We start from the raw sequence: 144,179 nt of genomic DNA on the forward strand, positions 1-144,179 counted from the left end.
TTACCTCCCATATTTTTCAAGTTAGCTTGCACCTTCTGCCATACTGATGAAAGAGATGACGAAAACCGTTCCTCTTCGGGAACCCCAGAAGACCCCCCCTCTTTGAAAGTACAGAATTGGGGATGAAAACCATATGCACCAAGAAAAGGTGACTTGCCAGTGGATTCCTGACGGCGATTATTTATGGCAAACTCAGCTAACGGTAAATATGACGACCACAACTCTTGGTTTTCAGACGCAAAACATCTTAAATATGTCTCCAGGTTTTGGTTGGTACGCTCAGTCTGTCCATTCGACTGAGGATGGAAAGCTGAGGAAAAGGACAAGTGAACCCCCAAACGGGAACAAAAAGCTTTCCAAAATTTAGAAATAAACTGGGTTCCCCGATCCGAAACAACATCGGAGGGGACCCCGTGAAGCTTCACGATCTCACTGACGAATACCTGAGCAAGAGTTTTAGCATTAGGTAGTGCGGGTAACGCAATAAAGTGTGCCATTTTGCTAAACCTGTCCACTACTACCAAAATCACTGTTTTACCCGCAGACAAAGGTAAGTCAGTGATAAAATCCATAGACAGATGTGTCCATGGTCTATTGGGAATGACGAGTGGTAATAGAGACCCTGCAGGACGTGTATGTGAAACTTTTGCGCGCGCACAGGTAGAACAAGAAGACACAAAATCCAATACATCCTGACGCAACCTTGGCCACCAAAAACGACGAGACAATAGCTCTAAGGTTGCTTTACTACCCGGGTGCCCAGCAAGTGCCGAATTATGATGTTCCTTTAATAATTCGAGACGTAGGTTCAACGGTACAAACAATTTCTCTGAGGGGCAAGAGACCGGGGCGTCCCCCTGGGCCTCTAACACCTTCCCCTCCAAAGCAGAGTGTACCGCAGAGACAACCACTCCTCTTTGTAGAATGGGCACCGGATCACTCACATTACCCCCTCCAGGGAAACTACGAGATAATGCATCAGCCTTGGTATTCTTTACCCCAGGACGATAGGTAATCACAAAATTAAACCTGGTAAAAAATAGCGACCACCTAGCCTGTCTAGGGGTGAGACGCTTAGCTGATTCGAGGTACAGCAGATTTTTGTGGTCCGTAAACACAGTGACGGGGTGGACTGCCCCCTCTAAAAAGTGACGCCACACCTCAAACGCAAGTTTAATAGCTAACAGTTCCCTATTGCCAATATCGTAGTTCTGTTCTGCTGCAGATAGTTTTTTAGAAAAGAAAGCACAAGGACGCCATTTGCCAGGAGACGGACCCTGAGACAGCACAGCCCCCACTCCCACCTCTGATGCATCGACTTCAACAATAAAAGGCTGAGAGACATCAGGTTGGACTAGTACAGGTGCTGAGGTAAACCTCTCTTTTAGAGAGGAAAAAGCAGCTTTAGCGGCGTCAGACCATTTAGAAAAATCAGTCCCCTTCCTAGTCATGTCAGTAAGGGGTTTTACGATCACCGAATAATTTTTAATGAATTTCCTATAGAAATTCGCGAAGCCCAAGAACCGTTGTAGTGCTTTGAGGTTCTCAGGAAGATCCCAATCCAAAATTGCCTGGACCTTCCTAGGATCCATACGGAAACCTGACGCAGATAAATAATAACCTAGGAATTGTATCTCCTGAACGGCAAAAAACACATTTTTCAATTTTAGCATATAATTCATTCGTCCGTAGGACCTGTAGTACTCGTCTGACATGCTCCTCATGTGTTCTCAGATCAGACGAATAAATTAAGATATCATCTAGGTATATTACCACAAACCTGCCGATTAGATGACTAAAAATGTCATTAACGAAATGTTGAAAGACGGCAGGAGCATTGGTCAGGCCGAAAGGCATAACTAGATTTTCATAATGCCCCTCAGGGGTGTTAAAAGCTGTTTTCCACTCATCCCCCTCTTTAATACGAATCAGATTGTAGGCCCCCCTAAGATCGAGTTTGGAGAACCACCTAGCACCCGCAATCTGGTTAAACAGGTCAGGAATGAGAGGAAGAGGGTATGGGTCTCGGATGGTTATCCGATTTAATTCACGAAAATCTAGGCAAGGACGCAGGCCCCCATCTTTCTTTTTAACAAAGAAAAACCCTGCAGCCACGGGTGAAGAAGAGGGTCTGATGTGTCCCTTAGCCAAACTCTCGGAGATATAATCCTTCATGGCTTGTCTCTCTGGACCTGAAAGATTATATAACCTGGTCTTGGGTAATTTTGCGCCGGGAATAAGGTTAACCGGGCAATCATAAGGACGATGAGGTGGTAACTTCTGACAACCCTTTTCAGAAAAAACGTCCTCAAAGTCCGAAACAAATGTAGGTAGGGTAGTTATGGAGGCGACTAAGCAATTGCTATTTAAGCAATTTTCTCTGCAATGCTCACTCCACTCCAATATCTCCCTGGCCTGCCAATCCACCACTGGATTGTGCGCTACCAACCAGGGAAGGCCCAGCACCACCGGAGTGGGAAGCCCCTCCAGAACATAACATGAGAGCATCTCGTTATGGTGGTCCCCTACCCGAAGGTGTAAATTATGAACGATGTGGGTGAGGTTTCTCTGAGACAGAGGAGCAGAATCTATAGCAAATATGGCAATAGGTCTCTGTAACGTACAGAGAGACAAACCCATAGTGCGGGCAAAATGGGCATCTATCAAATTTACCCCTGCTCCACTGTCTAGAAAGAAAGAAACAGTCTCTGTCTTATCACCAAAAACAATAACCGCTGGCAACACAAATTGCGATGTACGTATGGAGGAAACGTATACCCCCCGGCTGACATCCTCCACACAGCCTGGGGTTAGTAGTTTTCCGACGGTTTTTTTGTTTCTGAGGAAAGAAGGACAGACGTTAATGAAATGACCCCTCTCCCCACAAAAAAAACAAGCCCCACGCCTACGGCGAACCTCAGGAGGACGGACCTCACGAGTAGTTCCTCCTAGCTGCATAGGCTCGTCTAAGTCCGTACAGACTAACTGCTGCTTGGGAGGGGTTACCAATGGCTCCGGTTTTTTCAACCTGTCCCTAAGGCGTCTATCTATACGGATAGAAAGGGACATAACTGCATCAAGGGAAAAGGGGGTCTCATACAATGCAAGCGCATCCTTAACCCTTTCGGATAACCCAGAGCAGAACTGACTCCTGAGAGCCGGGTCGTTCCATTGGGTATCCGTAGCCCACCTACGGAAGTCAGAGCAATACTCCTCTACCGTCCGCTCTCCTTGTAGGAGTCTCCGTAATTTTGATTCAGCCAGTGCGACTCGGTCAGGGTCGTCATATATGAGACCCAAGGCCCCGAAAAACTCATCCACTGACCGAAGAGCCTGGGAATCAGTAGGTAAAGAGAACGCCCAGGACTGCGGGTCCCCCTGCAGCAGGGAAATAACAACACCCACCCGCTGTTCTTCATTACCAGAGGAGTAAGGACGCAGTTTAAAGTATAGTTTACAGGCCTCACGGAACGTCAAAAACTTGTCCCTTCCCCCAGAAAATCTGTCAGGGAGAGGGACCTTGGGTTCCGCAACAACCTGGTTACCAGTAGCAACCGCTGGGCTTGCGGTCTGTTGTAATTGCTGCTGTTGCTGGAGGACCGACGCCTTCAATCCTGCCACCTCCAAAGACAGGCCATGATATTGTTCGGACAGAGCAGCAATTGGATCCATACTGGATTCTAAGTAGGTAAAATTTTTTTTTTTTTTTTTTTTTTTAACCTACACAAAAATAAGGGCCAGATATAATGTAATGACCGGCAACACGCACAGGGAGGAAAACAGGGAAAGCCCTGCCCAAGGGAGAGGGAAAGGTGGTGACCCCTAACTCACCTTGCAGCTGGCACCTGCCTGCCCTGACGTCCCTAGACGGGTTCCTCACCCGTGCGGCGATCACGTGCCTAAACCCTGGCTTTCCCTGAAATGAGCCCTGGATAGTGAACGGGCCGGTGGGATCGCTAGTCCTCACCACTGCACTAAGAGGGAAACACCAGGGAGAGGACAGACAAACACAGACAAACACAAACACCCAGGTGGACGGCAACAATGTCCACAAAGGTCCAACAGGGATCCGGAGGGTAGCGTTCTAAGGCAACACTCAGAGAACGCAGCAACACAGCTCCAGTGGGTCAGAATAGATGTCCAGGCAGGAAGCTCTATATCTGGCAACCAGAGAAGTGTGAGAGGGGAATATAAGGAGGATTGGGAGTGCTGGACAAGGAATAGCTGAGAGAAGGAGCTACGGATCCCTGAGTGAGCCAAAAGGGTTTGTAAAGCAAACCCAGAAAGCTACAATAAGGAAACTTCCCTATCTGACATAGAGCGTGCAGCCAACCGCTGCGACCTCCTGACCCCGGGTACAACGGAGTCAGGCGTGGCTCTTGACACCCTCGTGACAGCTAGCCCGCCAACTATTGCCATATAATCTGGTTGACTCGGAGGCCTTTAGAAAATTTGTGGCCATTGGCACACCGCAATGCAAGGTCCCCGGAAGGAAATATTTCTCCCAGAGGGCATCCTAGAGCTATATGGCCACGTTCCGCAGCAAGAGACTATATCTCTGGCACACAGTGTGGGTGCCAAGATACATCTGACCACAAACACGCGGTCTTGCAAACACAGGCAGGGAAGGTACATAACTTTTACTGCCGACTGAGTGACCCTTCTGATGGCTGTCAAGCATGTAACCCGTGGCTCCCGTGTGGATTTGGTGTTACCGCCAAGGATTGCATGCAGGCCTGCCTCTTCTTCTCCTCCTCCTACTACATGCTCCATATCCTCCAGGGCAAGGGCTCTTTTGTTTTCAATAACACACTGCCGGGCGGTAACTTCCGCCCAGCGGTGTGTTCGGTGACGTCACCGGCTCTAAGGGGCGGGCTTTAGCTCTGCCCTAGCCGTTTTACTGGCTAGGGCAGAGCCAAATCCCGCCCATCAGTGCCGGTGACGTCACCGGGGTTCCTGTCAGCCCCATAGAGAGCCCCGATACGTCACCGGAACTCAGAAAAATGCCTTTGCCCTGTGCAATTTAGCGCAGGGCAAAGGAGAGCATCGGAGCATGAACTGCTCCGATGCTCATGTCAGGGGGGCTGCCTGGGTAAAAATGGAGGTATGTCCAGGGAACTACGAAAATGTGCCCTGGGCTCGTTATCTGGGAGGTTGGGCAAGACTTACAATATTCTTCTACCTCTGGCCCCCCTACCGCTGGCCCTTTGGACTCAGGTTCCCAGAGTTCTGCCCCCCCCCTGAGCCAGGTCACTCTGATAGGGTTACATCGGTCTCACGGGTATCGGTAACTTTCGTATCCGGCTATAGTTCCGGCAAACCGGGGAAGTCTCTCCCTATTATTAATTCATACTGTAATTTTGTGGCATGAGTCCACCTGCCAGCCACCATTGATAGAGAGACCAGGGTGGTGGGATAGTCCTTTAAGTCTCCATGAATGCACACAACGCCAACCTTTCTGCCTGTATACTCGGCGGGCTGCACCAGGGCAGCTCTTACCAGGGACACCAGGCTCCCTGAATCCAGTAGTGCCACCATCACAGTGTCCCCCACTTCCACCTGGCACAGGCGGCTATTGTCTATAGTCTTGGAGGTTCCTGAGGGGCACATAGCTTCCTGGCATACAATGAGTGGCGGTAATTATAGTTGGCATTCATGGGTTCACCCCGATGGGGACAGTTGGCCCTTATGTGTCCAGGCTCGTGACACCGACACCCCCTGAGACTGACAGGTGGTACATCCTCGTGACACCCCCCTGAGACTGCAGGGGGTACATCCCGGGCGGGTTTGGCTGGCACCAGCCGCCGGGTCTATGGTGGAGATTTCCAGGGTTTGACTGGCTCCCTCCCAAAAGAACCCCCCTGCAGATTTCTGGGGGCCTCGTAGCGCTCCACCAGGTCAACCATCTCTAAACCATTACCAGGAGACACCTGGCCGATCCAGTGCTGGAGAGGGTACGGCAAAGCCCTCCAGAACACATCCGCCAACAGAGGGCCCAGCATAGCAGTGGGAGTCAGTATGTCAGGCTGCAGCCATTTTTGCAACCGTTGTAGCAGGTCTTAAAATTGTGGTCTGGCTGGTTCAGCCGGACCACAATTGCACCTGCTGGGCCTGGACCAATACATTCACCCCCAGTCTCGCCAGGATCTCACCTTTTACGGTCAGGTAGTCAGCCTCTTGATCATCGGGGAGATCGAAAAACACTTGCTGGGGTCCAGACGCCAGGAACGGAGCGACGACCTCAGCCCACTCGTCTCGGGGCATCTTCTCCCTCACAGGAACACCGCCAGATAGGTCTCGACGTTATCCAAGGGGGTCATCTTAGGGATCACCGCACGGACAGCTTTCTGGGCATTGTGGACATCACAAGTTGTAATAACAGCTGGTTAGTTTTCTGCTGCTGCTTGTTAGCCTCCCACTGCTGCAAGTTAGCTTCCACGAGGGCATTCACGACCGCCTCCATTTTGTCAGGGGACACGGGTCGTAACCTTGCCGGATTAATATAGGAGGGCTACGAAACCTTGCAGAACAACCCCACATTGAACTATCAGGGAGAACTATGTGCAATACTCGCCAGCGCGAAAAGCACTGGACTTATCAATGGGGATGAATTTGAGTTCTTGTACCCCCCTCATCCTGTGACAGCTACATTTTACTGCCTCCCAAAAGTCCATAAGGACACAATACCCATGAGGGGACGCCCCATTGTGTCAGGGGTGGGCAGCTTGTCACAGAATGCGGGCATTTACATCGACCGTCTCCTTAGCCCATTTGTGCAAGCACTGCCCTCTTATATAAGAGACACTGGGGACTTACTAACTAAACTCGAACACATCTGCATCGAACCGGAGTGGTTCCTGGCGTCAATTGACGTTGAGGCACTGTATTCCTCAATCCCCCATGATAAGGGATTGGGGGCAGTCGCTCATTTCTTAAGAGCAAGAGGTTGCCAATATACGGCACACAGTGACTTTGTCCTGGAACTTCTGCAATTCATCCTCACTAGGAACTTCTTTCTATTTGATGGCCGGATGTACCACCAGCTCAGGGGCACGGCGATGGGCAGTTCTTGTGCGCCATCGTACGCTAATTTGCTCCTGGGCTGGTGGGAGGAGACACTGGTCCTTGGGGACACACCGAGTGAATTCACAGAACATGTTGCCCTTTGGTCCCGCTACATAGATGACATATTCATCTTGTGGAGTGGGACCAAGGGGCAGTTCAGTGAGTTTGTCCAAGAGCTCAATACCAACCCTATCGGGCTCAAATTCACTTCATCCATCACGAGGGACGATCTCCCCTTCCTAGATATAACTATCTCAAGGAACGATGTGGGCGGGTTGAGGACTACCATTTACCGTAAACCCACAGCCACCAACTCACTCTTGAGATGGGATAGTTGTCACCCTGTCCCACTCAAACGGGGAATTCCCTTCGGACAATATATTCGCCTCAGACGCAATTGTTCTGAACTAAGCGAGTTCAAACAACAGGCATCCATCATGAGAACCAGGTTCCGTGAACGTGGTTACCCAGATAGGATTTTGAGACAGGCATATCAGAAGGCACTGGGACACAGTAGGACCACCCTGTTATGTCCCACCAAACAGTCTAACTGTGACAATAAGAAAACCATTAGGATAATAGGTACTTTCGACTCTGCCACAACCCAAGTAAAAAGGATTCTTGGCCGCAACTGGGAGACCCTTTTGATGGATCCCGACCTAGCTGAAGTCCTGAGCCCTGATCCCTCGGTTACCTTCAGAAGAGGCACCAACCTGAGGGACAGATTAGTACACAGCCATTTTAGTCCCACGGTTAACCAAAGGACGTGGCTGGACAGTGACACTGCAGGTTGTTACAAGTGTGGCCATTGTAGCTTTTGCAACTGGTTGATTAAAGGCAAGTCCTTCACGGGGTACCCACCGGACATAACCCACACGATTAAACAATTCATCAACTGCCGCAGCGTAGGGGTGGTATACCTTCTTAGCTGCGAATGCGGTTTACGCTATGTGGGTAAAACCCGGAGGGAACTCCGCAAACGGATGAGCGAACATCTGGGGGACATCCGCAATGGAAGGGAAACGCCGATAGCCAGGCATGTACTCTCGTCACATGGCGGCCGTACATCAGCTATTAAATTCATGGGAATTGAAAGAATCAACAAACCAGTCAGAGGAGGTGATTGGGATAGGCGGATCCTCCAGCGAGAATGCTGGTGGATCTTTAAATTGAACACGCCCCACCCTCACGGCCTAAATGAACAACTACATTTTGGCTGCTATATTTGAATTCTCTCCCCCCATCGGTAGCATTGCTTGTGCAGCCTATTCAACTACTGGCACAATATCCTCCCCGTGACCTATTAAGTCCTCCCCCAATCATATCTGCCTTATATCACTCTCTCTATTATCCTATTTACAGTAAGTCTGCCTCTCCCTATCTCCCTCTTCTAGGTTGGTTAGTTCCTTGACCCACCAAAATGTCCCACTCAGTCCATCCAATAAGGGGTTAATCTTTCCCCACCTTAGGGATACAAGTGTTGTAGCTACGAGGGCTGGGACATATACTCCCCTAATGCAGCTCCACCCCCTTTCATTGGCAGTTTACACTGCTGGGATACAAGTGTTGTAGCTACAAGGGCTGGCACATATACTCCCCTTATGTAGCTCCACCCCCCTTCATCGGCAGTTTACACTGCTGGGACGCACCTCATTGGGGCGGTCTGGTAACTCATCCCCCCTCCACTGAGTGGCGCCCATCGGACGGACCGGCAGGCACCTACAGCAAAGCCTCCTCCCCTGCACCGAGTCCTCTCCGATAGCGCGCTGTCCGATAGCGCATGCGCCGTGTAGTGACACCGCACACCCCCGTTTGACCCCGTCACGTGATCGGGCTAGGTCACGGGGATTTGACGTCATGCGGCGCATGCGCACGGACCAGCGCCCTCCCCCTTCCGCTCTCAAATACAGCGCGCCAAGGCGCACTAGCCAGGCATACACCTCATGTGACGGCACACTGAACCTGTGGGCCACTTACCCTGGAGACTTGTGAGACCGCTCCAGCAGTAATGTAAGTACATGCGATAAGCTGACAAGAGGTGGGCAGCAGGGACACTTGGATGGGGGTCTGTATTTACTCTACCTCTCTCTATGTGTCCCTATAGGTTTTCCATATGCCTCACTTGGTCCTCAGTCTCTACCTTGGAGGGTATCTTTTAATCCATTACCCCCCACATTGTTGATACACTGGGATATCTATTACAGTGGCAACTATTTGACTGACAGGAGCCACATTACTAAGCCCCGTGTCCCCTGATGATTTTTTGGGGTCTTAGTTCACTATAACAGTGGATACATTTAGATATGTTATATTAAGGAAACGCGTCGGGACACGTAGACATATCATTGGATACGTGCAGTTATATGTGCGTCCCAGTCCTCAGTATCCTTATATTTGACAATTATAATTTATGTTCACCTGCCTTGAGTCAAACAACCTTTCCCCTAGTCACCCTTCGCTAGGGTCATCTAGGGCTTGTTTACTAGGGTAAGGTTCCGGACGGGGCCACCCCTTGCGGGGCACGGACCCCGTGTTAGGTCACTAGGGCCAGGTCAGGCCAAGCAGGGAGGTACTAGGGTGAGTCTCTTTCTTGATACCACTCTGATACCGGACCAATTGGATATCCCTGACGCCCTTCTCCGTTTACCTTGAATACCGGATGAAGGACCTACCTGCCACAAGTGACCTCCTCCTGCCTTAACCCACGTATATGTGGGCGCTAAGCGAGACCCAAAATAAATTGGTAAGAACTTTCCATTTTATTGTGTCTGTTTCCATTTTGGAGGCAGACAATTGGGATTACTCAGTCCCTCCACCGCAGGTCTGTGTGACAATCTCTACAGGCTTCTTTGGGAGGGGACGAGACCTATCTAGGTGTGCAGCATCACCTATGTTGCACGATACCGCCATATAAACCCCCTCTACAGGGGTCTTGTCTGTCTTTTTGTTATTTGTGTTTGTAAGGGGTCTCTTACTCCCCAATTGGGGGAATGTACCTAGTAAAAGTTAAGTTTCAATATTGTTACTGCTCCCCTTCGTTTTCACATCGGATTAATATAGGACATGCGCTTGTGCCCGGGAAAACAAAAAACTTTTCGGCCTTCATCACTGTGTTTGCTCGCATCCTCCACCAATTGTGGGGATTTGCTCTGGTAGACAGACTAGCGGACGCAGCACAGAGGCAACCACAAAGTCTTTATCTTAACAGTTCAGTGTTTTATTCACACATAAGGAAAAACTAAAAAGTAACGGTTTGCAATCTTGGTGTTTGTTCACACCAAGAAAAGTCCACAAAACAAAAGCCTTCACCTGGTCAGCAGTTTTTCCACCCGCAGTCCACAGCAGGCTTTAGGGCCTGTTTCCCAGCAGGCGTCTCTCAGTCCCAAACACACAGAGACTGACAGCGCTCCGCTGTCAGAGAGGAGTAATCCAAACCCAGCTGAGAATGCTGGCCGGGTTTGATATAGGCCAGTAAGGACCCAGCCTGGAACGTGGGTAGCAGCCACCCACCCAGCACTTTGGCTACTCCCAGTAAGAGCCGGTCCGGATCGGCTTTACAGCCATACTAATAGCAAACAATGTCAATCACTAGCTGTCGCTGACCCTTGAAATTACTGCCTATTACCTCACCGAGGCCAGGAACCGCAGTGACACATACCTTCAGTCAATGACAGCCCCTTGCACCTTCCTACAACATTTATATATATATATATATATATATATATACATATTTTGTAGTGATGTGCATAGTATAAGTGCTTGGAGGCGTATACATCCCACCCAGATACCTCAGCTGGGTGAGATAACTGAAATCCAGAAAGCTGCAGTGGTTCCAGCAAAGTGTAGTTTGCTGGGACAGCTTTGTCTAGATGTTGTTCTGGGCTGGATTTCATGTGGACTGGAGGATAGGTTTGGTAGTGGGATCTGCCAGTCCACATCCTTCCACTACATGTATTATCTTTTGCCGGAGGTGATTGCAGTTGAGGCCTGCTGCTGTAATCAAGGAGGGATAAAACAAACCTCTGTGTATGACTTGAGGGGAGAAAGCCTGTGAGAGAGAGGGGAGCCTGAGAGGCTCTGTGTGGTCTCAGCCAAGAGGGCTGAGGGACTACGAGGCTTTGTAAAGCCTGAAGTTTGGGGGGGGGGGGGGGGGCCCAGCGACGCCTACGGAAAAAGGATTGCATGGTCAGAGTCGGGATGACTTCTGAACCATCTCCCCCTAAGGGTGCTGGAGGCTGCTGAACTGTATGTGGTTAAGGGGCCACGAGGCTATGTGAAGCCTGATCTCTTCCTATGTGGACTTGTGTCTGATGAGCAGACCTGCTAAGTCTTGGCACCCTGTGCTTAGAGGTGAGTCAGGGAAACTATTGTGTATTAGAGCCCATACGGGCAGGTGTTTGTTTCATTTTGATGCTTATGTTTGTGTGGGTGCTGAAGTGCCACAATAAAGCACCAGTTTGGACATTAAATCCTGTTGTCTGAGAAAAAGTCTGAGACTGCTACCCCCTGAGAGAGAGCGATCCCTTACAATATATATATATATATATCAGATTATAGATAGCACTATAACATATTCTAATGTTAACCCTTACAGGACCCAGTTCATTTAAAAAAAAATAATAATCATTTTTTTCCTACATATTCCGAGAGCCATTCCTTTAGAACTGCTCACATAGCCAAATGAGGGATTGTTTTTTAGGGAAAAAGCTGTATTTGTTAATGGTACCATTTAACTTGCCATATCATGTATTGACAAATGGGAGGGGGGTGTCATGGTCTTACCTCCTTGCTGTTCCCTTCGTTTGACATTTGCTGGCGGCCATCTTGGTTTCTGGGTTTTCTTGTAGCCTCCCACCCTGCGGCTCCTCCTTCCCACTGGGAGGAGCTGGATGCCTAGCTCATATATATAGGAGGTCTGTGGCTTCAGTTCCTTGCTTGGTCCTCCTGTGTTCACATGCTTCCAAGACTGCTGCTGCTTCTGGTTCCTGATCCTGGCCTCGTCTGACTACCCCGTTGGTTCCTGATTCCGGCTTCGTCTGACTACCCCGTTGGTTCCTGATTCCGGCTTCGTCTGACTACCCCGTTGGTTCCTGTTCCTGGCTTCGTCTGACTACCCTTCTGGTTCCTGACCTCTGTCTCCGCAAGACCCTGCTTCGGTTTAGCCATCCGTTCGGACTTTGCTACGGCTTGCTCTTCAATAAAACCTTCTTATTTTCCACTTATCTCTTGTTGTACGTCTGGTTCATGGTTCCATGACATTAGGACCAAGCCATGAATTCTGACGGTACAGGGCCACCCTCGCTACCTACGCTGGTTGCCAGACTTGATCAGCAGGATCACCTGTTGGGTCGGTTCGCTGTGGCGTTGCAAACCCTGCTTGAACGCACGGCTCATTTAGCTTCCGTTGCCGATGGGTCGGTTGTCGCTCCTGGGCCCGCTCCTACTGCCGCTCCGGTTGTTGCGCCAGAGTCTACCCTGACACCTGTTGCTGCGCCTGTGGTGTTTCAGGGTATGACCGGTTCTGCCCCCCTTCCACAGCGCTTTGGGGGAGAGCCAACTCAGTGCCGAGGTTTCCTTAACCAGGTGGGCATTTACTTCGAGTTGCTGCCACATGCCTTTCCTACTGAGAGATCAAGGGTGGGCTTCTTGATCTCGCTGCTCTCGGACAAGGCCTTGGCCTGGGCCAGCCCTTTATGGGAGAACAACAATCCGGTGGTTGCCGAGTTTTCCGGTTTTGTTGCTTCTCTTCGGAAGGTATTCGATGTGCCGGCTCGTGCTGCCTCTGCTGCGAAGCTCCTTATGTCCATCAGACAGGGTTCACGATCCGTAGCTGAATACGCCATTGAGTTTCGTACCCTGGCAGCAGAGGTGGGCTGGAATAATGAGGCTCTGGTCGCTGCTTTCTCTCATGGTCTCTCGGATGCCTTGAAGGATGAGGTTGCAGCTAAGGACCTACCAGTGGAGCTCGAGTCTCTTATTTCTTTCCTGATTTTGATTGACACCAGACTCAGGGAGAGACCTTCCTTTAAGGAGAGCCTGCGGAGGTCTCCTAACAGATTGGCGCCTACGTTTGCTGTCCCACCCGTGCCTCCCTCTCCTCCCACGCCTCCTGGGGATGACTTGTCTGGGGGTGAACCCATGCAGCGGGGGTTTGCTCGCCTGTCTGAGGGGGAGAGGGTACTCCGGAGACGCGAGGGCCGATGCATGTACTGTGGTCTCGGTGGGCATTTTCGGTTGGCATGTCCGAACCGTCCGGGAGAACGCTCGCACCTGAGGTCCTGTCGGGGGCAGATCTTGGGTGGAGTCTCCTCGTCCCCGGTTTCCCGTGTTGACAAACCACTGATCACGGTTGTCCTCTCCTGGGTCGGGGGCTCGGTGACGACCCAGGCGTTGGTGGACTCTGGTGCTGGTGGTTTGTTCATTGATAGAGTGTTCGTTGCCGCCAATTCCATTCCTCTGCAGCCTCGAGGTTCCCCACTGGCTCTTGAGGCGATAGACGGCAGACCCCTTCTGCCGCCACACGTGACTCATGAGACCCTTCCAGTGGGGATGGCCATTGGTGCCGTTCACAGAGAGTCGGTCTGTCTCCAGGTTATTTTGTCTCCACACTACTCGGTGGTCTTGGGGTACCCCTGGCTCCAGAAGCATAATCCGACTTTCGATTGGAGATCGGCCGAGATCCTCTCGTGGTCACCGCAGTGTGGGGCTAGTTGCATCCATGGGCCTGTCAAGTTGCTGTGTACTTCCTCGGACTCTCTGTTGCCTCCTGAATACGAAGAGTACCGGGATGTATTCGATAAGGTGCGCGCGGTTGCCCTACCTCCGCACCGCCCATACGATTGTGCCATAGAGTTACAATCCGGTGCCGTTCCTCCTCGTGGCAAAGTCTATCCACTGTCGGTAGCGGAGAATGAGGCCATGGAGGAGTACGTGAGGGAGGCGCTTTCACGCGGACACATTCGCAAATCCTCGTCCCCGGCAGGGGCTGGATTTTTCTTTGTGAAAAAGAAGGGCGGCGAGTTGAGGCCTTGCATCGATTACAGGGGTCTCAATCGCATCACGATCAAGAACGCTTACCCGATACCCTTGATTTCCGAGCTGTTCGATCGCCTCAAAGGGGCCACGGTCTTTACCAAACTCGACCTGAGGGCGGCATATAACCTGGTAAGGATCAAGGCGGGCGATGAGTGGAAGACCGCATTTAACACCAGGACCGGTCATTATGAATCCTTGGTTATGCCCTTTGGGTTGTGCAATGCGCCCGCAGTCTTCCAGGAATTCATCAACGATGTTTTCCGTGACCTGTTGCAGCAGTGTGTGGTGGTCTATTTGGATGACATCTTGGTATATTCTGCATCCATGGAGGCCCACATTCTGGATGTCAGACGAGTGTTGCAACGCTTACGAGAGAACAAGCTGTTCGGTAAGCTTGAGAAATGCGAATTTCACCGATCCCAGGTAACCTTCTTAGGTTACATCATTTCCGCTGAGGGGTTCTCCATGGATCCTGAGAAGGTTTCGGCTGTCTTACAGTGGCCCCAGCCCAGTGGGCTTCGTGCCCTGCAGCGCTTTTTGGGCTTCGCCAATTATTATCGGAAGTTCATCAGGGACTTTTCCATGCTAGCCAAGCCTCTCACGGATCTGACCAGGAAGGGCAGTAATCCTCAGGTCTGGCCGCTCGAGGCCATCCGAGCTTTTGAGGCTCTAAAGTCCGCCTTTGTGTCGGCTCCGATTCTGTCGCATCCCAACCCTGGGTTGCCTTTTGTCCTCGAGGTGGACGCGTCTGAGACGGGAGTAGGCGCCCTCCTGCCTCAGCGTAGAACACCAGAGGGTCCTCTGCTTCCTTGTGGGTTTTACTCCCGGAAACTGTCTTCCGCGGAGTGCAACTATCAGATTGGTGACAGGGAGTTATTGGCCATCGTGCAGGCCCTTAAAGAATGGAGGCACTTGCTCGAGGGCTCGGTGGTTCCGGTTCTCATCCTGACGGACCTCAAGAATCCGACCTACCTCTCTGAGGCCAAGAGATTGACACCACGTCAGGCCAGATGGGCTCTGTTCTTGTCACGTTTTAATTACGTGGTCTCCTACCTACCCGGCTCCAAGAACATCAGAGCGGATGCCTTATCACGGCAGTACTCCGAGCTGTCCGGGGAGGAGTCGATTCCGACTACGGTCATACCCCCGAATCAGATCCTGGCCGCTATTCGCACCAGCCTGACTTCTCCTCTGGGTGAGCAGATTTTGGCGGCTCAATCTGGTGCTCCCTCTGGGAGACCCAACGGCAGATGTTTTGTGCCTGAGGAGTTGCGCACTCGGTTGTTGCGAACCTACCATAACTCCAAGGCCGCGGGGCACCCTGGAAAGAATCAGCTGTCCTGGGCGGTTTCACGTCTGTTCTGGTGGCCTTCTCTACGTTCCGACATCGCCGCATATGTAGCGGCATGCTCCGTTTGTGCCCAGAGTAAGTCCCCTCGGCACCTTCCGTTGGGCCTGTTGCAACCCATAGCCACCGGGGAGCGTCCATGGTCACACCTGGGGATGGATTTCATTGTGGACCTCCCTGCATCCCGAGGCCATACGGTCATTCTCATGATTGTGGATCGGTTTTCCAAAATGTGCCACTGTGTTCCTCTCAAGAAGTTACCCTCTGCACAAGAGTTGGCCTCGATTTTTGCCAGGGAGGTCTTCCGGTTGCACGGTTTGCCCAAGGAGATTGTGTCGGATCGGGGGAGTCAGTTTGTGTCCAGGTTCTGGCGCGCCTTTTGCTCCCAGTTGGGGATTCATCTCTCTTTCTCCTCGGCCTACCACCCTCAGTCCAATGGGGCCGCAGAACGATCCAATCAGGCCTTGGAGCAATTCCTTCGTTGCTATGTCTCCGATCACCAAGACGATTGGGTTGACCTCCTGCCTTGGGCTGAGTTTGCCAGGAACACGGCGGTGAACTCTTCCTCTGGGACGTCTCCCTTCATGGCCAATTATGGGTTCCAACCTGCCGTGTTACCGGAGGTATTCTCTCCCCAGGATATTCCGGCTGTGGAGGATCACCTTTCCGTCCTACGTGCTTCTTGGGTACAGATCCAGAGGTCCCTTGAGGTCTCTGCGCAGCGCCAGAAACTCCAGGCTGATCGCAGATGAGCGCCCGCTCCTTCCTACCAGGTCGGAGACCGCGTATGGTTGTCCACCCGCAACCTCAACCTTCGAGTGTCCACTCCCAAGCTGGCGCCTCGCTTTGTTGGTCCCTTCCGAGTGCTTCGCAGGGTAAACCCGGTAGCCTATGCCCTTGCGCTTCCTCCTGGCATGCGGATCTCCAACGTGTTTCATGTCTCCCTGTTGAAGCCACTGGTGTGTAATCGTTTCACTTCCTCGATTCCTCGGCCTCGTCCGGTCCAAGTGGGCAATCGTGAGGAGTATGAGGTGAGCAATATCCTGGACTCACGCCTGGTCCGCGGCCGGGTGCAGTTTTTGGTCCATTGGCGTGGTTATGGTCCAGAGGAGCGTTCCTGGGTTCCCTCCGCAGATGTCCATGCTCCTGTCTTGCTCCGAGCCTTCCACGCACGCTTCCCTCAGAAACCGTTCCTTACTCCGCGGAGGAGGGGCCCTTGAGGGGGAGGTACTGTCATGGTCTTACCTCCTTGCTGTTCCCTTCGTTTGACATGTGCTGGCGGCCATCTTGGTTTCTGGGTTTTCTTGTAGCCTCCTACCCTGCGGCTCCTCCTTCCCACTGGGAGGAGCTGGATGCCTAGCTCATATATATAGGAGGTCTGTGGCTTCAGTTCCTTGCTTGGTCCTCCTGTGTTCACATGCTTCCAAGACTGCTGCTGCTTCTGGTTCCTGATCCTGGCCTCGTCTGACTACCCCGTTGGTTCCTGATTCCGGCTTCGTCTGACTACCCCGTTGGTTCCTGATTCCGGCTTCGTCTGACTACCCCGTTGGTTCCTGTTCCTGGCTTCGTCTGACTACCCTTCTGGTTCCTGACCTCTGTCTCCGCAAGACCCTGCTTCGGTTTAGCCATCCGTTCGGACTTTGCTACGGCTTGCTCTTCAATAAAACCTTCTTATTTTCCACTTATCTCTTGTTGTACGTCTGGTTCATGGTTCCATGACAGGGGGGGGGAGTTTTCTAGTGTGAAACTGGGGAAAAAAAGCAATTCCACCATTACTTTTGGGGTTTTGTTATTACAGCGTTCACTCTAAGATTGACACGACAACCTTATTCTGCAGGTCAGTACAAGTACAGTAATAAAATGTATGTAGGTTTTATTAGGTTTTACTAATTTTAAATAAGCGGACCTCTGACCTGTAGTATTTATAGATACCACTCTATGGTACATACGACTATTTGATCATTTTTTATTCCATTTTTTTGAGGGGGCGAGATGATAAAAAAAAGGCAGATACATTTTTTTTTTCCTTTTATGACATTCACTGCGCACAATGAAAATGTTTACATTTTAATAGCTCAGACGTATATGCATGTGGTAAAATATGTTAAATATATACCGCAAGAGGTTGATCAACTGTATAGCCAATGCGGTCAGCAGCCGCAATCAGGTGGGCATGTTTTACGTGCAGTCATCACAACTTGGAAAGTGCCAGGTCTAACTCAGAAACCGATTTCCCCATTAAATTCTGTTGGAAAATGAGATGCTGCATCATGACTGGTCCGCGTGGTCATACCCTGAGAGTGTTTCCCCTGTTATACTTATGGGAGAGCAACAGCAGGTTGAAAGGATTGGAATGTTACCTGGTGTAGGTCTGACAAGGAAGCAAGGTGCTCTACCCTTCATGTCACTAAAGGAGGGGTCTGTGTCTGGACTTGATTTCATACCTGTTTTCATTTCTTCACATACTTGAGGTCACCCATAATGGCATTCTAGGAGTTACACTCTGCAAGCAGAGAACTGATTGGACAAGAAAGTGGAAACAAAGCATTCTCAGAAAGCTACCAGCCCGGGGCCAATAATTACAAGTCCTTGCACCGCTTGAAGTTACTCAGCTGACATGTCTGAACTGTGCAGAGACCTTCAAGTAAACTATTACACAAAGCTAAATGGATCACATGGCTTAAAGCAGCTGCTAAATATCAGGCTCTAAATGATATGTCACCCACCACCCTTCGTAGAGAAAAGTGTGAAAAAAAGACTAACAGACCGAGACAGGTAGGAGAGGAAGAGATCAAGGCACTGAGGAGGCTTTGTAATCATCAGCCATAAATATTGTCACAGCCCCGTGACAGTAGAATCGTTCATACCGGCACCATCGGTGACAGATATGCTGGTAATATAGAAATGTAATGACTGACAATTTACACCAAAACAGGATTAAAGGGAAACTGAGCACAAGATAAAAAGCTGATACAATCGGATTCTATGTAATATGCAAACATCTGTCTGATAAAGCTGACCAGGTTCCTACATGGCATTGCTGCAGTAATAATAATAAAAAATATGTAAATGACTAAAAACTAAATGACACAGAGCAATGCCATAGAGGAATGATATGCCTTGCAGTGTAAAAATATTTGCTGCCTTAAAAACACACTTGGCAGGAACGAGATCAAGAAATACATCAGCAACTGGAATTTGTCAATGCAAACTTTTTTACAGCTGCTTAACAAGTTAGAAGCAAATAAGTCATTCCGTACATTGAAAACAAAGTCTTTTGGGCCTCATATAGAGTACAAAAGTGTTAAGCAGGTATGGAAACAATGCTGCAAAATAAGAAGGCTTTTAAAATAGAAGAGTTAATAGTTTATTTTTATCAATTAACAAAATGTAAAGTGAATGAAGAAAAGAGAAATCTAAATCCAATCAGTATTTGGTGTGACCACCCTTTGCCTTCAAAACAACCTCAGGTACACTTGCACAGAATTTTTGAAGGAATTAGAGCATCTCAGTCCTGTACAGAAAAAAGAGCTCCATATTTGTAATAAACACCAATTAAAAATTTTTTTTTTAGCTCACAAGGAGTACAATGCAATTATAAAAAAAAAAATCCCCTAAAGGTATACATAGTCTTTAAACAATATTCTTATCAGCAAGATAAGAACTGAGCTATGAGTGTTTATGAGGTCAGGAGATCATAGATAAGGAGCTGTCAGCTGAGCTGCCTTACAGGAAACACAGCCTGGTACTAGAGAATCTCAAAGCTGTACAGAGAAATGGGCTGAAAATTTTAAAGGGCATCTGTCAGCAGATTGGTGCCTATGAAACTGGCTGACCTGTTACATGTGTGCTTGGCAGATGACGGTACATGTGTTGCTCCTATGTTCATATGTGCCTCCATGGCATTTTTTTTATTTATTTTTTTAAATCTAGAGGGAAAACAAACCAGGCTGTTGTAGTGAGCTTAATTTATATTATTATAAGCAGATATATAACGCGAGTTTGACCACGATGTGTGGTTGATTAAGTGTGTGGTTGTCTAAGTGTGTGACTTAAGATTAAGTGACTTTAGATTCAGGGACTTCAGTGGGGGACTGCAATTAGCCAGTTTCTTATTACTACATTATATTGTATTTTTCGCTTTTGTGGTGTAATCCCCATTTAGTATGTGTTGGACAATTCACATTGCAGTCTAGTGCACATCTTGCATGATGTATGCAGTCCTAAAACAGACGTTCGAGGTTGTTTATTTTTGTTCAAGATGTGAGCAAATTACCCGTTTGGAATCGCAAATCGAGTCTCCAAACGGGCAAGTTGCAACACTGAGAGGCATTGACAATTTGCAAAAGAGTTTGCTTCTCACCGAGCAAGCACTCTTTGGGGTAGATGAGGGGGAGAGTGACAGAGTGGAGGCTAAGGCAAGTGAGGTAGCTAGCTGGGTAACAGTTAGAAAGCGGGGTAGAGGGAAGAGTGCCAGGGAGGCTAGCCCTGATCTGACACACCCCAACAAGTTTGCATTTTTGGCAGATGAGGGGGATGTCCAGGGACAGCACTGCTGCAACCGGAGACTTCCTCTGCCAGTCAGGGGAATGTCAGCTCCAGTAAGCAGGGAACCAGGAGAGCAGGGCAGGCCAGACAGGTGCTGGTAGTGGGAGATTCCATTATTAGGGGAACAGATAGGGCAATCTGTCACAAAGACCGTGATCGCCGAACAGACTGCTGTCTTCCTGGCGCTAGAGTTCGACACATCGCTGATCGGGTTGACAGATTACTGGGAGGGGCTGGAGAAGATCCAGCGGTCATGGTCCATATCGGAACCAAAGAAAAAGTTAGAGGTAGGTTGAGAGTCCTTAAATTTTTTTTAAGGGATTTAGGTCAAAAGCTTAGGGCAAGGACCTCAAAGGTAGTATTTTCCGAAATACTGCCTGTACCACGGGCCACACAAGAAAGGCAGCGGGAGATTAACAAGTGGCTCAAGAACTGGTGTAGGAAGGAGGGGTTTGGGTTCCTGGAGAACTGGGCTGACTTCTCTATCGGCTACAGGCTCTATCGTAGGGGTGGGCTGCACCTGAATGGGGAAGGGGCAGCTGTGTTGGGGAGAAAGATGGCTAGAAGGTTGGAGGAGTGTTTAAACTAGGGACTGGGGGAGGGAAATTACATCATAGGAGGGGAAGATAGTGCAGATAGAGACCGGGGGCAAAGTAGTGGGACTGGGGGAGGAATGGAAGGAGGGACTAGAACAGTTCAGAAGGAAAGGTGTAGGGTAAAAAATATACATAAACCTCTCAAATGTATGTATACTAATGCCAAAAGCCTGACTAATAAAACTGGGGAGCTGGAATTAGTGATTTGTGAGGAGAACTATGACATGGCTGGATGATAGCTATGACTGGACAGTTAATGTACATGGTTACAGTCTGTTTAGAAAGGATCGTCAAAGCCGGAGAGGGGGAGGGGTTTGCCTTTATGTAAAGTCTTGTCTAAAGCCCACACTCCGTGAAGATATAAGTGAGGGACATAAACATGTGGAGTTACTGTGGGTAGAGATACATGGAGCTAAAAACAATTATAAATTACTAACAGGAGTTTACTATAAACCACCTCATATACCAGAGTCCACAGAAAATCTACTACTAAACAAGATAGACAAGGCGGCAAATCATAATGAGGTGGTTATTATGGGGGACTTCAACTACCCAGATATAGACTGGGAAACTGAAACTTGTATATCTCATAAAGGAAACAGGTTATTGGCAATAACCAAAGACAATTACCTCTCCCAACTGGTTCAGGACCTGACTAGAGGGACAGCAATACTGGACTTAGTATTAACCAATAGGCCGGACAGAACAACAGACGTGCAGGTTGGGGGACACCTGGGAAATAGTGACCATAAAGTAATAACCTTCCAATTATCATTCAAAAGAGCGTTTCTACAGGGAGGAACAAAAATACCAAACTTCAAAAAAGCAATATTTAGCCAACTAAGAGATGCCATAGGCCTAACTAACTGGGACAAAGTCCTCAAAAATTAAAATACAGCCACAAAATGGGATATCTTTAAAAGCATCCTAAAATCTCATTGTGAGAGGTACATACCATATGGGAATAAAAGGCTAAGGAACAAAAAGAAACCAATGTGGATAAATAGAACTGTAAAGAAAGCAATAAATTACAAAAAGAAAGCATATAAATCACTAAAACAGGAGGGTGGCACGGAAGCACTGAAAAAAATAGAACATGTAAAAAACAAATAGAAGCGGCCAAACTAGAGACCGAGAGATTAATTGACAAAGAGAGTAAAACTAACCCTAAAATGTTCTTCAATTATATAAATGTTAAAAAGTATAAATCTGAAGGTGTCGTCCCTTTAAAGAGTAATGAGGGGGGAGTCGCAGAGAGCGACGAGGAGAAAGCAAAGCTGTTAAATATTTTTTTCTCCAATGTATTCACTGAGGGAAAAAAACTGTCAGATGACATGCAGAATGTAAAAATAAATTCCCCATTAAAGGTGTCCTGTCTGACCCAGGATGAAGTATAACAGTGACTTAAAAAGACTAAAATAGACAAATCGCCAGGACCGGATGGCATACACCCCCGTATCCTAAGAGAATTAAGTAATGTCATAGCCAGACCCTTATTTCTAATATTTGCGGACTCTATACTAAAAGGGAATGTCCCACAGGATTGGTGCATAGCAAATGTGGTGCCAATATTCAAAAAGGGTCCAAAAACAGAGCCTGGAAACTATAGGCCGGTAAGTTTAACATCTGTTGTGGGTAAACTGTTTGAAGGTTTTCTAAGAGATGCTATCTTAGAGCATCTCAATGGAAATAAGCAAATAACGCCCTATCAGCATGGCTTCATGAGGGATCGGTCATGCCAAACTTATTTAATCAGTTTCTATGAGGAGGTAAGTTCTAGACTTGACAGGAGAAAATCAATGGATGTTGTATATCTGGACTTCTCCAAAGCATTTGACACTGTACCACAAAAAAGGTTATTATATAAAATGAGAATGCTCGGACTGAGAGAAAATGTCTGTATGTGGGTAAGTAACTGGCTCAATGATAGAAAACAGAGGGTGGTTATTTACGGTACACACTCAGATTGGGTCCCTGTCACTAGTGGAGTACCTCAGGGGTCAGTATTGGGCCCTATTCTCTTCAATATATTTATTAATGGTCTTGTAGAAGGCTTGCATAGTAAAGTATCAATTTTTCGCAGATGACACTAAACTGTGTAAAGTAATTAACACTGAAGAGGACAGTATACTACTACAGAGGGATCTGGATAGATTGGAGGCTTGGGCAGAGAAGTGGAAGATGAGGTTTAACACTGACAAATCTAAGGTTATGCACATGAGAAGGAATATTGCAAGTCACCCGTACATACTAAATGGTAAAACACTGGGTAACACTGACATGGAAAAGGATCTAGGAATTTTAATAAACAGCAAACTAAGCTGCAAAAAACAGTGTCAGGCAGCTGCTGCCAAGGCCAATAAGATAATGGGTTGCATTAAAAGGGGCATAGATGCCCGTGATAAGAACATAGTCCTACCACTTTACAAATCATTAGTCAGACCACACATGGAGTACTGTGTACAGTTCTGGGCTCCTGTAAACAAGGCAGACATAGCAGAGCTGGAGAGGGTCCAGAGGTGGTCAACTAAAGTAATAACTGGAATGGGGCAACTACAGTATCCTGAAAGATTATCAACATTAGGGTTATTCACTTTAGAAAAAAGACGACTGAGGGGAGATCTAATTACTATGTATAAATATATCAGGGGTCAGTACAGAGATCTCTCCCATCATCTATTTATTCCCAGGACTGTGACTGTGACGAGGGGACATCCTCTGCGTCTGGAGGAAAGAAGGTTTGTACACAAACATAGAAGAGGATTCTTTACGGTAAGAGCAGTGAGACTATGGAACTCTCTGCCCGAGGAGGTGGTGATGGCGAGTTTTCTAAAAAAGCTCAAGAGGGGCCTGGATGTAATAATATTTCAGTCTATAGCTACTAGAGAGGGGTCGTTGATTCAGGGAGTTATTCTGATTGCCTGATTGGAGTCAGGAAGGATTTTTTTATTCCCCTAAAGTGGGGAAAATTGGCTTCTACCTCACAGTTTTTTTTTTTTTTTTTGCCTTTCTCTGGATCAACTTGCAGGATGACAGGCCGAACTGGATGGACAAATGTCTTTTTTTGGCCTTATGTACTATGTAACTAATATATGCAAATGAGCCTCTAGGCGTAATAAGGACCTTGGTGTTATAACTAGAAGCTTAGCTCTCTCTGCAACTGCTGCGCACCCTCTCCACTTTGATTTACAGGGCCAAGTGTTATCACATATACACTGCCTGGCCCTATCAATCAAAGTGCAGAGGGCGCAGCAGTTGCAGAGAGAGCAGAGCCTCTAAGTGTAAAGGCAACACCCCTGTTGCTCCTAGCGGATCATTTTCACATATTTAAATTATTTTGCAGAAGTGCAAATAAGCTTATAGAAGCAACATGGGACTTGTGGTTACACCTAGAGGCTCTGATCTCTCTGCAACTGTCAGCTCCTCTGCACATTGATTGACAGGGCCATGTCTGGACACTGCCTGGCCATGTCAATCAATGTGCAGAGTGCATGGCAAATGCAGAGAGAGCAGAGCATCTAGGTGTAACGACAATACCCCTGGTGCTCTTAGAGGCTCATTTGCATATGTTAAAACTTAATTTTTCTTGGCAATGCATCACATCTAAACATGAGACCAACACAAATGTCTTTAGCTGCCAAGTGCACAAGTAACTGGTCAGCCAGTTTCATAGGTACAAATCTGACAGATGCCCTTTAACCCCTTAAAGGGACACTGACAGGCCCAATAACCATAATTAGCTGTACATATGCATGCACAGGTCTTCTAATGTGCATTAAAAACATATAAGTATAACCCCTGTCCACATTATGAATACAGTAAACTCACGTTTTATAACCTGAAAGCAATCGCTGTTCTTTCTGCCCAAGGGGCGGGGTTTCAGCTCCACTTGCGCCCAGCCAGCATCAGCCCAACTGCCATTTTGAAGCGCCGCCCAGCTCATCAATATTCACTTAGCTGAGCGGCTTCTGCTGTCCCCGACCTTCCGAGATCCGGCGCATTCCCAATAGAAAGCTATGGATGCCGGGTGCATGCGCAGAAGCTGAAAGTGAGTCCGATGCCCATAGCTTTCTATTGGGCATGCGCCGGATCTCAGCTGGGCAGCTTCTGCTGTCCCCGACCTTCCGAGACCCCCCACCCCCGGCATTGACCCGGGGTGCCTTCTGATTGATTTCAGCAGGCACCCAGTTCCAATCACCAGGACATCAGGGCGTACCTGTATGCCCTATGTCCATAAGAGTTTAACGTTTTTATGTGCTCCTAACACCCCTCACCATGCATACATATGCCCCCAATACCTGTTTTTCATGTCTGAGCTTTTCTTCCCCCCCTGGAAGACATCAGACTATCCTGGCAGATCTGGTTACTTTCTCCCCTTCTTGTTTTGTTGAATACATAACTTTATTGATACACAAGCCTGGCCGCACTGCACAGTGATGAGTCACAGGCTGGACACGCCCCCACTCTGCTCTGCCTGCAGCAGCCAAAAAATAGTACAGCAAAAAATGTCTTAGGCCTCTTTCAAACTTGCGTTGTCCGGATCCGGCGTGTACTCCACTTGCCGGAATTACACGCCGGATCCGGAAAAACGCAAGTGAACTGAAAGCATTTGAAGACGGATCCGTCTTCAAAATGCGTTCAGTGTTACTATGGCAGCCAGGACGCTATTAAAGTCCTGGTTGCCATAGTAGTAGTGGGGAGCGGTATACTTACCGTCTGTGCGGCTCCCGGGGCGCTCCAGAATGACGTCAGAGCGCCCCATGCGCATGGATAACGTGCCATGCGATCACATAATCCATGCGCGTGGGGCGCCCTGACGTCACTCTGGAGCACCCCGGGAGCCGCACGGACGGTAAGTATACTGCTCCCCCGCTCCCCACTACACTTTACCATGGCTGCCAGGACTTTAGCGTCCCGGCAGCCATGGTAACCATTCAGAAAAAGCTAAACGTCGCATCCGGCAATGCGCCGAAACGACATTTAGCTTAAGGCTGGATCCGGATCAATGCCTTTCAATGGGCATTAATTCCGGATCCGGCCTTGCGGCAAGTGTTCAGGATTTTTGGCCGGACCAAAATGCGCAGCATGCTGCGGTATTTTCTCCGGCCAAAAAACGTTCCGGTCCTGAACTGAAGACATCCTGATGCATCCTGAACGGATTTCTCTCCATTCAGAATGCATTAGGATAAAAGTGATCAGGATTCTTCCGGCATAGAGCCCTGACGACTGAACTCTATGCCGGAAGAAAAGAACGCAAGTGTGAAAGAGCCCTTATTCTGGTCCTCATAATGCAGATCTAAAACCCATAGAACTCAACGGCTCTGGAAACCAAATGCACTCTCACACAGGCAGTATCCTTATTTAGCAGATCTTCTACTTAGAGAAAGCAGAACGGATACCGTCCTGTGCATGAGGCCTAATCCTATCTTTTTTGGTCCTGATTGCTGGGATTATCTTGGGCCATCATGTGTAATACACGTGAGATAATACCATGATCAGCCTGGGAAACACAGTCCGTGTGTCGCCACATCTCCCAGGCCTACCGCACTCTCCTGACCGAACTGACGATATGACAGTAATGCATGATAAAGACCTCTTATCTGGTCAGGGGGGCCGAGGTTGGCCTGGAAATTGTGGCTGATACATGGACTGAGCCATGGATTCCTGGGCCAATCACAGTAGTTTGCATGATCCCTATCACTCATACTGAGCTGCCATAACAGTGTCATCCACAGTGTCCCCATAACAGTGACATCCACAGTGTCCCCATAACAGTGACATCCACAGTGTCCCCATAACAGTGACATCCACAGTGTCCCTATAACAATTACATCCACAGTGCTCCCGTAACAGTTACATCCACAGCGCCCCATAACAGTGACATCCACAGCGCCCCTATAACAGTGACATCCACAGATCCCACATAACAGTGTCATCCACAGCTCCCCCATAACAGTGACATCCAGAGCACCCCCATAACAGTGACATCCACAGTGCCCCATAACAGTTACATCCACAGTGTCCCCATAACAGTGACATCCACAGTGCCCCCATAACAGTGTCGTCCACAGTGCCCCCATAACAGTGACGTCCACAGATCCCCCATAACAGTGTCATCCACAGATCCCCCATAACAGTGTCGTCCACAGTGCTCCCATAACAGTGACATCCACAGTGCCCCCATAAGAGTGACATCCACAGTGCCCCATAACAGTTACATCCACAGTGTCCCCATAACAGTGACATCCACAGTGCCCCCATAACAGTGTCGTCCACAGTGCCCCCATAACAGTGACGTCCACAGATCCCCCATAACAGTGTCATCCACAGATCCCCCATAACAGTGTCGTCCACAGTGCTCCCATAACAGTGACATCCACAGCGCCCCTATAACAGTGACATCCACAGATCCCACATAACAGTGTCATCCACAGCTCCCCCATAACAGTGACATCCAGAGCACCCCCATAACAGTGACATCCACAGTGCCCCATAACAGTTACATCCACAGTGTCCCCATAACAGTGACATCCACAGTGCCCCCATAACAGTGTCGTCCACAGTGCCCCCATAACAGTGACGTCCACAGATCCCCCATAACAGTGTCATCCACAGATCCCCCATAACAGTGTCGTCCACAGTGCTCCCATAACAGTGACATCCACAGTGCCCCCATAAGAGTGACATCCACAGTGCCCCATAACAGTTACATCCACAGTGTCCCCATAACAGTGACATCCACAGTGCCCCCATAACAGTGTCGTCCACAGTGCCCCCATAACAGTGACGTCCACAGATCCCCCATAACAGTGTCATCCACAGATCCCCCATAACAGTGTCGTCCACAGTGCTCCCATAACAGTGACATCCACAGTGCCCCCATAAGAGTGACATCCACAGTGCCCCCATAACAGAGACATTCACAGTGCCCCATAACAGAGACATCCACTGTGCCCCCATAACAGAGACATCCACTGTGCCCCCATAACAGAGACATCCACTGTGCCCCCATAACAGAGACATCCACTGTGCCCCCATAACAGAGACATCCACTGTGCCCCCATAACAGAGACATCCACTTTGCCCCCATAACAGAGACATCCACAGTTCCCCATAAAGGTAACATCCACTGTGCCCCCATAACAGAGACATCCACAGTTCCCCATAAAGGTAACATCCACAGTGCCCCATAACAGTGACATTTAGAGCACCCGCATAACAGTGACATCCACAGGGCCCCCGTAACAATGACATCCACAGCGCACCCATAACAGTGTCACTGTTATGGGAGCAATATGGATATCACTGTCATGGGGTCACTCTAGATGTTATCTACAGTGGATATCACTGTCATGGGGTCACTCTAGATGTTATCTACAGTGCCCCCATGTGCTATCCACAGTGCCAGTCACAGTGCCCCCATGTGCCAGCCACAGTGCCCCCATGTGCCATCCACAGTGCCCACTAGGGCACCCATGCGCCATCCAAAGTGTATTCCATGTGCCAAGCACAGCTCCCCTAATGACGTCCATAGCATAGCATTCAGCCTCTGTGGCTGATCGCTATGCTGTCACTCATGTACAGCGCTTACATCGCACTGTACATGAGTCAGTACAGGCTTCACATAGAAGCCTGTACACTCAGAAGACGGCTGGCGATCCCGGCGCATGCGCAGTAGTGTGCAAGCGACGGGCCCGAAGAAGGCTGGCCGGAGGCAGTGACGTCAGTGATGAAAGTCCGTCTCCTGCCTCCGGCAGGAAAAGAAAAGGACCGAGCTGGACCAGAAGACTACAAAACGCTTCAGGAGCGGTCACGTGACCGTGAAGCGTATCATAGGAAGGGCTGCGCTGTGGAGGGTAAGTATTGGTGTAGTAACCTTCCCTTCACAGGTTATGAAGATGGACAATTTTCAAGTAGAGGCCGGAGAACCCCTTTAATAAGGACCAATTGAAAAGCTCAAAATGAGTACAATGCAATAATAAAAATGCCCCCAAAGATGTCCATAGCCTTTAAATATCTGCACTTTCTTTGATTATGAGTCCAGAAGGTGGTCCTAGTAATTGACTGTGAATATAGAGATATAAACAGGACCACCTACTGGACTCCTAAGCACATAAAGAGCAGGGATCTAAACTAAGGAAATACAAGTTTTCCCCACAAAACTACAATATATATCAATCTACTCAGCTCCTCTTCCTACATAAGCTGCTGATCACACCATGTATGATATGATGACATCTCTTTGAGGCCACATTCACATCACCGTTTTAGTTTTCCATTCTTTTAATCCATCAGAAGTACAGAAAAATTTAAAAAATTTAAAAAACAGATCCTTAATTTTGAGCATCCATTGCGCTCATTTTGCACCCATTTTATCAGTTCCATTAGAGATCCGTTATTTTAGACAAAGTCCTCTACAAAAAAAAGTCCTAAATCCTCTACAAATGATGGATGCAGTTTGGAGCTGCCTGACTCTCACCTAAAAATCATGTCAAAAGTCTGAGTCTGTAAATGGAAAATAGAAAAGCACATGTTAGGATAGTTTCACCATGCTTTGGCTTTTCTGATACTATGACTTCATTAAGATCTGTAAAAACACATCCTTAGGTCAAATATTATTTTTTTGAATAGGTGCCAGATGTCATACAAAGATAGAAAATGATAATTACGATAGATTGCAATAATGGGAGGGAGTGACACGATTTCCCTACAGAACCTGTTGGTACCCTATAAATCATACGCAATAATCCATTGAGCAATAGCTATCCTTCCTAGGCAGATACGAGAACACCACTTGCCAGAGGTTGAGGGTTACTTCATATCACCTGCATTTCATTTATTTTTCACTTGTAATTATTTATGCAAATATCAATGAGTTTCTTTGGCGCTCTCTGGTAATTATGTCATTAAATGTTATATCAGGATAGTGATGCTGTAACAGGTAACATCATCCTAAAACTAGAGTGTACACGCGTACTAGATAAATCTTGTCTTCACTGGTTAAGGCCTCATGCACACGGCCATGTGCACCCATTTACTGGAAAGGGTCCGCAATTCTGGAGATGCGGAACGGAGGCATGGAACGGAACACCGGAAGCACTAGGCAGCGCTTCTTTGGTGTTTCTTTCCGTTGTTCCGCACCGCAAATAAATATGACATGTCATAATGGGTTCGTGCGGACAGACCACGGACCCATTCAAGTTGAATGGGTCTGGCCCGCTGCAGGGATGTTGCCCGTGCATTGGGGACCGCAATTGCGGTCCCCAATGCACGGAGCGGCCGCACAACGGCCGTGTGAATGAGGCCTAAGGCCTCTTTCACACAACCGTATGGCTTTTTCAGTGTTTTGCAGTCCATTTTTCACGGATCCGTTGTTCCGTTTTTTGTTTCTGTTTCTGTTCCTTTTTTCCGTATGGCATATACAGTAATTACATAGAAAAAACTTGGGCTGGGAATAAAATTTTCAATAGATGGTTCCGCAAAAACAGAACGGATACGGAAGACATACGGATGCATTTACGTATATGTTTTTTGGGTGGACGTATATGTTTTTTGGGTGGACCCATTGACTTTAATGGAGCCACGGAACGTGGCTCCATTGAAGTCAATGGAGCCACGGAACGTGATTTGTGGGCAACAATAGGACTTGTTCTATCTTTCAACGGAACGAAAATACAGAAAAAGAATGCAAACGGAGTACATTCCGTTTTTTTGCAGAACCATTGAAATGAATGGTTCCGTATACGGAACGCAAAAAAACGGCCCGTAAATGGAAAAAAAACGGTTGTGTGAAAGAGGCCTAAATCAGACACGTGGCTCAGATCATAAAGAGACTACTTGACTGCTGCTGTGGCAACTTAAACCTGCAATGTCTGAGAATGGCCAATAAAGAGAGGACAGACCTTGCACTTTTATTACTGAGTAGCTTCCATGGACTAAATTAATTGAGCAGAGTAGTCCATGAACTGTAAAACGTCTTGTCTAAATGTGCATTTTATATGCATAAAATAAGATAATCCTTTAACCCCTTAAGAACCTTGAGATTTTCAATTTTTGCGTTTTCGTTTTTCACTCCCCGCCTTCCTATAGTCATAACTTTACACAAGTTGTCCTTATTAATGGCACCATTGACGGTTGCATACCATGTAGTAGAAAAAAAAAATAATAAAGGTTTTTTTTTTGTTTGTTTTTTTACACTGTACACTATGCGGTAAAATTTACCTGTTATCTTCATTCTACAGGTCAGTACGGTTGCAACGATACCACACTTCCGGAAAAATGGAAATATGAAAACGGAATGCATACAGAGTACATTCCGTTTTTTTGCTGAACCATTGAAATTAATCGTTCCGTATACGGAACGCAAAAAACGGCCCGTGAACAGGAAAAAAACTGTCGTGTGAAAGAGGCCTAATATTGTTCTATTTAAATTGTATGGGCATTTTCGTATGAAACGATGCCCATGATGTTTATTTTTTTTATTGCTTAAGTATTTCTGGGATTCTGGGATTCGCTTCCCCATCTATCCCTTGGTTGAACTTGATGGACTTATGTCTTTTTTCAACTGTATTAACTATGTAACCATGTACCGTATTTTTCGCCCCATAAGACGCACATTTTTCCCCCAAAGTGTCCTATGGGGCGAATACCAATGAAGCACTTCCATTATGGATGCGCTCATTAATACCGGAGGACCGGTAGGCGGTGAAGGATCTGTACTCACTGCTTCCTGGTCCTCGGCTGTCAGCTGTGCAGGGCTGCGCACAGTGTGAGGGGCGCTCTGTGACCTCACGCTGTGCGCGCAGGTTCACAGAGCACAGCCAACAGCAGGATGAAGAGGATTGCAATGGTGAGGACCGGTGGCGTCCAGGAGCAGGAGAGGTATTTATATTTTTTTTTTATTTGCGCTGATGGCTGGGGGCTGACATATGGCTGGGGGCTGACATAAGTGCTGATGGCTGATATGAGGGCTGATAGATGGCTGACATGAGGGCTGATAGATGGCTGAAGGTTGGGGGGTTAATCTGAGGCATTAGGGGTCTAATCTAGGGTGTGATTGACATAGGGTTCTGATTGGGACAGTAAGCTGAGGTCTGATTAACATTGGGGGTCTGATTGATGGTCTGACCTAAGGTGTAGGCTCCATTCACACGTCCGTATAATGGGTCTGCATCCGTTCCGTAAATTGCGGAACAGGTGCGGACCTATTCATTCTCTATGGGGACGGAATAGAACTATGTGCTCTCCGCATTCGCATTTCCGCAGCGTGCCCACGATTTTCCGGTCCGCGGTTCCAAAAAATAGAACATGTCCTATTCTTGTCCGCAATTGCTAGAATAGGCAGTTCTATGGGGGTGCCGGCTGGGTATATTGCGGATCCGCAATTTCCGGATCCGCAATGCACTACGGACGTCTGAATGGACCCTAATGGAAAAAAGCGGAAAACAACTGATCAGTTTTATCCCCATGCATTCTGAATGGAAAGAAATCCGTTCAGGATGCATCAGGATGTCTTCAGTTCAGTCACTGAACGGCATTTTGGACGGAGGAAATACCGCAGCATGCGGTGAAAGAGGCCTTAGAGCCGGATCCGGCATTAAAAATACTGCAATGCCGGATCCGTCATTCTGGTCTGCGCATGCAACGGAACTGCTTGCCGGGTCACTCTGCCGCAAGTGTGAAAGTAGCCTTATAGAGCGAAAAATATGGTAACTATTTTTATTTTTTAAGGAAAGGGGGTGATTTGAACTTTTAAGTTTTTGATTTTTTTTATATTTGTATAAACTTTTTTTACTTTTTTTAAGTCACCTTTGGTGACTATAACTGCCAATCATTACATTGCCCATTGTGTTCATTGATGGCTAAATAGCCATCATTGAAGACTTCATTTGCACTATACCAATACAATGCTGCCACTTAGTGGCCTGTATTGGTATAGTCCTAAAATAAGCTCCAAAGCCTGCTTGAGGCTTTGGGCTATTTCAGTCATATAACAGGTTCCCCGATCTGTAGGAGGTTAGGTGTGTACTGGCTCCACCCCTAGCTGTAGTCAGTGATAGGGAGAGTTTGGAAGAGAGAGTAAGCTATGACTTGTGTTGCCTCTTCTTAGGCCCAAAAAGCTACAGAGACTCACTTATCTCTGCATGATCTGCATTGCATCTGGATTGCACCCATATAAAAAGTCTACATCACAGGGACCTTCACTACCATCAGGCAGGAACCTTAATATCAGAGTGTGACCTGGGGAAGAAAGGGTGTTCCCTCCTTTCACTGCAAAGCACTATGAAGCAACATTGTGAGGAAAGCCACTGTAATTGACTGTTACAGCCAAGGCCATTACTACTCCCATCGTCTGCTCCTGCTCCTCCCGGGGCACTACATATTCTAAGAATGTCCTAACACACATGTACAGTACACATTCAGGGTCAGATTGGTCCACCAGAGTACCAGAGGATCCCCTGGAGGGCCGGGGCTCTGATTAAATGTGGGTTCACATTACGTTTTTGCCATCCATTTAACATATACGTTGGGGGGGGATACAAATGCGTGACACTCCACGCTTTTCTATCCTGCAGAGTCCAGTAAAGAAAAATGTATACGATAACAAGTATTTTTTTTTAACAATGGAAGATTATGGTGAACGTATGCCACTGTATGGCATCAGTTAAAGGGTTTCTGTCCTCAGAAAAATCGTTAAGTATCTGGCTGACATTAGCGATGTGCTAATGTCAGCAGAACATAACTGTATGATTTTTAAGTCCCTGTCTGCCGCCGTTCCCTCAAAATAAAGACGTTTATAATATGCTAATGAGCCTCTAGGTGCTAGTGGGGCGTTGGTGCAGCACCTAGAGGCTCATTAGCATATTATAAACGTGCTAAAGAGCTATTTTTCATTGCGTATTTCAGAAAAAAATACTGGGCTTGTCCTAACCTCTCAATCAGCTTGTCTACCCGGGGCATAGGATACGCGTCGAACGTCCCGTCCGGTTTGGTGTTAGTACTATAGGGCTGGCCCACTCACTTCTAGACTCCTCTATGACATCTAGTTGCAGCATTAGTTGTACTTCCTCAGAGATGGCCTGTCGCTGAGCCTCGGGTACCCGGTATGGTTTCAACCAGATTTTGGCCTGAGGCTAAGTGACAATGTCATGCTGGATTATGGAAGTGTGTCCAATGTGGTCTGAGAACACATCCGTTCCTGCTGACGAACTCCCTGGCCTCCTGAGTCTGTTTATAGGAGAGGCTGCCAGCAATCTTCACTGTGGCAACCGCTTCCCTTACATCAGACTTAGGAGCCGGAACCTCTTTCCCTAGAAAACTCGGCCGCGGGCTATCGTCAGTACTGGTCTCCCTATCCTTCCACGGTTTGAGTAAATTCACATGGTACACCTGCTCCGCCTTCCGCCGCCCTGGCTGGTGTACCTTGTAGTTTATTTCTCCAACCTTTTCCAACTAAGAGACTGCGGAACAGGTGCTGAGGGCTAGTGGTTTGGCAGGTCGGGCAAGACTTACAAAAGTCATCCACCTATCTAAAGACACTGGGCCAGTAAAACCATTGTAGTATCTGGTCCTGTGTCTTCTGCAGTCCCAGATGACCCCCGAGAACATGTTGGTGGGCTAACTCTAACACGAGTTTTTGATAGGCCCCAGGCACCACCAACTGTTCAACAGGTTCACCCCGCAGCTGGTTTACCCAATATAGCATATTCTGGTGGACCACAAAATAAGGAAACATCAACTCGGGCCCAGGTTGTTGGGGTACACCATTAAGTATTACCACATTCTCCCAGGCCCGGGATAGAGTTAGGTCTCAGCGTTGGGCTGTACCGAAATTCTCCACGGAGATGTTGAGGTCTGCCAACCCATGACCCGATGGCAACCCCTCTTCCACCGAAGTGGCGGTCACCCCTACTGCCCAAGGGCCTCAGATTCTCAGGGTTCTCGCCGTCCCCCTGAACAAGGCCAATCTCTTGGGCTTATTCCTGTCCCAGGGGTATCCTTAACCTCACAACCGGCCATAGGGCAGGGAAACCTGGAAAGTCTCTCCCTCTTATGAGTTCATAGTGGAGATTTGTGGTGATTGCTACTTCGTGGATCCACCTGCTGGCCACCGTGGTTAGAGACACCAGCGCAGTGGGGTAGTCTTTCAAGTCTCCATGAATGCACATTACTCCAACTTTCCGGCCAGTATACTCAGCGGACAGCACCAGGGTAGCCCTTACCAGGGTCCCCAAGCTCCATGAGTCCAGCAGCTCCTCCACTTGAGTGACTCCCACTTCCACCCGGCACAAGTGGTCTAGGGCCACGGGGAACCTGTGGCACACAGTTTCCTAGTATATAGCGATTGTCGGTAACCACAATTAGTGTCCATGGGCTCAACCAGATGAGGACACTCAGCCCTGGTGTGGCCAGGTTCCTGAGGGTCCAGCCCATAGGGGGAACCTCCCGGGGGGGTTACATTGGCCCATACCGGTGGGCCTGGTGTGGGGAGTTCTGGAATTTGCCTGCCCTCCTCCCATAAGAACCCCCCTTGAGATTCTTGGTGGCCTCATAGTCTTCCACCAGGTCCACTATTTCCAGGGCATTTCCAGGAGATACCTGGCCGATCCAGTGCTGGAGAGGGGGTGGCAATGCCCTCCAGAATATGTCATCCATTAGTCTATCCAGCATAGCCATGGGACTCAGCACATCAGGCTGTAGCCACTTTTGAAAAGTAGGAGTAAATCATAATACTGGGGTCTCGCAGGCTCAGTCGGCTTAAACCCCCACTGATACCCGCTGGACCCAGACCAACATATTCACCCCCAGTCTTGCCAAAATCTCACCCTTTATCTTCGGGTAGTCAGCCGCTTGATCGTCCGGCAAGTCAAAATACACCCGCTGGGACTCTGATGCCAGTAAAGGAGCGACGACCTCAGCCCACTGGTCTCGGGGCAGCTTTTCCCTGGTGGCCACTTTCTCATACATCGCCAGGTAGGTTTCGATGTCGTCTGCGGGTGTCATCTTAGGGATTGCTGCACGGACTGCATTCCGGGCATCGTGGATGTTTGGGGTTGCTCCTGCTGTCTGCAAAACCATCATGTGTTGTAGCAGCAACTGGTTGGTCTCTTGCTGCTGCTTATTAGCCTCCCATTGGTGCAGGTTGGTCTCTCGCTGCCCTCAAAACAGCCTCCATTTTGTCATGGGGCACGGGTTGAAAAACAGCTGGTTTGATGTACGACATACAACTATGCCCAAAAATGCAAACTCTAAAATATATTGGCGTTCACGCCAGCCTCACTGCACTTGTCCGCATCCTCCATCAATTGTGGGGATTCGCTCTGGTAGTTAGGACTAGCGGATGCAGTATAGAGGCAAAGTACACAGTTCATGAATTAAACAGCGGTGTTTACTCACACATTGGTGTGTAACAAAATGCAGATAAGGTGTATTACAAAATGCAGGTGGTTTGGTGTTTGTTCACACACAAGGAAAGTCCATAAACAATAAAAGTCACCTTTTCTCCTGGGTGTTAATTCACACCCTGTTAGCAGTTCAACCTCATCATGTCCATAAGCGGCCTGTTCGCCTTTAGAAGGGCCTGAGTCCTCCAGCCCGGCTCACACCTCAAATCCCAGCACAGCCCTCAGTTCACAGCACACAGACTCCTGAGCTCCACCGTCAGAGGGAGGTAAATCCACACACCTGACAGTGCTGGCTGGTTTTTATGCCTGGCAAAACCCGGCCTGGAACATGGGGAGTAGTCACCCACCCAGCACTTTGACTACTCACAGAAAGAGCCGTCCCACATCAGCTATGACAGCCATGCTAAATCTCAAGGTGTCAGGCTACTTTCACACTGGCGTTTTGGCTTTCCGTTTGTGAGATCCATTCAGGGCTCTCACAAGCGGTTCAAAATGGATCAGTTTTGCCCTAATGCATTCTGAATTGAAAAGCATCCGCTCAGAATGCATCAGTTTGCCTCAGTTTGCCTCCGTTCCGTCTCCATTCCGCTTTGGAGGCGGACACCAAAACGCTGCTTGCAGCATTTTCGTGTTCGTCTGACGAAACTGAGCCAAATGGATCCGTTCTGACACACAATGTAAGTCAATGAGGACGGATCCGTTTTCTATGACACAATCTGGCACAATAGAAAACGGTTCCGTGCTCCATTGACTTTCAATGGTGTTCAAGACGGATCCGTCTTGGCTATGTTAAAGATAATACAAACGGATCCGTTCTGAATGGATGGAGACGGTTGTATTATCTGAATGGATCCGTCTGTGCAGATCCATGACGGATCCACACCAAACGTGAGTGTGAAAGCAGCCTTAGCAATAGCTGCTGCTGACACATAAAATACCGGCTCTTACTTTACCGAGGCCAGGAACCTTGGTGACACATACCTTCCATCCACGATGATTCCAGGTACCTTCTTACATATTGTTAAATGGATGGCAGAAACGAGATGTGCACCCACCCTAAACAGTAGGCCTCAAAGGTCCAGGAGAAAGAAAAAAACATTTGATTGCCTTTGGAGCTAGTCACCTGACACAAGGGTATATTTCTTTGATTCACAACGAGGGATGAGCGAACTCGAACTGTATAGTTCATTTTCGTAAAAGTCCGGGTTCGGGTTCGGTGTTCGTCGCTTTCTTGGCGCTTTTGTGACGCTTTCTTGGCGCTTTTTGAAAGGCTGCAAAGCAGCCAATCAACAAGCGTCATACTACTTGCCCCAAGAGGCCGTCACAGCCATGCCTACTATTGGCATGGCTGTGATTGGCCAGAGCACCATGTGACCCAGCCTCTATTTAAGCTGGAGTCACATAGCGCCGCCCGTCACTCTGCTCTGATTAGCGTAGGGAGAGGTTGCGGCTGCGACAGTAGGGCGAGATTAGGCTGATTAACTCCTCCAAAGGACTTGATTAATCGATCGATCTGCAGCTGTGCATCATTGAGCTGCTGAAATTCAATTGCTCACTGTTTTTAGGCTGCCCAGACCGTTTGTCAGTCACTTTTTTCTAAGGTGATCGGCGGCCATTTTGTGTCTTGTGGTACGCCAGCACAAGCTGCGACCAAGTGCATTTAACCCTCAATGGTGTGGTTGTTTTTTGGCTAAAGCCTACATCAGGGTGAAGCTGTCACACCAAGTGCATTTAACCAGCAATAGTCTGTTTATTTTTTGGCCATATACTACATCAGGGGCAAGCTGCGCCTGTCACCAAGTGCATTTAACCCTCAATGGTGTGGTTGTTTTTTGGCTAAAGCCTACATCAGGGTGAAGCTGTCACACCAAGTGCATTTAACCAGCAATAGTCTGTTTATTTTTTGGCCATATACTACATCAGGGGCAAGCTGCGCCCGTCACCAAGTGCATTTAACCCTCAGTAGTGTGGTTGGTCAAGCTGTCACACCAAGTGCATTTAACCAGCAATAGTCTGTTAATTTTTTGGCCATATACTACATCAGGGGCAAGCTGCGCCCGTCACCAAGTGCATTTAACCCTCAGTAGTGTGGTTGGTCAAGCTGTCACACCAAGTGCATTTAACCAGCAATAGTCTGTTCATTTTTTGGCCATATACTACATCAGGGGCAAGCTGCGCCCGTCACCAAGTGCATTTAACCCTCAGTAGTGTGGTTGGTCAAGCTGTCACACCAAGTGCATTTAACCAGCAATAGTCTGTTCATTTTTTGGCCATATACTACATCAAGGGCAAGCTGCGCCCGTCACCAAGTGCATTTAACCCTCAGTAGTGTGGTTGGTCAAGCTGTCACACCAAGTGCATTTAACCAGCAATAGTCTGTTAATTTTTTGGCCATATACTACATCAGGGGCAAGCTGCGCCCGTCACCAAGTGCATTTAACCCTCAGTAGTGTGGTTGGTCAAGCTGTCACACCAAGTGCATTTAACCAGCAATAGTCTGTTCATTTTTTGGCCATATACTACATCAGGGGCAAGCTGCGCCCGTCACCAAGTGCATTTAACCCTCAGTAGTGTGGTTGGTCAAGCTGTCACACCAAGTGCATTTAACCAGCAATAGTCTGTTCATTTTTTGGCCATATACTACATCAGGGGCAAGCTGCGCCCGTCACCAAGTGCATTTAACCCTCAGTAGTGTGGTTGGTCAAGCTGTCACACCAAGTGCATTTAACCAGCAATAGTCTGTTCATTTTTTGGCAATATACTACATCAGGGGCAAGCTGCGCCCGTCACCAAGTGCATTTAACCCTCAGTAGTGTGGTTGGTCAAGCTGTCACACCAAGTGCATTTAACCAGCAATAGTGTGGTTATTTTTTGGCCATATCCCAGTCTAATTCTGTCAGTAAATCCATACCGGTCACCCAGCGCCTAAATACTAGGCCTCAAATTTATATCCCGCTAAATCTGTCGTTACCGCTGTACTGTTGTGGCTGGGCAAGTTATTTAGTGTCCGTCAAAGCACATTTTTTGTTCTGGGTTGAAATACAATTCCCAATTTAGCAATTTCATAATTTAGTGGTTTCTGCTATATCAGAGCTATTTGAAATCTATCCCTAAAAGGGTATATAATATTCAAGGTGCACATAGGGTCATTCAGAATAACTTCACACACACGCTACTGTGCATTTCCAAGTCTAATTCTGTCACTAAATCCATACCGGTCACCCAGCGCCTAAATACTAGGCCTCAAATTTATATTCAGCTGAATTTAAATACAATACATTGGGCCAAATAATATTTTTGTTGTTGTGGTGAACGATAACAATGAGGAAAACATCTAGTAAGGGACGCGGACGTGGACATGGTCGTGGTGGTGTTAGTGGACCCTCTGGTGCTGGGAGAGGACGTGGCCGTTCTGCCACATCCACACGTCCTAGTGTACCAACTACCTCAGGTCCCAGTAGCCGCCAGAATTTACAGCGATATATGGTGGGGCCCAATGCCGTTCTAAGGATGGTAAGGCCTGAGCAGGTACAGGCATTAGTCAATTGGGTGGCCGACAGTGGATCCAGCACGTTCACATTATCTCCCACCCAGTCTTCTGCAGAAAGCGCACAGATGGCGCCTGAAAACCAACCCCATCAGTCTGTCACATCACCCCCATGCATATCAGGGAAACTGTCTGAGCCTCAAGTTATGCAGCAGTCTTCTATGCTGTTTGAAGACTCTGCTGGCAGGGTTTCCCAAGGGCATCCACCTAGCCCTTCCCCAGCGGTGAAAGACATAGACTGCACTGACGCACAACCACTTATGTTTCCTGATGTTGAGGACATGGGAATACCACCTCAGCATGTCTCTGATAATGACGAAACACAGGTGCCAACTGCTGCGTCTTTATGCAGTGTGCAGACTGAACAGGAGGTCAGGGATCAAGACTGGGTGGAAGACGATGCAGGGGACGATGAGGTCCTAGACACCACATGGAATGAAGGTCGTGCCACTGACTTTCACAGTTCGGAGGAAGAGGCAGTGGTGAGACCGAGCCAACAGCGTAGCAAAAGAGGGAGCAGTGGGCAAAAGCAGAACACCCGCCGCCAAGAGACTCCGCCTGCTACTGACCGCCGCCATCTGGGACCGAGCACCCCAAAGGAAGCTTCAAGGAGTTCCCTGGCATGGCACTTCTTCAAACAATGTGCTGACGACAAGACCCGAGTGGTTTGCACGCTGTGCCATCAGAGCCTGAAGCGAGGCATTAACGTTCTGAACCTGAGCACAACCTGCATGACCAGGCACCTGCATGCAAAGCATGAACTGCAGTGGAGTAAACACCTTAAAACCAAGGAAGTCACTCAGGCTCCCCCTGCTACCTCTTCTGCTGCTGCCGCCTCGGCCTCTTCTGCTGCTGCCGCCTCGGCCTCTTCCTCCGCCTCTGGAGGAACGTTGGCACCTGCCGCCCAGCAAACAGGGGATGTACCACCAACACCACCACCACCTCCGTCACCAAGCGTCTCAACCATGTCACACGGCAGCGTTCAGCTCTCCATCTCACAAACATTTGAGAGAAAGCGTAAATTCCCACCTAGCCACCCTCGATCCCTGGCCCTGAATGCCAGCATTTCTAAACTACTGGCCTATGAAATGCTGTCATTTAGGCTGGTGGACACAGACAGCTTCAAACATCTCATGTCGCTTGCTGTCCCACAGTATGTTGTTCCCAGCCGCCACTACTTCTCCAAGAGAGCCGTGCCTTCCCTGCACAACCAAGTATCCGATAAAATCAAGTGTGCACTGCGCAACGCCATCTGTAGCAAGGTCCACCTAACCACAGATACGTGGACCAGTAAGCACGGCCAGGGATGCTATATCTCCCTAACTGCACACTGGGTAAATGTAGTGGCAGCTGGGCCCCAGGCGGAGAGCTGTTTGGCGCACGTCCTTCCGCCACCAAGGATCGCAGGGCAACATTCTTTGCCTCCTGTTGCCACCTCCTCCTTCTCGGCTTCCTCCTCCTCTTCTTCCACCTGCTCATCCAGTCAGCCACACACCTTCACCACCAACTTCAGCACAGCCCGGGGTAAACGTCAGCAGGCCATTCTGAAACTCATATGTTTGGGGGACAGGCCCCACACCACACAGGAGTTGTGGCGGGGTATAGAACAACAGACCGACAAGTGGTTGCTGCCGGTGAGCCTCAAGCCCGGCCTGGTGGTGTGCGATAATGGGCGAAATCTCGTTGCAGCTCTGGGACTAGCTGGTTTGACGCACATCCCTTGCCTGGCGCATGTGCTGAATTTGGTGGTGCAGAAGTTCATTCACAACTACCCCGACATGTCAGAGCTGCTGCATAAAGTGCGGGCCGTCTGTTCGCGCTTCCAGCGTTCACATCCTGCCGCTGCTCGCCTGTCTGCGCTACAGCGTAACTTCGGCCTTCCCGCTCACCGCCTCATATGCGACGTGCCCACCAGGTGGAACTCCACCTTGCACATGCTGGACAGACTGTGCGAGCAGCAGCAGGCCATAGTGGAGTTTTAGCTGCAGCACGCACGGGTCAGTCGCACTGCGGAACAGCACCACTTCACCACCAATGACTGGGCCTCCATGCGAGACCTGTGTGCCCTGTTGCGCTGTTTCGAGTACTCCACCAACATGGCCAGTGGCGATGACGCCGTTATCAGCGTTACAATACCACTTCTATGTCTCCTTGAGAAAACACTTAGGGCGATGATGGAAGAGGAGGTGGCCCAGGAGGAGGAGGAGGAGGAGGAAGAGGGGTCATTTTTAGCACTTTCAGGCCAGTCTCTTCGAAGTGACTCAGAGGGAGGTTTTTTGCAACAGCAGAGGCCAGGTACAAATGTGGCCAGCCAGGGCCCACTACTGGAGGACGAGGAGGACGAGGATGAGGAGGAGGTGGAGGAGGATGAGGATGAAGCATGGTCACAGCGGGGTGGCACCCAACGCAGCTCGGGCCCATCACTGGTGCGTGGCTGGGGGGAAAGGCAGGACGATGACGATACGCCTCCCACAGAGGACAGCTTGTCCTTACCCCTGGGCAGCCTGGCACACATGAGCGACTACATGCTGCAGTGCCTGCGCAACGACAGCAGAGTTGCCCACATTTTAACCTGTGCGGACTACTGGGTTACCACCCTGCTGGATCCACGCTACAAAGACAATGTGCCCACCTTACTTCCTGCACTGGAGCGTGATAGGAAGATGCGCGAGTACAAGCGCACGTTGGTAGACGCGCTACTGAGAGCATTCCCAAATGTCACAGGGGAACAAGTGGAAGCCCAAGGCCAAGGCAGAGGAGGAGCAAGAGGTCGCCAAGGCAGCTGTGTCACGGCCAGCTCCTCTGAGGGCAGGGTTAGCATGGCAGAGATGTGGAAAACTTTTGTCAACACGCCACAGCTAACTGCACCACCACCTGATACGCAACGTGCTAGCAGGAGGCAACATTTCACTAACATGGTGGAACAGTACTTGTGCACACCCCTCCACGTACTGACTGATGGTTCGGCCCCATTCAACTTCTGGGTCTCTAAATTGTCCACGTGGCCAGAGCTAGCCTTTTATGCCTTGGAGGTGCTGGCCTGCCCGGCGGCCAGCGTTTTGTCCGAACGTGTATTCAGCACGGCAGGGGGCGTCATTACAGACAAACGCAGCCGCCTGTCTACAGCCAATGTGGACAAGCTGACGTTCATAAAAATGAACCAGGCATGGATCCCACAGGACCTGTCCGTCCCTTGTCCAGATTAGACATTAACTACCTCCCCTTAACCATATATTATTGGACTCCAGGGCACTTCCTCATTCAATCCTATTTTTATTTTCATTTTACCATTATATTGCGAGGCTACCCAAAGTTGAATGAACCTCTCCTCTGTCTGGGTGCCGGGGCCTAAATATATGCCAATGGACTGTTCCAATGTTGGGTGACGTGAAGCCTGATTCTCTGCTATGACATGCAGACTGATTCTCTGCTGACATGAAGCCAGATTGTCTGTTACGGGACCTCTCTCCTTTGCCTGGGTGCTGGGCTAAATTTATAAAAAAAAATGGACTGTTGCAGTGGTGGGTGACGTGAAGCCTGATTCTCTGCTATGATATGAAGACTGATTCTCTGCTGACATGAAGCCAGATTGTCTGTTACAGTACCTCTCTCCTCTGCCTGGGTGCTGGGCCTAAATTTATGACAATGGACTGTTGCAGTGGTGGCTGACGTGAAGCCTGATTCTCTGCTATGACATGAAGACTGATTCTCTGCTGACATGAAGCCAGATTGTCTGTTACGGGACCTCTCTCCTCTGCCTGGGTGCTGGGCCTAAATTTATGAAAATGGACTCTTACAGTGGTGGGTGACGTGAAGCCTGATTCTCTGCTATGATATGAAGACTGATTCTCTGCTGACATGAAGCCAGATTGTCTGTTACGGGACCTCTCTCCTCTGCCTGGGTGCCAGGGCCTAAATATCTGACAATGGACTGTTGCAGTGGTGGCTGACGTGAAGCCTGATTTTCTGCTATGACATGCAGACTGATTCTCTGCTGACATGAAGCCAGATCCTCTGTTACAGGACCTCTCTCCTCTGCCTGGGTCCTGGGCCTAAATATCTGACAATGGACTGTTGCATTGGTGGCTGACGTGAAGCCTGATTCTCTGCTATGACATGCAGACTGATTCTCTGCTGACATGAAGACAGATTCTCTGTTACGGGACCTCTCTCCTCTGCCTGGGTGCCGGGGCCTAAATATCTGAGAATAGACTGTTCCAGTGGTGGGTGACGTGAAGCCAGATTCTCTGCTATGGGACGTCTCTCCAATTGATTTTGGTTAATTTTTATTTATTTAATTTTTATTTTTATTCATTTCCCTATCCACATTTGTTTGCAGGGGATTTACCTACATGTTGCTGCCTTTTGCAGCCCTCTAGCCCTTTCCTGGGCTGTTTTACAGCCTTTTTAGTACCGAAAAGTTCGGGTCCCCATTGACTTCAATGGGGTTCGGGTTCGGGACGAAGTTCGGATCGGGTTCGGATCCCGAACCCGAACATTTCCGGGAAGTTCGGCCGAACTTCTCGAACCCGAACATCCAGGTGTTCGCTCAACTCTATTCACAACCTATTAGACTTTATTGATTATATAGAGGTTGGGAGTCAAGAATTATTTCGTCTGGTGAACCCAAGTAACCCCAATCCAACACTATACATAGCTTACCAACAGAGGGCATCAAATATTATGGGATCTGCCAACAACCTAATTGGAATTATGAATAATTTAGAAACGCAAAGCAAAATTATACAAAAGGGACAAATGTCTTTGGCACTCCATCAACCAGACCAGGAAGATTCAAAGCTGGATTATGACTTTGAAACCTATAACCAGGCAGGATGACTATGCAGCAATCTGGCCCTGTCAATGAAGAAGGAAAGAGAGGTGTTCATAGATGAAGCAGGAAGTGTGAGGCTGCAAAGAGTGGCTTGGGCCTGCCCTCAGTGCACTTAAAAGGGTTGTCTGGGCTTTTACTATTGATGACCTATCCCAAGGATAGATCATCAATATCAGATCAGCTGTATGACGAGATGGCGTGCGCAGTGCGCGCGTGCCACCTCGCTTCTCTCTTCTTGTCCACTGCTGCGGTCTCTGGTCTTTGCCTTAGACATCAGTGGTGAACAGGAAGAGAGACGGGAGACGGCACGTGCGCACTGTGCACGCCGTCTCCTCATACAGCTGATCGGCGGGGGTTCCGGATGTCGGACCCCAGCCGATCTGATATTGATGACCTATCTTGAGGATAGGTCATCAATAGAAAAAACCTTTTAACGTTTCATTTGCATATGGATTAAAAGTACAGATGGGTAAGTGAAAGGTTTCATTACAGTCAGTTGAGTTAGGTCTATTAGGCATTGTGCCAAGTTTAATAGTCAATTTCCTGGTGACAGGCAACTGGGCACTGACAATATCTGAAAATTGCCTTTGCAATTAGATTCCGACTTCCATAGAGAATTGAGATATGCTAGTATTTCAAATGTAACTCAAGTTGAATATATGCAAATCCCCTGTACGTTTTTCAGATTTATAATCAGTAAATGATCTCCTCTCCTCCCAGATCAGTTCCTGCTGAAGGTATCTTAACATTCTGCTGATTGGGTCAGATTGCATCCACCAGTCAAACTAATTTATTTTGATCACATCTACCAAGATTGATGTGTGCAAATTACAAAAATCATACTGCAATTCATATAATAGATAGAGAGCTGAATTAACATTGGGCAATACATTAATACTTGAAGGCTAAAAACCCGCCCCTAGCATAAGCCCACAATTAGCCCTCCCTGTTAATATGAACACTTTAAAGCAGGTAAAAGTTAAAAAAAAGATCAGGTTGTGAAATTTGGCGGAATACATACCGTATTTATCTTCAAAGTTACATCTATTTTTAATGGAGAGGAAAAAGGAAGACATTCACAGATAGTACATAAGTCAAAAATAGTACAGTGATAACACATTTGTCTGAAGACGTAGTTACAACCTGTGAAATCTGGCACATATCACTTTGATGTTCCCTCGGCAGAACACTCCCATCATTTATTTTCTTATATAGTTCAGCACCAACTGTTATTGAAGAATAACGTAGAAGCTAAGTCCCACACCCTCTTAAATGCTACTTGGCCACCACCTGGCACAGCATCATGTTACCTCCTCATATGACCTTAAAGCGGTGGCTCGATCCCCACAGCAAATTTTGTGATGGGCCCAACAGTGTTGAGGCTGAAAAAAAACAAAGCCACTGACCTGGTCACTGGCACTCTGCTTTAGAGCCAAGGATCCCATCCCTGCTGCTTCTGGCCCCTGTCGACTGAAGGTATGACGTCCCACCCGTTGTCACATGCTCAGTTGCAGCCATTCATTGGCTTCAGTGGTGACATGTCTCCTAATGGCAAGTGACTGTGAGAGCGAATGGGACTACAGCAGTGCACATGATGATGGACAGTGCGTTCCACCGCAGTCCATAGGAGACCGGAAGCACCTGAGATGCTTCTGTGAGGCTCATGCCTGAGCGAGTTACTCCTTCAAATGACAGGTAAAGGGCGACTCTATTTTACTTTTCTGGTACACTGCAGGGAAGATTTATCAAAACTGGTGTAAAGGAAAATTGACAATAGCAACCAATCAGATTTCACCTTTCATTTTCCAAAGGACCTCTGAAAAATGATAAGTGGAATCTGATTGGTTGCTATGAGCCACTAAGCCAGTTTTGCTCAACACCTGTTTTGATAAGTCTCCCCCCCAGTAGTACTGGACCTAAAGAAGCTCCTGTCCTCCACATAGAAAATAATTTACAGCTTTCAGAAGTTATTCTGAGTGTAATATGTAAGGACTTGCTTTATCTGTGCTCCACCTGTTGTAGAATGAAATATCGTTTTTCTGACACAGATCTGACAGCTAGTTTGTCAGAGGTAGAAGGTAGAATCTTCAGGGTATTATGCAGTGAAATCTCTGGACAAATGATATTATTTTTCATACCCTAAACACCTCAAATACAAAATTGCATTTACAGTGAATTCAATAAGTCTTCAGACCCTTTTACTTTTTTCACATTTTGTTATGTTGCTGCCTTGAGATAAAATAAAAAAGCAAGTTCCCCCCCCCCCCATCAATCTGAACTTAGTACCCCCATAATGACAAAGTAAAAACAGAATTTTAGACATTTTTGGAAATTTATTAAAAAGGAAAAACTAAAATTTTGCATGGACATTAGTATTCAGACCCTTTTCTATAACAAATATAAAAGAATGGAAGTGGGGCACTCACTAAAAGTATAGGGATCTTTTATTACACATATCACAGCAACAATCACAGTATAATGTCAGCGATAAAATAGAAGGAGAGCAGATAAAATGTTAGTACTAGCAATAATATAAATGATGAAATAAAACAGATACAAATATATTAAATTCAACAGTATCAATATAAATATAAATAGGATCCCAATAAAAATTTGGTCAGCGAATTGCCGGAGTACACTAACGTCACTACACGTAAGGCAATCTAACCACGTGTAGCAAACATCCCTACTGGCGCCAAATTCGAATCTGAATACCAACCCTTGAGACCGGAGTCAGACACAACACGCCGAGTCGAGGGGCTATCATCCAGCACAAAGGATCCTCGGGTAAGACCTTGCACATCCCACCTAAAGCGATCGCTTCCTATTAATACAGCGGGACGCCGCTGTGCGTATCAGCAGCTGAAATATTGTCTAAGAAAACCCTTACAGCTGCATACGCTTGGGACTCTGACCATTATACATTAGAGACCTGCTATAAGGACTGGTTGCCGGAGTGGATTACTACATATGGAACTATTCCTCAGAATAAAATCAGTGAACATCACTATTATTTAATATCTGAATATAACATCCTATCCTCAATTATTCATATATATATATTGGGATCCTATTTATATTTATATTGATACTGTTGAATTTAATATATTTGTATCTGTTTTATTTCATCATTTATATTATTGCTAGTACTAACATTTTATCTGCTCTCCTTCTATTTTATCGCTGACATTATACTGTGATTGTTGCTGTGATATGTGTAATAAAAGATCCCTATACTTTTAGTGAGTGCCCCACTTCCATTCTTTTATATATTTATTCTTATCAGACTGGGTGCTGTCTGTTAGTGGGTGCACCTCTGTTGGATCCCCATCTCATTTTAGTGCGATATTACCTATATTTATTATATTCCTTTGCTATAACACTTGACGCGCATTTTTATGCGCGTTTTTGTAATAGTAAACGCGCGTTTGACGCGCGTTTGTGTGATTCACTACAGTGTCCTATGGCCACAAACGCCCCAAAAGTCGCTCATGTACTTTTTGGAGCGTCGGGCGTTTTACAGCGCGATCGTACGCGCTGTAAAACGCCCAAGTGTGAACCATTCCCATAGGGAATCATTGGTTTCTCCTTGTTGAGCGTTTTACAGCGCGTAGGAACGCGCTGTAAAACGCTCAGGTGTGAACCCAGCCTTAAAGATTAGCTCTGGGGGCCTCCCTTTTCTCTTGATCACATTTGAGATGTCTCTACACCTTGAACAGAATCTGCCTGGAGTAAATTCAGGTGATTGGACATGATTTGATCAGAGCAAGAACCAAGCCATGAAGAGGAAAGAACTGGCTGTAGAGCTCAAAGACAAGATTGTGTGGAGGCACATATCTGGAGAAGTGTACAGAAAAATTTCACAGTCCAACTCTGAGTATGGTAAATACACTACAGGGGCGGATTAAGTGGCCCAAAGACGGGGCTGTTCCTCAAGCTTGGGCCTCATGAGAAAAAAAACAACAACAGTATACTGCACAGTATAACCCTTTCCCCCGAGTGCTAAAATGAAAAAATCTAACCCGTGGGCTCTGTTCAGCTCAGTTATGTGCCGAATCCGTCCTTTACGCAGGAGAACGGAAAGCCTGAACGCTGATGTGAATGAAGCCTAAATGTGTATGACTGCATGAACGGGTGAGAATAGCACCTGCTGTTTACTCCCCATAATAAAAATTCTGCAGTGTCATAAATGGATACATAGGTAGCTTAATCTTATTTATTCTATTGCAATGTGCTTTATGTATATGAACTACATCTTGTAAAACCTAAAGGGGTATTCCCATTGGGAACAATATGGCATATCAATAGACACCTCTGAGATCTGCCTCTAACAGAGGGCACGCTGCCTATGCATGGCTTTCTCCATTCACTGCTATGGAACTTCTGAGTATAGATAAGTGAGAGCATTTGCATATTTGCATCTAAGTTCTTAGATGTAATCAGCTCTATCTGCTGAAACCAGTTTCAGAGCTAGACCATTCCATACCTTCACTGCTCTTACAGTAAAGAAGACTTTTCACTGCTGGAGACAGAACTAGCTTTTCTCCACCTAGAAATGGTGCACACCTGTTGTTAAAAGCAATCTGACATTGAAAAGCTATTCACAGTTCTTAGGGTCTGTTAAGAAGTTTAGGATTTGGAAGGTTTGGTGTGCATTCTGTGCTGTCCAAGTCCAATCCAATAACAGTCCACATTCAATGCATGTAAATGGGATTTTTGAGACCTCATTTACATGTCCCAGAAACAAATCTGCATGGCGTTTTGTCTATTCGCACTGGAGTGCACCCTGAGACAGGCATTAGTACAGCACAGCTACATACATAGGTTAATGGCCGTGAATGGTACTGCAGCTCTTGACTTTTTTAAGCAAATTGTAGCAGCACTTCATTACCATTTACGGCCACTAACTAGGGTACAAAGCTGTGTTGAACCAGCCCTTGTTCCAGAGTGCAGCAGCCTATGGTCGGGGTGCAAGGTGTCAGGCCAGGATTGACTTAGTGGTCAGGAGCTGTCGATATGACGACACTGCTGTAAACAGAGCCGAGCTGTATCTGCGAGGTAGCTACTGGTCTATTCTTTATTGCAGGCTTTTCCCCAGTGTTGCCCAGTTCCTTACTGAAACTGGACAATCCCTTTAAAGAGGACCTTTCACCGCTCCGTTCTCCCGTTATGTCCTCCGGTATGTTCGGGGACTTGGTTATAGTAGGCGGAGATTTAGGGTACTTGGTTATAGTACGCGGAGTCTGCCCTTGGTCTGCTGTAGAGCTGGCCAATCGCAGCGCAGAGCTCACAGCCTGGGATGTTCTTTTCTCCCAAGCTGTGAGCTCTGCGATGTGATTGGCCAGCTCTACAGCAGACCAAGGGCAGACTCTGCCTACTATAACCAAGTCCCCGAACATACCAGAGGACATAACGGGAGAACGGAGCGGCGCCCAGGGATAATAGTAAGTGCAGTGAGATCCCCGGGCGCCGCTCTCCATGTCTGTATACTTAGTTCACAATGTCAGGATCGGTGAAAGGTCCTCTTTAAATCAATGTAACACAATATATAATGAAGTTATCTATCTATTTTATATCTTTGTTGTTGAAAACCTCCAAGAGTTTTCCTACCACACTTACCTTCTTAATAATCTATGGATCTGATATTCAGATTTTAGTTCATACTATTTGTGTTGCTAATCTAAGTAATGTATCTGTAATACTGGTGTAATGTCTTGTTTATATGTGTTTTATGCAACTATTATATGTTGTCTTGGCAACCTCACAACTGGGACACAGAAACTCATGCAATGATGTACAGTGATGACAATTTGCAAATGAAATCACGTTGCTGTCATCCTTCTACCATGAACATTCATTTAGGTTGTTTACGGCTATGAAAGTATAAAAGGGGATGGTTTCTGTTGCTTTGGGCCAAGATTTTCCAGCATACATATTTCTGCATTGATCCCTAATAAAATGCGTTCTGATTATCTAAGACACAATGATTGACAAACACAATCTAGCTAATCGAATAGCGAACAAACAGTTATACCATTCCTCTCCTGTGTTGAGTACGTTGAGTAAATGTCCATGGTCCACGTTCTCCAAGAGCTGGAAAAAGGTGTTTCAGTTTGATAGATTGAAAGTGTGAGTGCTTCATAGGTCCTTTACTCATTAAATAAAGGCACACAAAGCTTGGTTACTGACAATTCAGTTCCTTTTAATAAACTTTAGGTACAGTAAATCATGCCCCGATCCTGTGCCTTTTCAGCCCCCGATGGGAGAGGGAGTGGGCCCCCCTCCCTCCCCATCACCCACTGCTCTGCTGTGGCAGTGAGTGATGGTTACCATTGCAAACGGACGCCTTCACAGGCATCTGGCTGTCCATGCTACTGATCAGAGGCTATCCATGGTGCTGATCAGTAACAAGATATAAAATAGATAACTTCATTATATATATTGTCTAATCAGACTTTGTAAGGTGAAAATACAGTACAGTACACTATAAAGTTTACTGTACTGTATTATACAGACATCAGTTCCACTGGATCTTCAAGAACCAAGTGGGTCTGGGTCAGAAAAATGCAAAAAATAAGTGAAAAAAAATAAAAAAACACATTTATCACTGATTAAAAATGAAAAAAATAAAATTCCCTACACATGTTTGATATCACCGCGTCCGTAACGACCTGATTTATAAAACGGTGATGTTACTTTACCTGCACGGTGAACGCCATAAAAAATAAAGTAAAAAAACTATGATGAAATATAAATTTTGCCCACCTTACTTCCCAAAAAAGGTAATAAAAGTGATAAAAAAAGTTGTATGTACGCCAAAATAGTACCAATCAAATCGTCACCTCATCCCGCAAAAAATGAGACCCTACCTAACATAATCGCCCCAAAACTGAAAAAAACTATGGCTCTCTATGGAGACACTAAAACATGATTTTTTTTGTTTCAAAAATGAAATAATCGTGTAAAACTTACCTAAATAAAAAAATAGTATACATATTAGGTATTGCCGCGTCCGTGACAACCTGCTCTATAAAAATATTACATGATCTAACCTGTCAGAGGAATGTTGTAAATAACAAAAAATAAAAACTGTGCGAAAACAGCTATTTTTTGTTATCTTGTAATATAGAGCAACCAAAAATCATATGTACCCTAAACTAGTACCAACAATACTGCCACCCTATCCCGTAGTTTCTAAAATGGGGTCACTTTTTTGGAGTTTCTACTGTAGGGGTGCATCAGGGGGGCTTCAAATGTGACATGGTGTCAAAAAAACTGTCCAGCAAAATCTGCCTTCCAAAAACCGTATGGCATTCCATTCCTTCTGCGCCCTGCCGTGTGCCCGTACAGCGGTTTAAGACCACATATGGGGTGTTTCTGTAAACTACAGAATCAGAGCCATAAATATTGAGTTTTGTTGTTAACTCTTGCTTTGTAACTGGAAAAAAAAATATTAAAATGGAAAATCTGCCCAAAAAATTAAATTTTGAACTTGTATCTCCATTTTCCATTAATTCTTGTGGAACACCTAAAGGGTGAACAAAGTTTGTAAAAACAGTTTTGAATACCTTGAGGGGTGTAGTTTGATAGATTATGGAGTTTCTACTCTAGGGGTGCATCAGGGGGGCTTCAAATGGGATATGGTGTAAATAAGCAAAATCTGCCTTCCAAAAACCATACGGCGCACCTTTCCCTCCACGCCCTACTGTGTACCCGTACAGTAGGTTACAGCCACATATGGGGTGTTTCTGCAAACTAGAGAATCGGGGGAATAAATATAGCATTTTGTTTGGCTGTTAACCCTTGATTTCTTACTGGAAAAATGAATTAAATGGAAAATTTGCCATAAATTAGAAATTCTCACATTTCATCTCAATTTGCCAATAACTCTTGTGCAACACCTAAAGGGTTAACAAAGTTTGTAAAATCAGTTTCTAATACCTTGAGGGGTGTCGTTTCTTAGATGGGGTCACTTTTATGGAGTTTCTACTCTAGGGGTGCATCAGGGGGGCTTCAAATGAGACATGGTGTAAATAAACCAGTCCAGCAAAATCCGCCTTCTAAAAACCATACGGCGCACCTTTCCCTCTACACCCTACTGTGTGCCCGTACAGTAGTTTACGGCCACATATGGGGTGTTTCTGCAAACTACAGAATCGGGGCAATAAATATAGCATTTTGTTTGGCTGTTAACCCTTGCTTTGTTACTGGAAAAAATGGATTCAAATGGAAAATTTGCCAAAAAATCTAAATTCTGAAATTGTATTACCGTTTGCCATTAACTCTTGTGAAACACCTAAAGGGTTAACGATGTTTGTAAAATCAGTTTTGAATACCTTGAGGGATGTAGTGGTTTCTACTATGTAAGCCTCAAAAAGTGACTTCAGACCTGAACTGGTCCTTAAAAAGTGGGTTTTTTAAAATTTCTGAAAAATGTCAAGATTTGCTTCTAAACTTCTAAGCCTTGTAACATCCCCTAAAAATAAAATATCATTCCCAAAATGATTCAAACATGAAGTAGACATATGGGGAATGTAAAGTAATAACTATTTTTGTAGGTATTACTATGTATTATAGAAGTAGAGAAATTGAAACTTGGAAATTTGCAATTTTTTGGATTTGGATTTTTTTAAAATAAAAATGATCTTTTTTTTTACTTCATTTTACCAGTGTCATAAAGTACAATATGTGACATAAAAACAGTCTCAGAATGGCCTGGATAAGTCAAAGTGTTTTAAAGTTATCACCACTTAAAGTGACACTGGTCAGATTTGCAAAAAATAGCCTGGTCCTTAAGGTGAAATAAGGCTGTGTCCTTAAGGAGTTAAGGAGGATTGTTTAAGTCAGATTTAGAATACACTGTATGTACCTCAGATGGGTGAGACAGATAAAATCCAGAGTGTGGCAGTAGTCTCTGCAAAGCATAGTTTGCTGAGACATTTTTGTATACATTTTCTGGGCTGGATTTTACTTGGACTGTAGGCTAGGCTTGGTAGAGGGAGTTGCCAGTCCACACCCTTCCAGTACGGGTTTTCCTTTCTACCTGAGGTGATCGCAGGTGAGGCCTGCTGTAATCAGGCTGGCATAAAGCGCCTCAGAGTAGGTCAGTCTGGGGAGAGATACGCTGTAAGATACAAAGACCCAGAGCAGAGGCTCTGTGTGTGGTCTCAGCTTGCCAAGCTGAGAGACCAGAGCATTGTGACAGCCCGAAGTTTTGGGAACGCCGTGACGCCGGGATTCAAGGGTCACAAGGCTGGAGTTGGGAGAACTGTTGGGCCACACTTCCCCATACAGGTACGGGACTGATTACAGCCGGAAAGGCTGGGGAACTACGGGCTGAGAAAAAGCTGCATATGGGTTCCGTGTGTGAACAGAGTTCTGTAGCTGAGTCAGGGCCACGTTAACAGGTGTAGTGAGAGCCCAGCCGGGCAGGTATTTGTTTTGTTTTGATGTATGTGGGAACCTCATCACACCCAGTGATTATTAACTGGACGGTTCAGTGTTTGAAAAATGTCCCAATAAATGCAATGTTTAGCCCCAAAAGCTGCGGTGGATGACGATTCTTGTGAGAATGACCCCCCAAGTACAGCGATCCCTTACACCTCTTATAGCGGTTCCAGGCTCTTGGAAGGATAAATCTGCTTGGTTATGGATTAGACGTTTGTTTATATAATTTTAAATGTATTACTTGACCAACACAGGAGTGCTAGCGACATGCCCCCATTGCCTGTGATTAGACAATACCTTTAAGGAGTACCTGTCACCTCACTTTTCCCAATTCTATATAGATTCGGCGCCAAAGGTCCTGGATCCCCAAACAGTGCCACAATAAATGTGTAAATCCAGCCCTCTACCGCACTTCCAACATTTACCCTCAGTTTTTTTTTCCTATTTTCGCTAGGAGGGCTGGATAATAGTAGAGATGGTGAACAATTTTAAATTGGATAAGTCTCTATTTATATGAACTTGATGCTAATTTAATGTTCTTATATATCGTTCCCCAATTCAAATTGAAATCTTCCCCAAGTTCATCTTTCCATTTTGACCTACTCCTAAACTCTGTGACCCCGACTAAAGCTTGTCGGATCTTATCATATACCTGTGAAAGAGAAGTCCTGGACCCATAAGATTAAAAATAAAAATCTACAAAAGTGTTTTCCCTAATATCAAATACTTTCTTATCTACTGTGTGGATGAATGTGTGATAAATTTGTGCATATCTAAACTTGCTTAAGAAAGATACTTCGGTGCTGTGTGTTAGTTTATCTAATGATAATATTTTCCCGTCTGCTATAATGTGTGAAAGTCTATTAATCCCACTTCAATCCCAATATTCATAATCAGAGAATATAAAAAATTATTTTAAGTTCGTATTATGCCACAAAGGCGTATATTGAGTGGAATAAGTGATCCTTAAAATACTTTTGATTTTATTCTAAACCTTGTGAAGAGCGTTACTTCCCTCTGTTCCATAAAAATCCCATATCCAGAATGGTGAAAATATCCCTATATGGTTCCGGGAAATCCATCACAATAAGCAAAAGATGGTGGTCACTCCCATCGTCCAAACACCAACCTATCTGTGATGCCAAGTAATATCCCTGAAAGAAGGGGAGGGATAGACCTCCATCCTTCTCCGGTAGCCATAGAAAATTTTGCTTGATTCTCACCTTTTTCCTCCCCAAGATCAAATCATTTATCGTTCTTTCCAGGAGGTGGAACAGAGAATCATCTATCCATATCGGACAGGCTGTGATCGTGTACAGAACGATTGGGAGGACCACCATCTTCACTAACGCTATAATTTCTGCTTGTGAAATAGGCAACTTCTGCCAAATACGCGTTTTTTCTCTAATGCCGTTAATTATCCGGATAGTGTTCAAGACGTATTGTGTTAAGTCGGCACTAATTTTAATTCTGAGATACCTTATTGACTCATCAGGAGTAAGGATTTTAACTTTGAAGATGCCGCTGGGTACCGGCCGGGCCAAAGGTAATAACTCTGACTTACACCAATTCACTTTATATCCTGACGCCGAACCATATGTCTCTATGATGCTCATCACTGAGGGGAGCGCTCTCCATCCCTCCCTCAAGAATAAAAGAGCATTGTCAGCATATAAACAAAGTTTGTCTCCCAGTCCCTCCAAACCCCTTAATATTGTTATTCTGTCTAAAATTGCATGCTAAAGGTTCCAATGCTAAAGCGAACAACAATGGGGAGAGGGGGCAGCCTTGTCTAGTTCACCGATAAAGGAAGAACTGCTCCGAGTCTATACCGTTGACTCTAATGCTTGCTCTCAGGCCCTGATATAAGAGGCTGACCCACCGAATGAAATCATGGCCCAAATTCATTCTCTCCATAACTGCCCATAAGAAGGGCCACTCCACCCTGTCGAACGCCTTCTCAGCGTCCAGCGACAAGATCTTATAGTCCGTATTAAGCAACGAAATTGGGTGATAAGATCCGATTTCTGTTTTGTCTTTCCCCTTTTTAAGTATTAAAGTAATGGATGCCTCCATTAATGAGGGAGGAAGGGAACCGTCTTGGAAGGACTGGTTATATACCTCAAAAAAAGAGGCATTAGTATTTTGCTCTGTTGTATAGAGCCATCCCTGCCAGAGGCGGAATTCCCCTTAATACTCCTCAGCGTTTCCTGAATCTCCTTTACTGTAATTGGGGCGCTCAAAGTAAAGACATCCTGTTCAGTTAACTGGGGGAGATCTATATTCTTCAGATAGGAAATAACTATGTCCTTATCCACGCCAAGTTCCGTCTGATATAATTTGGCTAAGTGTTTACGCAAAGAGATTTTAATAGTATCCAAATCGTAAGTCAGATTTTAATTCCCCGGACCCTGGAGCATCTGTTCTTATAACTCTATTATGTGCCTTTCCTTTTTTATTCCTACTAAAAGTTATGAATGAATTACTAGCAGTTTGCGACTGTAGTCCCTGTGGGTGTTTTCCAGTTGGGAGGTGTGTCCCTGTGCAGTCTGTGCTGTCCAGTGTCAGGACTGTGCAGGGAAACACTCCCTAACTGGTAGCACCCATCTGGACCTTCATCGCAAACTGCTAGCAATGCATGGTGCATCATGCAGTCATAAGAGTAGATGATCCAGAATTGTTATTACATGTAGTTACAAAAAAATACAAAAAATAAATGTCAGGCAAGATTACAGGTCCTCATTCAAACTGTGATTGCTAGAAAGCAACTTTAGGAAAGGAAACTCCAGAGCTTTCTTTGATTGGCAATCATGGCATTACACCAAGCAGACAATTTGGTTTCTACAGGCCATCATTTTCCTGGGAGGGGACCATGCGTTTTTTGGTTTATTGGACAGTTCCTCTGAAGGTGAAAAACAAATAGTTGAAGAAAACAAATTCCCAATAGTACAAACAATGAATTAAAGAAATAATCTCATGATGCTTTTCCAGTAAACTCTTATCTTTCAGTTAAGCAGCAAACTATTCTAGGAAATAAACCAGAAGTCACTTTGTTTCCTGTGGAGAAACGCTCTAACAAGGGTCTGGTGGGACATTTGCTGTGATCACACAGTAAAGACATTCCAATGGGGAAGATAAGGTAAAGAGAAATGTGATTTGGATTGTGATATTGGTACCAGACCCTTGCACCCAGGGGCATGAAAGGGACAACGCACATACTGTATCTACAACAAGAACGTGAGCAGAGATGTCCACAGGACCTAACCTCAGTAAAATCACTAAATGTTGTGGACATTTTCTAATGTATACTCCTAATTTACTAATCACATTGCATCTGTTTGGGCCACAACTTTCTTGATTCCTTCAGACTTTGGAGTATTGATGTGCATGGGTGCCGCAGACACATTGGGGACAGTTTTTAAGACAAACGTTTTATATGCCAGTCTTAATGTATCCCCCATTGGCATTAAAATCGCCACAATTATTAAGCATTGCACGTCTCTTAATAATTGTGGTGCATCTCTTCAAATCTGTGCACCAGAAGGGAAATCTGGTGTAGATAGCTGGTGCACAGATTTTCAGAGATGCATCAGATCTCAGGTGTAGATTTCAGGTGTCAATTCTACACCAGTTACTTGGTATAGATTATAATCAATGTACCAAGCTGGCTGTGCCCCATACTGTCTACTTCACCTAATTTTTGGAAAAGGGGCCAGTGGGGCTCAAAAAAGTTGCTAAATTCTTATAGACTATAATGACAACTCATCCAGGGTGCACCACAGTAATTGTTGTTCTAGCTGTGAGTGGGTAACTTCCAAACCCCAACTCTTCTGTCTCTCTATATGTCTCTATATAGATAGAAGTTACCATTTTTGTGCATTATGCGTTCTGCATTTCATCTAAGTAACTACAGCATAAAGTTAGGGACCCTTTTACACGGGCCAATAATTAGCAATCATTGCCAGCTTGTCTGGCCGGATTCACATGCATAAAGCATCTCCTCATCCCTTCGATTGTTCATCCCTGTTCATTGTTTGTCGGCAATATATCCCTACACAGGGTGAGGGCGATATGCTGCCCCCAAACAATTATTTATGGTGCCACATGAAAGATATGATGACCGGACAATCTGCAAACACCACTTTTACATGAGGCAAATATCACGAACATTTGTCCATACAAATATTTGCCATCAATAATTTTCCCATCTTTGGCCAAGATGAAAGGGCCCTAAAACCGAACATGGAAGTGGGGTTATAAAAGATGATTAAGTGGAATCTTTATCTGTCAAATTTTAGTTATTTCAGCTAATAAATGGTAGTGGAATGGAACTATATTCCTTATGTTGGTATTAGTAGAAATGATAAGGTCTGCAGGTCCGCAAGGTGAATATTGCCAAAAATAATAAAATCTTTATCAGTAAGGAGTTGCAGGGTTCTCAAGTCCACAACTCCACATTTTCTGCTTGTGACTGACTAAAACCTCTGCAGGGTCAGAAGTTAAAGGGGTGCTCTAGGCCTGTACCTAAAAATACCTTTTCACAGGTTAGCTGAAGGAGTCTGTTTAGGTCCAGGTCCAGAGAACAACTTTAAAAAGAGGCTGAAGCATTTCCTATGATCTATTCAGCCCATGATTCCTCGGTGCTGTTTCTAGTTCTAACTTCATAATGAACACAGGTCAAACAACGCTGGAAATCTTTCCTACAGATAATTTCCTTAATCTGGAGGGAGATTAGGTCATTTTTCACTTTTAAGAGAAACTTGTATGAACCGAGGCCTCAGTACTGAAATATTTTATTTGATTGTATTATATTTCCTATGTTGTCCACCAATGTAGTCTGTGGTCAGTAATTCAGACATAAATTGCTAAATTCCTCAGAGCCTCATTTGATAAAGAATGTAGAAAGACTCTAAGCATGCAATGATAAGAATTTGAGCAATAAATCACTTTAATTAAAATCCTCAGTCTTCTGAATAATCCGCACCACCAAGGAAATAATTTTTACGGGGAATATTGTTCCCATCATAGCCTGATATTCCCTACTATGGGATTTTCTGATTAGAACCCTTATAAGCTATGATTGTGGATGTAATTGTGCAACGATCAGAATTCATATGAAGGTCATTAAAGATGAGCAACGTTTTGAAAAATTTATACACAACTTCGCCAAATTTAGCCAAGAAATTCGATTTGTTATGAATTAATTCATCACAATTACTATAAATCAGGTATACCAAGGCCTTAGGGTACGGCAAACACGGAGCGCTCATGCAGCGGGTTACAACCAGGCTGCAGTGAAGAACCGCCTGGCCAATTAGCCCACAGTTGCCTTTCATTTAATAATGAAGACTGCACCGTATAGTCCTTCTTCATTGTTAAGTAGAGTCTTTGATCATTGTTCTTTAAACAGGGGCTGTTGCTGGCTGGTTAGATGGCGGCACAATATGCATATTATTGCTGTTCTGGCCTACAATATCCTGCAGGTTATTTGACAGTAAACACAGAATATTAATCAGCTCTGACATACCCACTTCTCCAACCCTACAGGTGGGAGGCCTTTTTCTGCCAACTGCTTTTCCTCCTGTTCCACATCATCATCAAATATCGATAAGAATATGTCATCGGGAACTTCCAGCTCCTCCTCTCTCTGCATCTTGCTGACTTTTTTAGGACATGGAGACTGTGAAGGATGATTTGGAAGAAATAAAGTCAGTAAAAGATGAGTATAGTCATCATTAATAAATGGCCCTCCTAAGGGGTGCAAACTGAATGGTATTAGTTGGCACGTTGGCAGTGGAATAATGAAGGCGTCTATCTTATTGGTATTGAAATACATTTACAGCTGATGTTGGAATAAGTAAAAGTAGGAATAAATAAATAAAAGTGACACAGAATAAGTCTCCCTGCACTCTCCCTGCACTCTTCCTCTCAAATATTTTTCTATTAGTTTTCAGCAACACTGTCTCTAGCGCTTGAGCGCATGTCACGTCTCTTCCTATGCTCAGTTTACAGGACAATGACGGAGACCGCACGGGAGGAGGGTTTTATAGCACTGTGACTGTGGCTGGCTGAACGGCATAATGGATGACCCACGTTCCTGGGCTTCTTACTTTCACTTTGTAACATGTGCAGATGCCATTTTAGGAAAAACTGATTTGTTACCACGAAGCACGAGGAAATTCGCATATATATATTCGGTTATATAATGACAGAGAATGAGAGTGGCAGTGCAGCTCTCTCTATTAGAGTCAATAGGTTAAAAAAAATTACAAAGGGGTATCTCCCAATAAAAGAGAACCATCTCACTAGTGCCACCATCTGGAAGTGGATCAAGCTTTGGCACATGATAATAGCAAAACCAAATAGCCATCTGTATACATCTGTTTTGGGGTGCTTGGCCCTCATCAGTACAGAGTAGGATTCTGGCAATGTCTTGGATGCAGCTGGGGAAGGGAGGGGGGGGGGGGGGGCGCAGTACTGGTTTTTCATATGGAGACCAGCTATGTATGAATATGTAGTGGTAATGCTTCATGAGACAATACAATGCGAAGTGGCTTCTCCAAGGGAAAAAGAACCCTCTCACTAGTGCCACCTTTTTGAAGTAGCTCCCTATGGAGCCCTTAATGAAAAGCAGTACCCCCACCCCCCACAATAAGCTGCATTCAAGGTATCTCACTAGCGAGATGGTTCTCTTTCCCTGGTAGGAACCTCTTTGAAATTATTTTCTTATGGAGCATTGCCACTACATCTTCATACATAGCTGGTCTCCTGAAGGATAAACAGTACTACCTGCCCCCCAAGTTAATAGGAAAAAAACGTATGAAAGCATAAAACTACATTTGATGTTGACATAGCCTCACTTTTTCTGCACCACAATCTAAGTTGTGAACCTGACTCTTAAATAACTCTCTTTCCTTGCATTATACTGGATTTTGGTGTGGCGTTTTGATCCAGAATTGGAACATGGCCTAAATGTGCATACCTTGTAATATACCTAGTATATGTATTATATGCTCTGTATATGTATGTCAGACTTTGCACGTATTAACGTCACTGAACTAAATGTGTGCATGTGCCAAGCAATTGTCTGAACAATCCATTTTCAGCACCTGCTTGCACCAGTTTGTACGGCATTGAATGTATACAGGCTCGTTTTATAGATAGCTCAGGCATGGCATCCTACAACTTCCAGACTCGAAGGGTTAATCTTTGTTCTTTAATGTCCCCTGCTGTTTCTGGGAAGGTAAGAGGGTCATTGATTCTTGTCTCTATCTTTTCCGAGTCTTTTAAGATGAATGGCTTGGTCTCCTCTCCATGCAGCAGGTGCTGTTCCCAGAACTTTGCACCTTTCACTCTAAACACATCTCCTGGGCCATTCATGCTAATCAATCTGGCAAGCTTTATCTGCTTACTTCCAGCTTTGAAGTACGCCTGGTGTTTGTCAACCTGTGAACAGGCCACCGTTAGCAGTATGTTCTGACATTGCTGAGTAGGTGTCAATTAGCAAGAAGAAGGAATGGCACTGATAAGAGGGAAGGTATCTAAATGAGAGCTGCAACTTCAAATGCATCGCACATGCCAGAGAGCAGTCATCAGGTCACTGAGCCTGTCTCATTGTACGGTGCACGGTATTTACTAAGCATATGTTACTTTCTATAGCATGCATTCCTTTTGTACATACATGTATATAGAGGTCATTTACACATATAGCAAAGATTTGCATTGGGGCCAGTTGAAAAATATACAGTATACAAAAATCACAATTATCTACTAATATAAATTTCAAATTCACAGTATTCTCCCAAAGAACTCCAGCCTGCGGCAGCTATAAGGCACCCCACGTCCGCTCATAGTACCTGTAGCCCTGTGTGTTATTAAAAAAAACAGGCACCACGGATAAAGGTAATACTTCTAAAAATGATATGTTTGGGTATTTTATTCTATACAGCTCACTAACCCTCTGAAATTCCTGTACATTTCTAACCGTTAACTTAAAGGAAACTTGTCACATGACTGTCTGATCCGAGTCTGAGCTGCGGGCAGCATGTTATAGAGCAGGAGGAGTTGAGCAGACTGATACATATGGGGGCATTTAGCAAACTGGTGTATGGTAGAACTGGCTCAATTGCCTATAGCAACCAATCAGATTCCTCCTTTTATTTTCCAAAAGAGCTGTGAAAAATGAAAGGTGGAATCTGATTGGTTGCTATGGGTAACTAAGCCAGTTCTACCATACACCAGTTTGATAACTGACCCCAATAGTTTTGATGGAAAATATTCAGTATAACTTGCATCTCATTCATTTCAAATTCTGCTCATTTTGGGCTTTGGAGTCATGGAAGCTGTCCCATTAGTGATTGACAGCAATGTCTGCATGACGGTGTAAATTTGTCACTCGGCAGAGGAATATGACATTCAAATTATTGGACGGCTGATGCCAAAAATACATTTTTAAATTTTGCTACAGACTTCCTACAAACATCTGGCCACAGGAAAAATGCAGAAAACATACAGCAAAAATGCTGTACATGTGTGTGTGTGTGTGTGTGTGAGCGTATGTGTGCGTGTCTGTGTGTGTCTCTCTGTGTGTGTGCGTGTGTATCGGCGTGGGTGTGCATGTGAGCGTGTGTGTGAGCATGTGTGTGCGTGTCTGTTTGTGTCACTCTTTGTGTGTCTCTCTCTGTGTGTGTCTCTCTCTGTGTGAGCATGTGTATGAGCGTGTGTGTGTGTCTGTGTGTGTCTCTCTTTGTGTGTCTGTGTGTCTGTGTGCGTGTGTATCGGCGTGTGCATGTCTGTGTGTGTCTCTCTTTGTGTGTCTGTGTGTGTGTGTGCATGTGTATCGGTGTGTGCATGTCTGTGTGTGTCTCTCTTTGTGTGTCTGTGTGCGTGTGTATCGGCGTGTGCATGTCTGTGTGTGTCTCTCTTTGTGCGTCTGTGTGTGTGTGTGTGTGTGTATCGGCGTGTGCATGTCTGTGTGTGTCTCTCTTTGTGTGTCTGTGTGTGTGTGTGCGTGTGTATCGGCATGTGCATGTCTGTGTGTGTCTCTCTTTGTGTGTCTGTGTGCGTGTGTATCGGCGTGTGCATGTCTGTGTGTGTCTCTCTGTGGGTGTACATGTGGGTGTGTCTCTGTGTGTGTGTGAGCATGTCTCTGTGTGTGTCTCTCTGTGTGTGTGCATTGTGTATGTGTCTGAGCCATTTACTAGTAATCTGGCTCTAGATAATTCCTTACTGCTTGTCATGTGTCATACTTTTCTCTGACTTTTGTGTGATATGAGGGATGAAACATGGAATCACAAGAAAATACCTTTTGTGGCCGTTACATTTACTTATGGCCTGGTTGGGGACTAGGAACTTAAAGTGGCCCCATGTTGTAGGTGGGTCCAAACAGACAGAAGGAGGGGCCAGACAAGTAGGGAGGGGCAAAATAAGTAGGTGGGATCTTCAATACTATAGTGCAGAACAAAATACCACCCCAGTGACACCAAATACCACACTGCAGCACAATATGCTGCACCAGCAGAACCAAATACCACACTGCAGCACAATATGCTGCACCAGCAGAACCAAATACCACACTGCAGCACAGTATACTGCACCAGCAGAACCAAATACTACAAAACAGCACAATAAATTGCACCAGCAGAACCAAATACCATAGCGCAGCACAATATACTAAATAAAAGTAGGAAATAGACTGGACGGCACTGACCACTGTAAATAAAGATGTTCCTTTATTCAGCAGACACATGCTCCGGTACATACAGGGTGGGGTGGCACGCAAATCAAACACACATGGCGGTGGCTGGTTTGCGCAGAACGCGCTTCCTCAGGGCACTGAACGTCAGCACGTGCCTCTTAAACATCTCACGGCACTGGTTGTCATGGAAACACATGACTCTACCGTGCCAAGACGTAAATCAATACAACATACATTGTTAAAAACAAAACTCGTAAACAGTAATAGGCGCATATTTCACAGAAAAACGCTTAGGTCAGTTCTATCATTAAGACCAGGTTGCCCTAAAGCACCTGTACGCAGGATCCATCTCGCTTCTCTCTGTAGAAGGAGTCGATGTCTATCACCGTCCTGCGGCAGACTAGGGACTATCTCAATACCTGCAAATCTTAGGGACTCTACAGTGCCCCATCTGTCTCTCTCATATGTTCAATAAATCTGGGGCAACCTTTCCCTGATTTCACCGAATTCACATGGTCTTTCAAAAATGCACCGTATAGTTTTCCCTATAAGAACGGCCACAAGGGCATATTAGCAGGTAAACTCCAAATGTACTCCTGCAGGTAATGAGGTCATTTACCCTATAGTGGATCCCTCCAAAATTCAGGATCTTCTTTTGTGAATTATAGTTGCAAAAAGAGCAATGACCACACTTGGAATTCCCCTTAGGCCTACTCACTTGCAGCCAGTTACCCCTACATTCCCCCACCTATCGATTCCTCACTATTTATCCTTAATGGTGTGGCTTTACCTAAATCCTCAGTTTCAGTTAACCTATGGAAGGAAGATAGTTTCAGCGATACTTACCTATAATGTACACGCAGCTGAACAGGAATAAAGCGGAGCACATCCAGTCAGAACTCCAGTAGAAAAGCCCACAGTTAGTCGGTCAGTCATGTGATCACAACCAAGATCGCAGAATCGGCAGTGCGATTGAAAGGTAAGTACACCTTAAACTCTCTTCCTTTCACATGTTAGCTAAAACTGAGAATTTAGGTGAACCCCAGAGAACCCCTTTGACATTGTTATATTTTGAATAGGTATTCTTATTCTTATTCTTACAAGGTTTAGACCTCCTAATCAGAGGGCTAATACTTACCGAGGTCATCTTCAACAAGACATTGCTTTTGTTAAAAGATGGTGCCTTGATTAGTGTTGATCGCAAATATTCAAATCGCAAATTTTTATCGCAAATATTGCCACTCTGAGAATTCGCGAAGATGTAGAATATAGTGCTATACATTCGTAATCGTAATTTTTTTTTCATCGGTAACCTCCCTTTCTGCTTGTGGGCCAATGAGAAGGCTGCAATATCTTTGTCAGAGCTTAGCAACTGCCCTAGCAACCAATAGGAACGTTGCCTACCCCTTACTATATAGGAAACTCCCCAGCAGCCATTTTCTGCAGTTTTTTGGCAGTTCTGAGAGAGAGAGCAGCGTCATCCCTGTGCTCTGTGCTTTCATCTGGATCTTATTACTTATCCAATTACATTAGATAGTTAGCTCTTATATATAATACAGAGAGTTAGTGGGAGAAAGTCAGTGTAGGTTAGATAGTGATATAGTGTAGCTGATAGGTTCCAGTGCAGGTGTTAGGTAGTGTGATAGGAATTACTGTTTCTCTGCTGTCCATACATATGTGCTATAGTTCTGTGATGTCACAACAATACTTAGTGCACCAATTAGTAATATCTACTCGGACCTGATAAAATGTGAAGTTGCATGTATTGCACAACAAATATGCGCATCATTAGTGACTGGAGATCACGAATTCTAGAATTCGCTAATTTATTGCGAATATTATGCTAAAAGTTTGCGAAGTATCGCGAAAACGAATATTGCCTATGCCGCTCATCACTAGCCTTGATGATCTGTTCCTTACCATGTATAGTTTTTATTTAAACCCTGCATATCAGTTACCATACATAATTTTCTTAAAGAGGTCATTAAAGGGGTTGTTTCACTTCAGAAAATTTTATTTTTTATGTAGAGAAAGTTAATACAAGCCACTTACTAATGTACTGTGATTGTCCATATTGGTTCCTTTGCTGGTTGGATTCATTTTCCATCACATTATACACTGCTTGTTTCCATGGTTACCACCACCCTGCAATCCATCAGCTTGCAAACTGTAGGAAAAAGCCCTAGCCTCTCTGGTGGTCAGGACCATGAGAGCAACCATAAGCTGGTGTGCAAGTACGGCCACCGCTGATGAATTGCAGGGTGGCCGTAACCATGGAAATGAGCAGTGTATAATGTGATGGCAAAATAAATCCAGCCAGCAAAGGAAGCAATATGGACAATCACAATACATTAGGAAGTGCCCTGTATTAACTTTCTCTACATAATAATGCTATTTGCTGGTGACACAACCCCTTTAAGTGGAAATGTCATGTGACATGGCACCCATTTAAAGGAATAGCAGGCATTTAATAATGGTTGGCCAGCTGCCAGAGCAGCAACAATTTTTTCTTAGTTGGTCTCCCTTCTACGACCCTCATAAACTCCAATAGGGCATATGGAAAGGGATATCTTATCGGGCATACCATCCCCTTTAAATAAACCTTATTTTTTCCTCAGCTCAACCAAAGACCCAAACCAGAAAGCTAAGAAGAAACATGATGTGAGAAATGTGATGCAGGCAGAGTTGGGCACGTTCTCTTCTTCTTTGTACAATGATGAACTGTAGAAGTGAATAAAGGAATGAAGTGACGGAGAATCACTGGGCCTTCACCAAGTAGGTGAGAAATGTTCCAGTCCTCAGTCCCCCACAAGCAGACTGGGCTCCCATCCCTGCTTAATTATTCACTACAAATCCCCCATGTTGGAAACCTCTCGGTGAGATGCTGAGTGATTTAGGGTACAGGGACGATCAGTTTTTTTCCAGATGTGGCCCGATGCTGTGCGCGATCATCACGTCAGTTGTGAATGGGGTTTTATATTGCCGCTTTCATCTTCTATTTTGTAAAATGTATGGTCTTGTCTCTTTCCTTTGTTTGCTTCCACTGAGATTGTAGTTTGGAGCTGCACATTTATTTACCTGCCAGACATGATGCGTCTTAGTACAGCTTCATCTGTGGATGATTGCTGAACTTAAACGGTCAATACAGGTGGCGATTTCTCAAAACTGCTTTAAAGGAAAACTGCTCAGTTGCCCATAGCAACCAATCAGATTCCACCTTTCATTTTCAAGCTCCTTTGGAAAATGAAAGGTAGAACCTGGTTGCTATGGGCAACTGAAAGTTTTCCTTTACACCAGTTTTGATAAATCTCCTCCACTGACTCTAGTGTTATAAAAATGGCTTTTCAGCCACAGTGCAAGTCCTAAACCAAGTCAGGACCCCAGAGCTCTTCTACAAGACATGACTAGTTCTTTTTATCTATAGGAAATATCTGCTTTTCTGCACGTGTCCCACTTGCTATATGTTAGAGTTGTATTGTGGCAGATATAATTAAAGGGGTTTTCCCATTAATGGCAGAGCTAGGATGTGGCATTACCTACTGATTGTTGGTGGTTTGTGGACCCCCACAAACCTCAAAATAAGAGTTTCAAAGCTCTACATTAGGGTGTTGTCCAACGTCATATCATTTTTTTAATATTTCCCCCACATGGGACTTGGCTAGTCTGGTCCACCACTATCTTCTCCGTGCCATGGTCTACATGTGCAAGCTGCCTGCATGAACGGGGCACGTACGCAGCTACAGCCAATGACTGGCCGCAGTGGTGATGTGTCCCCAAACGTCACGTGACCCAGCAGTAATGTGCTGCATGGGGACATGTCACAGCTATGGCCAGTCATTGGTTGCAGTGGTGTCCATGGCAGAAGTTTACATGGAGGTAACAAAGCACAGTTAAGACACTAGTCAATCCATGTTGCCAGTACACCGCTTTGGGTAGTAGGTAAGTATTCTTTTCTCAACAGGTCCCCCTAGTTGGGGGGCATTTAAAAACCTATATGAAGTAGGACAACCCTATCAAGATCTGAAGGTCCTGCACAGCAATGTGGCCAGCCACCCATTGTACAGGGAACTACCACATTTGCTGCAGTTCTCTGTGGATGTTCTGGAGCAGAACCATGCTGAAGAACTAGCAAAAGGATCTTTGTTCTCGGGGTTGGTGGACAATCCAAGGGTTGGAACCCAACCCGAACCAATCATAATGTTTTAGCATATCCTAGCAATATGCTATTATATTAAAAGCTGGGAAAATCCCTTTAAAGGGAACTGGCAAGATATTTCCCTACAAACTGTTACTTTTAATGTTTATTCCACCTTTTTATAAGTGTTTAAATTCTGCCCCCCACCTGTGGAGTCAACCATACAGAAGTTCAGAAAGCTGGCTGTGTCTTCCTCCACATGAAGATTACTGCGCCCCAAATCCACTCCTTGTCCACTGATTGACTTTTCTATCACAGGCAATGCCATCTCTTTTCCTCCCAATGTCTGTGATAGAAAACATGAATCAACAGACAAGGGGTGGGATTTGGGTGCACCAGTCTTGCCTCGGATGAAGAAAGAGCCGTCCTGCTTGATTTCTAAGCTCTAATTCGGTGGGTGCAGGAAATAAAAATGTGTTTTTCTACATTTACTACTCACAAGAACTATAAAAGAAGACCACTGGGAACAACATGAAAGGATTCTTAGGTAATGTAGGCAGTTTGTATGGCAATATCCTGCTGACAGGTTCCCTTTAAGAAGCGACTGAATAAAATATGCTAAAACATTTCATGAGGGGACAACACAAGGACTTTTTATTTTAATCTTATAGTACATGTAGTATATAAATATTGTAAACACAATTTTATCAAAGTCTTGCACGCTTGTGGCTGACCCGCTACAATTTAAGCAATATGTTAGTCTGTCCTCAGCTAAACGTATAGTTCACATACACAAGCCAGTATTCTTACATGCACCGCAGTAAATGTGGCATATTTCCAGAAACAGGATTGCAGTCACAGAGCAGGTCTGATATATAACAACCACAATATCAACCTGACTTTGAGTCAAGGGTGGAATTTGGCTCGAGTCACATATCAGGAGCAGCTATATTCCAAAACTCTGCACTCTACACTTACTCAATTTCTTGTCCCTTTGTGCACATTTCTCCGAAGAGAGCAGCAATACAGCACTGGAAGCAAAGGAGAGAGTGTGAGGTGGTCAATCTCGTCCTTCAGTGTTGAGGGACTGTGGGTTTGGGCCAGGGACAGGAACTCCCTGTACAGACACTGTGTCTGCCGGAGGAGAACCTTTTTCACAGAAGAGCATTTTGTTCTCTGCCACCAAGGAAAACTCACACAACAGACACATACAAGCATGGAAAATAAGTATTTTGTCTTCTTTTTTTTTTCCTTTCAAAATGTACAGATCTCGTTTATCCTTGAGGGTGCAATAAAATCTACGTAAAGATGGATGCAAAAATCTTGTAAGACTAAGTATGTTTAAATAACACTATTACCAAAATAGGTTACCATCCAACTGGAAGCTGATGTTGATCACGTCACTGAAAATATTAGAATATAAGACAAATTATCATCATACATAATACAGGGCTGGTTTTCAATATGATGTAGCTATATATGGCTTTTTCCCACCTGCTCATTTCCTGCAGGGCAAAAGAGGAATACAATTTAGGCTACTTTCACACTAGCGTTCGATCGGATCCGTTCTGAACGGATCCGATCATAATAATGCAGACGGAGGCTCCGTTCAGAACGGATCCGTCTGCATTATTTTGGCATATAAAAGCTAAGTGTGAAAATAGCCTCGTACGGATCCGTCCAGACTTTCAATGTAAAGTCAATGGGGGACGGATCCGCTTGAAGATTGAGCCATATTGTGGCATCTTCAAAAGGATCCGTCCCCATTGACTTACATTGTAAGTCTGGACGGATCCGCACGCCTCCGCACGGCCAGGCGGACACCCGAACGCTGCAAGCAGCGTTCAGCTGTCCGCCTGTCCGTGCGGAGGCGAGCGGAGCGGAGGCTGAACGCCGCCAGACTGATGCAGTCTGAGCGGATCCGCATCCATTCAGACTGCATCAGGGCTGGACGGAAGCGTTCGGGTCCGCTCGTGAGCCCCTTCAAACGGAGCTCACGAGCGGACCGACGAACGCTAGTGTGAAAGTAGCCTAAGCTTCTTACAAATGGCCTCCTGCACATGACCCCTGCCTGTCACCACCAGATCTTTGAGAAGTTCTGTTAGATGTTCTTCAGTACCTTCTGAATGATCTTATTTTGTTTTGCTTTTGTTTTGACATCTCTTCTCCCTCTCCTAGCTGTCATCTATTAGCAGTGATTGCCTCCCTATATATCTCCTCCCCATACTGCCTTACCTTGCGGTTTATACAACTTCCTGGAGTGTGCTGATGCTAGAAGCTGTTACTGCTGCATCCACAAGATAAGTCTGTTTCTTTATTTCTGTTTTCCTGTGGGCTTGATCCTAGGTGACCCTGACTCCCTCCGTATTAAGTGTAGGGAGGCGGTGGTCGTGTCCCCTCACTATTATAGGGTGTTCAGGTGTCATACAGTCGAGGAACGAGGGTATGCAATTTTCTACCATTGAGATTTTTGCATAGGCTGAGCAGTAAGGGAGAGAGCTAGGGCTGTTACAGGGCTTACCCTTTTGTTCCTTAGTTTTGGATCAAGTCAGTCGGATCTTCATTTGTGTCTTCTAGTTTTTTGTAACACCATTAGTGACACTGCCCCATGCTAGAAATGCCTATTCTTCTTTGCACAATGAACAAGAATAGGACATGTACTAAAATTTGCAGCATGGCCGCATGGATGCGGACAGCAAACGGATCGGGTTGGATGTAGACTAAAAATATAGTCATGTGCATGAGGCCTTAGACAAGTAAAAATATACTGAACACCTCATTAAGTTCTGTCATAATGTTCTCTGTGAAAGTGACCTCCTATATGGAAACAGAACTGCCAAATGTGAACATTTCCAGATATTTGTTGTCCACCATCTAAGGTTGTGTAATCAGACTGAAGATATTACATTATCTTAGGCCTATGATGGCTAGCCTCAGGCAAAACTACAACTTCCAAGATGCACACTTGCTTGGCTGTTCTCAGAACGCCATAGAAATGAATGGAGCATGCTGGGAGTCAAAGTTTCACCACAGGTGGAGTGCCGGATGTTAGCCATCACTGTCTTAGTCTCATTATTCATATCCACAAGGGTTGACCTGTACCAGGCATCACATTTGTATGTTAAACATACATTTTTTAGAATTTTTGGTGAGATTTTTTTTTTCCTATGTCCCTATCTATGTATATTTAAAAAAATTATGTATTCCTGCAATTTTCACACTGGACACTAGGTCTAATAATAGGTCCACATTCCCTGTACAGGTAGCTTTTCTGTAGCCATTACAGTGCCTTGAAAAAAAAATATTCATACCCCTTGAACTTTTCCATATTTGTAACACCAACACAATAAATGCATTTTATTTTGATTTTATGTGATAGACAAACACATAGTAGCAAGTATGTGTGAAGTGAAATAAAAATGATACATAGTTTTCAAAATGTCGAATTAATAAAAATCTGAAAAGTGTGGCGTGCATTTTTATTCAGCCTCCTGTACTCTGATAGCTCTAAATGAAATTCAGTGTGACCAACTGCCTTCAGGAGTCACCTAATTAGCAAATAGCATCCTCCTGTGTGTACTTTATTCTCAGTATAACTACAGCTGTTCTGTTAAGGCCTCAGAGGTTTTATAGAGAACATCAGTGATCAAACAGCATCATGTAAACCAAGGAACACACTAGACCGTTCAGGGATAAAGTTTTGAAGAAGTGTAAATCAGGGTTAGGTTATAAAAAAAATATCCCAAGCTCTGAACATCTTATGGAGCACTGTTCAATCTATCATCCAAAAATGGAAGGAGTATGACTAGAGTTGAGCGAACACCTGGATGTTCGGGTTCGAGAAGTTCGGCCGAACATCCCGGAAATGTTCGGGTTCGGGATCCGAACCCGATCCGAACTTCGTCCCGAACCCGAACCCCATTGAAGTCAATGGGGACCCGAACTTTTCGGCACTAAAAAGGCTGTAAAACAGCCCAGGAAAGAGCTAGAGGGCTGCAAAAGGCAGCAACATGTAGGTAAATCCCCTGCAAACAAATGTGGATAGGGAAATGAATTAAAATAAAAATTAAATAAATAAAAATTAACCAAAATCAATTGGAGAGAGGTTCCATAGCAGAGAATCTGGCTTCCCGTCACCCACCACTGGAACAGTCCATTCTCAGATATTTAGGCCCCGGCACCCAGGCAGAGGAGAGAGGTCCCGTAACAGAGAATCTGTCTTCATGTCAGCAGAGAATTAGTCTGCATGTCATAGCAGAGAATGAGGCTTCACGTCAGCCACCACTGCAACAGTCCATTGGCATATATTTAGGCCCAGCACCCAGGCAGAGGAGGGAGGTCCCGTAACAGAGAATCTGTCTTCATGTCAGCAGAGAATTAGTCTGCATGTCATAGCAGAGAATGAGGCTTCACGTCAGCCACCACTGCAACAGTCCATTGGCATATATTTAGGCCCAGCACACACACAGGCAGAGGAGAGAGGTCCCGTAACAGAGAATCTGGCTTCATGTCAGCAGAGAATCAGTCTGCATGTCATAGCAGAGAATGAGGCTTCACGTCAGCCACCACTGCAACAGTCCATTGGCATATATTTAGGCCCAGCACACACACAGGCAGAGGAGAGAGGTCCCGTAACAGAGAATCTGGCTTCATGTCAGCAGAGAATCAGTCTGCATGTCATAGCAGAGAATGAGGCTTCACGTCAGCCACCACTGCAACAGTCCATTGGCATATATTTAGGCCCAGCACCCAGGCAGAGGAGGGAGGTCCCGTAACAGAGAATCTGTCTTCATGTCAGCAGAGAATTAGTCTGCATGTCATAGCAGAGAATGAGGCTTCACGTCAGCCACCACTGCAACAGTCCATTGGCATATATTTAGGCCCAGCACACACACAGGCAGAGGAGAGAGGTCCCGTAACAGAGAATCTGGCTTCATGTCAGCAGAGAATCAGTCTGCATGTCATAGCAGAGAATGAGGCTTCACGTCAGCCACCACTGCAACAGTCCATTGGCATATATTTAGGCCCAGCACACACACAGGCAGAGGAGAGAGGTCCCGTAACAGAGAATCTGGCTTCATGTCAGCAGAGAATCAGTCTGCATGTCATAGCAGAGAATGAGGCTTCACGTCAGCCACCACTGCAACAGTCCATTGGCATATATTTAGGCCCAGCACCCAGGCAGAGGAGGGAGGTCCCGTAACAGAGAATCTGTCTTCATGTCAGCAGAGAATTAGTCTGCATGTCATAGCAGAGAATGAGGCTTCACGTCAGCCACCACTGCAACAGTCCATTGGCATATATTTAGGCCCAGCACCCAGGCAGAGGAGGGAGGTCCCGTAACAGAGAATCTGTCTTCATGTCAGCAGAGAATTAGTCTGCATGTCATAGCAGAGAATGAGGCTTCACGTCAGCCACCACTGGAACAGTCCATTCTCAGATATTTAGGCCCCGGCACCCAGGCAGAGGAGAGAGGTCCCGTAACAGAGAATCTGTCTTCATGTCAGCAGAGAATTAGTCTGCATGTCATAGCAGAGAATGAGGCTTCACGTCAGCCACCACTGCAACAGTCCATTGGCATATATTTAGGCCCAGCACCCAGGCAGAGGAGAGAGGTCCCGTAACAGACAATCTGGCTTCATGTCAGCAGAGAATCAGTCTTCATATCATAGCAGAGAATCAGGCTTCACGTCACCCACCACTGTAAGAGTCAATTTTCATAAATTTAGGCCCAGAACCCAGGCAGAGGAGAAAGGTCCCGTAACAGACAATCTGGCTTCATGTCAGCAGAGAATCAGTCTTCATATCATAGCAGAGAATCAGGCTTCACGTCACCCACCACTGTAAGAGTCAATTTTCATAAATTTAGGCCCAGAACCCAGGCAGAGGAGAAAGGTCCCGTAACAGACAATCTGGCTTCATGTCAGCAGAGAATCAGTCTTCATATCATAGCAGAGAATCAGGCTTCACGTCACCCACCACTGTAAGAGTCAATTTTCATAAATTTAGGCCCAGAACCCAGGCAGAGGAGAAAGGTCCCGTAACAGACAATCTGGCTTCATGTCAGCAGAGAATCAGTCTTCATATCATAGCAGAGAATCAGGCTTCACGTCACCCACCACTGTAAGAGTCAATTTTCATAAATTTAGGCCCAGAACCCAGGCAGAGGAGAAAGGTCCCGTAACAGACAATCTGGCTTCATGTCAGCAGAGAATCAGTCTTCATATCATAGCAGAGAATCAGGCTTCACGTCACCCACCACTGTAAGAGTCAATTTTCATAAATTTAGGCCCAGAACCCAGGTAGAGGAGAAAGGTCCCGTAACAGACAATCTGGCTTCATGACAGCAGAGAATCAGTCTGCATGTCATAGCAGAGAATCAGGCTTCACGTCAGCCACCACTGCAACAGTCCATTGTCATAAATTTAGGCCCAGCACCCAGGCAGAGGAGAGAGGTCCCGTAACAGACAATCTGGCTTCATGTCAGCAGAGAATCAGTCTTCATATCATAGCAGAGAATCAGGCTTCACGTCACCCACCACTGTAAGAGTCAATTTTCATAAATTTAGGCCCAGAACCCAGGCAGAGGAGAAAGGTCCCGTAACAGACAATCTGGCTTCATGTCAGCAGAGAATCAGTCTTCATATCATAGCAGAGAATCAGGCTTCACGTCACCCACCACTGTAAGAGTCAATTTTCATAAATTTAGGCCCAGAACCCAGGCAGAGGAGAAAGGTCCCGTAACAGACAATCTGGCTTCATGTCAGCAGAGAATCAGTCTTCATATCATAGCAGAGAATCAGGCTTCACGTCACCCACCACTGTAAGAGTCAATTTTCATAAATTTAGGCCCAGAACCCAGGTAGAGGAGAAAGGTCCCGTAACAGACAATCTGGCTTCATGACAGCAGAGAATCAGTCTGCATGTCATAGCAGAGAATCAGGCTTCACGTCAGCCACCACTGCAACAGTCCATTGTCATAAATTTAGGCCCAGCACCCAGGCAGAGGAGAGAGGTCCCGTAACAGACAATCTGGCTTCATGTCAGCAGAGAATTAGTCTGCATGTCATAGCAGAGAATCAGGCTTCATGTCAGCCACCACTGCAACAGTCCATTGGCATATATTTAGGCCTAGCACACAGGCAGAGGAGAGGTTCATTCAACTTTGGGTAGCATCGCAATATAATGGTAAAATGAAAATAAAAATAGGATTGAATGAGGAAGTGCCCTGGAGTCCAATAATATATGGTTATGGGGAGGTAGTTAATGTCTAATCTGGACAAGGGACGGACAGGTCCTGTGGGATCCATGCCTGGTTCATTTTTATGAACGTCAGCTTGTCCACATTGGCTGTAGACAGGCGGCTGCGTTTGTCTGTAATGACGCCCCCTGCCGTGCTGAATACACGTTCAGACAAAACGCTGGCTGCCGGGCAGGCCAGCACCTCCAAGGCATAAAAGGCTAGCTCTGGCCACGTGGACAATTTAGAGACCCAGAAGTTGAATGGGGCCGAACCATCAGTCAGTACGTGGAGGGGTGTGCACACGTACTGTTCCACCATGTTAGTAAAATGTTGCCTCCTGCTAACACGTTGCGTATCAGGTGGTGGTGCAGTTAGCTGTGGCGTGTTGACAAAAGTTTTCCACATCTCTGCCATGCTAACCCTGCCCTCAGAGGAGCTGGCCGTGACACAGCTGCCTTGGCGACCTCTTGCTCCTCCTCTGCCTTGGCCTTGGGCTTCCACTTGTTCCCCTGTGACATTTGGGAATGCTCTCAGTAGCGCGTCTACCAACGTGCGCTTGTACTCGCGCATCTTCCTATCACGCTCCAGTGCAGGAAGTAAGGTGGGCACATTGTCTTTGTAGCGTGGATCCAGCAGGGTGGCAACCCAGTAGTCCGCACAGGTTAAAATGTGGGCAACTCTGCTGTCGTTGCGCAGGCACTGCAGCATGTAGTCGCTCATGTGTGCCAGGCTGCCCAGGGGTAAGGACAAGCTGTCCTCTGTGGGAGGCGTATCGTCATCGTCCTGCCTTTCCCCCCAGCCACGCACCAGTGATGGACCCGAGCTGCGTTGGGTGCCACCCCGCTGTGACCATGCTTCATCCTCATCCTCCTCCACCTCCTCCTCATCCTCGTCCTCCTCGTCCTCCAGTAGTGGGCCCTGGCTGGCCACATTTGTACCTGGCCTCTGCTGTTGCAAAAAACCTCCCTCTGAGTCACTTCGAAGAGACTGGCCTGAAAGTGCTAAAAATGACCCCTCTTCCTCATCCTCCTCCTCCTCCTCCTGGGCCACCTCCTGTTCCATCATCGCCCTAAGTGTTTTCTCAAGGAGACATAGAAGTGGTATTGTAACGCTGATAACGGTGTCATCGCCACTGGCCATGTTGGTGGAGTACTCGAAACAGCGCAACAGGGCACACAGGTCTCGCATGGAGGCCCAGTCATTGGTGGTGAAGTGGTGCTGTTCTGTAGTGCGACTGACCCGTGCGTGCTGCAGCTGAAACTCCACTATGGCCTGCTGCTGCTCGCACAGTCTGTCCAGCATGTGCAAGGTGGAGTTCCACCTGGTGGGCACGTCGCATATGAGGCGGTGAGCGGGAAGGCCGAAGTTACGCTGTAGCGCAGACAGGCGAGCAGCAGCAGGATGTGAACGCCGGAAGCGCGAACAGACGGCCCGCACTTTATGCAGCAGCTCTGACATGTCGGGGTAGTTGTGAATGAACTTCTGCACCACCAAATTCAGCACATGCGCCAAGCAAGGGATGTGCGTCAAATTGGCTAGTCCCAGAGCTGCAACGAGATTTCGCCCATTATCACACACCACCAGGCCGGGCTTGAGGCTCACCGGCAGCAACCACTCGTCGGTCTGTTGTTCTATACCCCGCCACAACTCCTGTGCGGTGTGGGGCCTGTCCCCCAAACATATGAGTTTCAGAATGGCCTGCTGACGTTTACCCCGGGCTGTGCTGAAGTTGGTGGTGAAGGTGTGTGGCTGACTGGATGAGCAGGTGGAAGAAGAGGAGGAGGAAGCCGAGAAGGAGGAGGTGGCAACAGGAGGCAAAGAATGTTGCCCTGCGATCCTTGGCGGCGGAAGGACGTGCGCCAAACAGCTCTCCGCCTGGGGCCCAGCTGCCACTACATTTACCCAGTGTGCAGTTAGGGAGATATAGCGTCCCTGGCCGTGCTTACTGGTCCACGTATCTGTGGTTAGGTGGACCTTGCTACAGATGGCGTTGCGCAGTGCACACTTGATTTTATCGGATACTTGGTTGTGCAGGGAAGGCACGGCTCTCTTGGAGAAGTAGTGCCGGCTGGGAACAACATACTGTGGGACAGCAAGCGACATGAGCTGTTTGAAGCTGTCTGTGTCCACCAGCCTAAATGACAGCATTTCATAGGCCAGTAGTTTAGAAATGCTGGCATTCAGGGCCAGGGATCGAGGGTGGCTAGGTGGGAATTTACGCTTTCTATCAAATGTTTGTGAGATGGAGAGCTGAACGCTGGCGTGTGACATGGTTGAGACGCTTGGTGACGGAGGTGGTGGTGGTGGTGTTGGTGGTACATCCCCTGTTTGCTGGGCGGCAGGTGCCAACGTTCCTCCAGAGGCGGAGGAAGAGGCCGAGGCGGCAGCAGCAGAATAGGCCGAGGCGGCAGCAGCAGAAGAGGTAGCAGGGGGAGCCTGAGTGACTTCCTTGGTTTTAAGGTGTTTACTCCACTGCAGTTCATGCTTTGCATGCAGGTGCCTGGTCATGCAGGTTGTGCTCAGGTTCAGAACGTTAATGCCTCGCTTCAGGCTCTGATGGCACAGCGTGCAAACCACTCGGGTCTTGTCGTCAGCACATTGTTTGAAGAAGTGCCATGCCAGGGAACTCCTTGAAGCTGCCTTTGGGGTGCTCGGTCCCAGATGGCGGCGGTCAGTAGCAGGCGGAGTCTCTTGGCGGCGGGTGTTCTGCTTTTGCCCACTGCTCCCTCTTTTGCTACGCTGTTGGCTCGGTCTCACCACTGCCTCTTCCTCCGAACTGTGAAAGTCAGTGGCACGACCTTCATTCCATGTGGGGTCTAGGACCTCATCGTCCCCTGCATCGTCTTCCACCCAGTCTTGATCCCTGACCTCCTGTTCAGTCTGCACACTGCAGAAAGACGCAGCAGTTGGCACCTGTGTTTCGTCATCATCAGAGACATGCTGAGGTGGTATTCCCATGTCCTCATCATCAGGAAACATAAGTGGTTGTGCGTCAGTGCATTCTATGTCTTTCACCGCTGGGGAAGGGCTAGGTGGATGCCCTTGGGAAACCCTGCCAGCGGAGTCTTCAAACAGCATAAGAGACTGCTGCATAACTTGAGGCTGAGACAGTTTCCCTGGTATGCATGGGGGTGATGTGACAGACTGATGGGGTTGGTTTTCAGGCGCCATCTGTGCGCTTTCTGCAGAAGACTGGGTGGGAGATAATGTGAACGTGCTGGATCCACTGTCGGCCACCCAATTGACTAATGCCTGTACCTGCTCAGGCCTTACCATCCTTAGAACGGCATTGGGCCCCACCATATATCGCTGTAAATTCTGGCGGCTACTGGGACCTGAAGTAGTTGGTACACTAGGACGTGTGGATGTGGCAGAACGGCCACGTCCTCTCCCAGCACCAGAGGGTCCACTAACACCACCACGACCATGTCCACGTCCGCGTCCCTTACTAGATGTTTTTCTCATTGTTATGGTTCACCACAACAACAAATATATTATTTGGCCCAATGTATTGTATTCAAATTCAGCGGGATATAAATTTGAGGCCTAGTATTTAGGCGCTGGGTGACCGGTATGGATTTAGTGACAGAATTAGACTTGGAAATGCACAGAAGCGTGTGTGTGTGAAGTTATTCTGAATGACCCAATGTGCACCTTGAATATTATATACCCTTTTAGGGATAGATTTCAAATAGCTCTGATATAGCAGAAACCACTAAATTATGAAATTGCTAAATTGGGAATTGTACTTCAACCCAGAACAAAAAATGTGCTTTGACGGACACTAAATATCTTGCCCAGCAACAACAGTACAACGGTGGGTAACGAGAGATTTAGAGGGAATTAAATTTGAGGCCTAGTATTTAGGCGCTGGGTCACCGGTATGGATTTAGTGACAGAATTAGACTTGGAAATACACAGTAGCGGGTGTGTGTGAAGTTATTCTGAATGACCCTATGTGCACCTTCAATATTATATACCCTTTTAGGGATAGATTTCAAATAGCTCTGATATAGCAGAAACCACTAAATTATGAAATTGCTAAATTGGGAATTGTACTTCAACCCAGAACAAAAAATGTGCTTTGACGGACACTAAATATCTTGCCCAGCAACAACAGTACAGCGGTGGGTAACGAGAGATTTAGAGGGAATTAAATTTGAGGCCTAGTATTTAGGCGCTGGGTCACCGGTATGGATTTAGTGACAGAATTAGACTTGGAAATGCACAGAAGCGTGTGTGTGAAGTTATTCTGAATGACCCAATGTGCACCTTCAATATTATATACCCTTTTTGGGATAGATTTCAAATAGCTCTGATATAGCAGGAACCACTAAATTATGAAATTGCTAAATTGGGAATTGTACTTCAACCCAGAACAAAAAATGTGCTTTGACGGGCACTAAATAACTTTCCCAGCTACAACAGGACAACGGTAACGAGAGATTTAGAGGGATTTAAATTTGAGGCCTAGTATTTAGGCGCTGGGTGACAGGTATGGGTTTAGTGACAGAATTAGACTTGGAAATACACAGTAGCGGGTGTGTGTGAAGTTATTCTGAATGACCCTATGTGCACCTTCAATATTATATACCCTTTTAGGGATAGATTTCAAATAGCTCTGATATAGCAGAAACCACTAAATTATGAAATTGCTAAATTGGGAATTGTACTTCAACCCAGAACAAAAAATGTGCTTTGACGGACACTAAATATCTTGCCCAGCAACAACAGTACACCGGTGGGTAACGAGAGATTTAGAGGGAATTAAATTTGAGGCCTAGTATTTAGGCGCTGGGTCACCGGTATGGATTTAGTGACAGAATTAGACTTGGAAATACACAGTAGCGGGTGTGTGTGAAGTTATTCTGAATGACCCTATGTGCACCTTCAATATTATATACCCTTTTTGGGATAGATTTCAAATAGCTCTGATATAGCAGGAACCACTAAATTATGAAATTGCTAAATTGGGAATTGTACTTCAACCCAGAACAAAAAATGTGCTTTGACGGGCACTAAATAACTTTCCCAGCTACAACAGGACAACGGTAACGAGAGATTTAGAGGGATTTAAATTTGAGGCCTAGTATTTAGGCGCTGGGTGACAGGTATGGGTTTAGTGACAGAATTAGACTTGGAAATACACAGTAGCGGGTGTGTGTGAAGTTATTCTGAATGACCCTATGTGCACCTTCAATATTATATACCCTTTTTGGGATAGATTTCAAATAGCTCTGATATAGCAGAAACCACTAAATTATGAAATTGCTAAATTGGGAATTGTACTTCAACCCAGAACAAAAAATGTGCTTTGACGGACACTAAATATCTTGCCCAGCAACAACAGTACAGCGGTGGGTAACGAGAGATTTAGAGGGAATTAAATTTGAGGCCTAGTATTTAGGCGCTGGGTCACCGGTATGGATTTAGTGACAGAATTAGACTTGGAAATACACAGTAGCGGGTGTGTGTGAAGTTACTCTGAATGACCCTATGTGCACCTTCAATATTATATACCCTTTTTGGGATAGATTTCAAAGAGCTCTGATATAGCAGGAACCACTAAATTATGAAATTGCTAAATTGGGAATTGTATTTCAACCCAGAACAAGAAATGTGCTTGAACGGACACTAAATAACTCGCCCAGCTACAGCACTAGGGACAGATTTAGCTGGATATAAATTTGAGGCCTAGTATTTAGGCGCTGGGTGACAGGTATGGGTTTAGTGACAGAATTAGACTTGGAAATACACAGTAGCGGGTGTGTGTGAAGTTATTCTGAATGACCCTATGTGCACCTTCAATATTATATACCCTTTTAGGGATAGATTTCAAATAGCTCTGATATAGCAGAAACCACTAAATTATGAAATTGCTAAATTGGGAATTGTACTTCAACCCAGAACAAAAAATGTGCTTTGACGGACACTAAATATCTTGCCCAGCAACAACAGTACAGCGGTGGGTAACGAGAGATTTAGAGGGAATTAAATTTGAGGCCTAGTATTTAGGCGCTGGGTCACCGGTATGGATTTAGTGACAGAATTAGACTTGGAAATACACAGTAGCGGGTGTGTGTGAAGTTATTCTGAATGACCCTATGTGCACCTTCAATATTATATACCCTTTTTGGGATAGATTTCAAATAGCTCTGATATAGCAGGAACCACTAAATTATGAAATTGCTAAATTGGGAATTGTACTTCAACCCAGAACAAAAAATGTGCTTTGACGGGCACTAAATAACTTTCCCAGCTACAACAGGACAACGGTAACGAGAGATTTAGAGGGATTTAAATTTGAGGCCTAGTATTTAGGCGCTGGGTGACAGGTATGGGTTTAGTGACAGAATTAGACTTGGAAATACACAGTAGCGGGTGTGTGTGAAGTTATTCTGAATGACCCTATGTGCACCTTCAATATTATATACCCTTTTTGGGATAGATTTCAAATAGCTCTGATATAGCAGAAACCACTAAATTATGAAATTGCTAAATTGGGAATTGTACTTCAACCCAGAACAAAAAATGTGCTTTGACGGACACTAAATATCTTGCCCAGCAACAACAGTACACCGGTGGGTAACGAGAGATTTAGAGGGAATTAAATTTGAGGCCTAGTATTTAGGCGCTGGGTCACCGGTATGGATTTAGTGACAGAATTAGACTTGGAAATACACAGTAGCGGGTGTGTGTGAAGTTATTCTGAATGACCCTATGTGCACCTTCAATATTATATACCCTTTTTGGGATAGATTTCAAATAGCTCTGATATAGCAGGAACCACTAAATTATGAAATTGCTAAATTGGGAATTGTACTTCAACCCAGAACAAAAAATGTGCTTTGACGGGCACTAAATAACTTTCCCAGCTACAACAGGACAACGGTAACGAGAGATTTAGAGGGATTTAAATTTGAGGCCTAGTATTTAGGCGCTGGGTGACAGGTATGGGTTTAGTGACAGAATTAGACTTGGAAATACACAGTAGCGGGTGTGTGTGAAGTTATTCTGAATGACCCTATGTGCACCTTCAATATTATATACCCTTTTTGGGATAGATTTCAAATAGCTCTGATATAGCAGAAACCACTAAATTATGAAATTGCTAAATTGGGAATTGTACTTCAACCCAGAACAAAAAATGTGCTTTGACGGACACTAAATATCTTGCCCAGCAACAACAGTACAGCGGTGGGTAACGAGAGATTTAGAGGGAATTAAATTTGAGGCCTAGTATTTAGGCGCTGGGTCACCGGTATGGATTTAGTGACAGAATTAGACTTGGAAATACACAGTAGCGGGTGTGTGTGAAGTTACTCTGAATGACCCTATGTGCACCTTCAATATTATATACCCTTTTTGGGATAGATTTCAAAGAGCTCTGATATAGCAGGAACCACTAAATTATGAAATTGCTAAATTGGGAATTGTATTTCAACCCAGAACAAGAAATGTGCTTGAACGGACACTAAATAACTCGCCCAGCTACAGCACTAGGGACAGATTTAGCTGGATATAAATTTGAGGCCTAGTATTTAGGCGCTGGGTGACCGGTATGGATTTAGTGACAGAATTAGACTGGGATATGGCCAAAAAATGAACAGACTATTGCTGGTTAAATGCACTTGGTGTGACAGCTTCACCCTGATGTAGGCTTTAGCCAAAAAACAACCACACCATTGAGGGTTAAATGCACTTGGTCGCAGCTTGTGCTGGCGCACCACAAGACACAAAATGGCCGCCGATCACCCCAGAAAAATGAGACTGACAAACGGTCTGTGCAGCCTAAAAACAGTGAGCAATTGAGGATCAGCAGCTCAATGATCCACAGCTGCAGATCGATCAGTTAATCAAGTCCTTTGGAGGAGTTAATCTGCCTAATCTCGCCCTACTGTCGCAGCCGCAACCTCTCCCTACGCTAATCAGAGCAGAGTGACGGGCGGCGCTATGTGACTCCAGCTTAAATAGAGGCTGGGTCACATGGTGCTCTGGCCAATCACAGCCATGCCAATAGTAGGCATGGCTGTGATGGCCTCTTGGGGCAAGTAGTATGACGCTTGTTGATTGGCTGCTTTGCAGCCTTTCAAAAAGCGCCAAGAAAGCGTCACAAAAGCGCGAAGAAAGCGACGAACACCGAACCCGAACCCGGACTTTTACGAAAATGTCCGGGTTCGGGTCCGTGTCACGGACACCCCAAAATTCGGTACGAACCCGAACTATACAGTTCGAGTTCGCTCATCCCTAAGTATGACACAACTGCAAACCTACCAAGACATGGCCGTCCACCTAAACTGACAGCCTAGTAAAGGAGAGCACTAATTAGAGAAGCAGCCAAGAGGCTTATGGTCACTCTGGAGAAGCTGCAGAGATCCACAGCTCAGGTGGGAGAATCTGTCCACAGAACAACTATTAGTCATGTACTCCACAAATCTGACCTTTATGGAAGATTAGCAAAAAATAAGAATTTTTTTTGAAAGCAAGCCATAGGAAGTCCCATTTGCGTTTTGCCACAAGCCATGTAGAGGACACAGCAAACATGTGGAAGAAGGTGCCCTGGTCAGATGAAATCAAAGTTACATTTTTTCGCCTAAATGCAAACTGCTATATTTGGTGGAACACTAGCACTGCAGATCACTCTAAACATACCATTCCCACAGTGAAACATGGTGGTGGCAGCATCATGCTGTAGGCATGCTTTTCTTTAGCAGGGACAGGGGAGCTGGTCAGAGTTGATGGGAAAATGGATGGAGCTACAGTAAATACAAGGCAATCCTAGAGGAATACCTGTCAGAGGCTGCAAAAGACTTGAGACTGGTTCACCTTCCAGCTGGACAATGACCTTAAATGTACAATCAGAGCTACAATGGAATGGTTTAGATCAAAGCATATTCATGTGCTAGAATGGCCCAGTCAAAGTCCAGACCTAACAGTAGAACTAAGGATTAGAGATTATTCTATACATTATGCTGTACATGAAAAAGGAAGTTCTTTGCGTACATTTTTGATCAAACGTGTCAGGCCCATCTTCTAACGTCAAGGTGGTTTCTGCAGATGAGTACCTAACGCTAACAGAACTGCCTCTCCTGGGCCTAATTTAATACTACAATGTTCAGGGAGGTGTAGGAACCGTCTATATTTACACTCTGCTTAGAAGCCCTGAGCAAATGGGCAGGGAGTGCTTAATTTAAAAGAAGGCAGCTGGCCTTCAAACACACTGCAAGCTTAGACTAGCACATCCAAAGTCACAGGTACACATCCATAAAGCATAAACATACAAACACCAAACAAAATATGGCAGCACACTGTTATACATGCAAACAATAGAAATAGGGATTAGAAATTATTCTGGCTTACAGTGGTAATATACTGTACATGAAAATTGAAAGTTTTTTTCGCACATTTTTGATCAAGCCCTGGGCAGATGGGCAGGGAGTACTTGATCCAAAAGGGGGGCAGCTACCCTCCAAAAACGCTGCAAGAACATTTAGACAGGTCAAAGAGCATGCCTAGAACACTGTCCCATAGAAGTCAATGGTGTCAGCTTCTGTCCATTGTGTTTATGGCCCATGTAGATGCTCTTAAAAGACAAAACGTCAATATATTTTAGGCCTAATAGCCAGTTTGAAAATTGCAGGATAATTTGGAAAAAGGACACATGGAGAAATATAAAAAAAATCACCAATTCACAAACACAAAAAAATTTAACATTAAAATGTGATTTAAACAATAGGTCATTTTCTGATGAAACATTCCCTTTTTTCAGTTTTGCAGCAGTCTGTATTGCTGAAATTCACACCAAATTGATCAAATGTTGCATGATGTTTAATATATTTTGTGATTCTTTAAAGAGGACCTTTCATCGGTCCAAACATTGCAAGATAATTATCAGGCTACATAGAGCGGCGCCCAGGGATCTCCCTGCACTTCCTATTATCCCTGGGCACCGCTCCGTTCGCCCGCTGTGCCCTCCGGTATCTTCACTGAATTGGTTCGAGTAGGCGGAGTCTGCCCTGTTTCACCCTGGCCGTTCCTTCTCCCAGGCTGTAGCGAGGTCCAATCGCAGCGCAGAGCTCACAGGGAGTTTACAGAGTAAATGTTCACCCCCTGAAAGTCAATACTTAGTGCCACCTTTAGCCGCATATACCAATGCAAGTGTCTTGCAGTATGTCTCTATTAGTTTAGCACTTCTAGATACTGGGAATTTTGCCCATTCTCCTAGGCAAAATGTATCCAACTCCTCCAAGTTAGATGGGTTGTGTTGGTTTATGCTTTGACTAGGCCATTCCAAGGTACTGTATTTAAATGTTTCCCCTTAAAACACTCCAGTGTAGCTTTAGCCGTATATTTAGGGTCATTGTCCTGCTTGAGGGGAACCTCCATCACAGTCTCAAATCTCTGGCAGACTGAAACATGTTTTCTTAAGTTATTGTCTTGTATCTACTACCATCCATCTTTCCTTCAATCCTGACCAGTTTTTCAGTCCCTGTCGATAAAAAGTATCTCCACAGCTTGACTCTGGACCACCATGCTTCACTGTGGGAAGGGGCGTGCTTGGGGTGATGGGAACAGTTTGTGTCACATATAGTATTTCCTATGATGGCCAAAAAGTTCAGTTTTAATCTCATCTGACCAGGAAACCTTCCTTCATGTGTTTAGGCAACCTGCCACATGTTTGGTGAACTCCAAAATCTTATGTTTTTCTTTAAGCAATGGCTTTTTATCTGGCCACTTTTCTATAAAGTCTCACTCTGTTGATTTTACAGCATATAGTGGTCCTATGGATATTCTTTTTTCTCCTCTGAATCTTTGGAGTTCCTTCATTGCTATTATTGATACCTTTGTTGAAGTTCTGCCATCCTTGCTTGGTCTGTGAGCTTTGGTGGGAACCCTTCAGGTGTATTTATACTGACTTGTGAAGATTATGTGCCACTTTCATTGCAGACACTACCAGACTTTATTTCATAGCAAAGGGGGTGAATATGTATGCACTTACAACTTTTCAGTTGTTATTAATAGACTTGAGCGAATCGAGCTTCGGATCATAGATGCTGTTTTTTTTTTTTAAACAGAACATTTTAAAAACATTTTAAAATAGGAATCTGAAGTTGGCTTTGGTACTGGCTGGTACCTCGGTACCAAAGCCAACTTCAGATTCCAATTTTAAATTTTTTAGGAATACCGAAGTCATTTACCGAAGTCTCGCACAACTTCAGCCGAGACAAAGTTTTACTACACGGAGCTAATACATTTTAATGCTGTATTGAAAGAGCATTACAAACAAAGTTTGTAGATCCGAAGCTCAATTCACTCAAGCCTAGTTAATAATTTAATTGTTTTTTCAAACAAGGTATTTTTTTTCTTCATTTCACCATAACAATTTGGACTGTTTTGTCGTGTCCATTACATAAAAATAAAATACATTTTAAGTCTAGGTTGTAATGCAAGGGGAGTGAATACTTTTGCAAGGCGCTGTAATACAATGCCAGATTAGTGCAACTGCATGACATTTATTATGCCATATCTATCAGGAAGTCTTATGGATTATATAAGGGTCTGGTATACTGGTACATGAGAATATTCTTCCACAGAAATCTGTAACAGTTGGTGTTTAGTTTATGGAAATGGAAACATTGTGTTAGGCCCTGCTCCAGAACCCCTTTTCATCCGCGGTTTCATTAGATAATGATGTCTTTTTCTCAGACGTCCATATGAAAGCCATTTTACACACTGAAACAATTGTGAAACAATTAACTTCTAATTGAATTAACATTGCTGCCGGAAGTTATGTCCCAGCAGATTGGCCCTTGGTTCTAGCACTAAGCACTGGAACGGACTGTAATGCATTTGGTAGAGACGGGGAGGGAGTCATTTATCAACTGGTGTAAAGTAGAACTGACTTACTTACCTATAGCAACCAATCAGATTCCAGCTTTCATTATCCAAAGGAACTGTCCAAAATGAAATGCAGAATCTGATTGGTTGCTATGGGCAACTAAGCCAGTTTTGATTTACACCAGTTTGATAAATGACCACCATGGTGTTTTGTAATTTAGTTTGATGACAAGACAATATCTAAGATTCATAGCATCCACTCATGTTACAGTCATATATTACATTTTTATTTATTTATTTGCCTTGCTCCATCCTTAAATTAGTTATTTTAGTTAGTGAAACTTAGGATAGAGGGGGCATATTACCTGTATTGTTGGAGGCTAGCAGGGAAGGTTTCCTTAAATCACAAATACATGACTGTTGGTACTCAGGACAGGTTAGGGGAAGGGACATCCCAACAGGCCCCTCATCGTTAACTTATCCTAAACAAAGGACACGACACCTTTAACTTTTATAACTCTCTTTTACTGGGTAATGATCGGCCACAGCTAACATTATAAAGGCAACTTTAAACTCCTCCTCCAACCACTCCTTCGTTGCGTGTGCCAACCCCTGGACCCCAGAGGGCACGTGCGCCAAATCTGTTCCATCATGCTCCTGTTCTCTACATTGCCGCCAGCTGTGACTTCCGAAACCGCACTAACTCAGGAACCTCGAAAAAGGAAAGACAAAATAACCATCCAAACATAATACAGACAATACCATAACAAGGGAGGGAGGGCGGGACCAGCTTCGCCTTCTCCGAACAGAGGAAGAGGCAAGAGCAGGGTGGGGGACGTATATATCCTCTGCCATCGCCACCTCCCCTTCCTGCTCCTCACCCCCACCACCATCTGATTAGCCCTTCCTTCCCACGCTCCCATTCCTTTAACCCCACATTGGCCAGACAAGCCAGAGGGAAAAGGGCAGGGCCTGTTATTACCACCTGGGAAGGGATAGGGATCACCATCAGTCCCTCATCACCCTCCTTAATACTGTCGGGTGCTCTCCAGACTGTTGGTACTCAGGACAGGTTAGGGGAATGGACATCCCAACAGGCCCCTCATCATTAACTTATCCTAAACAAAAGACACGACACCTTTACTTTTATAACTCTCTTTTACTGGGTAATGATCGGCCACAGCTAACATTATAAAGGCAACTTTAAACTCCTCCTCCAACCACTCCTTCGTTGCGTGTGCCAACCCCTGGACCCCAGAGGGCACGTGCGCCAAATCAGTTCCATCATGCTCCTGTTCTCTACATTGCCGCCACGGAGGAGGCCGAATTTATACAGGACTCCGACCACCACCCAGCAAAAAGAAACCCTGCTCGATGCCATCTTGCAGGGCAGACAAAAACATATCCAGACCGATTTCCGTCAGGTGTACCCCATCTGGTCTCATCAGCGCCCTATTGTCACCCTCCAATTGCCGGTGACGAACCATTACACCACCTCTAGAGCGCACAAAGCGTGAAATATGAGCATTCAAAGTTTTTCTGCACCTCTCCAGCGCTTCTCCATCCCGAGCACCATGCCACACCACTCGGGGAACCACTTCCGACCACACGATGACCAATTCCCTAAAGAAAGCCGGGAACCTCTCCAAATCAGAGCGCATGAGCGCCATCAACTCAGTAAGCCGTAGGGCACACAGATCATTTCCGCCCGCATGAATCACCAGAATTACCGGCCCAGATGATCGCAGACCCAAATCCACCACCTCGGGCAACAGCTGAGACCACCGAAGACCCCTTATCCCCTTCCAAAAAACCTTCCCTGAACCCAAGGCTTCGACCTCCAGGCCTCCGTTCCGCCCTCTGCGCTGCCCAAAATATGTAAGAGAGACCCAACAGCCACACCACCGGACTAACAGCACCTAAAAAAAAAAAACAATGAAGAACAGATCCGCTATGCATCCTTAATCACTTATACAATAAATATAAATACATAAGACGTTATTTTATTTATTTTTTTGTTTTTTATACACAGATGCCATGACAGCAAACAGACTATTCAACCAGCAAGTCCGGCCGGATATATTGCGCAAAACAGGAGGACCGCCACCTACCTACCGCTTCCGTAGCCGCACCTATACGAAAAGAGTGAGTACCGAACTCACCCGACTCGACCCCTGATCGTCTCAAGCAATTGCGCAACACCGAAGAAAACTGAAATTTCGTAAATGGTGACCCATCAGCATGCGCGAAAAAATTCACACCTCCCGTCCGAAACGCCTTGTATTCCGCCACCAACCGAACCGGGCAGGCTATTCCCGGTATCGGCAGTATTGGCAACCACACCCCACTCCCCAACTGGTCCGTCTTTGACTTCTGTATACGAATTCTAAGAGCATTATTACCCAACACAACATCCAGGTCTGACAAACCACCAGGCCTAGTCCCCGAAGGCGCCACCAACTCCCCCACCCTCAGAGCCGCAAAAAAGGCAAGACTGAAACTAGTCGCAACCATAACACCCTCAAAAGCTGACGAACACACCGCGCCACAACACTCAATCAACCTGCCTAACAATGTAAAAGAAATAGGCTATCCCTTACCACATACTCCCTCTGCCATCCCTTCATCGCCTGTTTTACCACGAAAACCTTTGTCACATCCGTCCAACCACACAATTTAAAGTAAAACGCCACACCTGCCAAACGCCGCCGCGCAACCGGAGCTGATGCCCCCATGGACCTCATCCTCAACAGCCACTCCACAGTCACCTCCAAGCGAATATCATCCCTCAAACCAACCTCTCTTACCCCTTTCACCGCCAACCAGTCTGCCCAGGCCTTACCATGTGCCTGCCACGTCGCCGGTGACACCGACGCACTCACAAGCGACATCAACTGCTGGCCACTAGCCGTCACAGGAACTGTGGGCACTCCATTCCATCCGACTCCGCCTCCGGAAGAAGCTCCCGAAACACCTGCCAATTAAAGCGAGACAGAGCATCGGCAATTCGATTGTCGACCCCAGGAACGTGCCGGGCCCTAAAGTAGATGTTGCGCTCCAGGCAACGGAGGACCAAATGCCGTAGCAACGCCAACACCGGGAGAGACGAAGATGACAAACAATTAAAACATTGAACAGTTCCTAGATTATCCGACCAAAAACAAACATGCCGGTTAGCCAACCGCTCCCCCCAGATCTCCACTGCTACCACTATAGGGAACAGCTCCAAAAGAGTAAGGTTCTTAACAAGCCCCGAGGTATGCCAATCCTCCGGCCAGGCAGATGCACACCACTCCGTTCCTAGTATCGTGCCAAAACCACAAGAGCCCGCAGCATCAGACCATAACTCCAACTCAGCGTTCGAAACCACCTCAGCAATAAAGCAAGTGTGCCCATTATAGGAACCCAAAAAAGAACTCCAAACCCTCAAGTCCGCCTTCAGCAATTTCGTAAGTCGAATGCGATGCCGAGGGGACCGTCCTCCGCGCGTAGCCAAAGATAGGCGGCGCGAAAAAACCCGACCCATAGGCATGACCCGACACACAAAGCAAAGCAAACTCAAGAGGGACTGGAGTTGTCGCAAGATAACCTTCCGTACCACCAAAAAACCAGCAATCAAACCCATGAGGTTATTCAATTTGTCTGAAGGGAGACGAAAAACCATAGCGGCCGAATCAATCTCAATTCCTAAGAAAGAAAGACAAGTCACCGGACCCTCCGTCTTTTCAGCCGAGATAGGGACTCCAAGACGTGCCATTAACTCCAAAAAAGTGGACAGCAGGAATCGGCAGCTGTCATCACCCTGCGGACCCACAAAGAGAAAATCGTCAAGATAATGAATCACTGACGACAATCCCGCCTCAACGCGCACAACCCATTCCAAAAATGAGCTGAACATTTCGAAATAATGGCACGAAATGGAGCACCCCATAAGCAAGCACATGTCGTAATAGAAAAGGCCCTGGAAACACCCACCCAACAAATGAAAACAGTCCGGGTGAATGGGCAGGAGTCTAAACGCCGATTCTATATCTGATTTAGCCATAAGGGCACCCTGTCCCGCAGTCCTCACCAGCGCTACTGCCCTATCAAACGAGACATAGGCAACCGAAGCCTCCTCATGAAGGATAGCATCATTCACAGACGAACCCCGGGGATGAGACAAATGATGGATGAGACAGAATTTTCCTGACTCTTTTTTAGGAACCACGCCCCACGGAGAAACCCTCAAATTAGAAAAAGGAGGTGATACAAAAGGGCCGGCCATCCTCCCAGCTGACAACTCATTCCGCAACTTAGCTTCCAGTACTTCCGGGTTCTCCCTGACTGACTTAAGATTGTCAGAGTAAACCGGGAACCTATTGAGCACAAACGGTATGAAAAAACCCTCAGAAAAACCGTTACGCAGAGTTAAAGCAGCCTCCCTATTAGGATACCTGTCTAACCACGGCGCCATCTCTACTACGCTGACCGGCGTCCTTCTGCTCAAAGGTGGCAGGGTTCTTTCCGGGCCTAACCTGGGACCTTGTACACCTACCTGCTGCGTGAGGACCTCCACAGGCCGAGCATTCGTGCTTGTACTTGCACAAACCGGCATATTTGCAGAAACCCTCATTGAACAACCAGCACGCGCCTGGTCGTCGAACGGCCACTGGTCCAGGAGCTGTTGAGGCACCCGAACCAGCGGCCGCCCCTGGAAAGGAAGGAGGACGCTGCGACACCATCAGGCGAAGCCAAACATCCGTGGCCTTCACCCCCCACCCCAATTCAGGCTGAAGCGCTAACCGCCTCCTAAATTCCTCATCGTACCTCCACCACGCACTGCCCCCGTGAGCTTTATATGCACTATATATCGTGTCCAAATATATGAACAGTTCAGCACAACGCTCGGGGTGCCGCTGGCCCATAACACAACCTAGCACCGAGAACACTTGCAACCAATTGTTCATAGTCCTAGACACCTTCACCCTCCTATCATATGGCTTATCTAGGAAATGCTTCTCTTTATCTACCGTGTGTTGGTCCACCGATATCAAGGACCAAACATCCACATATTGATTAGACCAAATCTTTTCTTTTACCGCCTCCTCTAAATGAGACCCCAAGGGGCTAACCCCACAGAAAAAGGAATCCTTATGTACACTTGCCAATACCGGAGGGGCCCTCTCAGGGGGCGACAAAACCTCCCGCAGTTCCGGACCAGATTCGGACGCTCCAGCAACCGGAGCCGAAGAGGGCAACAAGGACGGCAATCTGTCCAATAAGGATTTCAGCAACACCTCCAGCCCAGCACTGGACCCCCCCGCCCCCCAAGCCCCAGCATATTGGTACTCACCAGCTGGAGAAGGCATCGGCCCCGCCATTGCAGGTACAGGCACGACATCCCTGTGAGCCGCCAAAGAAGCCAGGCTAGAGGCCCTGGAACCCTCAACCGGAACCGGTCTGCCCCGTCTGGCATGCGGTGTACGAACAGACTCCCCTGATGCACCCGAGGACCCATCCGAAGACGACAGGGAGCCCCATCGAGAGGATCTGGACCGCCTACTGTATCTAGAGGAACGGGAACTGCGCCGCGAGCGCCTCCTACGGCGGTCCCGCCGGCCCCTGCTCCTGCCGTCCACTGACGAGGAGGGGGACAATGACGACTCCCTGCGCCTGCGTGAATGCATCACGGGAGGCGGAACCGCAAGTGGCTGAGGAGGCTGTGAAAGAGGGGCCAACTGAGGTGTGCTGATGACAGGAACACCCCCAGCAGGAGACACTTGCAAGGAAGTAGGGGGGTGACTGTTCCCCAATCCCCCAGACTGAAGAGGCGACATGACCCCCTGTAGTGGCAGAACAGGAGGGGCTGAGAGGGAAGGCAGCGCCGGATCAGAGGCCGAAGGGGTTAATGGCTGTTCCCCAGCAGATTCCACACTATTACCGGACCTCATAGTACACACTCCCGCCGCCTGCCACGCTGAATTACCCAGCGGCTGAGGCGGGCGATGAGGCGGAAGCGGAAGGGGCGGAGCCAAGTCCCGGCGGCGCGAACCGCCGAGCGCCGCACAGAGACAGCGCGCCTGCGCACAGTACTAGAAACCGGAGCAGCGCCCGGGGAGGAAAGAGGCGAGTGCCCCAGCCGCACCGAAGGCCGGTGAGTTCTCCCCGAACGCCGCTCAGTCGGCACAGCACAGGGGGGAGGAGGGGGGGAGCGGCCACTTGCGGTGTCCCCCCTTCCTCGCCGAACCTTGCCAAGAGCGCATCCCGAAGGTGAGCATCTCTTGCGGCCATAACTCTTGGGGGACAGGCAGCCAGCAGACCTACCAGCTTCGCCTTCTCCGAACAGAGGAAGAGGCAGGAGCAGGGGGGGGCATATATATCCTCTGCCATCGCCACCTCCCCTTCCTGCTCCTCACCCCCACCACCATCCGATTAACCCTTCCTTCCCACGCTCCCATTCCTTTAACCCCACATTGGCCAGACAAGCCAGAGGGAAAGGGGCAGGGCCTGTTATTACCACCTGGGAAGGGATAGGGATCACCATCAGTCCCTCATCACCCTCCTTAATACTGTCGGGTGCTCTCCAATAAATCTGCACAAAAAAGAGCCAAGTAATTATATTAGCAAGCCAACTCCAAGTAAACCCCTACGAACATATGTAAACATACTATCGACTACCATCTCTGTCAGCAGATTTGAAACTGGCTGACCTGTTGCACGTGCGCTTGGCAGCTGAAGGCATCTGTGTTGGTCCCATGTTCATATGTGCCCGCATTGCTCAGAAAAATAATGTTTTAATATGTGAAAATGAGCCTCTAGGCTAGGAGCAAAAGGCTCTGCTCTCTCTGCAACAGCTGCACTATCATAAAGATTTTATTGATTCTTTGTAGTTTATAGCTGCATATATATTCATGCGGTGGGTTTCTTATGTGCCCTTATTGGTGGTTTTGGTGTTGAGGGATTTTTAGTGTTGATCGAGCACCAAAGTGCTCGGGTGTTAGCTTGCTCGGGTCGAAGACCTCGGGATGCTCGGGTGCTCTACCGAGCACCCGAGCACAATGAAAGTCAATGGAGAACACGAGCATTAAACCAGGCACCCCCTGCTCCGAAGAGGGAAGGGTGTCTGGTTCATAGAAAAAGGTCAGAAATTGATGGAAACACCTCCGAAATGGTTCAGGAACAGCATAGGGAGGATGTCTGGATGCATCTTGGACCCCCAGGTTGCTGCTGGGAATGATGTTGTCCAAGACTGAGTAGTACGCTACTTTTATAGACAATAATACGCACAAAACCAAAGATAACATCTATTTTAGAGGAAAAACTGTTAGAAAACATTCTTTCCTATATATTTACTTGTATATAAAGTGCAAGTGCTGCCAAAAATTACATAGAAGAGGCACTCCGATACAACCTGTATATCACATAATGGAGGGCCTCATTCACATTGCGGTACAATTGTTCAGGTAGTGGGACTCCTACACTCATAAAGCCTATGCACCAAGTGAAAGGGCTTCCAAAAATTACAAGGAACCAGCACTCCAATACACCCTTCATTACACATAAAGGAGGGCATCATACACATCCTTGAAAAAATATGATTGATGGCCTGCTGGTGACCCTCAAAAACATTAGGAGCAAAGGCCTGCTTGTGACCCTCTAAATTTAACATTATGGGCGAGGGCCTACTGCTGAGCTGACAATCTAAAACATAAGGGGTGAGGGTCTGCTGCAGAGATGACTCTCTAAAACATTAGGGGTGAGTGCCTGCTGCTGATCTGAGCATCGAAAATATTATAGGTGAGTGCCTGCTGCTGAGCTGACCGTTGAAAGAATTATGGGCGAGTGCCTGCTACATAGCTAACCATTGAAAAAATTATGGGTGAGAGCCTGCTGGTGAGCTGACCCTGTAAAACATTACGGTTGAGGGCCTGCTGGTGAGCTGACCCTCAAAAACATTATATGCGAGGGCCTGCTGGTGAGCTGACCCTGTAAAACATTATGGTTGAAGGCCTGCTGGTGAGCTGACCTTCAAAAACATTATATGTGCAGGTGAGCTGACCCTCTAAAAGATTGTAGGTGAGGGCCTACTGGTGAGATGCCCCTATCAAACATTATATGCGATGTCCTGCAGGTGAGCTGACCCTCTAAAAGATTGTAGGTGAGGGCCTGCTGGTGAGCTGACCCTCTAAAACAATCTATGCGAGGGCCTGCAGGTGAGCTGACCCTCTACAACAGGCATGCTCAACCTGCGGCCCTCCAGCTGTAGCTCAGGCAAATTGGGGTAGGTTTTGAGAAACCACTGAACCACTGAGTTGAAGACGTGGACTAGGCATGGAATGTGTGTGAGCTTGCCGAGCTCCAAAGCCGCCCCCCCAAGTTACAGCCATTATCAGACACAACCATGCCTGGTTCTTGGTTGAGTGGAGAGAGCCACAGCTCAGTCTGGTCTCTTATCCCTTGCCACAGCTCTGCATTGGTATGCTGTTTGTCACCTAAGCAGATCAGTTTAAGCAAGGCCTGTTGACACTCCCCACTGCAGTGCTACACTGCTTCCAGCTACCAACTTATTGCTGACTGGTGCTGCAAGAGGATAATTCTGAGGTGGAAGGGAAGGAGGATGTGAAGGAGGAGAAGTGGGTGTTGGAGCCACTAAAGTAGGTGGTGGCAGAAACCCTGATGGAATTATTGCCCTCAATCCTTGGCGTCGGTAGCACCTGTGCCATCCCAGGGTACGACTCGCTCCCAGCCTCCACAACGTTCACCCAGGGTGAGGTCAGGGAAATGTAGCATCCCTGGCCGAAAGCACTTGTCCAGGTGTCAGTGGTTAAGTCAACCCAGTAACTGCATTGGTCAGGGCACGGGTGATGTTACGGGACACATGCTGATGTAAGGCTGGCACGGCACACTGTGAAAAATAGTGGCGGCTGGGAACTGAGTAACGAGGGACGGCCGCCTACATTAGGCCTGCGGAAGGCCTCAGTGTCCTAAATGGCAACATTTCCATGGCCAGTAATTTGTAAAGTTGCGCATTTAGTGCTATGGCCTGTGGGTGGGTGGCTGGGTATTTGCGCTTGCGTTCAAATGCCTGGGGTAAGGACATTTGTAGGCTGCGCTGGCACACGGAAGTGGATGTGGTCGCTGATGGTGCTTGTGACAGTCCAGGTGCAGGGTGGGAGGCATCCCGGCCTGCAGCTTCGACAGGGGATTGGCCAGTGCTTAACACAGGGGAAGAGAAGGCAGTGGTGTGAGACACAGATTGTGGACCCAAGCGTTCAGCCTACCTATTACGGTGCTTTGATGCCATGTGGCGGATCATGCTGGTGGTGGTGAGGTTGCTAGTGTTCACGCCCCTGCTCATTTTTGTATGGCACAGGTTGCAAATTACAATTCTTGTCGTTCGTACTTTCCTCAAAAAAGCGCCAGACTGCAAAACACCTACCTATGGCAAGGGAGATTTTTGCAAGGGTGTGCTCCAGGGAACAGTTGCGGGCCTGTTTGGTGTGGCCCGCCTTCTCCATTTTGCCACCCCACTGCCTCTTCCAGCCTGTTGCGGTGCTGCGGATTCCTCCCCCTCTGTACTGCTGTCCTCGCTCGGCTTGCCACCTTCCCAGGTTGGATCTGTGACTTCATCGTCCACAACCTCCTTTTCCACTTCCTCACTCTGCTCATATTCCTGACATGTTGACCTAACAACAACCTCAGTTATTGACAACTGTGTCTCATCCTCATCATCAACCTCTTGAGACACTAATTGCCGTTGACCTATTGGCAACTGTGTCTCATCATCATCATCTACCCCGTGAAACACTAATTGCCGTTCCCCACTGTCATCTTCTTGTGACTGTGGATGCTCAAGAGTTTGGGAATCAGGCACAAGATCTCATGTCCCTCTTCAAGTAGGGTTGTCGAGAGGCCCAAATGAAGGAATGGAGCTGAAAAGAGCTCCTCGGAATATCTGAGTGTGGGATCACTTGTTTGGCAAGACTCTCCATGGTGGGAGGAAGAAGGATCAGAGTGAGGATTGTGTTGAGCAGACTCTTGGCTACTGAGCATGGACTTGGTGAAAGACAGGATGGTGCTTAACTGACTGGAAGCATTATCTGCTGCAATCCAACCGACCACCTGGTCGCACTGGTCTGACTTTGAGAGCGTTTTCCTGCACCGCCCTACAAACTTGGAAATGAAGCTAGGTATCGTGGATGATTGTTTTTCTTGTACTCTGGCAGCATGCACAGTTTCACCGCTCCCAGGGCCACGGCCTCTGCATGCTCCATTAGCATCATGGCCATTTTTCTATCCCTTACTGCTCGCTTTCTTCATATTAAATGTTATATATGCTTGAAAGTATGTCACACGTATAGTAGTGTAGGATTTGTAAGTGTATGCGTGAAAAAATTTGAAAAGGTATTTGGGATGTGGAAATGTCACACAGGAGATATACCGCAGATAATGTCCCTCGTGTTAGAATTGGCTAATAAAAAGTTACAGGGAATGTCACAGGTGTTTGGGATGTGGAAACATTACACAGGAGAAATACCGCGGATAATGTCGCTGATGTCAGCAGCGGCTAATATAAAATTACAAGGAATGTCACAGGTATTTGGGATGTGGAAACGTTACACAGGAGAAATACTGCAGATATTGTTGCTGATGTCACCAGCGGCTAATAAAAAATGACAGGGAATGTGACAGGTATTTGGGATGTGGAAACGTTACTCAGGAGAAATACAGCAGACAATGTCGCTGATGTCACCAGTTTCACCGCTCCCAGGGCCACGACCTCTGCATGCTCCATTAGCATCATGGCCATTTTTCTATCCCTTACTGCTCGCTTTCTTCATATTAAATGTTATATATGCTTGAAAGTATGTCACACGTATAGTAGTGTAGGATTTGTAAGTGTATGCGTGAAAAAATTTGAAAAGGTATTTGGGATGTGGAAACGTTACACAGGAGAAATACCACAGATAATGTCTCTGATGTCAGCAGCGGCTAATAAAAAATTACAGGGAATGTCACAGGTATTTTGGATGTGGAAACGTTACACAGGAGAAATGCCACAGATAATGTTGCTGATGTCAGCAGTGACTCAAATAAAATTACAGGGAATGTGACAGGTATTTGGGATGTGGAAACGTTACTCAGGAGAAATACAGCAGACAATGTCGCTGATGTCACCAGCGGAAAAATATTAATTTACAGGGAATATCATAGGTATTTTGGATGTGGAAACGTCACACAAGAGATATACCGCAGATAATGTCTCTGATGTAAGCAGAGGCTAATATAAAATTATAGGGAATGTCACAGGTATTTTGGATTTGGAAACATTACATAGGAGAAATGCCGCAGAGAATGTCGCTGATGTCAGCAGCAGCTAATATAAAATTACAGGGAATGTCACAGGTATTTGGGATGTGAAAACATTACACAGTAGAAATACTGCAGATAATGTCGCTGATGTCACCAGCGGCTAATCAAAAAATTACAGAGAATGTCACAGGTATTTGGGATGTGGAAACATTACACAGGAGATATACAGCAGATAATGTCGCTGATGTCACCAGCGGCTAATCAAAAAATTACAGAGAATGTCACAGGTATTTGGGATGTGGAAACGTTACACAGGAGAAATACAGCAGATAATGTCGCTGATGTCACCAACGGTTAATAAAAAATTACAGGGAATGTCACAGTTATTTGGGATGTAGAAACGTTACTCAGGAGAAATACCGCAGATAATATGGCTGATGTCAGCAGCGGCTAATATAAAATTGCAGGGAATGTCAAAGGTATTTTGGATGTGGAAATGTTACACAGGAGAAATACCAAAGATAATGTCGCTGGCACATCGACACAATTCTAACATTTTTGGCTCTATACACCACCACAATGAATTTGAAATGAAACAAACAAGATGTGCTTTAACTGCAGACTGTCAGCTTTAATTTGAGGGTATTTACATCCAAATCAGGTGAACGGTGTAGGAATTACAACAGTTTGCATATGTGCCTCCCTTAAGAGACCAAAAGTAATGGGACAGAATAATAATCATAAATCAAACTTTCACTTTTTAATACCTGGTTGCAAATCTTTTGCAGTCAATTACAGCCTGAAGTCTGGAACGCATAGACATCACCAGTCGCTGGGTTTCATCCCTGGTGATGCTCTGCCAGGCCTCTACTGCAGCTGTCTTCAGTTCCTGCTTGTTCTTGGGGCATTTTCCCTTCAGTTTTGTCTTCAGCAAGTGAAATGCATACTCAATCGGATTCCGGTCAGGTGATTGACTTGGCCATTGCATAACATTCCACTTATTTCCCTTCAAAAACTCTGGTTGCTTTTGCAGTATACTTTGGGTCATTGTTCATCTGCACTGTGAAGTGTCGTCCAATGAGTTCTGGCTAAATATGAGCAGATGATATTGCCCGAAACACTTCAGAATTCATCCTGCTGCTTTTGTCAGCAGTCACATCATCAATAAATACAAGAAAACCAGTTCCATTGGCAGCCATACATGCCTACGCCATGACAATACCACCACCATGCTTCACTGATGAGGTGTTATGTTTAGGATCATGAGCAGTTCCTTTCCTTCTCCATATTCTTGTCTTCCCATCACTCTGGTACAAGTTGATCTTGGTCTCATCTGTCCATAGGATGTTGTTCCAGAACTGTGAAGGCTTTTTTAGATGTCATTTGGCAAACTCTAATCTGTCCTTCCTGTTTTTGAGGCTCAACAATGGTTTGCATCTTGTGGTGAACCCTCTGTTTTCACTCTGGTGAAGTCTTCTCTTGATTGTTGACTTTGACACGCATACACCTACCTCCTGTTGTTGTGTTCTTGATCTGGCCAACTGTTGTGAAGGGTGTTTTCTTCACCAGGGAAAGAATTCTTCGGTCATCCACCACAGTTGTTTTCCATTGTCTTCCTGCAATTCCAAATGCAAATAGCACACTTGAAATGAACTCTGGACCTTCTATCTGCTCATTATAATTGGGATAATGAGGGAATAACACACACCTGACCATGGAACAGCTGAGAAGCCAATTGCCCCATTGCATTTGGTTCCTTAACAAGTGGGAGGTGCAGATGCAAACTGTTCACCTGATTTGGATGTAAATACCCTCAAATTACAGCTGACAGTCTGCAGTTAAAGCACATCTTGTTTGTTTAATTTCAAATCCATTGTGGTGGTGTATAGAGCCAAAAATGTTAGAATTGTGTCGATGTCCCAATATTTATGGACCTGACTGTAGAAACGTTACATAGGAGATGTACCCCAGGTAATGTCACTGTCCGAGGCAGACACCGTCTATGGAAAAAGTACACTGTATGTCACAGATATTTTTGGGATGTGCACACGTTACACAGGAGATTTAGCACAGATAATGTCGCTGTCTGCAGCAGCTTTACTATTGCACGCTATTTAGCGCAGGATGCACTAAAAATAGATATTGCTGCCACACACAATAGTCCTTAAAAGGACTTTTGGTCTGTAAAGTTTTAGTAATTTAGCGCAGGTTGCACTAAAAACATATATTGATGTTGCCAGTGCCACACACAGCAATAGTCCTTAGGGTACTTTCACACTAGTATTATTCTTTTCCGGCATTGAGTTCCGTCCTAGGGGCTCAATACCGGAATAGAACTGATCAGTTTTATTCTAATGCATTCTGAATGGAGAGCATTCCGTTCAGGATGCATCAGGATGTCTTCAGTTCAGTCTTTTTGACTTTTCAGGACAGAGATAATACCGCAGCATGCTGCGGTTTTATCTCCGTCCCAAATTCCGGAATACTTGCTGGAATGGCATTTTTTCCCATTGACATGCATTAATGCCGGATCTGTCTCTGAGTGTCCCAGTAAAACGGATCTGGCATTGCAGTCTACGCATGCTCAGACCGCAAAAAGTGTGAAAAAAATAAATGCCAGATCCGTTTTTTCCAGATGACACCTGAGAGACGGATCCGGCATTTCAATGCATTTGTCATACGGGATCAGGATCCTGATCCCTATGACAAATGCCATCAGTTTGCATGCATTTTGAAGGATTTGCCTGCCAGAATCCTCTGTCGCAAGTGTGAAAGTACCCTTTAAAGGACTTTTGGGTCTGTAAAGTTTTAGCAATTTAGCGCAGGTTGCGTTAAAAATATATCTTGCTGCTGCCACACACAACAATAATCCTTAAAAGGACTTTTGGGTCTCTGACAAGTTTTCCAACTTAGAAAAAAAAATTTCACTCCCTAATGTGACACAGTGAGAGGTTTTGTCTGAGAAAGCAGGTATTTTCCTCCCAGCATGTGCTGCTGGGCTGATTTACAGCCAGGTGAGGTCAAATACCGGACCGGATTTCAAGTGCCGGTCCGGGATTTGGCAGCACCTGGCTGTCCTTAAATAGCCAGCTGGGCTCAGAAGCGATGTCTCTGTCTTGGGATCTGGGAACCTTGTGTCTGGATGAAGGCTGGCTACCTGTTTGGCGTGAAAACAGGTTGGTGCTGCTATGGTCAAGGACTCTTTGAGGCAGAATGGCCGCATGGTGTGAATTACCACCAACACTCGCAAGGTGAGTTTTTGTTTAATTATGACTGCTTGTTTTGTCACTTGCCTAAAGTGTGAATAAAACACTTAACTATTTGATCCAAAGAACTTGTTGTTGCCTCTATACTGCGTCCGCTAATCCTGTCTACCAGAGCGAAACCCCACAATTGGTGGAGAATGCGTGCAGGAGCAGTGAGGCTGGCGTGAACACCAATTTTTTGGGGTTTCTGCATTTTTCAGGCACTGTTGTATGTCATACATTAAACCAGCTGTATTACAACAAGTGCCCCACTACAAAATGGAGGCTGTTGTGAAGGCCCTCATGGAGGCTTATCTGCAGCAGCGAGAGACAAACCTGCAGCATAGCGAGGCTAATAAGCAGCAGGAGACTAACCAGTTGCTACTACAACACGTGATGGCTTTGCAGACATCAGGAGCAACCCTGAGCAACCACGATGCCCGGAAAGCAGTCCATGCAGCGATTCCTAAGATGACCCTCGCAGACAACATCGAAACCTACTTGGCGATGTACAAGAAAGTGCCCATGAGGAAAAAGCTACCCCGTGACCAGTTGGTTGAGGTTGTCGCTCCGTTCCTGGCATCTGATTCCCAGTGGGTGTATTTCGACTTGCTGGACGATCAAGCGGCCGACTACCAGAAAGTCAAGGGTGAGATTCTGGCAAGACTGGGGGTGAATGTGTTGGTCCAGGCCCAGCGGGTGCATCAGTGGGGGTTCAACCCACCTGAGCCTGCAAGACCCCAGTATTATAACTTACTTCACCTCTTGCAAAAATGGCTACAGCCTGACGTGCTGAGTCCCACTGCTATGCTGGATCGTATGTTAGCCGATATGTTCTGGAGGGCTTTGACATACCCTCTTCAGCACTGGATCGGTCAGGTGTCTCCTGGCAATGCCCTTGAGATGGTGGAGCTGGTGGAACGCTATGAAGCTACCAGGAATCTAAAGGAGGGTTCTGTTGGGAGGGGGGTTGGCAAACCCTGGAAATCTCCACCCCAGGCCCGGAGATTTGAGTCCATAAAACACGCTCGGGATGTACCCACGGCAGACCCAGTCTGCTGGTAGTGTCAGGAGCCTGGCCATGTAAGGGCTGACTGTCCCCATTGGGTTGTGCCCAGAAACACTAACTATGGCTACCGTCAGTCACTATATGCCAGGAAGCTGTGTGCAACAGGTACCCCAGAGTCTCTAGATCAAGTGGGAGACGCTCGGGCGGAGGCTCTGCTGGACTCAGGGAGTCTGGTGACTCTAGTAAGGGCTAAACTGGTGCGGTCCCCTGAGCATACTGGCCGGAAAGTCAGGGTGATGTGCACAGAGACTTAAAAGACTACCCCACCGCACTGGTGTCTCTAACTACGGTAGCCGGTAGATGGACCCACGATTTGTGGCTGTCGCCACAAATCTACATTATGAACTCATAATAGGGAGAGACTTACCTATGAGAGTGACTGATACCCATGAGACAAGGGTAACCCTAGCAAAGTGGACCGGCTCAGGGGGAAGACCAGAACCCTGGGAACCTGGGTAGGGGTGACCACCACTTCGGTAGAAGATGGAAGAAGGGGAGACAACCCAACTAAGTGTGATGGTGGGAGATGTAGAGGACTTGCTGCCGGGGCCTGTGCTGGCCGACCTTTATTTCTCTGGGGATAATTTTGGTACTGCACAGCACCGAGACCCAACCCTATCCCGTGCCTGAGAAAATGTGTTAATAGTAGATGGTGAACCACAACAACCTGGGGCAGAGTCAGTGTTTCCCCGTTCTGTGGTTTATCACGATATGTTGCATCAAGTAAACCAACTACAGAGTGAGCCTATTGAACAGTAGGTGGTCCCCAAAGCTTATCGCAAGCTTGTGTTAGATGTAGCCCACCAACATGTTCTCGGGTGTCACCTGGGGCTGCAGAAAACTAAGGATCGTATTCTACAGTGGTTTTACTGGCCCAACATATTTAAAGAAGTGGAAGATTTTTGTAAGTCTTGCCCGACCTGCCAGATAAGTAGCCCCCAACCACATTTCCGTAGTCCCCTAGTACCCCTCCCGATTATCGAAAGTACCGTTTGACCGAATAGCTATGGACCTCATAGAACCAGTAAGTCCGCTAGAGGGCATCAACACATCTTAGTCATTCTAGACTACGCCACTCGGTACCCGGAGGCGATGCCACTGCGACATACCTCGGCCAAACTCATAGCTAAGGAGTTAATGGAGATGTTTTCCTGAGTAGGACTACCTAAAGAGGTTCTGACCGACCAAGGGACCCCTTTTATGTCCAAAGGTGATGAGAGAACTCTGTAAGTTGCTGCACATAAAACAGCTACAGACGTCTGTTTACCATCCGCAAAATGGACGGTCTGGTAGAAAGGTTTAACCAAACATTAAAAAATATGTAGAAAAGGGTGGTGGCTAAAGATGGGAAGGACTAGGACCTCCTTCTGTCCTATCTCATGTTCACAGTGCGAGAGGTACCCCAGGCCTCTACTGGGTTCTCGCCCCTCGAACTGCTATATGGCAGGCACCCTCGCGGTCTCCTGGACATTGCCAAAAAGGCATGGGAGCAACAACCCACTCCGCATAAAAGTGTCATTGAGTATGTTACCCAGATGCAAGATCGGATAGAGACAGTGTTGCCTCTTGTTAGGAGGAAGCTCAGCGAGCCCAGAGTCGGGTATATATAATCGGCAGGCTCGGGTCCGGATCTTTAACCCGGGTGATCGGGTTTTGGTTCTGGTGCCGACCGTGGACAGTAAGTTCCTGGCTAGGTGGCAGGGGCCCTACGAGGTACTCGAAAAAATTGGAGATGCAAACTACAAGGTACACCAGCCAGGGCGATGAAAGCCTGAGCAGGTTTACCATGTAAATTTACTCAAACCGTGGAAAGATAGGGAAAGCTGTACAGAAGACATCCCACGGCCGGGTTTTCTAGGAGAAGAGGTACCGGCCCCTCTGTCTGATGCAAGAGAGGCTGCTGCCACAGTAAAAATTGCTGACAGCCTCTCCTCTAAACAGAGAGGCCAGGGAGTTCATTATTCGGAACATGGATGTGTTCTCGGAACTCCCTGGACGCACTTCCATAATCCAGCATGACATTGTCACTGAGCCTCAGGCAAAAGTCCGATTAAAACCATACTGGGTACCTGAGGCTCGGCAACAAGCCATATCGGAGGAGGTGCAGGTAATGTTGCAGCTAGACGTCATTGAGGAGTCAAAAAGTGAGTGGGCCAGTCCTATAGTATTGATACCCAAACCGGAAGGAACGTTGGAACTTAACGAGTTTTCCAAATTCGATGCGTATCCCATGCCCTGGGTGGATGAGCTCATCGAGAGGTTAGGACAAGCCCGGTATTTTTCTGTTTTGGACCTCACGAAAGGGTACTGGCAGGTGCCCTTAATGGAGGCTGCCAAAGAGAAAACTGCCTTCATCACGCCTGAGGGGCTGTATCAATATAAGGTCTTACCCTTTAGTCTGCATGGCGCCCCTGCCACTTTTCAGCAACTAATGCACATTGCACTTCGTCCACATCGCCGGAACGCTTCGGCTTACCTGGACGATATTGTCATCCACAGTACCGACTGGGAAAGTTACCTACCCAAATTGTAGGCTGTAGTGGACTCCCTTCGGAAAGCTGGCCTAACCGCTAACCCCAAAAAATGTGCGATAGGGTTAGAAGAGACTAAGTGCCTGTGGTATGTCATTGGGCGCAGAGTGATCAAACCCCAAGTGAACAAAATAGAGGCAATGCGGAATTGGCCCCGACCTGTCACCACTAGGAAAATAAAGTAATTCCCGGGAATGGTGGGCTATTACATGAGGTTTGTTTCCCACTTTGCTACTCTAGCCGCGCCCATGACAGGACTCTTGAAGGGAAACAAGTAAATGATGGTTCGCTGGGATTATCAGGCGGAAGAGGCTTTCTCCGCTTGAAGTCGGTCCTGTGCGGGTCCCAGGTTTTGGTAACGCCCAACTTCAAAAGGGAGTTTATAGTACAGACCGATGACTCCGAAGTAGGCCTCGGTTCTGTACTGTCTCAGGAAGTCAACGGGGAGGAGCATCCCGTTGTCTTCCTCAGCCGTAAGCTCACCCCAGCCGAGACCCGGTATAGTATAGTGGAGAGAGAGTGCCTGGCTATCAAATGGGCACTAGAAACTCTCCGCTATTATTTATTGTGGAGAAAATTCCGCCTGGTGACCGACCACTCCCCTCTCAAGTGGATGAGCCATGCCAAGGACAGAAATGCCCGGGTCACCCGATGGTTTCTTTCCCTACAAAACTTTACGTTTTCGATGGAACACAGGGAAAGCTGGTTACAGGGAAACGTAGATGCCCTGTCCCAGGTACACTGTCTGGTGTGTGTTCACCCACTCAAGGTTGAACAAAGGGGGGTATGTGACACAGTGAGAGTTTTCTTCCCAGCATGTGCTGCTGGGCTAATTTACCAGGTGAGGCCAGGTGAGGTCAAATACCGGACTGGATTTTAAGTGCTGATCCGTGTTTTGGCAGCACCTGGCTGTCCTTAAATAGGCAGCTGGGCTCAGAAGCGAGGTCTCTGTGTTGGGATCTGGGAGCCTTGTGTCTGGATGAAGGCTGGCTACCTGTTTGACGTGAAATCAGGTTGGTTCTGCTATGGTCAAGGACTCTTTGAGGCAGAATGGCCCCATGGTGTGAATTACCACCAACACCGCAAGGTGACTTTTAGTTTGATTATGACTGCTTGTTTTGTCATTTGCCTAAAGTGTGAATAAAACACTGAACTGTTTGATCCAAATAACTTGTTGTTGCCTCTATACTGTGTCCGCTAATCCTGTCTACCAGAGCGAAACCCCACACTACACAATATTTCCCTTCTTCAGCACAGCTCTCCCTGACTAACACTGAGCCGAACACGTGTCATCGGGTCCTATATAGCACCCGATGACGCTTTCCAGCCAGCCAACCACTGTAAGACCAGTAACCAACATGGCTACGGCATTAGAGTGAAGGGTAGTACTTACCTGCACGTGCGGGGAGGAGACTCGAACATTGCGCTCGAGCACATGCGCTGAGCATCGAGATGCTCGAGCCGAACTGGTGTTTGGCCGAGCATGCTCGATCAACACTAGTGATTTTACCACACCTGCCTAAAACATTTGAACACTGCTATAAGTTTATGGGTCAAATAAAGCGTCTTCTCAAGCGGTGCATAGATACATATAAGACCAGGGATCCAGAGGGAATATTTACTGTATGTTTCTAAGAAATAGAAGACTCAAGATAAATAAACCAGCAGAAAGTAATATAGAAAATTCCTCTGTGTGGTGCACATTCCTGAACTGTTTATAACCCATGTCACATTCACTTTTGAGACAATGCTTTTGCATTTATTTAACATGCAGGATGCAACCAGGGCAGAGATTATTTACCTTGACTCCAGTTTTCTTCAGCTCTGTGCTTGTGAAAGGGTCAGTCGTGACATTATCTGAGCTCATTCCCATTAGAGAAAATGTCAGACATTCCTTATAAACCAGCAAGATTTGGTTTTGTGTAATATGATTTGTGTGCTGTTGCCAAAACTACACAGATCATTGGAGCAAAGGGGAAGGAGCCATGTGACAGAATATTTATCTGTCAGGAAATGAAGATCCAGTTATGCCTTCTTTATATAATAGGTTTTTCAAGAGCTCAGCTCAGAGATCATACAGCCGGCTACGCATTCCTTATTTACAGTCATTTATCTTATAACTGCTTCCGCTATAGACTTGTATTTCTTGTTCAAGCACTGTAGTTCTGAAATACAGCTGTCAGAACATGCTGAGAGTTGTAGTTCAACAGTAACATAAATGATACAACTGTTTGCTAAATGTTAAAAACTTCTGATACTAAGGTCAGAACTCAGAAGTCAGAAGTTTTTTGTATTCTTCTTCTGAAGTTTTTTGTGTTCTTCTAACAATAAACCACTACGTTGTTGCTACTTTGTTGCTTTAAAAGGCATGGGACACTATACACTTTTGTGTCATCCTGAACAGGAATTGAGTTCACTTTACAAATACTATGGCCTTGTATCTGTAACATACTCACCCTGGATTGTCCCCTGCTATCAGAGTCATGGTGGGACTGATGGGGAGGTCGGGTGGTGTGTGCACTGTATGTACGCCACTTGACCAATCTCAGAGCTTGGCCATGCGACAAAACAATAAGCTTCTGCTTGGCCAATCAGAATACCTACTCTCCAGCCAATCATAGCCCTAGCACCTTTCAATGTTCGGGCCAAAGTGCTGGATATTGGTGTATTTTTTTCTAACCTGCTTTCATTTTTCTTGTGGACGTTTCAAATATTTTTACCTTTTTTGTCCCTTCACCGCTCTCCTCTCTTCTGGGCTTCACTTGTGAAATTCCTGGTTCTAACTCCTGGAAACTCATGACCACACTCCTGACCTGACCCCTGGCATCAGAAGTGCCTCTGATTTTGACTCCTGACAAACTCATGACTATACTCCTGAGATAACCCCTCCCTGAACATTATGCCTGGCATATGCAGTGCTTCTGACACCAAAATCCACATGTCTCAGTCTTCTTGTTTCCTCCCAAGATTACTCATCTGCATGGCCATCCAGGTAACTGCATGAGTGTCAACTACCACCAGTCAGCAACCATTCTGGGAACCTTAAAAGCATACGCATATAAGATAGAAGTTGATTGATGGTTGAAAAACAGTTGCACAATCAAAACATCTTGTGAAAAATCTTTGCACAGACATAGACATTTTAGTCCTTATTTACCATTAGAGTTATTTAAACTGGCCATACACGTTTAATGAAACTGGCGGATGGACAAAACATATTTTCAGACGATAATGGTCTGTCATTGATCAGCTAAACCAATTGTCCATTGCTAAATCTCACCCAATGAATGATCATTTTGGTTGAAGTCATCCATTTTGATCAGTTCTAGACTAATGTGTATTGCCACCTTTAGACTACACCTCAGCCTTGTCAGCACCAAGTTGATTGTGGTTTCCTAGACTTCATTTCAGTTAAAACCTTACAGTATCACTACCTACTTCTTACTTTAGAGAATCCTTCACAGTGAAGACAGCTACTTACTTAGCAACTGCTAGGCCTTCTTCTGCATCACTCCAAAAGCATCAGCTAGTTATGAAAGGCAATGTTGCTTTGTGAGCACATCATATTTATCACCATGCTGTAGTATGTAATATGTACTGTATCTTCTACAATCAGGGATTTATTTTTATAAAAACTTCATCTGTTGGGTTAATATTTCGCATAATTCTCTTGCTGCAGTTGTAAAGTTTGGGGAGAAGCCAGGGATCCTGCCCTTTGTTTCCAATTTCTGCAAAAGGGCTGAGTCTTATTTCAGTAACTATAAAAGAGAAGACAAAGGAACAGAAATGTTGCTAATATTCAACTGGCATAGGTCTCATTTCCATTTATTTACTGGATTTTGCCCAATTAGGCAGCTATTGTGCAACATGTAGTTATATACTAATACGGTGTCTTGTAGCAATTACATTCCTTACTTTTGGCTTATTTCTGTTTGACCATATCTGTGCAGCATGGTCCCTCATGTATAGTACAGTGGATGGCATTAGTCTCCATCCAGTAACTGATGAGCCACATCTGGTTCGGCAGTTGACATGTAAGGTTAACCATAGGGGAAAGCAAAGTGGGTTTGGTGTCCAACATTTACATTGCTGAACTTCCCTGAGCATGGCAGAAGAACATCAAAATGTAAAATAGGTTAGTGACTTGCTGTAGAATGCACTTTATAGATGGGACACTATCTCTAAATTCATCCTTTAATAGAGTAGCCTGAATCTATGATTATGAAGGGAGCCAATGTGAACAATACAGTGGTCCCTCAAGTTAGAATAATAATTGGTTCCAGGACGACCATTGTATGTTGAAACCATTGTAACTTGAATAATCGGTTCTTAAGCCCCAAAATGTCACCCAAGATAAAAGAAAATAAAGATTTATGAAAAATACGCAGATAACTAAGACAGTCGGAATAGCTACTAACTATAACTAATCCAGCTATTTTACCAGAAAAGTGGCCTTGATTGGTTGGATCTGAGTCTGAGGCATTGTATGTTGAGTCTAGTTTCAACTTACGGTGTGTCAGAAAAGACCATTGTATGTCCAAAATATTGTATCCTGAGGCCATTGTATCTTGAGGCCTCACTGTAAATATTTTCCATGTAGCCACAGTTCCCATACCTGGTGGCATCAGAGGATCAATTTTAGGGATGAGCGAACCTGTGGAAGTTCGGGTTGGCTGGGTTCGGCCGAACTTTAGGTCAAAGTTAGGGTTCGGGACCCGAACTTGACCCTGAACCCGGACCCCATTAAAGTCAATGGGGACCCGAACTTCACTTTATTATTTTCCGTTATAACATGGTTATAATGGAAAATAATAGCGTTCTTAAGACAGAATGCTAAATAAAATGGCCATTAAGGGGCTAAAAATTTCAAATAAATCACCTCATCCACTTGATCACGCAGCCGGTATGCTCTTCTTTCTGCGGGACCTGCAAAAGGACCTGCGATGATGTCACTGCAGGTCCTCCTATCTTCATTCAGCAGGACCTGACGTCATCGCAGGTCCTTTTGCAGGTCCTGCAGAAAGAAGAAAGAAGAGACTTTATTGCGCTTCTTTAAAACCAAACAGGGAACGATATGGACACATGAACGCTTATGGGTTTGGGGTCTGACAACTACTGACCCTTGGCATAAAATCATACAAAATAAACAGAGAACCAATTTAAAATGGACAAATGACCAATGGCTGTTCATTTAACAAATCACATGACTCAGTGGTTACTAAACAATCTTACTTGCTGCTCAATCTTTGAACCATCTACTCTAGCTATGTCACTATTCACATGATCCAGTAATTAGTTGCTGGAGAGTTGCACTTATTACTCAATCATTAGGCCAACTTTGTCACTGTTCACATGGCGCAGCAATTGATCAATACACAGGTACACTAATGACTCATTGAGCTAACCATGTCACTGTTCACAGCTGATTACTGACCTGTTGAGCTGATTGCTCTATCACAGAACTAACTATGTCACTGTTCACATGTAGCAATAGTTGATAGCTGAACAGTTGAGCTGTCTGCTCTATCATAGAACGGATTGTGTCACAAGACAATGTAGTTAGTTACTAAGCAATTGCACTTGTTAATCACTGAATCAGCTATGTAACTATTCACATGATATGAGTTTAACACAAAGTAAAAAAAAATAAGAACATATTAATAGTCGAGAATCGTATTTTTTTATATATACCCCCTAGGGATACGAGTACAAGTTAGAACATACAGAGAGTCTCTCTATCTAACCCCCATCAGTAATTACTCTGCTTCAAGTTTTATAATAATTTAAAACTGAAAGATGTTTACGTATAACCTGACATATTTTAGGGAACGCTGGGCTGTAATTACTTACAAATGTCACAGATTTGTTTTTTGGGTCATTTTTAGGCGCCATGTGATATTGTTGGTAACAGATTTGGCCTCCTGGAGACACCAATTTGGATATTTTTGGTTCAGCAGTCTTTTCCTTTACTGACAAATTCTGCATCATCTGAACAGTTCGGTCTGGTGCAAATCATTTCGCCAAGCAGAATATTGCATGTTTTGTGCCTGGGATGGCAAGAACTGGCAAGCAAAGCGGGATTACACTGCGCTGCTGAGACTTCTGAGATGACAGGCAGTGTAATGAAGCAGAAGTAGCACTTGCATGGAGCGGGGCCTCCTCTTCAAGCTGGTCAGATATTGACGATCTATCCTGAGGACAGGTAATTAATAAATACTGCTGGCACAACCGCTTTAAATCTAGGAAGGGGGTACTGTAAATATGACATGAAACTGTAAACCTGAGATTAACATTATTGTTCAGTAAAGCACATCTGATATGGCTACCACACCACCCAACCAGAACAAAGATCAAGTCATCAATCTAGCGGACATACCAGATGAAATTTGTAACAAAGGGATTGATGGATGAAAATAAGAAACACCTTTTCCCACCAGGCCATAAATATACTGTCCAAAGAGGGAGAGAATTTTATTTATGCCTATTGACGCCCAAGTAACTTGCAAAAGAGAAACTCTTTGTTAAACATAAAAAATTCCATTGTAATAAAAAAAAGGTATGACGGATAAAACTGACTGATCCAGCACCTCGATCTGAATACTTTTGTAATCACATGTTTTTAAAAATGTTGTATAGCCACTGAGTTATTCACAGAAATCTATCTGTATAGCGCCACCTGCTGTTTGCTCTTTATTCTAATTTATCTGTCCTGCTCACTGAGAGGAAAGCACATGCTCAATTCTATCCTTCAACTGCTACAAGTTGCAGTAGAAAGGACACCCCCCCAAGAAGGTGCACTCCTCCTAAGCTGCAAGCTTGAAATGTCTAGCAAAGCAATTGTAGCAATGGATGTGGAGATTTTGAGATCCATGTGAGGTTCAGGGCTGGTTCTAAATTTGTTAGAAAGAGACTGTAGTGTACAATATGATCTCCAATTTTCATTCTTTACATGAATCTCAGGATAACCCCTTTAATAATTCTGATCTAATAACATTATCATATTTTGTTATTTATTAACAAGAACAACTACAGCCCCCTTTGTCTGTCTGCCGTATTATTGCATCAGGTAGCTTCATTACGGTGGGTCAAATCGTCCCGGCCTGAGTGAACGTCCTCATAAGGTCCCTCTCAATAAGATCCTGAAAACAATCTAATCTAACGTTCTATCAATCATCGCCTTGTGTAAAAGGCACTTGGGGCTTGAATGTGGACCACAAGGTACAGGAATGCTTGTAGACATGTAATTTAAGGTGGCTATGGGTGAACTGATAATTTAGCCAACCCTGCCAGTGAAGACCGGCTTCAGTGATGATTGGTGCCCTTTAAACCATTGGAATTAATATCCTATGTAATTCAAAGAGAATAGTTCTTATGGTGGAAAATTATTTTACCTAAAAATAGGACATAAATGCATATTTTGTGCTGTTTAAGATTTTTTATTTTGTTTTCCTTTGTCATCAAGTTGCCTCTGGACCATATTTCCCTTTATGTCTTCCCCCAACACTTCAATTTATTTGCCATAATTTATAATGATAGCAGGGGATCATTATGGTCACTTATGCTTTTTATTGGTAACCATTTCTGGTCTTTTTTTTAAAAAAATCCTATCTTAAAAATATCCTGTAAAGCCTATGGGGGTCAGTTATGATCAGAAATATGCCTATATCAGGTGTATTTTTGGCACAGATTGCAGCATAAAGGTTATTTGCGCCACAATCTGCAATATTTCCCTTCCCATGTCAGGTCTAAAAATGTTGGTGTGGCGTGGATGGGGAAGGTGATCGTCCAGCAGGCCCATCTCAGTCATCACTTTCTACACCTGTTTAAGTGTAGAAAATGGTCTAAATGTAAGACAGCTCGCAAGCTGTTTTACATTTAGACCAGCGCTGGATGCACCAAAGTTATATAGATCCACCGCCAGCGCAGGGATCTTCTATCTTCATTCAGCAGGACCTGCGCTGATGACGTCAGCGCAGGTCCTTTTGCAGGTCCTGCAAGAAGAAGAAAGAAGATGATAACGGCTGAGCAATCAAGTGGATGAGGTGAGTAATTTTTTCAAATTATTTTTTAACCCTCAATGGACATTTTACTTAGCATTCTGTATTAAAGAATGCTATTATTTTCCATTATAACCATGTTATAATGCAAAATAATAAAATCTACAGAACACCCAACCCAAACCCGAACTTCAGTGAGTTTCGGGTCTGTGTACCACATTCAGTTTTTTATCATGCGCATGCAAAACGCATTAAAACGCTTTGCACTCACGCGGAAAAAACTGAACAACGCAATGCAATCGCAGACAAAACTGACTGAAATTGTGTGCGCACTCGCGCGGGTTTCCCGCAACACATCCAGAACTAATCCGTGACAGGGGCCTAAGAGTCTGGAATAGCTGGAGGCTTTCTTTACCTCATTACACATGCAGTTACCCCAAACATATATGGTTGCTATGAATGCGTTAATGGAGAAAGCTGGTACGGTACATCTTTCTTCATAATGTGGTTATATTACAAATTGAATACAACCACTTGCATGATAAAGATCAGGAGAAACGCACTTCATATCGAGGATGGATTTCCCAACTCCCCATGCGTTAGTCAAAGGAAATAAATCTGTTCACTTGGTCCCAGCAGAATTTCCTTCATTTCGCATCGCAGTCACAGTATATATATATATATTTTTTTTTTTACTCTTTGTGCTTTTGAGAATGCACTTGAATATATCATCAGTGACATCCAAACCCTCTGTTTAATGATAAAAGGGGTGTCTGTCTCCTATAAGTCTAGAAGTGGAATTTATACCAGGGAAAGTCTTGCTCATAAATGGGCAAGATGGTGATGCTTGGCCATTGACTGACTCTATATATTTCCCACTGTTGGAAATGGAAAAAGATCATCAACTAGGTAGCTTATTGCTTCCAATTTCTCACTGTACATCTCCCCAGCTGACTGAAATAAGAATCAAATTTATATCTTCTGCCAAGAAAGAAAAAAAAATCTCCTCTACGAGCAAAGGGGGATGCATGTTGCTGTAGACCTTGGACGCTCGAATTACAGTATGTAAATAGCAGAAGAAAACATAATCATGCGTGCATGCGGAGAACAAACATTCCTTCTCGCCAGGAAAAGGTGATATGCTCATTCATCTTCTAGGCAAGTGTTTTAATGAGAACTTACGCATGTGTAGAAAGAATCCAATATTTCAGAAGATAGATACGGTCCATATGTAGAAATATAATACCCAGATGGCTCAGACTAGACTGATTCAAGCAGCATCAGCAGATTATATTGTAATGTTATCATCAAGACATCGTCTGAACCGCCAAACTCACTCTACATATGGGGAAGTAAATGGCCTGCTCTTCCGAAAGCATCTTCCAGAACAGTAATACTGGACAAATGAAAGGCGATGTTTATCGATAAATTTCACTCCATCGACTCAGAACTTGATAGTGATTGCTCGATGATTCCTTTGCTAGGGGAAAAACTCTTAGGCCCCTTTCACACGGGCAAGTTTTCCACGTGGGTGCAATGCGTGAAGTGAACTCTTTGCACCCGCACTGAATCTGGACCTATTCATTTCTATGGGACTGTGCACATAAACGGGGATTTTTACGCATCACTTGTGCTTTGCGTGAAAATCGCAGCAAGCTCTATTTTGTGAAGAAGTCCGGGTTCGGGTCTGGGTACCACATTCAGTTTTTTTCTATCACGCGCTTGCAAAACGCATTGCACCCGCGCGATAAAAACTGAACAACGGAATGCAATCACAGTCAAAACTAACTGCAATTGGGTACCTACTCGCGCGAGTTAGCTGCAACGCATCTGGACCTTATCCGGACACGCTCGTGTGAAAGAGGCCTTAGCCTACTTATAATGTACTTTACCTGAGGCATGTTCATCATTGCCTAAGGCTACTTTAACATTAGCGTTTTCAATTCCGCTATTGACATCCGTCATAGGATCTCAATAGCGGAAGAAAACTCTTCAGTTTTGTCCCCTTATATTGTCAAAATGCATTCTGTTCCGTTTGGTTGCAAGCAACAATTTTCTGTCCATGATGTGGAGTGGAGCAAGACGGTTCCGTCCTGACACACAATGTAAGTCAATGGTGACGGATCCATTTTCTCTGTCACAATAGAAAACGGATCCGTCCCCTATTGACTTTCAATGGTGTTCAAGACAGATCCGTCATGGCTATAGAAGACATAATACAACCGGATCCGTTCATGACGGATGCATGAGGTTGTATTATTGTAACAGAAGCGTTTTGGCAGATCCATGATGGATTCGCCAAAAACGCTACATTTTCAAAGTAGTCTTAGATAGATAGATGATAAGTATATAGATAGATGATAGATAGATAGATAGATAGATAGATATGAGATAGGTAGATAGATAGATATTATTTTTTGTTTTACTTACCAGGACTATAATCCCAGTCAAATAGGCTTGCACCTCTGCCATCATTTTTCAGCTACGTTAACCCAGTGCTGCCATCTTTTCTTGTTTTAGATAGATAGTAGTTAGATAGATAGAGTCAAAAGCAAAGGTAATTAATTATTCATCAGATTAGTTTTCATCCAATCAATTACACATCTATCCCATCTTACGACATACATAGCTGTATACTTAAAAAAAACTTTTTTCCTGTGATTTTTTTTGAGGCTGGTGGTACATGACTAGATTATTTTGGTGGTAATTATCCTTATTTTATAGCTCATAGTGAATGCTGGTAATGACATGTATTACTTGTAATCTTTATTAATCATTATGGTTTTCGAATTTGTCCATAAAAAAATGTCTGTAATTTTGGGATAAGTTGTCAAAAAAAGAAAGTCTGGTTGGCAACTCTGAAGGCTAGACCTACACATAGTTCAACTACAGTTTGGCCATTCCAAATATTCTCCCTATGCCCAGACATATGCCACTACGTGCCCATGAAGTTGCAATCATCCACGTTTAGCTTTTTCCTTTTGTTTGCATGCATGGTCTGTGGCTGACAAACGCCAAAATTGTGCCATAAATAAAAGGAAGGGGTTTCCACAAATCCAGTCTCATTGTACAACTAGTTTTCAGGTAAATGTCCTTCATGTGTAGTTGCAGGCGCAGGAATCGTGCCCGTAAAGAGTGTGTAATTGCACATAGATATAGCCACTGAGTTATTCAATAATATGTATCTCTACACCACCTGCTGTGTGTTATTTTCCTTATTTCTATGTCCACCTCAGTAACGTTGCTGAGGTGGTCGCACATGCTCAGTTCCATCTTTCAACTGCTACTGTTAGAAGCTGTGACGGTTACAGGGAGTGAGCTGCAGCAGGAAGGGCCCCTCCTGAGCTCTGACAGGGAGAGAGCGCCCTGCTGACAGCTTGAACAAGTGGAGCAATGAATGAGTAGAGCTCTGGGTCCATATTTGGTGCAGGGCTGGTTCTAGCTTTGTTAGGGAGAGCCTGGTAAGTACTATATGATGTCTGATTTAATTTTATTTCCATTAGGCCTCATGCACACGACAGTTTTTTTTCACGGTCCGCAAAAACGGGGTCCGTGATCCGTGACCGTTTTTTCGTCCGTGGGTCTTCCTTGATTTTTGGAGGATCCACGGACATGAAAAAAAAGTCGTTTTGGTGTCCGCCTGGCCGTGTGGAGCCAAACGGATCCGTCCTGAATTACAATGCACGTCAATGGGGACGGATCCGTTTGATGTTGACACAATATGGTGCCATTTCAAACGGATCCGTCCCCATTGACTTTCAATGTAAAGTCTGGAGTTCTTTTATACCATCGGATTGGAGTTTTCTCCAATCCGATGGTATATTTTAACTTGAAGCGTCCCCATCACCATGGGAACGCCTCTATGTTAGAATATACTGTCGGATATGAGCTACTTCGTGAACCTCAGATCCGACAGTATATTCTAACACAGAGGCGTTCCCATGGTGATGGGGACGCTTCAGGTTAGAATACACTACAAACTTTGTACAAGACTGCCCCCTGCTGCCTGGCAGCACCCGATCTCTTACTGGGGGATATGATAGCACAATTAACCCCTTTAGGTGCGGCACCTAAAGGGGTTAATTGTACTATCATATTCCCCTGTAAGAGATCAGGGCTGCCAGGCAGCAGGGGGCAGCCCCCCCCTCCCCAGTTTGAATATCGTTGGTGGCACAGTGTGCCCCCACCATCGCCCCCCCTCCCTCCCTCTATTGTATTAAATCGTTGGTGGCACAGTGTGCCAACCACCATCGGCCCCCCTCCCTCCATTGTATTAAATCGTTGGTGGCACAGTGTGCCAACCACCATCGCCCCCCCCCTCCCTCTATAGCAGTAACATTGGTGGCAGTGTGCGGTCTCAACAGTAGAAGATTCATACTTACCTGCTTGCTGCTGCGATGTCTGTGTCCGGCCGGGAGCTCCTCCTACTGGTAAGTGAAAGGTCTGTGCGGCGCATTGCTAAAGAACTGTCACTTACCAGTAGGAGGAGCTCCCGGCCGTTCACAGACATCGCAGCAGCAAGCAGGTAAGTATGAATCTTCTACTGTTGAGACCGCACACTGCCACCAATGTTACTGCTATAGAGGGAGGGGGGGGGGGGGGGCGATGGTGGTTGGCACACTGTGCCACCAACGATTTAATACAATAGAGGGAGGGAGGGGGGCCGATGGTGGTTGGCACACTGTGCCACCAACGATTTAATACAATAGAGGGAGGGAGGGGGGCCGATGGTGGTTGGCACACTGTGCCACCAACGATATTCAAACTGGGGAGGGGGGGGGTCTGCCCCCTGCTGCTGGCAGCCCTGATCTCTTACAGGGGAATATGATAGTACAATTAACCCCTTTTAGGTGCCGCACCTGAAGGGGTTAATTGTGCTATCATATCCCCCTGTAAGAGATCGGGTGCTGCCAGGCAGCAGGGGGCAGTCTTGTACAAAGTTTGCAGTGTATTCTAACTAGAAGCGTCCCCATCACCATGGGAACGCTTCTGTGTTAGAATATACTGTCGGAAATGAGTTTTCACGAAGTGAAAACTTAGATCAGAAAAAGCTTTTATGCAGACGGATCTTCGGATCCGTCTGTATGAAAGCAACCTACGGCCACGGATCACGGACACGGATGCCAATCTTGTGTGCATCCGTGTTCTTTCACGGACCCATTGACTTGAATGGGTCCGTGAACCGTTGTCCGTCAAAAAAATAGGACAGGTCATATTTTTTTGACGGACAGGATACACGGATCACGGCCTCGGCTGCAAAACGGTGCATTTTCCGATTTTTCCACGGACCCATTGAAAGTCAATGGGTCCGCGAAAAAAAAATGGAAAACGGCACAACGGCCACGGATGCACACAACGGTCGTGTGCATGAGGCCTAACTCACAGGATAACCCCTTTAATGTTGTTGTTTTTCTCAGTGGAAGTGCTCTTTACTTTTCATCAGTGATGTGTATGTAAGTATAGCTTTATCCACAAGGTGAGGAAAAAGGAAGCTATCTTTTCAGTTAAAACTGATGCTGCTGAATAGGCAAAGCTTTCCCCTAATATCATCCCAGTATCATATTTTCCATTAAGATATGGCAGACTAAACCCATACTTGTTCATAAAGGAGTTGATTACATCATGGTTAATCTTCCTTTATGAACTTCTGATAGAAGCTACCTACATCAAATGTTTACAGAGAACTGTTGACACTCATCATAACCGTGCTCCCCACCAGTACAGGCATGCAGAGCTCCCAATGGTCGTAAATGGCATGCACTGAATGGTGGGGGGTGCTAATAATACAAAATGCTGGAACACTGGAAGTAGCCACATGCAAAGGCTTGTTACCTCCCGGCCTCCCTCTCCTCGTTTTAAAATCCTTACCTTATGCAAACAGCTGACATTTATCTTCTTTTTTTTTTTCTCTTAAATTTCAGCATTCTGACTCTGGGAAAAGCTCTGGGACTTCTAGATTACATGGCAACATCTCTGGGAGCTGCAATACTTTGTCCCAAAAGGTTTGAACTTTTATTTTGACTCATTGGATCTGGCAGCCATGTTGTTCTCCAAAGACCAACCTGAAGTCAGTTCCAGAAAGCAGGGGATTTTTGAGCTGGAACTGTAGCATTTTGGCATGAAATGATTATTCTTCCCAGAATTGAAACCAAGGCAATAAAATCAAATTTAAAAGGTGTCTTGAGGCCTTTGTTTTAGCAGTTTTACCATGAAGGATTATTCGGTAATATTACTACACAATGTAAACAAAAACGTGAATATCTGGGATTATAAGGATTGTTTTGTGCCTTTCTTTCTTTCTTTTTTACTTATATATGTCTTATTATGCAATGTTTATAGATCACTACGAAGAACTGATTCCTAGACACACCACTTCCATTGGAATCACTAGATGACCCAAATAACGCAAATTACAATAGTATTATACATCCCAGAGACTTGGCCGTAAATGACCTATATATTCTATATATACATATACTACTGAATTAAAGATTCTTTTTCTTTTTTACCTTTTTAAGGGCTTCTTGAAGGGATTCTTTAGAACCAACTTATTAATGATTGATCAGATCATCAGGGTGCCACTCCCGGCACCCCTACCAATCAGCTGTAGTTCTGAAACTAGGTCCTGGAGCTTCAAAGTTCCATTGCCATTGCTCATTTGGCATTACAGATTTTCATATAGCAAATCCACAGCATTGAACAAAGTGGAGGAGATTTTAAGAAATCTGATCCACAGTGAAAAAAAATCATCTGCAGTGTAAATTGACCTGCGGTACGCACTTGAAATCTGCAGCATGTCAATTTATACAAATGTAATGCAGAGGATAACATTCCCAACCATTTCTGCTATAAAACTAGGATTCTATTCATGCTGTTTTTGCTGCAGTTTTTACCATGGATTTTGCTGCGGCTCTGCGACACATTCTACAGCGGATTTTTCCGCTATATATTATGTCCCGTGCGAACATACACTAATTGTCACTGAAACATGCAATTTTAGTTTTAAAAATCTCATAATTAGTCAGATGAAGATCCCCTGTGCAGGTACCATGTATGAGATGAGGCCACCTGTGCCGATTCCCTCTATAAACCCTCTCTCTAAGCACCTCTATAAGCATTAGAGCCTGGATTCAGATAAAGCTGGCCATACACATGAGATTGGCAGCAATATATACAGTCCATTATATTATTATTATCATTATTAATGCGCCATTCTTACAATGGCGCTGTACATATGAAAAGCGTATACATACATAATACAGATAAATGTAATAAGCATGAACAAGACAAGTTACAAACTAGTACAGAAGGAGAGAGGGCCCTGCCCACAAGGGCTTGCAATCTACAAGGTATGGGGCAGGACACAGTAGGTGAGAGTAAAGCTGGTCATAGGGGAATAGCAGAAGTAGGGTCACTTGTGGTAGGCTTGTCTGAAGAGATGAGTTTTCAGGTTTCTCTTGAAGGTGTCCACTGTAGGTGAGAGTCTGATATGTTGGGGCAGAGAGATCCGGAGCATACATCGCTCGTATAAATGATCAACCATCACATGTCAGACTATACTGGCAAATCAAGATGACAGGTTAATAAAAATGTAAACCAACAGATTGGGTTTGAGCAATGTGGTAAAGGACCAGCCGATCATACCATACATGGGTCTTAAAACTCCAACCTGACTTATCACATTTTTTCGCCCGGTGTCCTTTCAGCCATCACAAATCTTCGCATGTTATTTTTAAACAATGGTTTTTCAAAATAGTCAAAATCCACCATTTCAGACAACTTTTATCTTATATGTATGACCATGGTCATACAAGGGAGTCTGTTGGCAGTTCACAGTACTAAGTAGAAGCTGGGGGCAGAAGGACAAACACAACCTTTTGTCTCTCTCCACGAGAGACTCATCACTGCTTAAGCCAATAGTTGTACATCTCCCTCACCACTGAAGCCAGTGGTTGGCTGCAGTGGAGCCGCTGATCATGAACCGAGCTGTACATATACTGTACATGTGAGTGAAAAAGTGGAATAGTCACTCCTATAACTCCCTTGGTAAGAAAATTTCAATAGAACTAAAGGGGGTATATAAATAAAGCCTAACTTTTAATATAGTGGTCTAAAAGTAGGGTCAATCAAAAATATATGTATAAAAAGGAAATATCTTACCGGTATGGTGAAGATGCAGTTATTTTTCCATGTAACCTTGTAGTTGCGACAGCGTTGATATGTGTCCTGCTTTTAACGCAGTCAAAGCGGAGGGGGAAGGGAGTATGATACAGACTGTGTGTGTCCTGTCCCTATGTGGCCCTGTCGGGTCTATTATGCTCTACATTAAGGGGGGGATTTAGCGAAGGTGGGAGAAATAAATCATAGAAAACAGAATGGGAGAAAAAAATTTAACAAGCATCCAAAGTGAGGCTTTGAGACTCCGATAGTTTCATAGTTGCAAGAGAGTGTACCCAGTATTAAAAATATTAGAAGAAGTATATTTATAAGAAACAACCATAATTCAATGGTTCATTTAGTCCATAGGGACTCGAGGTCTGCAGTTTGAAGATCCACCAAGATGGTCATGCACATATCCACATATTTATGGACCCATCTATTTCCAGGGAGTTAAGGGCCTTGCTTTCCTTTAGACAAATCTTAGAATAGATGGGTTTGAAATTAACACCCGCCAGGTCTCTTGTTGAGTCGGTGATCATGCCCATGCCTTGAAGGAAATAAACAAGGTGGAGACCAGAAGGTGGAGCCGAACAGCGGGAGGCAGGTAAGTATTATTATTTTTTTCCTTGGAGGAGGCAGGCTGCGGGCATCAGTGAAAAGTTATTTATTCCCAGACAAGAGCAAAGCTGAAAAGTATTTGACCAGATTGGTGATTACATCCATTGTAGGAGGGATAGTTTAATACTTAGCCCCCTTCTGCCACATAGTAGTGACATACCTGGCCTCTATGGTAGGTGTAAACCTGTCTTAAAGGGCTTTTCTGATTGTTTTATTCTGATGACCTATCTTCAGGGTAGCTTATCAGTATCTCATCGGTGGGAGTCCAACACCAAGCACTCCTGCCAATCAGTTGTTTGAAGAGACCGCGGTGCTCTGGTGAGCGACACAGCCTTCTCGCAGCTTAACAAGCACAGCACCATCCATTGGAAAGCAGCTGTCCTTGGTGTCACAGCTCTGCCCCATTCACTTAATTGGGACTGAGCTGCTACCATGCCATGTGACCGATAAACGTAATGTCACTGGCCTAGGAAGAGGCTGTGGTGCTCACTACAGCACAGAGGCCTCCTTAAACAGGGGTGCCAGGAGTCTGACCCCCACCAACCAGATACTGATGACCTATCCGGTGGATATCAGTATAAAACACTCAGAGAAGCCTTTTAATATATCACCTTTTTTTTGGCATAAATACAGAAGTAGCACATTTTTGCAGTGAATTGGGTTAATAGTAGATGCAATCTAATGGAACATTCAAAGTAAGGCCTCATGCACACGACAGTATTTTTTTGCTGTCTGCAAAAAAGGGGTTTCGTTGTTCCGTGATCCGTGTCCGTTTTTGTTTCCGTGTGTCTTCCTTTATTTTTGGAGGATCTCCAGACATGAAGGAAAGTAAAAGAAAATCTAAGTCAAGTTTGCCATGCAAATGATAGGAAAAAAATGGACGCGGATGCGGATGACAATCTTGTGTGCCTCCGTGTTTTTTCACGGACCCATTAACTTGAATAGGTCCGCGAACCGTTGTCCGTGAAAAAAATAGGACAGGTCCTATTTTTTTCACGGACTGGAAACATGGATCACGGACGCGGATGAGAAACGGTGCATTAGCCGAGTCTTCCACGTACCCATTGAAAGTCAATGGGTCCGCAGAAAATCGCGGCAAACGGAACAACGGACACGGGACACAACAACGGTCGTGTGCATGAGGCCTCATGCATGAATATTACAATGCGTTGAATCAAATGACAAACGTAGCTTTCCTATGTCATGCAATTGGTAATAATACAAATGACTGCATAGGAAAACTGAGCTGGCAATGTTTTGGGGAAGGACAGTACAATAGGTTAATAAATAAGAAAAAACATCCTGAGGATCATATTTTCTAACATCAGTTATTTTGTCAAAAAAGCTAATTGATAACAATTACTCTTCCTACAATTCAGTTTTTTTCTCAATTTCTGGACCGCCTCCAGGATCCAACAATTCTTTAAGTTGCAGGTTTTCATCACCCTTCTGTTATGACCCCTATATGCCCAGTTTATAGTCATACCATAGATATATGAGATAGACCTGACTACAGCGCAGGACAGGCTTCCTTATGGAAAATCTGATCCTCAGAAGATGAACGGTCGTGCCGGTGGAATCCCCACAGATGAATTGCACAGTACAGTTTGTTGCACTTACAATGACTATTATCAGATTATTAGGTGGAGTGAGTCACAGCCCCCTCCCTGTCTCGAGTACTCATCTTCAAGCAGGCTGCCACGCGCCTAATGCACCTGATTGTCTCATCGGCACATTCCAAGCAACAAAGAGACGGGCTGAGGCAAATCCTGGGACACTGATACACTTGTTCTATCCCCACAGGTGTAAGAACCTTCTGTTTTGTAAGCTTCTGGGTGTAGGCGTCAAGTGAAGGTACATTCCTTCTTTAGTTTTCTACTGTCTTCTTTTTAATCACAGGCTGAATTTCAGTCTAGGTAGGAACCCATAAAAATAGAAATGATGACATGGAAATCACCAGATGGAACCGTTACAGAAGTTTTATTGGACCTTGGAAAATGATGAATTGCCTTATTATGATATTCATATAATTCATGGATTCAGGCCATGTTCAGAACAGAAGAAGCTGCTGTCTTTGTTAAAGAGCAAGTAACTGTCATTGGTACGAGAAGTAAATCTATTGACCGGTGAAAATGACAATGAACAGGTGTCCTCATCTTTTAGATTGTCATGTATAAAACAATGGCAGCGAAATCTGTTTCAGTTTCTAATACTCGTAATATTGAAGAGCGAGACATTTACTGAGGTAGGATAAACCAAGGGTAACTTCCAGTGGCATACATAGAGAAGAAAGGGCCCCATAGCAAGGATCAAACCAGACCTCCCACACGGGACAGAAGGGTTTCCGTCTAAACCCCTTTCAATGACCCTAGGGCTATTTTTTCCACTGCCTTATTTGCTAAAAAAAAGCTGTAGGCTCTCCAGGCATGCTGGGAGTTGTAGTTTTGGGGGGCCACAGGTTGGGCATCCCTGCTTTAGAGAGTAGAATCTTGACCAAGTTTTCACCCCCCCAGTAGAAGAGGGGATAATCACAACTGGGCCCCCTCTTGCCCTGGGCCCCATAGCAGTCGCATGGTCTTCCGATATGGTAGTTACCCCCCTGGTAACTATATAGACAGCAAGTTTGTTTCAGAATTCCACGATGGAAAATCCATTCCATTCCATTGCTCCTACAGCATGTGCATGGATTTCTGCAAGGTCCATTCAGATGAATGAAACGTTCACAGAAATGTCTCCAACAAATCAGCCAGACAGAGAAATTGTAATACAAAGCAATGCAAAACTATGACATAAAACAATAAATGTCAGCCTGCAGAGTAACAGGCTGAGACATCGCTGCTCACAAGGGCTTACCATCTTCTAGCTGCATGCAGATGCTGTATATATCTTTACTGATTGCTCATATACAGTATTTATAATATTTTCTGTTTCTATCAAATTATATGGTTTTCAATGGAAATATATTACATATGCTGACTCCAATACAAAAAACACACACTGCCACCAATGATCAATAAAATACTATTTAATACAATTGAAATACAAGTACAAGATAGGTGACATGTTGCAGTCAAAAGTAGTAAATGTGAGAAAATTGCAGACAATTCAGTATGAACAATGATTTACAAATTTCAGTATAGATATCACCAATATCAGATCGACGAGGGGTCCGACACCCGGCACCCCCACCGATCAGCTGTATGAGGAGACTGAAAATGCCAAAGAGGAAAATCAAATTTAAAAGTTGTAAAACAAATTGATGTGGATGAAATTTGGCTTTTCTGTATAATAAGATGAAAGTAGTTGTCCAGTCCAGGATCAATAAAAAAAAACAAAAAAACTGTTAACTCACATTTAATAGGGGGATCAGAAAAGACTGGTAAAGGTAGGACAGGCATGAATTCAATATTTAGGGGACTGTTGTACACATACACTAATGTCCCTAGTCCTGGACAACCCCTTTAATGTAGCATCAGTCGGATAATTCTAAAAAATGTTTAGTTCAGAACAATCCAACCCATCATTTGTACTTATATTATTATGAGTGGGGCTTAACAATGCTTAGAGTTTCCCTAATTGTAAGGCTTTATTCCCAACCAGGGGCGTAACTACCATAGCGGCAGACCATGCGACTGCTATGGGGCGCAGGGCAAGAGGGAGCCCAGTCTTAGTTGGGATTATCTCCTACTGGAGGTGAAAACTTGGTCAGGACTCTACCCTCTAAAGCAGACATGCTCAACCTGCGTCCCTCCAGCTGTTGTAAAACTACAATTCCCACAATGCCCTGCTGTAGGCTGATACCTGTAGGCTGTTTGGGCATGCTGGGAGTTGTAGTTTCGCAACAGCTGGAGGGCCGCAGGTTGAGCATGCCTGCTCTAAAGGAACAATTTTAGCAAATGAAGCAGTGGAAAAAATAGCCCAAGGGTCATTGAAAAGGGTTTAGGTGTAAACCCTTCTATCCTGTGTGGGGGCCTGGGTTAATCTTTGCTATGGGGCCCTTACTTCTCTATGTACGCCACTGTTCACAACGACAACTTACAGTATGTCCATGTCCTGTCCCTGTGTACCAGTGACTGCACATGGACCCATAGAATCTATTAATGCCTTCCTTATTCTGCACAAGCCGAGGATGATTTAGAATACAGACTTCTGAAGAAGGCCTAAGGCTGGAAACACACATGCAGTTTTTGATACAGTACTTTTGGACAAAGCTGACCTTTGATTCAGCAAGAAGAAGTATGGACATACTATGGACAAGGGTGGACATACACATTCATCAGCCAGTTATCTTTCTTAACTACCTCCAGGCTCTGCCATAGACGAATTTATATGTGTATTCAGTGGGGAGAGGGGAAAAAGCTGCTGCCAGAAGTGTTTTATCTCCTGGGAGAACAATAGGAATTTGACAGAAATGTTGATTTCTCCTGATCCTTTTCACTCCTGATATCATTTCTCAGGGACAGTCAGGAGCTCCCCACACACACATTAGGCTGTTGACCAAACCCGTCATTATCTGTGGGTTTGGCTGACAATACACTAATATGTATGGGGGCCTTAAAGGGGTTGTCTCGTTTCAGAAAGTGGCATTTATCATGTATAGAAAGTTATTACAAGCCATCATGTATAAGACATCTATCTGTCCATATGGATTTAAAATATACTGTAAGCATATACCTTTCATAAAACAGTTTTTTTTAACCATAGCAGTAGATTGCCACAGCAAAGAGCTGGGAAAAGCAGCAATCAGCCATACTTGTCTCCTGCAGCCACCTCGGCAGGGCTAATAGAGTATTACATGGCAGCCAATTAGATTACATGTCTCATAGTGGGGAACCCGAGCTGGGAAAGGACATGTAGACAAGAGGTTGTCTCCAGGACACAACTCCTACAATCCAACAACTGCAATTCTGCAATTTGGCAACAACTACCCAATAAGATCATAACGAATACATAAAACCAACACATGAACGGCAGAATGGGGCATTATAGCATGTGAACATATGATAGTAATAATAGTATCATGGACTGAAGCAGAACATTTCCTCAGAATACCATATTATTAAGAAATGACTATTATATAAACTTATTAAGATGTGCCACAAAATCACCTCTCTGCCTGCACACGCCAGCAAGCATATCCCGTTCCATTAACTATACAAGTCAAGACAACAAGGTAAAATTGACATCCTGAATACTGAAAGGAGATTAAAATAACATGGATGCCAAGATTAAAAAACTAGGAGTGTAGAGGAGGTAGGGCTACTGATTCTGAGGCCAGGTGAAGACATTTCCCACTACCTCACTGCAGGTTACAACACATGCTTCCATTCTTACAAATAAGACATAGCACTTTCTGTATTCACAATATTTAACACAGATGTTCCATTATATGAAATTAGGAAATTCCACTTTATTAATAGATCAGCACCTAAAAGACAGATTATCACCTTTTCCTAGAGTTCATTGCCCTTTATTGAAAATAAAACAATTGCAAAAGGGGCTCGGACAGCTGCAGGGAAGTCCATCTCCTTGCACTGCTCTGTACGAGCAGAATCTGGACCAAGGGTGGAATTTTCATTTATTGGTAGTGCAAATGAAGGCAAACAAGTCATTCTTTAAGTCGATTAAGATCCTGCGATTTTCCGTTTCTGCATTTAGATTTTTTACTTTGCCTTCACAGGGCCATAACATTTTAATTTTTCCATTCACATAGTTGTATAAGGGCTTGGGTTTTTTGCGGGATGAGTTGTACTTTCTAAAAGCACCATTTAATATTGCATACGATGTAGTGGGAAGCTGGAAAAAAAAATCCAAAAAGGGTGGTTTTGGAAAAAAATTGCAATTCTACTTTATGGATTTCATTCCTACGGCGTTCCCTATGCAGTAAAAGTGATCTATAACCATCATTCTCTAGGTCATTACAATTTCAGGGATACCACATATATAGTGTTTCAAAAAAATTTAAACTTTGGAAAAATAACTTTTTTCTTTACATCACTATAACCTTTTTATATGTACACTATGCCTTTGGCGTTGTGTTTAGAACTCATTTTTTATGAGGCGGTCTATATTGTTAGTATTGATACCATTTTGAGGTGTACATGACTTTTTGATTGCTTCTAATTTAATTTATTTGCCATGAGGTGAATCAGTGTTCACAGTCTGGGATAAATAAGTTTATAATTTAATAATTCTGGCATTTTGGGACATGGCAATGCTAGTGATGTTTATTTTTATCGTTTATTTTTATTTTTGCAAGGAAAGGGAGATGATTTTATTTTTTTATTTTTTTCTATTTTTATAAAAACCTTTTTACTTTTGTTTTCAGTTTTTTTTTTAAGTCCCCCAAGGGGACTTTATTATGCTTTTCCCATAAATTACAATGAATTACCATTGCAGTATAAGGGAGATTCATAATGTTCCTATAGAGCCCTGCCACATACATACAATGCATCATATTAAGTACATTAAAAATAATAACATTTAGGGGATCATTTAACAAAAAAAAATGCATTTTACAGTCTTTGAAACCCCCACGCTGCCGGAGAATGGACTTCATTTATGATGAAGCCTTGTCCACCAGTCTGTGCACCTAGATTGAAATCTACTTCAGCCTCAGAATTTTCTGGGGCTCTGGGCTCTGCCACGACCCCACCTTAGCCTGCCAAAACTGGCATAGAGGTGTCATGATAAATAACCCCTGTAGTGTGTAATAATAAAGTGTAATATACCATAAATACTTCTGAAACCCGAATCCTAAAATCCTAGTATTTACCTCTAGGAAGACTGAGAGGCTCCGAAATATACTTTTTGCAGAGAAGTATAGAGAAAAAAGTATTGTATTTCTAGTAATGTATGCAGAAAATCAACTGGTTATCATGGAAACTAGTAAAATATTGTGAAAAGTTGTCCAGTCTTTAAAAAGTAGACCCTTGTCCGTATGACTGGATTACATTACATGTTCTCGTCATTCTCTTCATACAGAGAGCTTTTTGTTGTAAATAGGGTATCTGTCCAGAGCCTGATCAGCCTCATTAACAGAAAACACTGTCCTCTTCACACATGCCTTTAATGCACAGCATGGGAGTAATATATTGCTACTCGGTTAATTGGATGTACAGAAGTCTTTTAGGCTAATCAATGTTCTGAAATATTGAACCGTGTATATGTCTTGACATTCTATTCAATTTCCATTTTTGCCATAGGCGCACCGTGGGGGGACAAGCTGGCTGAAAAGAGTACTTCAGTGTGGACTTTGTCCAATCATTTTTGAGACAAAGGCCATTGTCAATGTGCCTTGAGGTACAACTAGTGTAACAAAGCATTGGCTCAGCAGTGTAACTGGACCATACAGAAAGATACAGTCACAAACAAGTGGTCTTCTCAATCATTCTACAGATGATGGGTTCTCCTTTTTTTTTAATCTAGGTCCTTGATTTGACATATGTGCTTCATTAATAATGTCATGAAATGTATACACAAAGTTTCAGTATTGTATTATTTTATTGTATGTAACCACCCATATCTATTGATTATTATAACATATGTATTGCACTGTGCATAAACTGTATACAGCATGGAACTAACAAAATATACCTGACCCCTGAATAAGGTCCATTGTACATTCCCTGGGACATGGTAATTAAGTGGGAATATCCCTGATAAACTATTTTGGGGCATCCATAGCTGCTGACCTTCTGTTTTGTTTTTTTTGTAACCATTTATAACCTTCTTATTAGGAAGGATATTTTGATTATTATATGTATCAATAAAATTTTTCATGGTGGTCCTTATATCCTGCGTTTACTATTTTTGTATATTTGGACTGGTATATCATGTATAGGCCATAGTGGTATCAACTGCTTTGGGGTCCACAGAAGCAGGGGAATCCGGCCCTTTAGTCCCAGGTTTCCCCTTCCAAATTATATATATATGGGTATGTTTATGTTCTAATCCTATGTCCCACCTGTTAATATTTTAATATTATCATTATGATGCACAGCACTTGCGTTTAATTGGTCTCACTTATTGATTTCAGTGATTTATGTACTATATTCACTTTTGATCTAATTTATATACAATCATGTCTTTGCAACTATTATCATGTCTCACATCATGTTACTTTTCACTTGTTTTTATTATTTATTATGAATCTTTTTTAATATTATTATGTAAATTGATTGCTCCACCCCCTAACCATGTAAATCACTTTGTATGGGCTATTTATACTTTGGACTTCACTTGTGTTTTATGCTTGAGAAATGCTCTGTGTTTGAGCTGAAGAAAAGTTGCCTAACTGTACCACATGGGCAAATAAACTACTGTTTTTTCTACTGGATGTGCTGTTCGTTTTCTGGTGTATGTATATAATATTTTTATATATATATATATATATATATATATATATATATATATATTATTTACATACAGTTGAAACCAGAAGTTTACATACACTATATAAAAAGACACATATGCATGTTTTTCTCAATATCTGACATGAAATAATCAAAATAAATCTTTCCTGTTTTTGGTCAATTAGGATTACCATTATTATTATTTGCCAAATGCCAGAATAATGAGAGAGATAATGTTTTAAGTCAGTTTTTATTACTTTCTGCAATGTCAAAAGTTTACATACACTAAGATTACTATGCCTTTAAATAATTCTGTACTGCCCATATGATGATGTCATGTGTTTGGAAGCTTCTGTTAGGTTTGTTGGCAACATCTGAGTTAATTAGAGACACACTTGTTGATGTATTTAAATGCACACCTGAAACACACTGCTTCTTTGTGTGGCATCATGGGAAAGTCTAAAGAAATCAGCCAGGATATCAGGAAGAGAATTGCGGACTTGCACAAGTCTGGCTCAACCTTGGGTGCAATTTCAAGATACCCGAAGGTGCCTCGTTTATCTGTACAAACAATTATATGGAAGTACAAACAAGATGGGAATGTCCAGCCATCATACCGCTCAGGAAGGAGACGGGTTCTGTGTACCAGAGCTTTGGTCCGACATGTGCATATCAACCCAAGAACCAAAGCAAAAGACCTTGTGAAGATGATGGCGGAAGCTGGTAAGATTGTGTCAATATCCACAGTGAAACGAGTACTTCATCAACATGGGCTGTAAGGCCACTCTGCCAAGAAGAAGCCCTTACTCCAAAAGAAACATAAAAAAGCCAGATTAATGTTTTCAAATGCACACAGGAACAAAGACCTACATTTTTGGAGACATGTCCTGTGGTCTAACGAAACTAAAATTGAACTTTTTGGCCATAATGACAATCATTACGTTTTGGAGGAAAAAGGGAGAAGCTTGGAAGCCTTAGAGCACCAGCCCAACTGTGAAACAAGGGGGTGGCAGCATCATGTTGTGGGGTTGTTTTGCGGCAGGAGGGACTGGTGCACTTCACAAAATAGATGGCATCACGAGGAAAGAAGATTATGTGGAAATACTAAAGCAGCATCTCAAGACATCAGCCAGGAAGTTAAAGCTTGGAATGAAATAGGTCTTCCAAATTGACAATTTGAATTGACAAAACTGACCCATTCACACATGTTGAGACACTTTAACAGTGATTATTTACAGATGGTCCGGAGGACCAATGATTGTCTCTTAGCTACACGTGCTACTAGTTTCACATCCTAAAACGTAACGTTTATCTCTTATCATAAAACCATTCCTCTAATTTTCATGTGGTTTAAAACTATCAGCTGTGCCACCCTAGTGACAGCTAGTTGCCCTATAGAATGTACTGGTGCTATTTGTTTGTGGTGCAATATAATCAATAACGGTGCGGAACAGTAATGTCCATACACTTTTAACTAGAACCTTCTAGATAATACAACTGTTCCAATGCAGCCAAATCTAAGGTGCGTACACTGTTTAAAAACATTTCACATGCTGCCCCCCGACATTTTTCGCCAACTTATTGGTGTCTTCAGGGGTTGCGGGCAGTCTGCTAGTGAGGGAGGGGGTGGTAACCGGATTTTAAAACCTCCCCTGTTGTGATGTCACTATCTTTTTAAGCTTGTTAGTAACTACTTTGTCACAATGTTAATACTATTGTCCAATCGGAAAACAGTTACATCGCTAGCTGTGCACCTCGGCCACTCGTTTCTCCTTATGCTCCAATCATCCTTTCTTGTCCTTGCTCATGCGCTGCGACTTGAACGCAGGTCCGTACTTCTATCTTTTCTGCGCTTGTCATGGGACTTATAAAGGCACTGGGATTAAATTAGACTATTGCGCTTGTGCTTGCCTATGAACAATGACCCGAAGCCAAACTGGTTAAAAAATGGCTTAAGGATAACAAAGTCAATGTTTTGGAGTAGCCATCACAAAGCCCTGATCTCAATCCTATTAAAAATGTATGGGCAAAGCTGAAAAGGCAGGTGCAAGCAAGGCGACCAACAAACATGGCTCAGTTACACCAGTTTCGTCAGGAGAAATGGGCCCAAATTCTGACCAACTATTGTGATATTGTAAAGGATATCCAAAATGTTTCACCCAAGTCATACAGTTTAACGGCAATGGTAACAAATATTAATGAAATGTATGTAAACTTTTGACTTTGCAAAAAGAAATAAAAATGCCTTAAAACATACTTTCACATTTTTCTGGCATTTGGCAAATAATAATTATTATGGTAAATCTAAAAATATGTGTCTTTTTATATAGTGTATGTAAACTTCTGGTTTCAACTGTATATATAAATATATATATATATATATATATATATATATATATATATATTGTCCCTGACAAAAGTCTTGTCGCTTCTCTATTTTGTATAAACTCCTGCTATTAACCTGACTTTTAATTAATCAATTGGTGTTAGAAATAGCTCATATGAAAAGCTAAAGCCCTCCCAAATGATGTTTAATGCACTGAAATAAATTATTTTCACTGAAAAAAGATTTATCATTTAATCAAGACAGAAAGGTCAAATTTTGGCAAGACAAAGGTTTTGTCACCTATACAGAAATTGAACATCTTTACTACAAATCCAAAAATATATGTCAGCAAATTAAGTAGTGGTGCTGTGAGATCCAAATTTAATATCTTGTATGACTTCCATGAGCTTGAAGGACAGCATTCATGCGGTTTGGCAAGGATTCATACAATTTATTGATGGAGTCATCAGGAATAGCAAAGAAAACAGTCTTGCATGCCTCCCAGAGTTCATCAATATTCTTTGGTTTCGTCTTCCATGCTTCCTCTTTCATCCTACACCACATATGCTCAATGATGTTCATGTCTGGAGACTGGGCTGGCCAATCCTGGAGCATCTTGATCTTCTTCGCCTTAAGGAACTTTGATGTGGAGATGGAAGTATGCAATGGAGCACCATCCTGCTGCAGAATTTGGCCTTTTTTATGGTTGGGAATATAAGAGGTAGCTAAGATTTCTTGGTATTTAAGACTATTGATGTTGCCTTCCACCCTGCAGATCCCTTGCACACCCCCATACTGGATGTAACTCCAGACCATGATTTTGCCTCCACCAAACTTCACTGTTTTCTGGGTAAATCTCAGCTCCATGGTGGTTCCAGTAGGTCTCCTGCAATATTTGCGGCGACTGTGGTGTAATTCAACAGAAGATTCATCTGAAAAATCCACCTTCTGCCACTTTTCCAGCGTACATCCTTTTAGCAGGCTGTGGGCCTTGGCAAATGCCACACGGTTTTTCAATTGTCTTTTGTTTAGTGCTAGCCTATGGGCACTGATTCGACCATGGCGAGACAGAATCCGACAAACTGTTCTGGTTGACACAGGGACTTCAGGTGACCAGGTCTCGTGGAGCTCTGCTGCAGTGTAAAAATGGGCTGGCCTTGGATTTTCGAGCCAACAAACGGTCCTCTCGAGCAGTTGTCTTGCGAGGTCGGCCTGACCTGGCCTTGTCCAAAATGTCTCTTCAAATCTTTTTTTTATCCTCTGAACTTGACGCTGAGACACATTGAAGGTGTCTGCCACATCAGCAGTGGATCTGGTCTTCAGCCTCTTGATAATCAACACTTTAGTCTCCGGGTGAATCTTAGGCATGTTTGCATAGGTCTAGTTGCAGTTGATGTGAAGGTCTAGTGTACTGGGGTTCTTTTGATACACACCTGAGACCTAATTGATCAATTATTAGTCACAGGTGAAGCTCATATGACAAGGCGACAACACTCATGTCTTGGCAAAAATTGACTCAATGGGCTTTACCAAGCTGTGAATATTACAATACTTTTTGTCTTTTTCGTTTTGCACTGAAACATTATTACAAAAGCTGTTGGGATTAAAATGATCCATTTCTTGTAGCAAAATCTTCATTATAAATATATTTTAGAGGCACTTTAGTTGTACACAAGCGACAAGACTTTTGTCAGGGACTGTATATACACACACACACACACACACACACACACACAGTGAGAGTGCTCTGCCACCATGTGATCAGTGCAGGATGGGCAGAGAAATGTGGTCATGAAGCACCTGTGATTACATCACCATCATGTGATTAGTGCAGAGGAGGCGGAGCCTAGCAGTAGAGAAGCAAAGAGGTGATAAAGGACCTGTGATGATATCATGTTACATGAAAGGATCAAGTGTGGAGGAGAAGAAAGTGAAGAAGAATGGATTCAATATAGGAGCTAGGTAAATGCTGGGAGTTGTAGTTGCCTCCTCTTATGCCTCCTCCCTTTAATGTCCTTTGATACCACATAATAATGGCCTGGGCATGCTGGGAGTTGTAGTTCCCTCCTCATTTCTCCTTCTGTAATGTCATCTGATATCACATAATAACAATCTGCAGATGCTGGAAATTATAGTTATTTCCTCTTATTCCTTCTTCCTTTGATATCACATAAGAAGAGCATGGGCATACTGGGAGTTGTAATTTTCCTTGCCAGTGTCTCTCCAGTGGCGGACTGGGCATCCTCTGCCTGTTTGAAAAACTACAGCTTACCTTGAAGCAACCTCATGCTTACTTCAGAGTTGTCCCTGCTGTTGCACAAAATCACAAGGTGATTTACCTCCTGGTTGGCTGTGCCATTTGACACTGTGTACCTGTATTTTTGTCTGTTGCACAGTAAATCATACCCAGCACATGGTAAATGCATATATCCTTCATCGTGGCTCAAAATTAAAAAAGACCCCCAACAATCATTATATACAGACTCCAAAATAAGTACAGCCTCCAAAAGCCTCCAGAATGCACACTAAAACACAGACCCAAACCAAATCTTGACATAAATACAGACCTCAGGCCAGACCACAGTGTAAATGTAAACACCAGAATAAATGCAGACCCCCAAACCGCCTAAATTAATACAGACTTAGACCAGACCCCCTGATTAAATACAGACCCCAGAGCAAATATGTTTATCAAGCTAGACCCCAGAAAACAGAATTGTAAACTAATTTATGCCCCAGATTAGACCCAGAATATGACTACATGCTCCCCAAATAAATATAGACAACAGAATAGACCCCCTAACAATTTCTTAGACAAAGGAGATTATAGCACTATATTAGCTACATTGCTCTACATTTGTTTTTCCGAATATTCGCTATATTGCTATATATTCTTGTTTTAGAATATTACGAATATTCTATAAAACAATTATATAGCACTATATTGAATATATTAGTTTTTTAGAATATTTGTCTTTTTTTTCCAATCTGTACAGTTTTTCCACTTCGGCATACTCCTCCCCGACAAGCGTCCCCGTCACCATTGGAACGCCTGGGGGTTAGAATATAACATCGGATCTGAGTTTTCACGATCTAAGTGAGATCATGAAAACTCAGATCCAATGGTATATTCTAACCCCCAGACATGCATCCCGTCACCATAGGATTGCCTGGGGGTTAGAATATACCATCAGAACTGAGTTTTCACAATCTCACTTAGATCGTGAAAACTCAGATCTGATGGTATATTCTAACCCCCAGGCGTTGCCATGGTGACGGGGACGCTTGTCGGGCAGGAGTATGCCGAAGTGGAACAACTGTACAGATTGAAAAAAAAAATTTGACGAATATTTAGAAAAACTAATATAGTCGATATAGTGCTATATATTCGTTTTTTAGAATATTCGTAATTTTCCCATCTAAATTCATGATTCCTCCCTGCTTAAGTTGCTTGTGGGCCAATGACTCATTGGCACACAAGCAAGAAGCAGGGAGAAATCATGTGTTCAGATGGGAAAAATTACGAATATTCGCTATAACTAATATATAGCACTATATTTGAAATATTAACGAATTCTCGAAGTTGCGATATTCGAGATAAAAATTCACTATTCGAATATTTGCGCTCAACACTATGGATAAGTACAGACTCTATTGAGCACCCGAGCACAATGGAAGTCAAGTGGGAGAACCTGAGCATTAAACCAGGCACCCCCTGTTCTGAAGAGGGGAGGGTGCCTGGTTTATAGGAAAAGGTCAGAAATTTATGGAAACACCACCGAAATGGTTCGAGAACAGCATGGGGAGGATGTCTGGATGCATCTTGGACTCCCAGGTCACTGCTGGGAACGATATTGTCCGAGTAGTATGCTACTTTTACAGACTGACAATAATACGCAGAAAACCAAAGATAAAATCGATTTTAGATGAAAATTTGTTACACATAAAGGAGGGCATCATACACAGCCTTGGAAAATTATGATTGATGGCCTGCTGGTGACCCTAAAAATATTTGGAGCAAGCGCCTGCTGATCTGACTATCTAAAACATTATGGGCGAGGGCTTGCTGTCGCTTTGGTGACTCTAGATAACCTAGGCCCGATCGCATGTCCCCGTGACTGAGACGATCCTTTCGGATGCCTGCCCTATCAACTTTCGAGGTTATTTTTAGTGCCAACCATGATAACCATGGGTAAGGGGGAATCAGTGTTTGATTCCAGAGAGGGAGCCTGAGAAACTCCATGGCTACCACATCCAAGCAAGGCAGCATGCGTGCAAATTGCCTATTAGGTATAATTGGGTCAGGGCCTGCAGGTGAGATTACCCTATAAAAGATTTTTAGCTGCAGGCCTGCAGGTGAGCTGACCTTGTAAAATATTTTAGGTGCGGGCCTGCTGGTAAACTGACCCTGTAAAGATTGTAGGTGAGGGCCTGCTGGTGAGCTGACCCTGTAAAAGATTATATGCGAGGGCCTGCTGATGAGCTGAGTGTTATCTCACCATCTGTGTTGATTCCTCAAAGTTTCTTAAAACCTCACAGAGGTCAGACATCCATTGCCCACTCCTCGCTTGTGAATAGCGGAAGCTGACTGTTGCAACTGGTATTCCACTACTGTCCTTTGCTGCTCACAAAGCCTGGCCAACATGTGGAACGTTGAGTTCCAGCGCGTGCTCACATCGCACAACAGTCAAGCTGGCAATTTCATGCGCTGCTGCAGTGTTGACAGACCGTCTGAAGCTGTCGATGACTTGTGGAAATGTGCACACACGTGGCGCACCTTCACCAGTAGCTCAGGCAAATTGAGGTAGGTTTTGAGAAACCGCCACCAAGTTACGGCCATTATCATACACAACCATGCCTGGTTCTAGGTTGAGTGGCGAGAGCCACAGCTCAGTCTGGTCTCTTATCCCCTGCCACAGCTCTGCGGCGGTGTGCTGTTTGTCCCCTAATCATATCAGCTTCAGCACAGCCTGTTGCAGCTTCCCCACTGCAGTGCTACACTGCTTTAAGCTACCGACTGATGGCTGTCTGGTGCTGCAAGAGGATAATTCTGAGGTGGAAGTGGAGGAGGATGCAGAGGAGGAGAAGTGGGGGTTGGAGCCACTAACATAGGTGGTGGCGGAAACCCTGATAGAATAAGGGCCCGCAATCCTTGGCGTCGGTAGCACCTGTGCCATCCCAGGGTATGACTCGCTCCCAGCCTCCACAAAGTACACCCAGGGTGCCGTCAGGGAAATGTAGTGTCCCTGACCAAATGCACTTGTAGTGTCCATGTGTCCATAGTTAAGTGGACCTTCCCCTGCATTTGTCAGGGCATGTGTGATGTTACGGTACACATGTTGGTGTAAGGCAGACATAGCACACCTCGAAAAATAGTGGCAGCTGGGGACTGCGTAACGCGGGACGGCCACCGACATGAGGCTGCGGAAGGCCTTAGTGTCCGCAAGCCTAAATGGCAACATTTCCAGGGCCAGTAATTTGGAAAGCTGGGCATTTAGCGCTATGGCCTGTGGGTGGGTGGCTGGGTATTTGCGCCTGTGTTTAAATGCCTGGGGTAAGGATATTTGTACGCTGCGTTGGGACACAGAAGTGGATGTGGTCGCTGATGGTGCTTGTGAAGGTCCAGATGCAGGGCGGGAGGCATCTGTGCCTGCATCTTAGACAGGGGATTGGCCAGCACGTAACACAGGGGAAGAGGAGGCAGTGGTGTGACCCGCAGACACAGATTGTGGACCCAGGAGTTAGGCCCACCTATTATGGTGCTTTGATGTCATGTGGAGGATCATGCTGGGGGTGCTGAGGTTGCTAGTGTTCACGCTCCTGCTCTTTTTTGTGAGGCACAGGTTGAAAATTACAATTCTTTTGTCGTCCGCACTTTCCTTAAAAAAGCGCCAGACTGCAAAACACCTACCCCTTGGCAAGGGAGATTTCTGCAAGGGGGTGCTCCGTGGAACTTTTGCGGGCCTGTTTGGTGTGGCATGCCTTCTCCCTTTTGCCACCCAACTGCCTCTTCCAGCCTGTTTCAGTGCTGCAGATCTCTCCTACTCTGTACTGCTGTCCTCGCTCAGCTATCCACCTTCCCAGGTTGGGTCAGTGACTTCATCGGCCACCACCTCCTCTTCCATATCCTCACTCTGCTCATTCTCCTGACTTGTTGACCTAACCACAACCTTAGTGATTGACAACTGAGTCTCATCCTCTTCCTCAATCTCTTGAGACAGTAATTGCTGTTGATATATTGGCAACTGTGTCTCATCATCATCCACCTCATTAAACACTAATTGCCGTTCCCCACCGTGGAACAGTGGATGCTCAAGAGTTTGGGAATCAGGGCACAAGATATGTCCCTCTTTAAGCGTGCTTGGCGAGAGGGCCAAATCAAGGAATGGGGAGGAAAAGAGTTCCTCAAAATATCCAAGTGTGGGATCACTTGTTTGGCCAGACTCTCGATGGTGGGAGGAAGGAGTATCAAGACTGGACTTGGTGGAAGACAGGGTGGTGCTTAACCGACTGGAAGCATTATATGCTGCAATTCAACCGACCAGCTGGTCCCTCTGGTCTAACTTCAAGAGTGGTGTCCTGCCCCGCCCTGCAAACTGGGACATTAAGCTAGGTATCGTGGATGACTGTTTTTCTTGTGCTCTGGCAGCAGGCACAGTTTCAACGCACCCAGGGCCATGGCCTTTGCGTGCACCATTACACTGGAGATGTGGCGCAGCTGATGTCACTGTCCGCAGCGAACACTGTCTATTGAAAAAGTACACTGGATGTCACAGATACTTTTTGGATGCACACACTTTACACTGGAGATGTGGCGTGGATAATTTAACTGTCTGCAGCAAACACCGTCTACGGAAAAAGTATACTGGATGTCCCTGATATTTTAGGGAGGCGCACACTTTACATAGGAGATGTGGCGCAGATAATTTAACCGTACGCAGAGGCTTATTAGATGCTATTTAGCGCAGGATACGCTAAAAATATATATTGGTGCTGTCACACACAATAGTCCTTAAAAGGACTTTTGGGTCTCTAAAAAGTTTTTCTAATAAAAATCTTTCAATAACACTCCCTACACTCTGTCCCTTCCTATGCACAGCTCTCCCTAAGACTGAGCAATTTACTGGAGCTTGCGCTACAAACATATATTGCTGCAGTCACACACAATAGTCCTTAAAAGGACTTTTGGGTCTCTGAAAAGTTTTTGTAATAAAAATCTTCCAATAACACTCCCTACGCTGTCTATTTCTTTCCTATGCTCAGCTCTCCCCGAGTAAGACTGAGCCGAACATGTATCATCGGGTGCTTCATAGCACCCGATGATGCGTTCCGGCCAGCCAATCACTGTAATGCCAGTTGCCAAAATGGCTATGGCATTACAATGCGTGCCAGTACCTCCCCGCGCATTTATTGGCTGCGTAGCAGCCAAGAAACGTGCGGGGAGGAGACTCGAGCATTTTGCTCGAGCACATTCGGTACTCGGCCAAGTACCACCCTGTGCTGAGCATCGAGATGCTCGAGCCAAACCGGTGTTAGGCCGAGCATTCTCGATCATGACTAGTCCAGAGGTGATCCGGCCGCCACCTGCCAAATATGCTGGTATTCAGCTAGACAAAAAACTCTGCTCCAGAGAACTACTAACAGGCCTTAAGGTCTCTAGGAAGAGATGTCCTGTGAAAAGGGAATAAGTTGTCATGAGACAATCCTCTTAGGAGCCTTTGCAGGGAAGCCAACATTGTGGGCTGCCTTTGCTTTTCAGATACCACCGTTTAAAAGAAATCTATGTAAAGTATAGGAATCTTTTCCGATCTGTCAATGAATGTGGTATGCACAAAGAATTGGTGTGGTACACATAGCAGACATGTCACTTTCTGGGTATTCTTGGTGTCACTGGTACAACCTCCTCCTTTTGAAAAGAGCCAGTAGTTTTGTAAAGGGAAATGGAATATCTCCCATCATTATAGGTTTACTCTCTTCGCCATCAGTGTGTCACCACTTATTACATACCTGTTCGGCAGGACTTTCCTTTGATCTCTTAACAGCTCTGTCCTCTTGGCTCTTCCACAAAATATGCCTTCCCTGAAGACACGCATAGTGGTGTTTATTTTTACCTCCCTCATGGTGGTTCAGCTCGTACATTGCCCCTATTGTGTTGTCTGACTATAGCTTACATAGCTTTCAAAGGATTGTCGTTGCCAATAGATTTTTTTGTCTTTTTCGCTCAAATGACTAAATGTGAACTTGCCTCCTGGTGCTTTTTAACGCTGTGATGATTGTGTCACATATTGTTCCTCTCATATCCTCTGCTATTCTCTAAATATAATGATGGTATTCACTTAGAATAAGGTTTTGGGACACATAACTTTCAGCTGACTCTGGTTCAGAATGCAATATTGTAGATATTATTATAGTTGCTATTAATAACAATTGTAATGTCTCTACAATATCTCTAGAAAGGTTGCTTCATTTTTTTTATTTCTGCCATCCAAGTAAAAGGTGCCAGGGGCAGTGGCGTAGTGTGTGTGGGGGACTGGAACGGGGGCGTTGTCCCAGGCGCAAAATTTTAGGGGCGCCAGCATGGCCGTACCGCCAATTAGGCAAAGTGAGACGATCGCCCCAGGCGGCGCGGCCCTGCTTACAAGTGGGGGGTGGAGGCAGGTCACAGGGAGATGAGCGCTTCCATTGTGGAAACGCTCATCCCCATAATCATCTGTATCGCCGCTATCAGGACAGCGATACAGATGGATATGCTGCGGATCATGGGAGGGAGAGGCGTCTTGCTTAGTGCCTGCAGCCTATCAGAGGTCGGTGCAGCTGGCGTGATGACGTCATCGCGCCACCTGAGCTGTACAGAACGGGACACAGGCCGGAAGAGGCCTGCATCGCATCACTGCCATGGAGGTAAGTATAAGTGTTTATTTTTTTATATAATACAATACTGGCTACTGGCACATGATTGGGGGGGGCATCTATGGGGAGCAGTTGGTACTGGCACATGATTGGGGGGGATCTATGGGGGTACTTCTTACTGGCACATGATTGAGGGGCATTTATGGGGGCACATGTTACTGGCACATTATTGGGGTGCACTGTGGGGGAATCTATGGGGCACTTCTTACTGGCACATTATTGGGTTGCAATATGGGGGCACTTTTTATGGGGGCACTTTTTACTGGCACATTATTTGGGGGCTCTACTGAGGCCACAAAGAAGGAGTATTTTGTATGGGGGGCTCTGTATAGGGACATTTTATACTGGGGCACATTATGGTGGGTACTATGGGAAAGGGGAGAGAGGAGTACTATAGGGTCATCTACGGAGACGCTAAGAAGGGGTATTTTATACTTGCAAATTATGGGGGAAACTGAGGGCATCTACATGGGCACTATATATGGGGCATTTTATACTGGTACATTATGGGGGGCACCAGGAGGAAGGGGGAAGAGGAGCACTATGGGGGTATTTTATACTGGCACATTATGGGGGCACTATGGGGACATTAGCTCAACTAGGCACATTAAAAGGGGGTATTTTTTTGCACTGTCACATTATAAGGAGAATTATTACTACTGGGGGCATTATGGTGGGCTTTAATAATACTGGGGGTCTAGGGTAAACATGATTACTAGTATGGGCACTATGGGAGCATTATTACTTCTGGGGCACAGTGGGGACATGTTGGGGGCACTGTAGGAGCTACCATGTGTGCTCTAGCAGAGAATTATTCCTATTGGTGGGACTTTTGGTAGCACTATTACTGTGGGGGCACCTTGGCACAGTATCAGCTTACCACAATTGATTTTGGGGGACGTTATGTTTACACTAATAGTGTCAGGGACACTATTTGCTGGGTGCAGTTATTTTAGGGCACTGTGTGCCAATAATTATTAAAGGGCACTATCTGCATGGTACTACTATTATCAGGGGGTTTATCTGTTTCTGCAGTATAATATAGGGGAGCACGGCAGGCAGAGTATTGGGGATGGTAGGATGATTTGTCCAGAAGATGGGAAGATGATGGAAAAGTAGGAAACTAAGATTTTTTTTGTCAAACTGCAGAAACGAGAAATGGCTGAAAAATGGTGGTCTGGTCTGAAGGTCTGAAGGTCTGAAAGAAGAAGATGAGGAAAGAGAACATCGACATCAAAGGAGACATCACTGGATTTAAGAGGTATGTGGCGCTGTATTACCCTGTATGTTCTGTAGTGATGGGAGGGTGGATAGAGAATTTGGCCCACACTGTAGCAGCCTGGCCCCAGACTTCAGGTCACACTGTGCTTGTTCTGAATTCTGGGGGCTCACACCCATCTACTACATTATCTGTACACAGAGATTTATCACTGTGTTATCTGTGGTGTTACATAGGATTGTAGGTGACATCTACTACATTATCTGTAAAAAGGGGGCGTGGCCACAGGTTGGGGGGGTACAATACTTGGCTTGCCCCAGATGCTGGCAACTCATGCTACGCCACTATCCAGGGCCGTAGACCCTACAGGGACATTTCTCGGTGAGCCAATGCCCACGGGGCCACCCAAGCTCTTCTCACACTGTTGGCCTGGTAGGAGCATCAGGTCTCCTCATGAATTCAAGTCCTCAGGATGGTGACACAGTTGAATACTGCAGCAGAAGCGTGGTATTGCTGTATTTGCATACTTCTGTTGTCTCTGTATACTTGTGTTGCACCACCTTCGTTCAATTTGGACCCACCTACAACATGGGGCTAATTTTAGTTTTTTTTTTCAGGGCCATTTTAAGTTCTCAGTCTGCTCTTTGAATGGGGCAAAGCTTCAGTACCAGACACAGCCTGTGGACAAGAATAGTGTTGTTTCTAGAGAAAATAGACCTTTTTTTTCTTTCTATGTAATCCCTTGAAGGGGGATTTCAAGTCTCTCAATTTTGATGACTTATACTCAGGATAGGTCATAGATGTCCCATTGGTGAGGGTCTGCCACCCAAACCTGTTTCTTTCTGCAGCTGCCAGCCTGGAAACAAAACAGTGGATGAAGCCAGAAGCAGAAGACTCCATCCACTGTGTAATGGCCATGCTGGCATACTGTAGCTCAGCTCCCAATCAGGGATGAGCTGCAGGACATTGGCATGGACACATTATATTGCACAGATTAGGTGGATTCAGGAATTGGCAAATGCACTAGGTAGATGAATAGTTCTAGTCACATCCACAGCATCTCCCCTGTCCTGGCCTGCAGAAGTCACCAGCTCATCCATAGACAAAAATGGAAGCCTGGTACTCTGACTGATGGACATGGTGACATCAGATGTAGGGTTCCTGAAGAGAGGTGCATCAAATGACCGGGTTCCAGAGCAGCAGATCCATGCAACTTTGAGATGGTAAGCACATTTGAAACTTTCTTCTGCAGGCAAATTCCTGGCCCTGGCAGAGACATTTATATATTGCAGCACTTAAATACGGTATGTTTTGTACTGCACTGTTTACTGTGAGAAATGCATTGTATTTACAACCATCTTTATTGCTGCCAAGTTAGAGGATACTCCATTCAGAATAGCGATGCCCAGGCAAGTGATTAAAGGCTATTACCTCTTAAAGAGACAGCATCTGTATTAAATCTGTTGCCTCTGACTAAGATTCTGCCTTCATTGAGAGGCCTTTGTAATGATGCCCCACATGAGACTGTAACTAATTAAACCTGTCGCCTCTTGTAAGACCTTTGTAACAGCCAAGCTTGATGCCTCAAGTGTGAACAGTAAAAGCCATTGTTTCTGTCACAACTCTGTCTGCCGGTTTCTTCCCGCCACCGTTGAGTGGTGAACCACGCATACCACTCATGGGCCAATAACATCCTCACGGAGGGTCTGACCCCCCTA

Source organism: Bufo gargarizans, chromosome 5 (assembly GCF_014858855.1).
Source record: "Bufo gargarizans isolate SCDJY-AF-19 chromosome 5, ASM1485885v1, whole genome shotgun sequence".
NCBI lineage: Eukaryota > Metazoa > Chordata > Amphibia > Anura > Bufonidae > Bufo > Bufo gargarizans.